Source organism: Neofelis nebulosa, chromosome 8 (genome assembly GCF_028018385.1).
Source record: "Neofelis nebulosa isolate mNeoNeb1 chromosome 8, mNeoNeb1.pri, whole genome shotgun sequence".
In the NCBI taxonomy this organism is placed as follows: Eukaryota; Metazoa; Chordata; class Mammalia; order Carnivora; family Felidae; genus Neofelis; species Neofelis nebulosa.
The window spans coordinates 42,598,025-42,742,203 of record NC_080789.1 but is presented as its reverse complement, the minus strand read 5'-3'; the positions used below and the strand labels follow the sequence as shown (position 1 = coordinate 42,742,203).

At 41.0% G+C, this 144,179-nt stretch overlaps 1 long non-coding RNA gene and 1 pseudogene across 1 annotated transcript; one reads left to right on the top strand and one right to left on the bottom strand.

Moving 5' to 3' along the window:
* Positions 1-45,939: 45,939 nt before the first annotated feature.
* LOC131519200 (uncharacterized) lies at positions 45,940-99,528 on the bottom strand. Its single transcript, XR_009265524.1, has 4 exons — positions 99,369-99,528; positions 58,478-58,559; positions 51,553-51,648; positions 45,940-46,279 (listed from the first exon to the last, which is right to left on the bottom strand). It is a non-coding gene; the product is annotated as an uncharacterized LOC131519200 (long non-coding RNA).
* Positions 83,423-83,540, top strand: LOC131484098 (U2 spliceosomal RNA; annotated as a pseudogene).
* Positions 99,529-144,179: the final 44,651 nt, after the last annotated feature.

Below are 144,179 nucleotides of genomic sequence, written 5' to 3'. Positions count from 1 at the left end.
AAAGGAAAGGAAAGGAAAGGAAAGGAAAGGAAAAGAAACAAGAGTTCCTGTGTTTTTGATAGGCCAGTGGGGACTATCACCATGGGTAACCGACAAGTCACTGAGCAGCTAGTACCTTTCCTTTCAAACAATGGAAACCTCTTTCTGTGAGAAGGAACTTTGACTTGGTATTCAGAGTTACTGAGTTTCTTATCATTTGGAAGCTAAACAATGTCTTCAGTGCAACACCCACATGAGCGCACGTGCAAGCAAACACACACACACACACATACACACACACACACACACACACACACACACCAGCATTTATCCAATTGTCCTGGTAAAACTGCTAGCTTTTGTTGTCCGGCTCAGCTCAGTGAAGAAGCAGGGAAGCCAAAGAGAGTATAGATAGGCTCTAGGTTGCAGAGAATGGCATGTGGGATGTAATTCTCAGGGTGATTACTGGTACTGGATTCTGGAAAGTCCATCAATACCCTCTACTTTCCAGATGAAACTAAAGCAATTCAAACAGGATAGATTATCAAATTTGTTTTATTTATTTTCCAACCCACTGTCACAAGAAGAACAGAGATCTGATTTAAAATAAATAATAAGTTAAAGAAGAGAAATGTGCCAGGAAGGCATGCTTCTTAAATGCCTTTCCAAACTCTGTAAAGGAACGATTTTTCTCTAATATGTCCATACTCTGGTATATTGACTTTCATCTCCTTGGCATCCAAGACCCATCAGGAATGGCCCCACCCTATAAACCCAAACTCATTTTCCATTAATCCCAAAGTATGTCCTTTGATCTTATAGGCCAGCTGTCCTAGAATGGTGATATCTCAGAAAGATACTATCTGTTTATTTAATCAAGTATTTATAGAATGCCTATTGTGTGCAGGCACTATACTTAGGGAGCAATATTGAATGGCATGACCATGGTCCTGCCCTCACAGTGCATACCAGGTTTGGTTCTACTTCTGACAACACTCCTACTCGCTGTAGGAACACACCTGCCTTCCTGCTCTCTGCCTGCAAATTCTCCATGTCCCTCCTCTTCCAGAAAACCTTCCCTATATGTTACTGAATGATTCACCTATATACCTCTTCTCTGAAAATCATCAGCTATACAGCACGTAATGATACACTGCTCTGTATCACAAGCTCTTGTCCTGTGATGAAGCCTTATCTCCCCAACTAGCCCATAAAGCTCCTGAAGGAAGGAACCACATCCTTTAACTCGGTACATATTAAGAGTGTATTGTCGATGGCGGATTACTTTCCAGATGCAATTTGAGAGTAGTTCATTTACACTTTGTATTAGTTTCCTGTGGCCTTTGTAACAAATTAACACAAACTTGGTGACTTAGAATAACATGACTATATTCTTTCCTGGTTGTGCAGACCAGAAGTCTGAAATCAAGTATCACTGGGCCAAAATCAGGATGTCACAACAGGGCTATGCTCCTCTGGAGGCTTTAGGGGAGAATTTGTTTCTTGCCTCTTCCAGCTTCTGGAAGATGCCAGCATTCTTTGGTTTGTGTCCCCATCATCCAATCTCAGCCACTCTGGTCACATTAACTTCTTTTCTATCTGTGTCTTACCTCCCTCTACCTCTCTCTTATAAATAGACTATGCTTACATTTAAAGCCCATGCAAATATTCCAGGGTCATCTCCCCATCTCAAGACCTTTAATTTACTCACATCTGAAAAAAAAAAAAAAACCTTTTCCATTTAAAGTAACATTTTATAGGATCCAAAGATTGGAGCTTCATACACCCTTAAATTAAGACCTTTGATTTAATAAAGCTGCAGCAAATAAACAAAATCAATTAAAATCATGAAGAACATTATCACTCTCATCCAAAGATTCCTTATCCAGGAAATTAAAATTTCAACAAATAGACAAGAATCAGAAAATAATGCAAAATAGATACCACAATCTACCAGTAGAAAAGATATTTATAAGGTTACAAATCACCAAAGGGATTAGTTATTGGGAAAGCAATCATTTGAAATAAGTCAAAAGTATTGGTATTGTTTTTCAGTATGTACCATAGGATCAAAGAAGATTGTTTCAGAGTGGGATAGCTAGAAAGACCATGAATTCAGGTTAATTTTTTACCTGGGGAAGAGGTTTTCTTGCTGGCATTCAGCCACAAAACCAACCTTTCCCCACCCAAAATTTCAGGTGGAAATAAATATCCATTCTCTTTGTTAAAATGGTAAGACAATTAAGACCAGGTAAGCCAAAGGCTGACTATGTTCAGTGCAGACTGGATCCCAGCATAACCAGAGAATAACTTGATCACTGTTGTTATGAACTGTATGTTCAGGAAGCAAGGGTAAAATCCCCAAGAAGGTGGATGATTCGTCCTTCAGAAGGTAAAATCTGAAGGAGATGCATAAAATTTGAACACAGTTTTAAAAGAAATAAACAATTGGGGCGCCTGGGTGGCTCAGCCGGTTAAGCATCTGATGTCAGCCCAGGTCATGATCTCACAGTTCGTGAGTTTGAGCCCCGCATCAGGCTCTGTGCTGACAGCTTGGACCCTGGAGCCTGCTTCGGACTCTGTCTCCCTCTCTCTCTCTGCCCCTCCCCCAGCTCATGCTCATACTCTTCTCTGTCAAAAATAAATAAACTAAAAAAAATTTTTTTTAAAAAAAGAAAGGAAACAAGCAATCATTCAGTGAGTATGGTCTAAAAAGCAGCAAAGTTCTAGTTTTTAAGAGTTTGGGTTGTCCCGGATTGAGTTATACTGCAATAACTAGACATTACGAAAACACAGAGGTAGTTTCTAAGGCCCCTGCTACATGTACCTGAAGAAACAAACAGTGGAAAGTATCAGGTGACAGGAAATCCTGAGGCCCCGGATCAACTTTCTAATGAGCTGGTATTGCTGATCAAATCCACCTGGTTTACCTGCTGAAATGCTAACCTAGTTGGCTTAGTAAACATAGTTATCATTTTCCCATAGCAGGATTTTAGCATTCTCAGATACTTGCCTTTGTCTGTAAGATTCTAACGAAAGAGTTCCATTGATGGCCTAGAACAAAAATATAAATCCCCAAGTGCACCCAACCATCACCCAGACAAACTGCAGGTTCCCCCCGCAAAACACACAGACTGGCAGCTCGGGAGCCCACCAATATCTCTCCAGTAGGGTGTGTGGAGATAATGATTACCCCCCATCAGCAACAGCAGGACATGTTACAGTCTGTACTCCTGTGGGTAAGGCATGGAAGCGTATATTTTAAAATAATTTCAACAAAAGTGCTTTTTTTCAAAGTATTTTTTTAAGGAAATTATCTTCATCTATCTGTAAACCTAAGAGAAACATCTTCCCTCCCAAAAAGGCTAGTTCAGAGGCAACTCTTCATTCTCATCAGTGTTCCTCCAACTCCTCAAGGCCCCAGAGGGTTCCCTTGGGACCTCAGTTTAATTCTCATCTCAGTGCGGACTTTCAATCATACTCACATCATAACATGTCAACTGTTTCTCTCCTCTCTTTAAGCTCAGTCTTGGAGCACAAAACATAAACATCCTTCATGGAGGCAGCTTTGTTTGTCCAGACCCCGTCCCCTGGAAAAGTTATGATCAGCAGGAAATGAAAACAACCGGGACTGCTTTTGTTTTCATTGATTTCAGTGACATTTTGAAAATGGAGCACCTAAGCCAAACCAAATCCCAGGCCTCATTCTGACTAAAATCCGAAACGAGGAACTTCATGCGGAACATTAAAAACTCAATTGTCTCCGGCTACAGCTGAATGAAAAGCTCAGATTAAAACTGGCAACGATTTACTTCCTACAAACATGCTTTGTTTCTGGCTAACTTGTCAGCTCATAAAAAACGCCTCTGTACAAGCAGCTGTCTCATTCAAGACGCTGAATCCTTTCATGGTCGTCAATACGAATGTGTTACACAGAACCCAGTGCGGGACCCCTGCTCTAAAACCCTGGCCCAGAGTGTGGGCCTCCCCGCTTCCCTGGTATGCCTTTCTTCTAATTTGATTACTTGCATTTTCAATAAATGGTTATAGAAAATGCCATGCTCTTCATGGAGTCCCCTCATCATTCTGTTTCCCAGAAGCCTGTTTGTGGTAAAAGCCGGCCCTGGAGGCAAAACAGAGGAGGTCTCTGAAGTTTCCAATTCTTAATCCTCGTTCTTGCTCTTAGATGTTCTGGGCTAATTTATTTAATGTCTTTATATCTTTAAATGTTTCCTTAGTAGTTTGGGTAACTCGTGGTGACCACCCTGAGCTAGCCTGCTAGAGAGAAAGCAAATCAAAATTATGGCAAACCAGTTTGCAAATATAAAGTGGCTGATGAATAACCATTATGACTTTCCCAATGAGCCAGTAAATAAATTGATGACGCATCCAAGATGGCTCATTATTTCCTGGATTATCTAGAGAGGCACTGACAACCCAACCTCAACACGAGTACTCAACATGAATAGTAATGCACACCATTGTACAGAACAGAGGTGAATGCACGTCGCTAAAATTAACAATCTTCCTTTACTTTATTCCTCCTAGTTCCACCTTTGCTCATGTTGCTCCACTGACCTGGAGTGATCTCGTTTTTATTCTCATCCCATTCTGCAAATCTCTAAAAACTCATATACCTTCATTCCTTTAAGGCCCAAACTCTATTGTTGTAAACTGCATTAGCTCTGACCTAATGAAAAGATGATTCCGGGCATTCAAAATTCATAGAACATAATTCTTAATTCTGACATGCATTGGCTCTGTGACCTAGGATTGTCCCTTAACATCTCTGAGCTCCAGTTTGCTTAACTATTAAAATGGAATTAGGAGTACCTGCCTTGGACTGATGGAATGGGAGAAGATATTTGTAAATAACATTATCAGGTTAAGAGTTCATATGCACAATCCAAAAAGAACTTATCAAACTCAACACCCAAAAAACAAATAATCCAGTGAAGAAATGGGCAAAAGACATGAACAGACACTTCTCCAAAGAAGACATCCAGATGGCCAACCGACACACAAAAAAATGCTCAACATCACTCATCATCAAGGCAATACAAATCAAAACCACAATGAGATACCAGTCACACCTGTCAGAATGGCTAACATTAACAATTCACGCAACAACAGACATTGGCAAGGATGCAGAGAAAGAGGATCTCTTTTGCACTGCTGGTGAGAATGCAAACTGGTGCAGCCACTCTAGAAAACAGTATGGAGGTTCCTCAAAAAATTAAAAATAGAACTACCCTACAACCCAGCAATTGCACCACTAGGTATTTATCCAAGGGATACGGGTATGCTGTTTTGAAGGGGCACATGCAACCCAATGTTTATAGCAGCACTATCGACAATAGCCAAAGTATGGAAAGAGCCCAAATGTCCATCGATGGATGAATGGATAAAGAAGATGTGGTATATATATATACAATGGAGTATTACTTGGCAATCAAAAAAGAATGAAATCTTGCCATTTGCAACTATGTGAATGGAACTAGCGGGTATTATGCTAAGTGAAATTAGAGAAAGACAAATATCATATTACTTCACTCATATGTGGACTTTAAGAGACAAAACAGATGAACATAAGGGAAGGGAAGCAAAAATAATATAAACACAGGGAGGGGGACAAAACATAAGAGACTCAAGTATGGAGAACAGAGCGTTGCTGGAGGGGTTGTGGGAGGGGGGATGGGCTAAACGGTTAAGGGGCATTAAGGAATCTACTTCTGAAATCATTGTTATACTATATGCTAACTTGGATGTAAATTAAAAAATAAATTAATTAATAAAAAAAAAAGGAGTACCTGCCTCAGGGCATCTGAGTGACTCAGTTGAGCATCCGACTTTGGCTCAGCTCATGATCTTGGGGTTCATGAGTTCAAGCCCCACACAGGGCTTGCTGCTGTCAGCCTGTCAGCACAGAGCCCACTTCGGATCCTCTGTCCCCCTCTCTCTGCCCCTCCCCAGCCTGTGCTCTCCCAAAAACAAAAAAAAAATTTTTTTTACTTTCTAGAAAAAGGAGTGCTGGCCTCACAATTCCATCAGAGGTCTTTCCCATCTAGGATCATGTTGGTGTGGGGTTAGGACATCAATAAAGGTTGAAACACCATAGCTACCGTATGGCAGAGTATGTTTATAGCAGCTGGCTGGAGGCTTGGATTCATTCCTGACAGAGCAGAATATATAGGGAATTTCTTGGCTGAGGCAAACAAAATTTCAAAAATCATTTTTTAAGTATATATTATCTAGCAGGTACTATTCCATAGTTGTTATGAGCTGAATTATTTCCCACTAAAATTTATATGTTGAAGTCCTAACCCCCAGCACCTCAGAATGTGACTATATTTGGAGATGGGCTCTTTATTTTTATTTTTTTAATATAATTTATTGTCAAATTGGTTAACATACAGTGTGTACAGTGTGCTCTTGGTTTTGGAGGTAGATTCCCGTGGTTCATCGCTTACATACAACACCCAGTGCTCATCCCAACAAGTGGGAGATGGGCTCTTTGAAGATGTAATCAAGACTCAATGAGGTCATTAGGATTGGCTCTAATCTGATATGACTGGTGTCCTTATATGAAAGGGAGATTAGGACAGAGACATGTACAGAGGGAAGACGATGTGAAGATGGCCATCTACAAACCAAACCTATTTGGCTTCAGAAGAAACCTACACTACTGACACCTTGATCTTGGACTTCTGACCTCCAGACCACAAGAAAATAAAATTTCTGTGTTTACACTACCAGACTGTGGTAATTTGTTATAGCAGCCTTAGCAACTAAAAGCTATTATCTCCCACCCTTCAGAAATAATCCACCACCTAAAACACGTATACAATTTAAAACAATAGATTTTATTCACTGGTTTTAAGCACAAACAGAAGAAATGACTTGATGGGTTTTTACTTTTCTTCTTACTCCAATCAACCAATTTCCTCATTTTTTCTCTTCCATAAGAAAATACCTTTTAAAATCATGAGTGATAAATTTATCATTTCTTGCTTGTATCAGTCAGGAAAGGCTAGGTTATGCTGCAAAAACAAATAATCCTGAAATTATAGAGGTTTTTAATTAGGTTTTATTTCTTATGCTAAATGAATATGGATTCTGTTCCATGTTTCCTCACTAGTCTTAGCAAGTTTACCAACCAAGGTTTAACAGTCGCTGTGGCCAGTGGAGGAAAACACAGTGAATGTCTCATTGGCTCTTACATTCCTCTACCTAAAAGTGACACAAGTCATTTTCACTCATACTCCATTGCTCAAAATAAGTCACACGGCCAAAGCTATCTTCAAAGAAGGAGGCAGCACAAATCTATATGGCAGGAGAAGAACCAGAATATCAGTGAATAGGACTATTTGCTGCCACAGTGCTTCTTAGTAAAGATAACAAAATTCTTATCACAACTGAAGCAGCAGTAATAGAGAAGTCTTATGGATTTAGAGGGACAAGAGTCCTACCTACAGGTGACATACTTTCACTTGACTTTCCATGCATGAAACTAAAGACAGTACATGAACTTTGGAGTCAAATTAATCTCTTCCACTGAAGTTAATAGCCTTAGGCTTCTCAGAATCTCTGCTTATTCATCTGCAACTTTTCTTGTAATATTTCTTTGGTGACTAAGTAAAATTGTGTTTGTGAAGTACCCTCCACAGGGTCTAAAACATAGTAGATGCCTTTCCCCTATGTCTATTGCCTCTTTGAACCATATCCAGAGTGACTTTTTCATCCAATTTCTTGTATTAATCAATGACACTCAGCTGTTCCACCTCATTCTACATAAGGCTCAGCCTTGCCTAAACCACCAGGTACCTACCCTCCAGAGTCTTCTTACTTACTCACCTTACATGCCTGAACATGTATGCTTCTTAGCATACTATATTCTCTATTATTATTATTCTGTCTTCTTTCTTCTCTCTCTCTCTCTCTCTCAAGTCCTGTGCTGACATCAGAACTCTAAGCCATAGGCTAGAAAATGAAGCCAAACAAGTTTAATGCATGAGATGCTGATGACAGTTTGTCTTCTTCAGTATTCATGACATTGAAGTGGTCTCCTCCATGAACAGAGAAAGCCAGCCCGGAAGAAATCAAATGTCTGTAATCGATGACTCATGCTTCCTTCTGCTCTCTCCCTCCAATTTCCCTGGATTGGAGGAGGACGAGGAAGAGGAAGATTAGCAGCAGCAGATCTCCCACCTACTCACCTCTCCCTCCCACTGCAAAGTGAATCAGAGGCTCAGGGCAAACATCTGGGTAATTTGAGTAATTAACCTCTTTTAAATTGAGGCAACAGGCAAGGACTGGCCAGGACAGGCACCTAACCAACATCTCCTCTGGGTAAAACTGGTGCCATCCCTGGTCTCATTTTTAGCTTTTCACTATTAGCACTTGGCCCCAGGGCACTAATGGGGCAAACTGGCCCATAATCTTACCCACTGAAGATGCCACACCCACTTTTCCCCAGCTTAGGTCTGAGAGTATTCAGTGTATTTGATGGGTGTCATAGACTTCTCTGTATGCAAAGCAAATTCAAGAGCTCTCTTGCCTTATCAACATTTAGATGAGTGTCCTGGGGCCATTGAGCAAAGCTGAATTAAAGCAAAGAAATATCTTTAAACCTGGGGCAACTGTGTGGCTCAGTCAGTTGAGCATCCGACTTCAGCTCAGGTCATGATCTCACGGCTTGTGAGCCCTGCGTCGGGCTCTGTGCTGACAGTTCAGAGCCTGGAGCCTGCTTCATAGTCTGGGTCTCCCTCCCTCTCTGTCCCTCCCCTGCTCATGCTGCCTCTCTCTGTCTCTCAAAAATAAACAGACATTAAAAAATTTTTTTAAATATCTTTAAACTTAACTTTTTATCACTTCCAATTGAAAGTTGCTGCAATTGTCACAACTGTTTACATAGCATGATACATCTGTGTCAACCTTTACAAATTTTAGAAAGTGCTCTTCATACATTTTCATTTGATCTCCCTAATAATGTGGCATAGCTTTTCTTCATGTTATTGATGAAAAACTGAGGCTTAGGGAAATTAACGATGTATGTGATCAAAGTATCGCAGCTATTAAGTGACTGAGCTGGGACTCTACCACAAGTCTTCTAAAACACATGTCTGTGTCCATAACACATAGCAGACCTTGGAATTCAGTTACAGAGATCCAAAAAACACCTATGCTATGCCAGACCTGGTAGTAAGTGTTTTCACATATTCAGCCTGATACAAACTTCATAGCAAACCTGAAATGGTCACAGGACTGCAAAGTATTTCCATTTATCCAAATATGTGTATATGGTGTGAAGGAGACTGGGGGAGGGTGGGTGGTAGTAAGAAACAAGTCCTGAGAAACAAAGACAATAAAATTTATTATCCCATTTCTTACAAGAAAAAGAAGGTTGAAAGATGAGATGAAAATAGCTAATGGGAGGGGCACTTGAGTAACTTATTCAGTTAAGCATCTGACTCTTGATTTCAGCTCAGCTCATGATCTCATGGTTCATGGGATCAAGCCCCGAGTCAAGCTCTGCAATGATAGTGTGGAGTCTGCTTTAGATTCTCTCTCTCTCTCTGCCCCTCCCCAGCTTGTGCGCACGTGCCTGTGCACACACACACTCTCTTTTTTAAAGTTTACTTACTTATTTTGAGAGAGAGAATCCCAAGCCCGATGCAGGGCTTGATTCCATGAACTGTGAGATCATGACCCAAGCTGAAGTCAAGAGTTGGATGCTTAACTGAGTCACCCAGGGGCCCCTCTCTCTCACTCTCTCTCTTTCTCAAAATAAATAAACATTAAAAAAATAAAATAAAATAGCTAATAGGGGAATCTTAGGTAGAATCAAAAGTCAAATCTAGTATTATTTCACAATATCTCAGCAGATGGATGGAATGAGGATGGATGAAGGGCGAATCTGTCAACCTTGAGCCTGCTGGGGGAGTTTTCTCCTCCAAAAGCAATGGTTCCGATTCACCAACACCTGAATGAGTTCTTTTGAATCCTAACATCTATCCTTTTAGTAAAAGGATGTGACAAAAAATAACCCAAGGAAGATCTGAAAATGAATGAAAGCACGATGCAGAAGTACCATTGGGCACTGCCTCACACATGAACAATTACAGCAAAATCTCCCAAGTCTGAGGGGATTAACCTTGTGCCAACTAAGGCAGCAGTTTAATAGCTCCTCTTGTCAGAGATTTTTCCAGATGAAAGAACTAAAGACAAGCCCTAGTCAGAAGAACAATAAAGCAGGTAAAAACTTGCATTGAACAAAGACAGAGACCCATTCTTGTGATTGGCAAGCCATTGGTCACGGTTCAATAACGCAGAGATGGTCCCATCCCCTCTGTGACTCAAACAATCCCCCCTCCCCCGCCCCAGAAAGACTGTGCTGCCAGGATATGACTAGTTAGCTCAAATAATTGCAGGGTGCTCTTTGCCAAGGGGGCTCCTGTTTCCGTAGAGATCACATCTTCCCCTAATCAGAGCAGGATTTTCATATGACCCAGCCAAACTGCCCGTGCCTTTGACTTCTCGGGCAAATTAAGGGGGAATTCTGAGTAGTGAGAACAGGAAATTAAGATTTTAGCAGAGCTGGCTGGATTTTCCAAGGAGGATGACAAATATAATAGCTAAGTCACCATCATCAGAGTACTATGTCTTTGCCTGCCTCATCTCAATTAAGCCTTATAACAACTTCTTGAGTTATTATCCTTTCCATCTTAAAAGTGAGGAAACTGAGATACAGAGAGGTTAAGTAATTTTCCCAAGGCCACATAGCCAGTAACAGCAGAGCCAGAATTCAAACCCAGGAATGTCTGGCACCAGATCCTTTACTTCTCTTATTCACTATTCAATGAGGCCTGTCCTTAAAGGAAGAGCTGGGGAGATACTGGCATGAACATGCTTTTTAAAAATAATATTTTTATGTTATAATGTAAATCTGTCTAATTATAAAAGACTTTATTAAATAATTTTTTTTTAATTTGAGAAAGAGAGCATGAGTGGGGAGAGAGGCAGAGGGAGAGAGAGAGAATCTTAAGAAGGCTCCATGCACAGCACAGAGCCCAATGCAGGCCTCAATCCTATAACCCTATGGATCGTGACCTAAGCCAAAATCAAGAGTCAGATGTTCAACAGACTGAGCCACCTAGGCACCCCCAAATTTGCCTAATTATAAGTCATCTTATATCTTAGTGTATCCATCTTTCTCACAAACAATAAAGGTTCATCATTAATCAGACCTTCTTAAAAATATCTTCATCTCTTTTTAGAAGGAAAAAGGAGATAAATTTTCAGATTCATTTCTTGGCATTTAGATGTTAGCAAGGGCAGTTTTTTCATTCAACAAATACTGAAAGCCCACTATTCGTCAAACCCATGTAGGGTGATGTGAGTGCAAACATTTGCCTAAACCATGAACGATGACTGAATGACTTTATCTTCTTGAAACCAACAATATGACAGTTTGTAAGCAATTCATAACTTTCAGTTCCTACAAAGTGTTATAAAGCACATCAAAAGTCAATTCAGCTCTTGGCTTAATTTCGCTCAGTCTTCCATATACATCCACCAGCTAATGTGACTCTAGCTACAACAACAACACTTCATCCTGGATCAGATGCATGGTAAGGTAGTAAATACACTGACAATGGGGGCCAGATTATCTCTGTCACAATGATTCAACCTTGCCATTGTTGCACAAAAGTCGCCTTAGACAATATGTTAATGAGCGTGTATGGCTGGGTTCCAATAAAATTTTATCAACAGAAACAGGTCGCAGGCTGGATTTGGCCTATAGATAGCTTGCCTCCCTCTCAACTCCTGTCCCTGACCAAAAAAAAAAAAAAAAAAAAATTACATTCACACTCATCCCAGTCCCCAGTCTGCTGTCGTAATGCCCCACCCCAGAATCATGGAAGGCTTTTCTAAGTTGCAGATGATCTGTGAACAGTGCCTAATTACTGTAGAGCTGCTAATCACATCCAAAATTAACAGTAAGAGTGAGCTGTCAAAGAGACTAATTTGACCAACACAGTGACCACTGAATAGAAAACCCTACACTTAACTTTCTCCTTGTCACCCCTCCCTTTTATTTCCATGGCTCTTATCACAATAGGGAAAAGAGGTACCTGTTTGATTATTTTTGGTTTTAAGTTTTATACTCAAATCCTGCCTTTTAAAATAAAGGATATTTTATATTCTTCATTCATGGAGAAAAAAAAAAACCTCTTAATGAAGATGTTTTGGTTTGACTTGGTTTTAGTTCCATACCTGGTCTGTTATAGCACCACCGACAATCTTCCCAGTTTCAGGGTCTCTGGGGAAGGACAGGGAAGAAACCTGTGCTATTCCCTTCCCTCACAGCACCTCGCCTTCCCCCTAGGCCCTGTGAGTCTTTTGGAAATACAGAACAGAGAGAGAAGAGACTAGAAGTAGCAGGGGAAACTGAATAGAGCAGTAGTATAACTGTAACTCTATAAACTCATTTTCATTTTTTTCTCTACCTTCCTGTTCACTCATCTTTCTTGAAGACAGAAAGAGGCCAGAAGTTTCTGCTAGGAATCCTTAGTGTAAGAAAGAGAAAACTAGAAACTGCAAACCAAGTGTGGTGACCTCCATGTCTGGACTGGCTACCTCCCTGATCTGTAGACAGCCTCCATTTCTTAGACTTCAGGGTATCCTATAAGTCACACCACGCAGAGATACCTATTCTCAGTCTATTTCTATAGATTTCCTACTTCATTTGCATTTATTTTGTCTGTTTGTCAGTTTCAGTAAACACTTTAATTAATTACACATTTTCAAGTGCTTGATCATGTGCCGTATAGATAAAGGGTACACTTTTTTAAACCAATGGGGAAAAAAAATCACTTACAGGGCTCACCAGCTGGAACATCTGGTGTTTCACATATAAAAGGGGGATGGGAAAGAAATTCTCCAGATCAGGAACTCTATTACTTCAACTAGAAAGGGTTCTGCCTTGCAACAAGATTTGTTGTGAAAGCCCCCAAAGGTATAAGTATCAATCTGTCTTAAGGATGGAGACCTCAGGAGAATAGGAAGAAGTGATTGACTCTCAAAAAGAAGCAGAAACAAGGATAAGAATCAAATGTTAGCTCATCACAAGGAAAAAAAGGGAGGGGCCATTGTACTCCCAGGTTATTAAAAGAAGCAAACTAGACAAAACAAAAAAAGCAAAACATATGTGCCAAGGTCCCAGACAACTTGATCAGTCCTGATGTCATACGCACAGACAGGTCTGGGTATCTGGTGAGCTCCAGCTTATGCTCTGAGGCAGGGACAAGGAAAGATGTAGACATTCTCCAGCTGTAAAAGAAGCCTGTGGAAGAAAGAATGGACGAGCCATCCCACACCTCAATCCAACACCCTGAATAAGGGTTTCTTGCCTAGTGATTGCACAGAAGCTAGAGCATAAACAGCAACCATAGCAGGTGGCAAACAGTACACAAATATTAATAGTAATAGTACCATTTATCAAAAACCTACTGCAGTGCCAAGTCTTCTAGGCATTTTTACCTGTATCATATTTATCCCACATAACCTATGAGATAAATGGTGTTATCTTTATTGGACGGATGCAAACTTGTCAAGAATAAAAAAATCTAGCTCAGGGTCACATAGTTTTTTAAAAGGAGGAGTCAGGATTCAAAACCAGATCTTTGTAAATCTAAGGTTTAGGTGAAATATCACTAGTTGTCAAGTTTGCCATTACTTTCAGAGAATCAAGATGTTGCTTGAATCCCCAGTAACTACCACCAGATATTACAGCTGCCTGCCACACCACAACGGATGATTACCTGTTGTGCAAAATCTCATATCCATTTACCGCCCCTCCCCCCCTCCAACTGCTGGGTATAGTATGTATCACATCTGCCTCCAGATGTCTCACAAGTGCCTCCCACTGACCAAATGACCAGATCTAACTGGAAACGCTATTGGCAAGTGATTCTGGAAATGGAGTTCCCAGGCTTCTAGCTCTGCGGTAGGAGGAGATCATAGGATGGAGTAAGAATGATTCTGCTTTGGCAAAGAAACTCCCTCACAGTCAGGGATGGGCACCACAACAATCTGGAATTTGGGAAAATATGTGAGCATGGTTATAATCCAATAGAGGTAACTCTACAGAAGGGATGGGGAGAATGTAGAGTCAGGTCAGTAGAAGCAGGTCAGTAGAAGCAGCTGGTGGAGTAAAAAATAACAGTAATAAAAGAATAAATGTTTTGGCCACTACTTTGCCCGGACTGTATTCTCGAGTGTTCAGAATCTGGTAGGGTACTTTTTTACGGAACCAGCTTTTGAACAGCCTCTGGAAGAAAAGTAACATGTTACAAAAGTCACTTTCCAGGCCTTCTTATCCTTACTAGGGTCCATTTTGAGATGCTTGTGCACCAATAGCTTTAATTAATGACATCAGAACTCTGGTCTGTTTTCCACTTTCAACGAACATTCTTACCTTTGGCTGTCCTACTTTTCCCTCACCCTAATTTCTTCAGGAAGGGCTCTAATTTTAATGGTTGAATTAGCTGAAATGACTTAAGAGAAATTTTGGTTAATTTTTAACTTAATTTCAATTATCAAAGTTACATTCTTATTCCCTACTTCCTGAGGGCAATTACTTTTAATTCTTATAGCTCTTTCTTACTTCCGTATTTCTCATAGTGGGTTTATACTGCTAGTTCTTGACTTCCAATTTAGTATTATCTGTTGACTCCATACTATTGAAAATGAGGAATTAGCTTTCATGCTATTCGACACGCTCATACGTGCGCACACACACACACACGCGCGCGCGCACACACACACACAACTAAACAACTCCTAATTTTCCACTTATCTTTCCAATATAATTTTAGTTTAAATCAATATTCAGGATTACATTATTATGATTATATAATATTTATTCACAGCAGCATCATATAGTTTTCAATGTTTCTTTTCTTGTAAATTTTTTGTTTTTCTTAGAATTAGTCATCTTTTTCCTCCTTGCTGAGTTTTCAGTAATCACTGATTGGTCTGCTACCATTCTGAGATCACCTGTCACCACCAACCAGCGAATTGGGACACTGTGTCTCATAAGATTCTCCCAGGAAGCTCCCTTGAATATTCCCCTCTCCCCATGATATAAGGCCACAGTGGTGGTGGTGGTGATGGTGGTGGTTAGATTTTCCCTCAGTTGAGCCAAATAACTATATTTAGCTTCTCCTCTATATCATGACTCTCCCTCCTCCCCTTTCTAGATGATCTCATGTGTGTCCCCAGCATGTGAAAGTAGGAGGCTAGTGCATTCCAGAGCCCTAGAATTCCCAGTGTCCCTGTGGTCAGTCTGGCTGAGTAGGAAATAATAAAGAGATACCAAAATACAAAAGCGTGGGAAGGGTTTCCAAGAAATTATCTAAACCATTTCTGGAAATAGATGATAACATTATTTCCTTAAACACAGGATGCCACAGACAGATTATAATAAACGTTGCAATGTAAAAATCAGTTTCAAAATGCCAGTGTTTTTCTCTTTTTTAATCCAACTACTTTGTGCTAAGTGTTGTTGCCAGGGGTCTATGAGTGAGCTCTGTGTAGGCCCAGTGCCCAAAGGCTTTTTCCAAATCCATTTTCCAAAATCACTTATAAGGCTGTTGCTCCATGGAGTATAGACTTTGGCTGTCTTCCTCGAATTCAGATACTAGATTAAAACTGAACTACTACAAGTTTGGTTAGCTGAGGTTTCCTGGGAAGCCAAATAACAATGGAGGAAAAAGTAATATTTTAGCATACATTCCATGGAGAATGCAAAAGGCAAGTGATTTAGACCTTGAGTGATCATCATCTCTCCCCATTGCACACAGAACACAGCAGTGTCCACCACTCTATAAACATCAGTGAGAGAGAGAGAGAGAGAGAAAGAAAGAGGGAGAGGGAAAGAGAGAGAGAGAGAAACGGAGAAGTACGTATTGTAATATTAGGCTTAGCTGGCATTTGAATTACTAAAACACTCTAATAAATCTATTTCTGCCCCCACTAAGACTAAATTAGCAATAAATTTCTATGATTATGACCCCTCTCCTGCTTTAAAAGACTCTTACAAATCAATACAAATGACTTTTATATTTGGAGTACTTTTTGAAATTGAAGATTAATTTGCATACAAGAAAATACATAAACCCTAAGTACACAGTTTGGTGAATATTTACATATGTAAACCCCCATATTACCATCATCCAGATCAAAATAAAGAATATTTCTATTGGGGCGCCTGGGTGGCTCAGTCGGTTAAGCGTCGACTTCGGCTCAGGTCATGATCTCGCGGTATGTGAGTTGGAGTCCCGAGTCGGGCTCTGTGCTGACAGCTCAGAGCCTGGAGCCTGTTTCAGATTCTGTGTCTCCCTCTCTCTCTGACCCTCCCCTGTTCATGCTCTGTCTCTCTCTGTCTCAAAAATAAATAAACATTAAAAAAAACATTAAAAAAAAAAAGAATATTTCTATTACTCAGAAAGTTCCCTCATGTCTGCACGCCTATTTGGTACACTTTTCATGGTAAACCTTTATTATCAACGTATTGATAACTCTCTGCTAATGAGATTATTTGATTAGGCAGAACGTGGACCATACCAGGGAGAAAAGAAAACTACCATTTATCAAGCAAATGCAATTTGCCAAGCACTTTGGCATCTCACACTAATCCTATTAGGCAGGTGTCATTATCTCCATTCAGGCAATGAAGGAGCTTGGGCTCAGAATTTAAGGAAAAGTTATCAGTAAGCAACTGCAAAGTCCTGTTTTTATGGCACTCAATCACACCACCAAACAATACAGCTTACTACACATTGCAACTAATGAAAGGTGAGGTTTTCTTCTTCAGCAATACTCATTTATTTATGTCCAATAAAGGAAAGTGATTAAAAAAAAAATAAATGAAATCCACAGAAAATTAAAAAAAAGACACTTCTCTACTAGGTAATTTAAAAATAGATCTATTAACTTACCTTAAAAAATATTAAAATTTACTTTAAGAATAAGTAAAGAGGTATTGCCCATATTCTAACTATGCTTTAAAAACAAAAAGGCATAGTTCTTTAATCTCCTTGATGGGGCCACCTTTGTTATTGGTTTTCAGATCAATCAAGACCAGGAACAAAGGAGTTAAGTAGACTCCTTAAACTACCTGCCATTCACCTGACCACAGGGACCAGGAACAAAAAGGTCCAGGTCATGGGAACAGTGGTTCTGTGGTACCCTGGAGAATGGTCTTCAGGAGCCGAATCTTATGTCCTCATGGCTTTGTGGACAACTTTCCAGTTTGCCTGGGACTGCTGTAGTTTTAGCCCTGCAAGGCCGGTGTCCAGGAAATCCCTCAGTCCTAGATGAACTGAGCTGGTTGGTCACTCTACCACTCAGCCACTACTTGTCAAAGTACTTTATGAAAAGTGTTGTTTTGGGGCACCTGGGTGGCTCAGTCGGGTGAGCATCCAACTTCAGCTCAGGTCATGATCTCATACTTCCTAAGTTCAAGTCCCACATTGGGCTCACTGCTATCAGAGCAGAGCCTGCTTCAGATCCTCTGTCCCCTTCTCTCTTTGCCCCTCCCCCATTCATGCTCGCTTGTTCTCTCTCTCTCTCTCTCTCTCTCAAAAATAAGTAAACATTAAAAAAAAATGAAAATGTTGTTTTTGGTCTTTTGAACTCCAAAGGATGACTGGGAAAGTGAATAAGATCATAAATGCAAAATATATCAATTTGTTCACCAAAGAGTAAAAAAAAAGACTGGATATTCACTTGCTCATGTGCAGATAACGAAGCACCAGATGATGAACATGGGAGAATAGTTTCAGTCGCTTCCAGGAAAGGGACTCGGTGCTGGCTGACGGGATGGATGGTGATCTCTTACTACACACCTTTTTTGAGCCACTTGAATTAAATGGACAATATGTATGATAGCACTAATCCGGTGTTGTCAAACTGTGCCCTGCATCCGGCTTTCAAGGGCTGGAGGTAGGGGAGGCAGAAAAATAGTAGAGATGTTTGTAGACGCCCTCCACCTGTTTAGACCAGCTTTGTATTTGGCCATTTTATATTAGGAGCTTCCTCAAAAGACTTCATTTAAATAACAGGTTTTATGATATTTTTGAAAACCTGAAAACCATAGCACTAATCTATTTGCTCACAGTGTGCAAACAGCAATACCCTCTGAACAACTCTTTATGTCAAAGGGACACCAAGGTCTTCTGGGAAGCAGGAGATGCTGAGTCAAAGGTATCAGGTTCAGATCCACACTTGCTGTTTGTGGGACCATGGGCACGTTTTTTTTTTTTTGTTTGTTTGTTTGGGGTTTTTTTGTTTGTTTGTTTTTTTTACCTTGTGAGCTTTAATATCTTCATCTGTTTGAAAAAAAAAGTCTGTGTATGTGTGTGTATGCGTGCGTGCGTTATGTGTAGTATTAGCTCAAAAGGTGGTTGTGAGGACTAAACGCCATAGCATTTATGAAAGTAACTAGTACTGTCTCCATTTATAGCAGCAAACACTCAGGTATATAGCAAACACTCAATTACTGGCTAACTTGAAGCTGAATCAAAGTGTTAAAAAGCACCGGGGTGCCTCGGTGGCTCAGTCGGTTGAGCGTCCGACTTCGGCTCAGGTCATGATCTCACGGTTCGTGGGTTCGAGCCCCGCGTCAGGCTCTGTGCTGACAGCTCAGAGCCTGGAGCCTGCTTCGGATTCTGTGTCTCCCTCTCTCTCTGCCCCTCCCCTGCTCATGCTCTGTCTCTCTCTGTCTCAGAAATAAATACAAACATTAAAAAAACACGTGTTAAAAAGTATTAATGCAATAGCAGTCTTCGGGGCCCATGAATGCCTCTACATTGGCCCTCTGCCCCCAACTCCAAGCTCAGCACTCAATTACACAGAAGATTAGATCTTCCAGATGCCAGGACCTAGAGCCAACTCCAAGCTTAACCCATTCCAGGGACTATAGCTATGCTGCTGTCCTTCAAGCACAGAAACCAACACAGAGGTCACACAGCAGAAAAGGTCAGCGTGTGTGACAGGAAGGAGAGCGAAGGGGTGGTCTTCTGAAATGAGCATGGCTGCACTGAGCAGGGTTCGTTCTCCAAAGAACAGGACACACAAGTGTTCAGCATCCTCTCAGGGATTCTGAACCAGATGAAGAAGAGGCAGTGCTGGGACAGAACAAGTGAAAGAGGGCCTGAGGAAGGGAGACTTCAGGAAAGTGCCTGCAGAAATGGAGAAAATGGGCGAAGCCAAGGAGACCCAGCCCCAGAAACACTACCAGAAAGTAAAGAGGGAAGCTTTTAATATCACTGTCAGTTAACCACATTTATCAATGCTTAAAACATGCACACACACACACACACACCCCACAGGAAGATGGTATACTTGTGATTCCCACATCAATGAAATTTACCTTTGGTGCTGGAGATGATTGCTGTATCTCATACCTTTGTGTCTGAGTGAGGGATCCCACCCAGCAGAAGCCCAGGAGCCCCACTGCAGTAGTGAAGCCCTCAATCACAGCCCCTCTACAGCCACGTGGGCTACTCGCTGGCTCTGACACCATTCCCAATCTTACTCAAGAACTCTAGCTCCTCAACAACTCCAATTCTAGCAACCAGTTGGCAAGACTTGATGAGCATTGTCAAGTTAGCGATAATAAAACTTTAACCAAATTCAGTAGAAATTCTTAATCAACTTAACAAGACTAACTGGGTTAACCAACTCTAGGGGTGTTCCTATCATTTATTACCCAGGACCTTATTAAGTGACAATGGTGCACTTAATAATTAAGCCAGGACAACTGGCACAAACTGGGACATGTGGTTACACCTGACAATCTCTGTCCCTTTTTAAAACCTAGTGACTGATGGCCAAAGAGGGACTGATCTCCAGCAGCCTCTGCACTTCTTTGTTCATCAGATACATTATAAAGAGTCACTTGTCTTCACTCCCAGACATGTTTATGTCCACTGTATTTGTGATTAGAATTATGTAATTATATTCAATATTATATAAGCTGATAAAACATACATGTAAAAAGGAAAGATTGTTTTTTGTAAAACTTTAGTTGAATGTCTTAACAAACTCAAAAGAGTGCCTTTAAAAATTATTGTCCATACAGGTGTGGGTAAGACAACTGTAAAAGTTTAGGAAAAAAATACAGTATATTAAAATTGTAGTCTAGGGCGCCTGGGTGGCGCAGTCGGTTAAGCGTCCGACTTCAGCCAGGTCACGATCTCGCGGTCCGTGAGTTCGAGCCCCGCGTCAGGCTCTGGGCTGATGGCTCGGAGCCTGGAGCCTGTTTCCGATTCTGTGTCTCCCTCTCTCTCTGCCCCTCCCCCGTTCATGCTCTGTCTCTCTCTGTCCCAAAAATAAATAAAAAACGTTGAAAAAAAAATTTTTTTTAAATTGTAGTCTAGACAGAGAGCACACTCAGCCCACTTTACAAGGGGTTCTAAGGTCTTGCTCCATTTTAACGAAATTAAAACTGGATGTTGTAAATGATGCATGACAAGAGGGGTTTATGTACAAATAAAGACACAAACTCCAAACAATGAACTCACAGCAAAAGGAACTCACAGGAAAAGTCGGACCTGACAGCGAAAGAGAATCTGTGTATTTTAAGTTTAAACTAAAGTTTTTTAAAGTTTTTTTTTTTTTTTAATTCCCAGCTTTAGCAGACTTTATCAAATAACCAACTAACCTCTGGCCCCTACCTTGACTCTTGCCACAATTACATCATGTCCTCTGTCTTCATACTTAAGCCAAGTCCTACCAGAAAAGGTCTTTGGCCAACTCTGGATTTTCATATCATGCTCCAAAAATTATTTCAAGGCAAACTCCACTTGATCTTAGCCAAAAGGCCGAGAAGCGATTCAAGGCAAACTCATTGATCACACTTTATTTATGTGATGAACCTTAAGGGAGAAGTTTCTACACCAGAGTGAAAAAAGACCCAGGGAGAATGAAACTAAATCAACAATTAATAAAACATCTGCCATTCTATAAACCATGCTTCTGGGCAATGTAAATGTATGTATATGAGTTTATTGACCATAACTTCCTACCATAAACAAATGACGGCACAATCAGCAATTTTTATAGAAAATGAAAATGGGAAATACATATGTATGCCTTATATCACAATTAAGTTACTGCCAAAATATACATAATTTACCAAGAGGAAAAAGTACTCGCCAGTGACAAAGGAGAAGAAGAATATGGAGGTCACTGTCATTGAAAACATATTGAAAGTCAGCAGTCTAGCTGAGGTGCGTGAGGGTGAGGGTTCCAGGGGAGAGGGTGGAGGAGAACAGAAGTCAGTATTTGAGTGCAATGCAGTAAAAGGGACATAACAGCAATCTTACCCCATCCTATTATTAGAGTAACCACTTATTAGATAAATAAGACCTCACAATACTAATATAAGTTCACAGTACTGTTAAAAGGATGTAAATAAAATAATGATAAAAATGTTTACTCTATATTAGGTACTGTTCAAAGTGCTTTATACTTAGTAAGTCATTTAAGAAAAAGATGAAGATTTAGAGTTGAATGAAAGATATTATTAAAGGAATGGAAAATGGGTCCTGTGAAATCGATCATCAGAGAAGCAGATAAGGAGATAATGGTTACATTATGGACAGAGATCTCAGCTGAACACAAGGAAAAAATTACTTGGCTATCAAGCTGACCAAATACTGGGAAAAAGTGTTGTTGTTTTTTTGTTTGTTTGTTTTGTACTGTCACTCCAAAAGGCCATTTGCTTAGGGAAGGAGCCAAGGTACAAGGAAGCCAGGAGAAGGCCAAGGAGGCTGATTGGCTAAATGCAAATTGGCAGAGTATGGCCCAGATGAGCCCAGTCCTACAAGGAAAGCCATCACCAAACTGCCAAACCAAGGGGCCACACTGAAAAGGTTGCCAGGTCTCAGAAGCTGAGTCATGAGTAATGGGCTAGGGCATAACACACTGAAAGAATACACCAGAGGCAAGAAGGTATGGTCTAAAAAAGCCAGCTGGACAATATGTTGGAAATCTGCTGAAAAGCAGATTGTCATATACTCTGCCCTACATCTCTTTCAACCATCTTGCATTCATTGTAACACATTCCTACTTGTGAATTGTTACCAACACTGAGAGTCTTCTAGAAAAATTTACTGGGCTAAATAAGTAAGGAACTGGGGCGCCTGGGTGGCTCAGTTGAGCGTCCGACTTCAGCTCAGGTCATGATCTTGGGGTCTGTGAGTTTCAGCCCTGCATCAGGCTCTGTGCTGGCACCTTGGAGCCTGGAGCCTGCTTCGGACTCTGGGCCTTCTCCTCTCTCTCTGCCCCTCCCCCGCTCGTGCTCTGTCTCTCGTGCTCTCAAAAACAAATAAAACATAAAAAAAGCTAAACAAAATAAGTAAGGAACTCCTCTAAATGGTTCAGTATTTATCCTCTCTTATCTCAAAGCATTGTGGTTGGACAATCACAATGTATCTACAAATTTTGGGATTCTATGAAAAATGTGGAAGAGATGAAAGAAAACAAGTGGGACAAAGGAAGGGAATAGAATATTAAATACTACTGATGTAAGTCTATTTTTAAAGTTTTAAAACGAGTGACCCACCTGAAAGCGAAAAGGAATGAGTAATCATACAGATAACCTGAAACAGTGGTTCTGAAGCAGCAATCCACGGCAGACCGGGCACATCAGAATAACCTGAGCAGGCTTCCTAAAATTATATTCCCACCTATTTCCCCAGACCTGCTAAATCAGCATCCCCCAAGATGGGACAGTTTCTTTCTCTTTTTCTTAAAGCTCCATGGGTGTTTCTGATGTACAAGTATACTTGGGAACCTCTGACTTTTTAGATACCCTTGTTCAGGGCCTTGTACCAAAACTTACAGAGGGCTTTTTACTCTGCCCAACCTTCTCAGGGTACTAGGACAGCAGTGCTGGTTGGTTCTGTCTGACTCAGATACTTACCAACAATAAGAGGAAAAAAAATTTAGCTAAGGACCTAATGAGGAAAATGAGACAATGTTTAAGGAAGTACAACTCCTATGATGAAATGAATTGAATACATGTAACTTACTAACGGTTATCTTAAGCAGAAATATGTACAGGAAAATATAAATAATTGCAAGTGTAAGTGCCCTCCTCTCTAGAAACACTTAGAATAGAAGTCCGGTCCTCATCTGAGTCCAAATCTACATCTTCTTTCATTATGCTGTCTGTATTCGGGTGGTCCTTTTTGGCTGCTTACCGTTGTCAGTGCTAATACATTCATATTAGCTAAGAGTCATAAAGAACTCTTAGCTTTTTGTGTCTGCGATTACCCATTGTCCGGTACCTAATATACAGATTTTCTTCCCCTTAGGACATCAACTATGTTAGTATGTTTGCTATTTCTATTTGTAGTCCTAATTGTTTTTGTATAAATTCATATAAACAAAGACTTCCAAAGACACAACCTGCTCCTATGACCTCTTTTGAATGAAACTGTTCTGCTCAGGGGTTCCACTCTTTGCAGTCTCATGGGAAAAAAAGAAGAGGAAAAAAGGGGGAAAAATAAATCACTTCTGAATTGATTTCTTTTATCTACTTTCTTTCCTTCATTTATCTACTTCCTCTCCTTACACTGCATGTATCACAATGTACTGTAAGTGGTTCCCATATCTTGCATTTAGTTCTTTGTGCTACAAATTTGTGTGTAATTATTTATCTCTACCAAGAGTTTTAACAGTTCTAAGAGGACAGGGAGCATCTATACTGTCCATTGTTGAATCACTTATACCTAGCTTTTTGCCCGGCTCATATAAATGCTTCACTATTACTTATTGAATTGATAGATGGATGGATATATGGATAAATGGTTGTTTCCTACTGTAATTGCCACATTTTTCTGACAAAGGTACTATGTGTTCTTGAGTCCTGGGAGAACAGAGATTATATCACATTCATTTATGTGTCCTCAGTATAAATGTTTGAAGAATGACTGAATAACCTAAGGCAGAATTGACCAAGCCACGTGATTCACTGCTTTGTTGTTCAATACATTTGGCAAGAGTTTCATAAGCATGTATATTATCTGAACCAAATCAGAGGATTCAGCAGACATTCTCTGAATATGAATAGTCTGCCTTATGAAACAGCTGAATATCTAAACGTTCCAAAGTTTCTAAATTGTATATGGACTAAATAATTTGTGATCAGGAATTGTCCTTATTAGGGAGATTAGTACTCAGAGAATTCCAGCTCATACACTGTTAAACCCAAGAAACAAATTATATGTCCATTTACCAGAGCCATGGTTTCCTTATGGCATCATCTGAGATGAGTCAGGAGCAAAAAGGTCATCAGTATCACAAATGTAATCACTGATTTCCTGCACAGTTGAAAGCTGAGTGATTGGATTTGGGAATGGAATTTTACCACCCAAATACCCATTCCCTCACCTCACTCCCCTTAAATGCACCTAATCAAGTGAAGTTTGGTTACTCAGGCAGACTATGAAAAGCAAGATTTTCCTGTTTCTACTTTCAAATGTATAATAGTCACCTACAGAAAATAAAATATGATTCACAGTTAGGTAAACATTCTATTCTTAGTGAGTCAATAAACATAGATCAGCTATATACCTATAAAGACAACCTGAAAAATTTGAGGTGCAGGGTAACAAAATAAAAAACTAGAGCTAACACCTATTGAGCATTTGATGTTTACCAAGCATTTCAATAGCCATATAAAATACCTTATTGGATCTTCATGGTATCCTAAAGGTAGATTCTATTCTTATCACTATTTTATAGATAAGGAAACTGACATCCATAAAAGTTAAGTAATTTTCCCAAGATTACATATTATGTAAAATATGGAGCCAAGATTCAATCCCAGACAGATGAAAAGGTAAAAATCCAAGCCAATCATTGAACAGCTGAGTTAAGAAGCAGAGAAATAAGTGAACACTTTTGGAGGTTCTTTTGGAAGTTATGGAGTATAGAATACATGTAGGACTTCCCATTCCCTGTAGTTCAGAGGAGTGGACTGTCCTATAGGGGTGGGTATGGGTGGCAATATAGCCGATCTGAAGCAAAATGAGGTTAAGAAAAGAAAGTCCAGAATGATAATACCTATCTCTCCCAAGGCCTATTCCCAGGCAAGTTGTTCAATTTTTCAGACTTTATGTCAAGGGTCACTTCTAGAAAACCAGACCTTGGAGGCCCAAAAGAGGTAGCCTTTTTAATATCCTATTAGCTCCTGAAAAGAGATAGCTCACTTACTAATCTTATTATATTTGGGGACAACAAGAATCACTCAACAAAAGCAGGTATTTTCCTCATAATTCATTTACTACCTGGAAGCCACAAACTTAGAGTTTCCATTATTTCCATGATCACTGCTCTGTTCAGGAAACATGAGGTTGAATCATAATCTATTCTCTGGGTAGTGTCTAGCAAGTGAACTTGTGTTCCAACAGCCCTCTTCCTACAGTGAGGGCAATTCAGCTCTCACCTGGACATAGCCAGCATCTGTTATCTGCTCCATCAAGTTCACCTAAGGGGTGACATAAAATTATGTGCCTGCAATCTTTTCTTTGGACCTCACATGCTCTAAGGAACCAGTTTAGCCTTGATTTTCTCTGTGAGCTTTGTGCAGTGAGCACAGATTAAACAACTGCCGCAATATTTCTTGATATCTGTCTTAATAGCAGATCCTTCCTAGCAAGCGCTCTTTGTACAGCTGGACCAAAACTCAGTCCCAATTCCTGGGTCTCAACCCCAGTCTCCACAGAAATTTCATATCACAGTTACAATGAACAGATTCAGTTTTTGTAGTCAATGGCCAAAGGCAGGAGCTGAAGTGGGAATTTGGAGCCAGAAGGCCAGAAAGACCAGAGCAAAGACAAAATATATGGGATAAATAGATCACATCCTATGATAGTAAATTTTATGTGTCAACTTGATTGTGCCATTAGGTGCCAAGATACTTGGTCAAATATTACTCTGGGTGTTTCTGTGAGGATGTTTTTAGATGAGATGAACATTTAAATCAGTAAGTGAGTAAAGCAAAGATTGTCCTCCCTAATGTGCTTCATCCAATCAGTTGAAGGCCTGAATAAAACAAAAAGGTTGACCCTCCTCCTAGTAAGGGAGAATTCTCCTGCCTTCACATTTGAACTGAAACATCAGTTTTTCCTGGGATTCGAGCCTGTTGGCCTTAGGACTGGAAATATACCATCAATTCTCCAGTTCTTCACATTGGAACTAAACCATTGGCTCTCCTAGGTCCTCAGCTTACTGACTCATCCTGCAGATTTGGGGACTTGACCACCTCCACAATCACATGGGCTAATTCTTTTTAATATATCTTTCTCTTTCTCTCTTTCTCTCTCTCTTTACACTTACACACACACACACACACACACACGAGTTTATATATATAAACTTCTATTGGTTTCATTTTTCTGAAGAACCCTAATACAAGTTCATTGCACTTCAGCCTCTCATACACGTGACCATGACTACACCTTCAGACCTGATCTAAAATTCAGCACCCCATTCAGTTCTGACCACAACTTCCCTTCAGCTCTCTGAGTCCTTTATGCCCACCACACCCTCTCTTTGACTCACTGAGACCTCCCATCTTTGACCAATTTCTCTTAATTAAGCCCCTCCTACACTCGCTTCCTGCTGTTCCTGTCTGTCCAACATGCCGCATCCCCTGTCACTAACGTCAACCCCCTCTCCTGTAGTCAGCCACAACTGCCTGGAAAAACCCAGATTCTAGATCAATCCCACTGCCTGCCTACCTTTTCCACATTTAGAGCAAGGCTACTGAGAAAAACACACATACTGATGCCCCTGCAAATTTTAACTGTCATGAAAACCCTCTCTGGTGTCTCCTCTGGCCACCCTTTCTCATTCTGTTTGGGACTCTTCTCTCACCTGCTCCAGGACTCCATTCTCTAGCCTCTCCTTGCTATATACATCCCTCAGATGATTTCATTTACCCCCATGCCTTTAATCTCCACCTGTATCCTGTCTACTCCCCAGTCTACCTCACCAGCGCTGGTCTGTGACTGGATTCCAAATCCAATAGCCTCCTCAACAACTGCAGATGCTCCAGTTCCACAGCTGCAAAAGCAGCTCACGATCCCTTATCCGCCTTCATCTTAACCACCTCTGAAACCTGTTCTTCTCCTTGTATTTCCTATCTCAATGAATGAAAACACCACCTCCCTAGTTGTTCAAAACAGAAACCTGAGACTCGCCTCTCACATCTAAATAATCTCTGTATTCTGTGTATTCTTACTTCTTTAATATCTTCCATTTGATGACCCACTTGTTCCATACTTGTTCCAATTGGTTCTTTACTTCAAGTTTTTATTGTTTTCTCATCTATATTAATGCTTCAGTCTTACCTGCCCTTCTCAAATCTGCAATGAGTCCTCCGGTCACTTATTTAACAAGTGTTCTGGAATACCTACCGGGTGTCAGAAACAGTACTGAGGATCTGACAAGGAAAAAACACAGACACAGTTCCTACACTCTCTCATGTTCTTTTTCGTAAAGAATGAATTTGATATTCCCCATTTACAGACAGGTGGTATGGAGCCAGCCCCCTCTGGTGTGAAGCCTGGTTCCTCTGTTATCTACTGTGTGTGTCTGGGCAAGTTAACAACTCTGTACCTTAGTCTCCTCATCTATAACACAAGGATTATAAAAATGCCCACATCTATCACTGCTGGCCATTGATACACACAATGGAGGGTTAAGTGGTGCTTTATTGCTGGTCCGTCCCATTCTGATTTGATGGTCAGTAATCATGATCATGCCATATGAGTTGTCAAATATTTTTAAGTCACCCTTGCTTCCTCAGAGGGTTGATGTGAGGATTAGATGAGCTAACACATGTGAAAGGCAGAGAATGGCACTGGCATGGAGAAGTTCTCAGGAAATATTAGCTGATTTAAATTCAGTAGGTGACTTCCCATCCCATGGTGTACAATGTGATCATTTCTTACTATGTGATCAGCTTACCTTCTGCTCCAGCCACACCAAGCTCCTTAGTTCCCTGAATTCTCTTTTTCCCTTTATGGGCTTTGTACCTTTATACACTCTGCTCCCTCTACTTGACTACCCTAATATCTCCTGTGTCTGCAAACAAATACACACATAAATAACTACAGAATGCCTACTTTTTTACATTTTTAGCTCAGTTTTTAAAAACAACTCAGGTCAGACAATACCTCCTGGAAGAAATCATCCTTGACACCTGACTCCCTTCTTTGGTGTCCCACCTACGGTCACCTATTAGCTAACATCTATTGCTATTGTCTTCTCAGGCTCCTTTCCCTTAATAATAGCCGTACCTGACCCTTCTTTCCTTTGGGAAATGGCTCCTCTCCCCCTACCCATTCTCTGTAAGTCTATAGTGTCTACAGTTGTGGTTTGCGGTCCTCCAGCCATATTACCCAGATCCAACAAGTCATGGCAACCCATGGCCAAGGTAACAACAGTTGTTGGTTCAAGGAGTAAGGATATGGCACAAACTCAGCCAATAAAAGTCCTTGCCTTGGATTGTTCCAACTGGGGCTGGCAGTGGAGGTTTCTTGTATCTTAGACCATGGAAGGCAAAGTATGTGGCACAAGTGTTTATAATCACATTGTCCACCAAATTCTAACTAAATAATCCTGATATATTCTTACCGTCGGATTACCTCTATCAAAGCCCATTGCTTCACTGATTAGATTTATCTGTTTAGCAGATGCTCAACAAATGTTTGTTAAATGACTCTCTCGTTTGCATATACATGATCTATCTCTAAAGGAAATACTGAAAACTGGATACAGATAAATATGATTTCTGGCCACAGTTGATATTACATCATATCTTGCTATAATTTGACAATAGGAATGGGTTCACTTGGGTCATTTAAACCTTCGGAGCAAAGAACCATCCTTCACATGCATCTTGAGGGGAAAATGTATGCGTTTATCCTCAGCTTAAAACCTAGAGACTGAAAACTAAGCTACACTTTGCCAGAGCTCAAATCTCCCCTTTAATGTGAAAAATCTTTTTGTACGTGACCCTTTAGAACTAAAATGGTAGAAGCCATTACAGAAAGTAAAACAGGGATTTTTTTTTCCATTTGTTTATTACACAAAAGAGAGAAAACAACTTAGCTAAGTTGGGAAATAACTTATCTGAAATGAAAAAAATGCAGGCTCCAAACCTTGTTTAGTCTTTGAGTCACCAAGAATATAGCAACTCTATTGTGCATCCTGTCTTCCTCCACGGCCAGATCTATAAATTAGAAATAATATTATGTGTCCTGGCTACTCTCACTACAGCTTAATGAGATTACTTCTAGGAAACCTTTTGACTTCAAAAAAGTCAGGAAAATTCAAAGAACTTTTATATAAAAGGTTTCAATTTGATTAAAAAGTCCTCAATGCCTCCTTTGTGAGTCATGCATACTTCCTACTGACTTTTTATGTGTCTCTATTATCAGCATTAAATATATATTTTAGGTCTATTAAAGTAAGAAATTATTCTCTCAGCTCTCAGCCCAAGGTGACTTCTAATGACTATTTAGTTTTTATGATGATTTTTAAATTCACATTAATAATAGAAGAATCTAATGTTAAATTGAAGGTTATTAAATTTGGCCTCCTTTCAAGTTGTCTGAATGTTAGAACGATCTTTTATCTTTTTTTAGCCATATCTTTCCTTAATTGCATAAGAATAAGGTTACACTTAATTATTATTTAGAATTTGTATAGCACATTTGTATAGTCAAAGACTTGAAGTTGTACCTTAGTTGAAATAGCCACGAATTGCTGCCTTCTTTTTTTTTTTTTTTTTTTTTTATTTAGTTTTTTTTGGGACAGAGAGAGACAGAGCATGAATGGGGGAGGGTCAGAGAGAGAGGGAGACACAGAATCGGAAACAGGCTCCAGGCTCCGAGCCGTCAGCCCAGAGCCCGACGCGGGGCTCGAACTCACGGACCGCGAGATCGTGACCTGGCTGAAGTCGGACGCTTAACCGACTGCGCCACCCAGGCGCCCCGATTTGCTGCCTTCTTAACACCAAATATAACATCCCAAAAATACTAATAATATTCACCCCTTCCCCCAAGCTCTTCTGTCAGTCTCCCCCACCTCCTTTGATGGCAATTCCATTCTTTCAATTACTTGCATCAAAACTTTGAGGTCATCCTTGACTCCTTTCTTCCTCTCACACTTCCCGTTCAATCCATCAACACATCTTGCCATCTCTACCCTCAAAATATATCCCAAAATATGCCCCACCCTGGTCCTACTTGCTGTTATACCTCACTTGAATCATTGCAGCAGCCTCCTCACAGGTTTTCCTTCCCCCATGCCTGCCCCTTCAGTCTATTTTCTGCACAGCCATCAGAAAGATCCTGTTGAACTAAATTAGTTGTCTTCCTCTGCTTAACCACTTCCCTCCACCTACCATGGCTGCCCAACCACTCAGAGCAAAAGCCAAAATCCAGACAAGGAGTACAAGGACCTTTATGAACTTTCTAATCCAACCACCAGACCCACTTCTACTTCTTTGCGGCTTTGTTTCTTTTTTTTAAATTTTTTTTTTTAACGTTTATTTATTTTTGAGACAGAGAGAGACAGAGCATGAACGGGGAGGGGCAGAGAGAGAGGGAGACACAGAACCGGAAGCAGGCTCCAGGCTCTGAGCCATCAGCCCAGAGCCCGATGCGGGGCTCGAACTCACAGACCGCAAGATCGTGACCTGAGCTGAAGTCGGCGCTTAACCGACTGAGCCACCCAGGCGCCCCTTCGGCTTTGTTTTTTGAATAATCTCTGCATTCCTTCCCCCAGACATCTGCAAGGTCCATTCCTTCACAGCTCTGTCTTCAGGTCTTATTCAAATGTCACTTTCTGAACGTGGCCTTCTTTGACAACTTTATCTAAAACTGTAACTCCTCATCCCAATACATCCTTCCCTCTTTCTGCCTTATTCTCCTATCCCCCTCAACACTATACATAATCCCTTGCTATACTTAAGGTAATCTGACATGTTGTTTACCATCTGTCTCTCTCCCAGCATATAAAACATTTTAAAACATGGGAGTTGCAGGGAGGGGGAGAGATTTTTATCCCTTCGATTCATTACTCTGTTTTCAAGGTCTGGCACAGAGAAGGGGCTTGATAAATACTAGTTGTCTACAAAAAATATATGAAAGGAATTTCCAGGTGTCTTGATCATAACACCAGGGACAATTCTGCTTCTAAACGCCCAACTTGCCAGGCATAGTATTTTTTGTTTTGTTTTGTTTTGTTTTGTTTTCTTTAAGTAGGCTTCATTCCCAGTGCAGAGCCCAATGTGGGGCTTAAACTCATGACCTTGAGATCAAGACCTGAGCTGAGATCAAGAGTTGGATGCTTAACCGACTGAGCCACCCAGGTGCTCCCAGGTGTAGTAGTCTTTTCCTAGTGGACATTTCAGACTATGAGAAAAGAGTAGCAACCGTGGCCAAGGGGAGTTGGATGGCAAGGTGAGTGGCCCTCAGGCTTACACATGATCTCTCTCAATGACTTTGAGTCTCTGTTATCTCGAACAAACCACAGCAGATTTTTAAAGAGGTATGAGAACCCACTCAGAACCATGCATGCAACTGGCCAGTGAAAACTTCTCAGAGGAAACTGGTTCCAGGACCAACTAAATGTATCCAATGATTATTGACCCATCCCCTTCCCATAAAGGATGAGTCTGAAAAGTCTTTAGTCATCTTGAAGGTTATACAAATCAATGAGGCCCTGGTGGTAACAGAGAAAGACCCATAGTCCTTACACCAGGTGGCTGCTAACAGCTGACTCTTCCCATGCCAGATTACCAGATCTTCTGATTTTCTTCAAGAAAAGTCAGACTCTAGATTTTATATAAAATGCCTGAAATGTGAAAAGTTGGCCTCTCACTCAAATTTAAAACAACCACCACCATATACTGTGAGCCAAACAAAACAGCTTCTAACCACACTCAGCTGTGATTCAACTTCTGTGTTACAGGCTAATGAAAACTAAACCCAATTCTGAAAAGAGCAAACCCAAATAGCCAAACTTCTGCCTTCCTTAATCTTCTATTAAATTCCCTTCTCATAGAAAACAGTCTCCATGATGTCCGTGCACAGGTCAGAAAGCTAGGCCAAAAGGAACCTGATACTCTTGTCTTAAAATTCATCATCTATGTGAGCATGTTCCACCTCTCAACTTGCTGGGCAGAGAAAGTGAAGAACCCACCCTGCCCCCAGGTGAAATTCACTATCCCTTAGCAGGGCCTTAAACTGTCTTTGGCATCCACGGTGGAGATGGCAGTGAAGATGTAATGGAGAACACTGAGAACGGCAGAGAAATTCTCACCAAATAGGAGAAAAGGAATTCTGTAGGTGCCAGAAAAGGAGGGAGTGGGGCAGCCCATTTTGTGTGTAAGGAACACAGTGTGAACTAAGAACTGAAGAGAACCGTTACCCAAATCATTCAGTAGACGGTGAGTCTCTCAAATCTGGGACGATATCTAACCCATCTTTGTGTTCATAGAGTTGACCACAGAACCTGAAACACAGTAAGGCACTCCAGCAGTTGCTGGAAAAAAGCAACAGCGTCTCTAGTATATGACAGAATAAGGGAAAGATCCTCGATCCGATCATAAATCAGTGGCCTTGAAACTTCTCCAGGAAACTTCAATGTGCAATTGAACACTTCACGGCAGCGGTGTGATTTGCAATTTCAGAATTGCAGACTTTCCTGTCTTTAAATTATCATAATAGAAGGAAGGGGAAATATGAAAAATTAAAACCTAGTGCCCATGCTTTATCAATTTTCAGAAGCACAAAAAGATCCAATCCCAATAGGAACAGGTAAAACAATGGAGAATCCACAGAGATATGGATAAAACTGTTTTACAGCACTGTTCCCCCAGACACATATTTTTTAAATGCAATGATTTTAGCAAGGATTGAAGAACTGTTATTTGTTAGATGAAGAATATGTAATTAAACCCACCATTGTGAAAGAAAAGCTTTGTGAGTACTTTTTTTCCAATCTTCTATGGCTGGACTGGTAATTTTTTCCTGTCTCACACCTACTCAAAACCCAGGGGATCTGTCCTTGATGCCTGGCATGAATATAATTACAGTACAGTTCTCTAGTGCATAGTTTAATCACAGCAGACAACTATTGATTTGTGTGTAAATCAAAATACACATAATTTTCTCTCGTCTGGGAATTGTTAAAATGCATGACCAGACTAGGGTTTCATGTTTCAGATATGGCAACAGTGGAGGTGATGCTTGTTTTGCTTTGTATTTTTTTATTTTCCTTTTTCCTTTCCCCCCAAGAACTGAGATAAGCCCTTTCTGAGCAGGAAAGCTCCACTGACTTGTTCCAACAAACTCTCATTCGATTTCACACTGGGGTCACACACAATCAGAAGAAAGATGTAACTATGACTGTGGGGAGAGCAGGGGCGTGGGGGCTGCCTGCAAGAAAGCTCCCCCCTCTCCCTTGTCTCGCTGTTCCAGGGACTGTGCTGAAGCTGTCTTTCTTTTCTTTTATGAGTGAGGTAACTTCCCAGTACAAAAATCTTTATGTAATGATCTCAAAAGATTTTTTTTTTCAGGTTTTCTTTCAGTAGCAATAGTAATAGCACAAAGTATTCATTCCCTTCTTCTCCACACAAAACACTCCCTGACTGCTAAGAGACCTTATTTTATTTTATTTTTAATGTTTATTTATTTATTTATTTTGAGAGAGAGAGAGAGAGCACGGGAGGGGCAGAGAGAAAAGGGGAGAGCAGGAAACAGAGAATTCCAAGCAGGCTCCATGCTGTGAGCACAGAGCCCAACTTGGGGCTTGAACTCATGAACTGTGACATCATGACTTGAGCCGAAACAAAGAGTTGGATGCTTAACAGACCGAGCTACCCAGGTGCCCCTCAGAGACCACATTTTAATGGAAATGGACAAAGTAGGCAAACAAGAAGTACCCAGCCAGGTACTATCCTGGCTCTGCCACAACATTGAGGAAGTCACATATCTTCTCTGGGCTCCGGATTTCTGGCTACAAAAATGAGACTGGGCATCACAGTGGTTTCCAAATTCTGTATCATGGAAGTCTGGGGTATAGAGATTGGAGAAGAATACATGGGTCCTTAGGATGCCATTTCCATCCTCACATTTCAGTCACAGCAGGTCAGTCCATATCTGTTTATATACTGGATTTCCACATTAGATTTCCCTATAGAGTAAGGGTTTCACAGCTATATCTGTCTTTTCCAGTTCTCACCTTCCATAATTCTGTGACTTCTGTCTCTGACAGGAGAAAGCCTCAATTTTTAGCAGTGCAAGTGTTCATTAAAGCGGACCACCATATAAAATGGGAAACTGGTCTAGGTATGATGGTTTTCTTCAATATAATCACCTGTACCATCAAAAACATGATTTTTTTAGGCATTCATTTATACAGTGCCACGTGGGTTAGTTAGTACCCAAAAAGTTGGTAAGTTTTGTTTTAAACCTGAGAGACTGAATAATTTTACAGATTTTGGAAAGGAAAATTTTTTTAATTTTTTTATTCAAGTATAACATACTGTGTTATATTAGTTCCAGGTGTACAATATAATGATTCAACAATTCTATACATTACTCAGTGCTTATCAAGATAAGCGTACTCTGGGGCCCTTGGGTGGCTCAGTCAGTTCAGCATACAACTTTGGCTCAACTCACGATCTCATGGTTTGCGAGTTCGAGCTCCACATCAGGCTCGCTGTTGTCAGCATGGAGCCCACTTCAGATCATCTATCCCCCTCTCTCTCTATTACCCCCTCCCCCCACTTACATGCTCTCTCAAAATAAATAAACATTAAAAAAATGATAAGTGTACTCTTAATCTCCTTTATCTATTTTGCCCATACTTTCACCCACCTCTCCCTTCTGATAACCACCAGTTTGTTCTCTATATTTAAGAGTCTGGACTTTTTTGTCTGTCTCTTTTTTTCTTTGCTTGCTCATTTCTTGGATTTCTTAAATTCCACATGAGTGAAGTCATATGGTATTTGTCTTTGTATAACTTATTTCACTTAGCATTATACCCTCTAATTCCATCCATGTTGTTGCAAATGGCAAGATGACATTCTTTCTTATGGCTGAGTAATATTCCATTGTGTATATACCACATCTTTATCCATTCATCTGCCAATGGACATGGGTTGCTTCCATATCTTGGCTATTGTAAATGCTGCAATAAACATAGGGATGCATATATTTTTTCAAATGAGTGGTTGTGTTTTCTTTGGGTAAAATGCCTAGTAGTGGAATTACTAGGTCATATGGTAATCTTTTTAATTTTTGAGGAACCTCCATACTGTTTTCCATAGTGGCTGCACCAATTTGCATTCTTACTAACAGTACATGAGAATTCTCTTTTTTAGAAAGGAGAAATATTGATAATTCTGTTAATGTGATATAGCTAATAAGTAGCAGAGGCAGAAATGAAAATGGATAATTAATTTGAAAATGCTACTGTAACACAAACTATAATAATCAATAAACAAATGGTCTCATCTGGAACCATGGTTACTAGGGATGTTTGAGTGATCCCTGTAGAACCAAAGAGGGAAGTATCATAGCTGTATGAACATGAGTAACCATATTTCAGCATCCATTTCAAGTGGGAAGTGATTCTTCCCAGGAAAGGGGTCTAAATGCCAACCAGTACCACAGGCATAAGAAAGAACACTGATCCCCCAGAACATAGAATATGAATTCCAAAAAGCAAGAAGCTCCTGGGGTAGGAGAGGAAATCAATTTCAGGGTAGGAAAACAGAGGTGCAGCACTGCATAGCCACAGTCAGAATTTGCAATTCACACTGGAAGGGAGTAAAGGATTTCATAGAAATTAATTATGGAAGCCCAGTAATCAAAATGCACTTTTAGAATTATGTAAGCAAAGATTAAGAATTAGCAATAAAGATAATAAAGGTAAAAGAGGATCTCTTACACCTGACCAAAAGAATGAAAAGAAATGGACCATATTATCATAGCCATACTAGCTGACATAGGTCCTCTGTGAGAAGGAAAGCGAGATCAGTACTGGAATTAGCTCAAATCTTTTTTATATCCACCTACCTTGTTGAATAAACATTGTTACCAAGGCTAGAATGCAGTCCTTGAAAAACCAAGAAACTAGAGAATAAACGTTAGTCTACCCCTCCCTTTTCACTCAACTATTTTCCCCTAAATTTTTCTGTTTTTGAGCTGATTAGGCTAACAAACCAAGCAATTCAGTTTTCCTCTGACTCCCCAGATCAACACAATTCTTGATCTGCTGACATTTCCCAAAACAAAAAGCCTAAGTGCCTTAAAACTAGAATAGAATGTGAAAAGATGACTCCTGCCAACATGAAACAGCCCGCTTATTCCAGAGTTTAGATAATTGTAAATGCTTTGATGGAGGGCTTGAGAATTCTGACAATCGTATATACAACCACAAATGATAAAACTGGATTTCTTCTCACATGTCTTGGAAATTCCTAAGAAAGGGTCCTATAGTTAATTTAAACTCTATCATCCATCATGGGAGTTAAAAAAAAAAAATGTGTACCAGATAGCATTCAGTATCATAGTGTAGTTAGCCTACTGGAAGAATATGTGATGTAAGAAAAATCACCTAAAAAGCAAGCAGTACATGGGTACTAGTTTGACTACAGATAACAGTTCTGTGGCTCCTGGAACCAATTAAAGAGCATGCTATGAGGTCCATTTAAATCTAAAGTCACTTGGGATTGTTAGTGCTGTTTGCCAAACATTTCTGGTTAACCCTACTGCCAAACATAGAATAGAATTGATTACATTTTCTGGCCCCCTTATGGTGTGTTAAGCCATGTGACTACTTATAGCCAATGACTTATGAGCAGAGGGAAATAAGTCACTTCCAAAAAGGAGCATTTAGCTGTTAATACAAGACCTTTCTTGTCTGTCTGGCACAGTAACCAGAAATGTTTGTGATAGAGACTGCTACATCTATTTAGACCCAAGAGTGACTCTGGTAAACAGAGCTCCCACTCCCAGGTGTGGAACACAAAGAACATATAACACAGGAGAGAAGTAAATCTTTGTTGTCTTAGGCTGCTGAGATTTGGGCCTGTTTGTTACTGCAGCATCATTTAGTCTATTCTCACAGACACAATGCTTCATAGGTTTAGATCTCCTCAATTCAGGAGTATGCACAAGAATAGAACACAACAAGAAACTCCAAGAACTGAGCCAATCATCAAACTCCAAGAACCGAGCCAATCATCAAATCAAGGATTATGTTAGATTTTTCAGAGCGTCTCAGGCTGACTACCCTCACTTCTTAACCCCATATCCCTAAGCAGTACTCTCAAGCCAAAGGGATATAAGCTTTGAATCCACTGTTCCATCAACTAAACTGCTTTTATGGGTTGGATTTACTCCCTGTCTTCTTTTCCCAAAATGTTTCAGACAATTAAACTACCAGAATAAAACAACAAAGCCTGCAAAGGGCCTTGAGGAACTTTAACATAAAAGTTCTTTGTAGCTTCCATAGGATAGCAAGTTTGACAAGTTAATTCCCTTTTCAGTACTAAAAATTGGCATATCACGTGAGACTATATTAGCACTGGGTATTTTTCCTCATAAAGCATTTATGTCAGGCTGTTCCCAGCAGAATATTCAATAATCATTTGAGAAAATATTTCTTAAAGCAGGTGCACACATTTTGGTGGGGAGGGGAATTCCTTTCTTCTTCTGCTAATGGCACTGGGTTGTCACAAGATCCCACCTCAAACAGCAGTTCTCTTTGACGTTTCATCATGACCTTGGGGGGTTCAGGATTTTTTACCCACTCTTTCCCCAGATCTGTGATTTCAAGTTAGTTCAAAGAACTTTGCGTGCCTTTCAGAAAAAGAAAAAGAAAGAAAAGAAAAATTTCTTGGATCAAAACAACACAAAACCCATCAAAGTAGAAACAGTTTGACAGAGACCACCATTACTATAAGAAAAATAAAATCAGAAACGCTGAAATGCTATTTTTTTTATCTTTCCCTTTTTTTTTTTAGCTGACAGAGTAAATGGAAACAATTTTAGAAAGATATTCAGGTAAACCTCTTATCCTCAGCAACCATAAGCATCAAAAAATGCTCTTTAAATGTAGCTGTTGGGATAGGATTTTATGTTTAGCTATTTCCCTCTGGTCCCCTCTTATGGCAGTAATATGTGTTTTAAATGCCGAAAACCTTTCTTAGAACCTAAAAATTCCCCTAGATTTCATGAATTAATTCAAATGGTAATCACAAGTGCAAATGAGTAATTGGTAACACAAGTACCCATCTGTGCAGGCAATTAACTGCCTAGAGCAAGTAATTGCCTGTTTTTACAAGAGCCTACTTAGAAACCTCAACTTAAGCATATATTTTTTGAATAATTCTGCCATAACACACAGCAAAACTTTTACTCAGGACAAATACTGTTAAACAAGCGGCCAAACACTCTATAATTTTTAGTTTCATAAAGATCATTCCTAAGAAGACACCCCATAGTAACTGATTTCAAAAGAGTCTCACTTGAAGACACGCTCAGGGCATTTTCCAAGCAGAGAAGGCCATTTGTCTGGGACAGCCTAGCAAGCTAATCCTCAGGATTGCTCTCTAAGCACCTTTAGGAGGTTTCTGAAAGTGTGAATAATTTTCTAATTAATTCATCCAGCAAGTATTCGTTGAGCATCTACCATATACAAATTCTTATACCCTAAGCTCCATGCAGAATATGAAAATCAATTAGAACATGGTTTTTTCTCTTAAGGAACTTTTAATTGATCAGGAAATAGAAGACTTGAAGTTTATTATCTAAAAAGCAAGTATGACTGGAATTCAAGGACTGTGAAAGTGTATCTGTTACTTTAACCAGGCCACACCTATCTGGCAAAACAGGCATGTGTTCTGGGTACAAATTACAATTGCAACAAGAAGTACCTTTGATCTGAGCCTTCACCAAGTTGTGTCACTGGCCCCTATCCCCACCCCCCAAATTGGCCAGCTCACTTTTCCTTTGCAAGGTCATCCACTCTCCTTCTTGGTCAATGCTTTTCTTCATCTGCTATTGACTTTGTTTCCCTCACATGCTGCCAAAAGCCTTGATTCATAGCTGGGTTTTGATCCTGTGCCAAGCTGCCGCTTCCTTACTATTGCCAAATGTCCTGTCCCTCTCATTACTGCCTCCTGCCTTTAAATACCACCTATATGCAAACAGCTCCCAAATTAAGGTTTTTAGCACCAACCTCTCCACTGAACGCCATAGTTAAGTCATCTATCCAACTGCCTTGTCAGCATCTCCACGTAGACACCCAATAGTCATGTCACATACACTGTTTCCTAAAACCGACCCAAACCTGCTCTTCATAACACTTCCCTGTCTCACTGATGGGCAGTTCCAAACTCGATGGTCATCCTCACCTCCTCTCTTCCTCTCACACCAGGCACACAACCCACCTGTTCATATTTTTGACTCAACCTTCAGATGGATCCAGATGCCTACCACTTCTCACATGCCTGCACTTACCACTCTGGTCCAAGCTGCCATCATTTTTTGTTGGATTATTGCAATCACCTCCCAACTAGGCCTCTTGCTTCCACCCAAATCCTTCTAGAGTAATTCTCCCACTCTGTCATCAGAGGGGCCCTTTTAAAAGTCAAATTATGTCAGTCTTTTGATCAAAATCCTCAGTCGGCTTCCCATCTCAGCCAGAATCAAAGCAGAATTCCTTTCAAGAGTCTCCAAGATCCCTCATGATCGGCCCCACAACTCCATCTTTTATCATCTCCTGCACCAGTGCCACCCCTAGTCACCATGATTCAGCAGAACCGGCTTCCTGGTTGCTCGTTGCACACACCATGTGCACGCCTGTTCTCACTCGCTGGGATGCCTTTCCCCGCCTGTCTGTGGAGCTCACTCCCACACTTCTTTCAGGTGACCTAATCAGAGGCGTCTGCCCTGAGCTCCCGCCCATTACACACTTCTGAGCCCGTTATCCTGTGTTCTGTCTATAACCCTTCTTCTTTGTGACATACATTTATTTTCTGAGTCTCCTATTAGAATGTAAGCTCCTCGAGGGCTCAAGTTTTGTGCTGCTAGGTTTTCTGGCATTCCAAACAGTGCCTGCCACATAGCTTCATGTGTGAATGAATGAATGAATGAATGAACAGATGAGCATTCCAAGGGTGGAGGAAGCTCCGGTCCCCATTAGAATTACAATTCTTATAAGGCTTTCAAAAGGGTGTCCTTGCTCTCTCAGTTCTTCCCCGTCCTCAAAAAAAAAAAAAAAAAAAAAAAAAAAATGAACAATATCTCCCAGATAGCCACACGTTGGAGAGTTAACTCTCAAAGATAGTAAACCAACGTGCTAGAATGAAGCCGAGGTTCCTCAAATCCCCTACCTCAGGTTGAATTCCTGGCCTTTGTAGGATACTCTCCAACAAGCTGAGGGAGCTCATTATCTGTCTCTACCCCTCTGCTCTGGTGCCCACTCGACCACTCTCTTCCTTTCTCTCCTCAGCCAACCACCAGGTCTTTGTGGGAATAAGACCCCTGATCAACCCAAATCTCCTGCCTCAGGCCTCCCCTGGGAACCTCATCAAACACATGAGAAGACAGAATGAAAACGGTAACCTCTTTCACTCACCCTCACAACTACCCATCAACAAATTCAGGAAGCAACAACCTCGATTAACGCTGAGCTCAATATTTCAGATACTCCGCTTCCTCCCTGGAAAAATGAAGCACTATCTTCATCGTTAAGTAATTAAAAATGCTAAGAAAGAGTGACTAAGTGGATGGAAAAAACAGAAAAGGGTAAAAATCTTCAGAATCTAGCTGCTTAAAAAGAGTACAAATGAAGAGGAAACTCTCCCAGATGCTAAGAGGGTCTTTTTTTTTAATGTGTGTGAATATGTGTGTTAAATTGGCTATGCTTTGTCAAAATCAGGGTATCATTTTTAAAGATTTAATTTGATTTAGTCCATCATTTCTTTTTTTTTTAAGTTTATTTATTTATTTTGAGGGAGAGAGTGTGTGCACAAGCAAGGGAGGGGCAGAGAGAGAGGGAAAGAGAGAATCCCAAGCAGGCCCCACACTGTCAGAGTGGAGCCAGAAGCAGGGCTCGAACCCATAAACCATGAGATCATTACCTGAGCTGAAACCAAGAGTCAGATGCTCAATCAACTGAGCCACCCAGGTGCCCCTATTCCATCATTTCTAAGGTGGAAAAGTTTGAACCAACATCAAATCTTTCAGAAAATACTGAATGAATTCAGTGTATGACTTTCATGTCTCTTACATCCAACTTAATAAGCTTACTTTTAAAATTATGATTCAAAATTTTAATTAAATAGCCATGTCACTCTATACTTCCAAATCTGTACCAATAAAATTGTTCTCTATATTTTTTTACAGTGTATTTACTTATTTTGAGAGAGAAAGAGTGTGAGTGGGGGAGGGGCAGAGAGAGAATCCCAAGGAAGAAGAGAATGATGGATGAGAGAAGGATGAATTGTTAAAATGGACAAAGTTCTATAGCACAAGTTTCTCTTTTATAGCTTAAATACTGACCCTTCTGCATGAAAAAAAAAAAAAAGAACATGAATTTTTTTTCCTTATCATAAAACTTTCTCAAAATGGAAAAACAAACCTATGGAGGAAGAAAAAGAAGTAGGAACCAACAGGAGGAGGTCCTTTTGCAATAAATAACCCTCTGCTTTCTGCTTCTAAGCTAGAAAATCAGATAGCTGCAATAAAAGCACAGTTACATGGGGAGCCCTGAGCAGTCAAAGCACAGATTTTCCCCTTGAGTTCTGGCTCCACAAAAAGGACATTAAATAAAGTGCCACATGCTCACATTTTCATTTTAATTACCTTTTTAAAGTGCTAGGATTTTTGAGCCACATGGGACTCATGTACATTTTCAATCACACAGGATTCAATATTTTAAATCATTAAATTCTCATTACACCCGCCTGCAGTTCCTACACTACCCTAGCTATATTTAATAACATGTGTTTAAGTAACTTGCCTAAGAACATTTAAGAAGTTTAGTAAAAGGGAAAAACTGAGACCTGCAACAGTATTTCTGCATACTAGCTGAGTGACCTTGGAATCCAAACCTCTGTGGGCTCTTCTAAAAGGAGAAAGTTGGTCCGGAACATCACAGCATCTCTTCTAACCCCTAATAGGTAATGGTTCCCTATTCTTGATGTTACGCTTGAACTTTTTATCTCTCTATTGTATTTCAATTTAAGACTCTCAAAATTCAACATCATTAGTTCTCTCCAAAGGCATCTTGAGGATAAGCCCCTGGAGTTTATATCCACCAAAACTCCCACTCTAACTCTCTGGTTACTCTTCCCTACAATCAGTCGTTATCTATTCTCTATTTTTATGCCTTAATTTTCCTCCAGGCCACCAACCTGGCCCTCTCTGGCCACCAAAACTCTAACTCTCTGGTTACTCGTCCCTACAATCAATCGTTATCTATTCTCTATTTTTATGCCTTAATTTTCCTCCAGAAGTAAAATAACTTCTATCCAACAATGATGGAACAAGGATCTGGCTGCAACTGTCCTATTACGAACTGTGCCTCCCCAAAATTCATATGTGGAAGCCCTAATCCCCAGTATCACAGAATATATAGTTGGAAATATGACCTTTAAAGAGATCATTTATATTCAATGAGGTCATTAGGATGAACCCTATCCAATATGTCCTTAAAAAGGAGGAAACATGAACACAGGCATGTACAGAGGGAAAACCGTATGAAGACACAGGGAAACGAGAGCCATCTATATACCAAGGAGAGAGGCCTCAGAAGAAACCAACCCCACTAACACCTTGATCTTGGACTTCAAGCCTCCAGACTATACAAAAAAAAAAACCAACTTGTGTTGTTCAAGCCACACGGTGTGTGTCGTTTTGTCACAGCAGCCACAGAGAATCAACACAGGCCCTTCTCCTAGTTGTGACCTTAGAAAAGAGAATGATGTTACTCTGCCCTGTCTACCCGCTGCTGCTGGAAAGAAGGGTAACTAGGGACTATGCCTCTTTGCTGCACACAAGCAATATTGGGGGCCACCGTCCTCACCCTCATGCCTGGCCCTATTGATAGAGATCAGATTTCAGACTGCCATGAGCACACTCTTCCGTGAATTAAACTCAACCTGCAATATTTTCCTTTATTTTCTTCTTCACAGTCAAACATTAACAGCCTCATAAGTCTGAGGTAGGCAGCTAAATCGTCAAAGATTTTCCTGAAGAGAAATGGAACAAATTTTTTCTGACCACTTTTCCACTTATCCTACCCCCAGTGGCCATTGTATGGCTTGTTTTCCTGAAGCTTATGTTCCAAGGGTCCAGCTCAGCAATACCCCAAGGAAAATTGGCCTCTTTGACAGGAACTTAATATTTGAGCCCGTTATCAAGACCAGAATATTTCTAAGGGGAGAGGCTTACTCATCAGGTTTTCACTAAACAGTTTAAGATTGACCTCTTCATTTTTCCATTCATTCACTTTTTCCAGAAACATTTATCAAGCACCCAGTGTGTGTAAGGCTACACATAGGGGCCAGGGCTACAAATGATAATAAATCACCAACATATCTAAGGAATCCACCAGGAAGTTAGATCTCGAAGATACCCAAGCAAAGGAACAAGGAATTATAGAAATAAAAATTTTAAGATTATGAGAGAAAAGGTTTCCAAAGACCAGGTGTCTTATTTTTCCAGGAAATTTATAAGTTTAGAAAAATCAAAACAAACATATCACATTCCTTGGGCAGATATTCAGATGCGATGTGTAAACTAAAGTCATATGATGCCTCCCAAAGAGAGAGGATTTATGGATTTATTTTCCTCTGCCTCCTTCCCTCCCTGACAAATACGCCCATCCATTCCTTTGCAACTCTCCCAAACAGACACCATGTACATTCAGATAATGTAGCCAAATTATTTTACAAAATGTATTTTCACTTTGTTGAGTCTTCTAACACCAGGCAATCCTTGTTACTTTCTTTGAAACAAGTTTCCACTAGGCAGAGGGAGTAACACGCTGTAGGGAGTAAACACGCTGTGCTGTTAGCAGTTTCCGTCTGTCGTCTGGGCGAAGGGGAATGGAGGCGGCAGGGGCAGTTTCCATGGTGGGGGCACAGCCCAGAGGGAACAGTACTGCTTTTTCATGCCGCACTGTGAGAGAATCACGCAGACTGCTACAGGAAGAGGGAAGATCCTGAACCCACTCAAGAGAGCGCCTCAAGGGCAGTGGTGTTCTCTCTTCAGGCACGTGATCAGGAACAAAGGCATCTTTATTCATCTCTTTCTACTGCACTGCTTTGCTTTATATTCCTTATAAGCAGCTGAAAAAGACCATGAGCAGCCCTTTTAATCAGCTGTGGAAGAGATGAAAGGTTTCAGAAGAGAGAAGCTGTCATTTCTGAGAATGGTTTATTCACATTATAGAATCATCTTTAAAGAAAAGAACTGTACGGGACTGATCTTTTAATTATAGAGGGGTAAATGCATCTGTGAAATCCACCAATTTCACTTTGGATTAAATACTGTTTCCTTAAAGCCAGATATTTGGTAAACACAGATCTCAATTTCGAAATGGCTTCTCTCCTTAATATACAACTTTAAGCTCACCCTTGTCCCCCCCTCCACCCCACCCTCAAATCCCCACTGCTCTCTGAGAAACAGCAAGGAGAAAAATAACACAACTTTTTGGAGATGGGATTTGGGGGCCTTGGATGTGTTCCATGTGCTCCCAAGCAAGCTCTGGATTCTCAGACATCAGGTCAGTTCTCAATTATCTGCAAACAATTTTATGCTCAGTGTTGTGCAGGCTGCATTTTTTAATCTATCCAAAACTCCCATCGCATTTTCATCCAATTCATGAATCACAGCCCAGATATGACCAAAGAATACAAGTAAAAATCTTATCTTAGAGTTTTTGGTGTACCTCCATAGTGCTGACGGACACAGATATTCAATAAATATTTATCAAATTGCAGTGACACCATTCACAGCTCTGGGAACTCCACCACCCCAAAATTCCAGATCACAGTTTCTTCTGGTTCAGCATAAATAACAAGCATTAAAACAGTGCCTGGGCCCGAGCTAGTTGTATCTTTGTTGATTCATATTTTATATAGTTCCTCTTATGAAGACAGCCCAGAAGCAACTGTCCCATCCATGCACAGGTAGACCAAGGGTTTTCCCAGGACAGTTTTCCTTTCCCACTATTTCTGGATCTTGAGTCAACACTGTTACTTGGGGACTTCAGAGATTTTGCAAGTTCCCATCTCAGGAAATTCAATTTCCATTTGAAGGGAAAGGAAGGGGAGGGAAGGGGAAGGGAGGGGAGGGGAGGGGAGGGGAGGGAAGGAAGCTAAGAGAAAAGACCCACCGTCTTGTCTTTTCTGTCAGTCTTTTGGTTACTTTTCATTGACATCCTACTCTAACAGGGGCATATTTACATAACACTTTAATATCCCTCCTTTGTGTCATTCCTTAACTTTGAAATCCATAGAGATACTTTAACAGTTAGATGGCTTCCCAAAGGTAGGTTGAGTCTTCCTAGTATTTAGCAAATTTTTATCCTGAAGCATTTTCTTTTTTTTTTTTTAATTTTTTTTTCAACGTTTTTTATTTATTTTTGGGACAGAGAGAAACAGAGCATGAACGGGGGAGGGGCAGAGAGAGAGGGAGACACAGAATCGGAAACAGGCTCCAGGCTCCGAGCCATCAGCCCAGAGCCTGACGCGGGGCTCGAACTCACGGACCGTGAGATCGTGACCTGGCTGAAGTCGGACGCTTAACCGACTGCGCCACCCAGGCGCCCCCTGAAGCATTTTCATTTTGAATCTCTTGGCATCAGTTAACCTGTGTTTCCAAAAGTTGGTGCCAAGTTTTGGTTCCTCCTATTTGCAAAATCTTCTCTTGGGTCAACTGCTCCTGCCAGGGAGGGTCCAGGCACTCAGAACAACACTTCTGGGTTGAGCTTCTCTTCTGTCCCAACGTTACTGTTCATTATTCTCAGGTACTTCCTTGAGCAATCAGGAGCCGGGCTCCAGGAACCATCATCTCTTCAAAATAATCTCCCAACTAGCTTCCAGACAGATTTTCATCCAGTTTCTTTTTAAATCCTCTTCCAAAAAATTTTTGAGACTAACTCACCCAATTTTAATCTAAATAAGGAGAGGAAGAAGTGCAGACAGTATTAAGAAATTTACTCTTTACGATGGGAAAGCATAATTATCTCACATATTGTACCTTTTGTTTCTTCTGCACTTCCATACAGAGGCCAACTCTGGGCTGACATAGTCCACTGTTCACTGAAAAGGTGGAATCATTTCACAGTCCCTGACTCATCCATTTCCATTCTCCCTGCTGCCAGGTAATGACCTACAAGGACCTCTCAGACAAGGAAAATTTCCCTAAGGTTGAATGGACTCCATTGGCATAAGGGGGTTCACATTCAGCATTGCACATATTCTTAACGTTATATTCTTACACTGTATTATATGCAGTTTTGTTTTCCCCCCTTCAAAGTCGCCTCCATAAGAGGATATTAGTTCTTTAAGGGAGGGACTCTGTTTCATTGAGCATGGTTTTCTCAGTGCCTAACACATAGTAGGCACTGATTGCTCAATAAGCAATCACTCGTTTTCACTTACTGTTAGGTCACCAGGAACTCAGCAAGAGGATTGGAGATGAAGGGAAGGAGCTTAATAAACCTCATTCACAGGAATAACATTTAATAAGATAAAGTAATGTGAGAGTGTCCTCTGGAATCATCAAAGGCAGAAAATCCAAAAACGGGCTGGAGAGTAAGAGGTATAGAAGAGAGGGGGACCATGAGCCAGCTGCCAGCAATAAGGGATAAACAGCTTAAAACAAACAAACAAACAAACAAACATTGGTCTAAGACAAGATCAGACACTCAAATGTCATCCTAGAACATGGAGCGGCTAAAAAAGGTAAAGAACTGATTTAATCATTAAGGGTCACCTGTCCTTCCCATATTCCCCCACTCCACCCTACATCAAAAAGCTCCCTCCCCCCCAACAGGATGGATGCATATTGGCTATTAGCCTCCTTCTTTTCCTTGTGTCTCTGTGAGCCTACCTGCCTTCCCCTCCCTTATAACTCCTTGGATATGCACTACTTGATTTTGATAGGGTTTTTCCTTATCTACCTCCATTCCCTTCTTTGAAAAACAAACCATTTGGAATGGCCTCTTTCTTACTCTCTTCATCAGCTGTACCATCACCACCTTTGTAGTGGAGACTTAGGTCCATGCCCACAGCCATTTAAGCAGGCTCGATCTTTTTTTTTTTTTAAGTTTATTTATTTTGAGAGAGAGAGCAGGGGAGGGGAAAGAGAGAGAGGGAGATAGAATCCCAAGCAGGTTCCACATTGTCAGCACAGAGCCTGATGCAGGCCTCGAATTCACAAGCTGAGATCCTGACCTGAGCCAGGCGCCCCATTGCATTGCATTGCATTGATGTGTGCTAGGGGTCAGGCAAAATAAAAATATAACAAAAACCCTGCACAATCCTGAGGTTATCTTAAAATGAGAGCCATTATTGGAAGGACTGTAGCATAAAAATATGTTGCCCTAGTGACAGCCAATCTCAGATTTGGATCTCAGCTCTACCGTAAGACTTTCAGCAAGTCACTGAACCTCTCTGAGCTCCAGTTTTCTTACCTATAAAAAGAAACAATAATACCACCTTCCTCACAGAGTTGCTGTGCGCTTTTAATCAGTCTGCTGTCTACATTATCTCCAATCACAAAATTGCCCTTGGTTCTTCCTTCACTAATCTCCAGCAGATCCACGAGATCCCTGGAACCATAGAGTGAATTCCACTAGCCTAAGGGAGATCCTAGCCCGGTTCTGTTGGTTAAACCATGTTTAAGTGTACTTGATTCTTAATCAATTCTTAACCTAATATCTTTTAGGAAAAAGATCTGCACTGATCTGTATGACTGATATATAGAGTGAGCATTTAGGTTTAGGAAGCCAATGGCTCCCAAACTGAGGACTGCACATATCATGGATCCCTCAAGGGCCACAAAGTCATATACTTACTGTGCTTCATGCAAAGACTGAATAAACAATGCCATACACACACATGCACACACAATGCCACAAACAAGTATATCCACATATATTCATAAATGTCCAGTACTGTTATGTTTCAAATGTATATATAAATGCCATTGATTAATAAAATACAAGTTTATTTAAAAGCATAATTTATAGGGGCAGCTGGGTGGCTCAGCTGGTTAAGCACTGACTTCAACTCAGGTCATGATCTTGTCGTTTATGAATTAGAACCCCATGACAGCTCAGAGCCTGGAGCCTGCCTGGGATTCTGTGTCTCCCTCTCTCTCTGTCCCTCCCCCACTTCCGTGTGCACGCTCTCTCTCTCTCTCTTTCTCTCTCTCTCAAAAATAAACTTTAAAAAAATGTTTAAAAATTAATAAAAAATAAAAGCATAATTTTTAAGAGCTTAAAAGCTTTTAATTAATTAATTGTGCATTTTCTTGGTCAATACTTGTTAATACTACAAAATGCAGTGGCTCTAAATTTTTTAATCTATTAATATTTTATTAAATCTTGATATTATCAGTAATGTTTGATTGTTAATAATAATAGTCAACACTTATAATAAGTCAGGCATTGTTCTAACAACTTAACATATATTAACTCATTAAATCCTCACAGGGACCCTGTGAGGCAGAGCTATCATCATTTCCAATTTATGCATTAGGAAACGGAGGCACAGAGAGGTTAAATAACTTGGCATGGAGCTAGTAAGAGGCAGAGATGAGATTCAAGCTCAGGCATTTTGGGCCAAGCTCTTCATGTTCACAATCCGTTTGGAGGTCGGCTATGCAAGAACACATTGATGCTACTATTTTCAAACAGAAAATTATTTGTAACCTTGACACTGATTTCATTTTCCATAAAAATGGGCATATTTCTCACTGGGTACAAACCAAAATGTGTGTGTGTGCGCTCTGGCTTATATACAGGGACATATCCAAGAAATCTATGGTAACTGTCTTACAAAACAAACAGATTCAAATAACGGGTTTTCCTCTGATGATCGTTTTGTCACTGTCTTGTTGCTTTCATATTTCTCTGCCTCCATTAGGAAACTAGCTTTCCAATATTGCACTATTTGATTATTTGCTAAATTGGGAGGTAACAATACTGCAACAAGAAAAGCAACAACCACTCGGGAAGTTAAATGAAATAAAAATAGAATGACGCATTTCAACTTTTCACCTCTATGCTTGAGTTATATTCACACTCACACCCATGTTCCATTTCATTGATTGAACATTCAAGAACATTCATTGACTGTCTGCCATATACCAGGAATTATGTTTGGAGCTATAAATAGGTGAACAGAACTAAGAATGCACCAATCCTTTTAGACTACAGTCTAAAAGATGCCAGGCAGGGCATTCACTCAATTGATAACTACACTGCAAAGTAGAATGTTACAATACCATTAGAGGATAAAATTCTATACATATTCTGAGCAGGGACAGATGATTCCAAGAGAACCAATCAACTGATGGGAAGCTTCCCTATCAGCTCCCTTCCACAGGCTTTCTCACCCTCCCAGAGCCACCTGGAATCCATATGCACATCAGAAGAGCAAGACCTCCTTGGGACACCACCTTTACTTCCTAGGACCAAGTCATTTCGAAGTTCAAAGATGATCTTCTTAACTCCATGTTCTCTGCTTATCCCTTACTACTTTCTTTAGCTTCTTTTTTTCTTTGATTTATTCAATCTTTTTGGTTTTGTTTTCATCATTGTCCGTCTTAACATACACTATTTCCTAGGAATATCTCCTCTAGGTAACTAATGTCATGGTGTATTAATGCTTGGTAGTTACCATATCAGAAAGTGGTCTTTTCTAACCTTGTTTCCAAATGATGAGAATTTATGTTACTTCAACACTTCTAGGATCTTGGGCATTAAATGCCCTATATTTATGCCTTAAAGCATGCTTTCTGTCCTTGTGAATCAGGATCTGAGTCAGAGATATTAGATAGGGCCAGGCACTTTAGAAAAAGTAAGGAATCTAAAGAAAGATTTGAAGAGAAGAAAGGCACAAATAACACAATCACAGGAAGTCCCATGACACAGAGAGATACAAAACATGGGCTCTTTGAGGCAATACAATACAGACAAATATCCACTTACAGTGAAGAGCTATTTCCTTCATAAATTCTAGAATTTTTACTCTTCTCTAAGGACCCTAATACTCCTATTTATTCATTTGCAAACCTTCCATTTTGATGGAACCCCAGTCTTTTGAACTAAAAATATTTGGGCTAGCTTCATCCCCTAGGATATAAAAGTAAAGGTTACATTTAAAGTTGAGAGGAATTTTCCAGCTTAATTTTCTATGCCTTGTTTGAGAAGACAACGTTGATGCCAATTCTTTTAAAGATTGAGCAAGGTGTTCTTAGGAAGTAATTCTCATTGTACTTGGTACTAAGGGACAATGTGATCAAGTGAGAAGGTCACTTGGATCACAGATTTCTGTGTGCTAGATTGAGCTTTCTCAGTAGCTAGTATGATGCGTGTTAAGTCATTTCACCTCTGGCTTCAGTTTTGTCTACACACAGAAGGCATTTTATAAATATTTATTGAGTGAATGAATTCATAATATTTACCACCTCACAAAATGATCAGGAAGAGCTACAGTAGAGTAGGCAAGAATCATGTCTGCTTTGTTTATCATTGCATTCCCTGACGTACTGCCATGTACACAGAATCTCATCAAAAACATAGTGAATTAATGAATAAATGCACAAAACAATACATTTAATAAAAGTTGCCCTACTTTACAAAGTTACTGAGAATACCTTGTTTTTAGGTTCACAGGGAAGGCAAACTATGTTGAACATACTTACCACTGTATGTCCAAATGCCTACCCCTCCAGCATTTGTAGGTGTTCGATAATAGATATGTTAATGAATGTTCAATAAAAATAGATATAAAATAATTTCAAAAGGTACAAAGCACAATACCAACATGAAGTGTTAAGAATCTCTTTCCCTCACACACCTATACCAACAACCTCTATAGAGAAAGGACTCCAAAGAAAGTGAGGAATAATGATTTAAAAGAGGATGATAGAGAACCTTCTGACTCACACCTGGCTCTCAGGTTGTAAATGGCCATGTGACAGAACTCAAAATATTCCAAGGATATGCAGTGACAGGGGTTACATTTCTTAGGAACATAATCAAAATGTTGCTCTGGGTGTATTGGCTATGGGATTTCCAGCTGCAAGTCAACAGGAAACTCTGACATAAAATGGATTAAATCACAAAGAATGTGTATTATCTCATTTAGAAAGAAGTCAAAGGTAGATGTAGACTAGCTTCAGGGTGAATAAAATTTGGGACTTAATACCTTACCCGTTATTCCATTCTTTCAGCTCTGCCATCCACTGGGATGTCCTCAAATAGTTCCTTGTTGTCTGTCACACACCCAGGCTTTACCGAATGACACATCTAGTAGAGAAAGAAAAGGAGGGAATCTTTTCCTATGACTTGTTTTTATCTGCAAGGAAACCATTCTCAGAAGCGCCTCAGGAGAACAGTCCTAGCATCTCGTGGCGGGAACTATGTCACATGTCCATTCCAAAATTAATCACCATCAACGAAAATGAAACCATTAAAATTGCCTTAGAGCTGTCAGGATTTATCCCTGTAACTGAAGATAATGGCAGTCTTCCCTGAGTTTTATGAGAGTGCCCCCAAGATGGCAGTAAGGAAGAAAGAGATGTGGGACCTTAGCAATTAGGTGGGCAGCAGTGTCTGCTAAAGGCAGAAATACTGTGCTTTCAAAATTATCAGTTAATGTATCTGATTAAGATTCTGCGGGTCTAGGACTTCAAAATACTGATTTTTTTTTTCTTCAGTAAGAATTCAGAGGAAGGGAGCTGGAAAACTAGTGGATAAAATTGCTCAAAATTTTATGTTTCCATCGATAACGTCTCCATTTTGAGACAAAATCCCAAACAGTAGCTCTCAAACATCAGTGCCCTTCGTGCACAATAAAAAACACATTAAAATCACAACATTATACATAAACTTTCACTTCACAACCCTCAGTGAAAACACTTGTCCTTACTACCTGTGAGCATAATACTTATGTTTTCTATCCCACTCTATTTTGCTTTTTTTTTTAACTGGTAATCTCAACCTAGTAAATAAGTTTCAGGATGCAGTAATGGGCTGCAACCCACTGTTTGAAAAATATTGCTTATGCAAGCTTTGGAGATTCTCATTATTATTTTTTATAAAGCACATGAAATAGCATTATTTATTAAATACAGTATTGTGATACTATTTCATCTAACCCTGTGAGGATCATTATTAGTCCCATTATATAGCTGATAAAACAGACTTAGCATGAGTGATTTGTCAGGATCATACAACCAGTGAGTACTAGGGGTGAAGTGGGGCACAGGGGTGGAGGGGGTATAATGTGGCAGACCTCAAAAAAAGGTGTTCTGATTTTAAATAGGTGTTTTAAAAGAAAAGAAACACAGTATTTACTTCAGTAAAGTCTTTAGGCTTCTTCAAATGGTAGCTGTGAAAAATAAAAACATAATCGGCACAACAGCATAATAAAAAAAAAAAATGGCCAAGTACAATCATTCATGGCTAATTACCTCCGCCAGACCAGAGAGTCATATAGTTCATCAGACAATCCATTATATCTAATTAAGGAAAATTAGTCTGAGACAACTCTGAAGCCTATTAGAGAAGGTTTTGTGCTAAGATTCCTAAAATGTTTTAGAGCAGATACAGCTTATGAACCATAAGAGGGTTCACAAAACCAGAACTCTGATCTGGAAAGATTAAAAACACTTGACCTGACCCAACTCTTTTCTCCCTCTAACTTCAGGGATCAGGTTGGCCCTAAAGGTCTTCTTTCATCCATCAAGGTGTCCTTTCTATACATCATTAAAGTTATTATTTGCACTATTAAATCCTTTGTAATTTACTTTTCTAGCCTAAGGTCAAAACCAGCTAAAGAACTGTCAGCCCAAAGACACAAAAATGAATGATGAGCTCTAGACTTCTCAGATTAGACAACTGGGGCACTTCAGGCCAAACGTACACTTGACACAACACAGAGATGGCTTCTCCAATCCTCTTTGTTTATTTATTTATTTGGGGGGGGGGGAGAGAGAGAGAGAGAGAGAGAGAGAGAGAGAGAGAGAGAGAGAGAGCAACCTGGAGAGGGGCAGAGAGAAGGAGAGACAAAATCCCAAACAGGCATTGCGCTGTCAGCGCAGAGCCTGATGTGGGGCTCGAGCTCACTGTGAGATCATGACCTGAGCAGAGATGGAGTGAGATGCTTAACCAACCACGCCACCCAGGAGCCCCTCCAATCTTCTTTAGAAGAAAAAAGAACAGAGCTTTCCAGAGTTTTCCTTTGACTAGGGACAGACACTCAGTAAGGACTTGAAGTTTCCCAGGTGAGGAAGCTAACCAGTGGAGGAAGTGGAGCAGCCTTGGGAAATGGAGAGGAAGGAGGAGCCAGGGATAAACAATGGCAGGATCACTCAAACTTTGCTCTTGGTTGTCTGTGACAGATGGAAGAGCCAACAAGCCAACAATCGTGGTACAGAGGGCCCAGTGCACCACGATGAACGGTGCCAAAGGAGCCGTTCAATCCGAGATGCCCTGTATGAAAAGTAAAGCACTGTCTTCACCTCAGAGGAGACTGTCAGACTCCCAAACCATGTTGGCCTCTTTTTCTAAGTAGCAATTTTGAGAAACCTGTGAAACCAGAAGGGCTGTGGGTCCAAAAGGCCATATTTTCAGAACCAAATATCAGAACTTGGGGCCCATGAAAGGTGTGTTCTTGTTTTGGTTTTGATTTACATCAATGTGGAAGGCTAAATAGGTTGCTCTGGTTGTGGATTTAATAAATCACTTCTATTGAATAGAATGAAATACATAAAGCAGGTGCTGTTCCAGTAAATCCAGGATATACAACCTTCAGGAAATCAAAATGGTTAAAATATTTCAGACATATTTGAGAATATGGCAGAATCCTTACCCACCCCCAAAAAAGAACACTGCTCCAACAAGTTTATATTTGAGTTACAAAAATTTTATCTATATACAACTTTAGAAATTTTACTTCTGTGTGAAGGGAGAGATACCCATCCATGATTCTGTGAACTATCCTTGTCAACATCTCAATATAACCAGTTCCTCTAGCTCATCTAGAAAAGTCAGAAAGTCTGGGATTCCAAGAACACCCAAGAGGAACTCAGGCTGCCTACTGGAAGGCAGAGAGCACATTAAGAGATGATCACGACTAGATTCATGAGACAGTGAAGCCAAGGACCAGAAAAGACACTCTACACTTCCAAGACAATCTGTGGTTCTCAGACTGGAACTAAGATGAAACCTCTTTTTCAGGTATCTTTGGCAAATAAGTTAACTTAGGAATAAGTAGAAGGACTCCATTCCCATGGGTGCCCAAAGGTAGGAGAGCTCTACATCATGAATCGCCTTTGGGTCATCCTGTCAACATGATAACCAAGCACCAGTCGAGACAATTGGGGTCATATCTGCCCTACAGAAGCTAGTGTTAGGAAAGGTATGTAATATCCAAAGGAGATCTTGGTTTCTGTGGCCTTAGGAACAAGCAAGAATTTCATGACCTGGAACTGGGAGGGACAATAAATCAGAGAATTTCTCATAAACCTTCGGACACTCAGCAAGTGTTGATACTGCTAACAAACACGCACTGTAGTACAGGCAATATTATAATGTATTAATGCATTTAATCATCACCACTACCCTATCGGGAAGATAACCATTATTACACCCATTTTGATAAAGTTTACTAAGGTTAAACAAATTGCCCAAGTTCACAGAGCTGTGATAGAACAAGGAGCCCAACTCAGAAAGTCTGTCCACAGACCCCATGCTCCTATCCATAAACTTTATTGCATACTTCTACATCTATACATGTAGTATAAATATGTGTATATGTTTCTCTGTGTGTGTGTGTGCGCGCTTGTGCATGTGTGTGTGTGTGTGTGTGTGTGTGTGTGTGTTACAATGATATCCAGTTCGTGCATTCTGTTGTAGAAACTAAATTGCTATAAGGTATATACTTTTAGCAGAAGTACTCGGGACTCATAAAAAGAATGGTAAGCACGATAGGAAACAAGAAATAACAAGGTCAAATGATTGCCAAGCCTTTGGAGTGGATTGGAGAAATTCCCCTACAGATTCACCAGGTCTCCAGAAGATTCTGGCCAAAAAACAGAGTGCTTCCCTCCAGAGAAGTTATTAATGTTAATAACCAGGAGCATGGAGGATAACTTTACTTGACCAGATTTTCCCCGCTGTATATTTCACTTAATGATGTGGATTAAGCTAAGGCATAAAAATGAACTTCAGCTTTGCTGAAATTAGATCACCAGTTTCCCTGCTGGCCCATATTTATTAATAGAGGTCCAGCTGATGGCTGTGTGAGAAGGGGCCTCAATAAAGGATGTGGGGGTGGAGCAGACTGCTGAGTACCCGCGATGCTTCCCCCTCTTGTGTACTAGCGTTCCCTGCTTCAAAAACATAGACAAATGGAGCAAAAGGGCTCTAGCTAAATCACCTGATTCTGTTTCATGTCTTCAGGGAGAGGAATTCTTAAACCAAAAAGATTGATAATTTTTTACTACACCTTTTGCATTTTCATGGACACAGGTCCCACTTGTCCTTTGGTGCCCCATCTAAGCATTTTACAGCACTGACAGAAAAAGAAATTCTATTTCCTGCCCAAGTATAAACTTTAGTTTAAATTATAACCATTTCCTTTAAATGTTCCAAGAGCACAGAGAACTGTTGTGTGCCTCCTCATAGGAGTACCTATTACCATAGGCAGCATAATATTATTCTTTTGCACTTTTCTTCATTTTTTTAATTTTTTCTACATTTCTCAGGAACTTCTCTAAGCCTCCGATGTAGTTTTTACTCCATATTAAGATAACTTTAAAAATAATATTGAGATAATTCATTCTACCAGTGGAAAATCCAAGAAATACGGAAAAGCTCCAACATTTCTCAGAGCTAACAACTATATATATAAATAGTCTCGTGTGACTATGCACATATGTGCTTTTGCCACTATTTCCCCATATCACAAATTATTACTCTCTATTACAAAGTAGTAGTCTTCAACCCAAGTCTGCGCATGGACTTCAGAGAGTCCATGAATTCTATGAAATTACACACAAAATTTGGGTAGGTGCTTATGTGTCTTCTTCCCAAGAAGGGAGTTGTTTCCACCATATTCTCAAAATGGTGCATGACCCAAAAACAGTTAAAAATTCTCATTTAGCAACAGGATTTGTAAAGACCACATAATATTCTACCATATTAACCAATCTCGTTATAGATTATACTACAATAAACACTTGTGTAACTAGATCTTTTTGTCCAGCTCCAACAATTTCTGAAGGGCAGAAGAAATTCTGAAATTAGAATCGCTCCAAGAATATTCACAGTTGAAGACGTTTAATACATGTTGTCAAACTGCCCTTTAGAAAGGTGGTATCTTTAGGGGTGCCTGGGTGGCTCAGTCAGTTGAGTGTCTGACTCTTGATTTTTGGCTCAGGTCATGATCCCAGGGTCATGGGATCAAGCTCTGCATCAGGCTCTGTGCTGAGCATGACCTCATCTTAACTTGATCATCTGTAAAAATCCCATTTCCAAATAAGGTTACATCCATAAGTACCAGGGGTTAGGATTTCAGTGGTTTTGGCGAGACACGATTCAATCACAACAAGCAGATAGTGCAATACCCAGCACTCAGTCGGCACTCCATAGCCATGAATGCTTATTATATGCTCATGTTGTAGGATCATTATCTTACAGAGAAGACTAATTTGGTCTAGCCTGAGAGGTTCTGGCAAGTCACTGTGACATAACCTCACTCTGAGGAAATATTAATCAGCCCCCTCATGCTTTTGACTCAGAATAATGACCCATGGGGGGGAAAGGCAGCTATGAAACCAAAACATTTGCCATCACTGCGTACAAGTCATTTTATAGCCAAGAAAAGAGAGAAAAAGGCAAGGATTTATGTGAGGTCTTACAATTAGCTAAAGCCAAATCAGGACAAGAACCCCAAATTTCTCACTCCTGGCTCCTTTCCTCCTTCATACAAATCTATCTACATATATTCAAAATAATAAGTATGATTACAAACACATTTAAAAATATGTCTATTGGGGCACCTGGGTGGCTCAGCTGGTTAAGTGTCTGACTCGATCTCAGCTCAGATATTGATCTCAGGGTTGTGAGTTCAAGTCCCATGTTAGGCTCCATGCCCAGCTGAAAAAATAATAATAAAAATAGATTGCTTATAGAATATTTTGCTCCTAGATTAGTCTGAATGACTAAGACCAAATAGAAAAAAAATTGACTGAAAAACACAAACTGCTACATAAATATAGTCAACTGATCTTAGACAAAGGAGCAAAGGCAATACCATGAAGCAAAGATAGTGTCTTCAACAAATAGTGCTAGAACAACTGGATGCAAAAAATGCAAAAAAAAAAAATTGATATGCACACAGACCTTACACACTTCATAAAAATAAACTCAAAATACATTCTATTTCTAAATGTAAAATGCAAAGCTATAAAACTCCTAGAAGATAACACAGGAGCAAACCTAGATGGCCTTGGGTGTAGTGATGCCTTTTTGGATATAGCACCAAAGACACAAACCATAAAAGAAACAATTAATAAGCCAGACTTCATTAAAATTGAAACTACTGACGGGGCGCCTGGGTGGCGCAGTCGGTTAAAGCGTCCGACTTCAGCCAGGTCACGATCTCGCGGTCTGTGAGTTCGAGCCCCGCATCAGGCTCTGGGCTGATGGCTCGGAGCCTGGAGCCTGTTTCCGATTCTGTGTCTCCCTCTCTCTCTGCCCCTCCCCCGTTCATGCTCTGTCTCTCTCTGTCCCAAAAATAAATAAAAAACGTTGAAAAAAAATTTTTTTTTTAAAAATTGAAACTACTGTCTGCAAAAGACCATTATCAAGAGAATTAGAAGACAAGCCACAGACTGGGAGAAAATGTTTGCAAAAGAAGCATCTGATAAAAGAGTGTTACCCAAAATATATAAAGAACTCTTAAAACTCAACAATAAAAATACAAATGCAATTTAAAAATGGGCCAAAGACCTTAATAGATACCTCATCAAAGAAAATAAACAGATGGCAAATAAGCATATGAAAAGATAGTCCACATCATTTGTCATCAGGGAAATGCAAATTAAAACAACGAGATACCAGTACCCACCTATTAGAATGGCCAAAATCTGCAACACTGACAACATCAAACACTGGCGAGTCTGTGGAACAACAGGAACTCTCATTGATTGCTGGTAAGAATGCAAAATGGTAACACTTCTTTAGAAGACAGTTCGGTGGTTTCTTAAAAACAACATACTCTTACCATTTGATACAGTAATCACACTTGCTGATTTCAGCTCCCAAAGGAGCTGAAAATCATGTCCACGCAAAAACCTGCACGTGGATGTTTATGGCAGCTTTATTCATAATTGCCCAAATGTGAAAGCAACCAAGAAGTCCTTCAGTAGGTGAATGGATAAACAAATGGCAGTACATCCAGACAATAGGATTTTATTCAGTGCTAAAACAAAATGAGCTATCAAGCCACAAAAAGACATGGAGGAAATTTAAATGCATACTACTAAGTGGAAGAAACCAATTCAAAAAGGCTATATACTCTATGATTCCAACTATATGATATTCTGGAAAAGGTATAACTATGAAGACAATAAAAAGATCACTGGTTGCCCCAGGAGGGGGGGATGAATAAGGCAGTAAAAAATATTCTGTGTATTATTATAATAATGGATATAGTCATTATACATTTGTCCAGACCCAAAGAATGTACAAAGCCAAGCGTGAACCCTAAGGTAAACATGGACTTTGAGTGATTATGATGTATCAATGTAGGTTCATCCTTGGTTAAAAAAAAAAAAAATGGTGAGTGATGTTGATAATGGGGGAGGCTACGCATGTATGGAGGCAGGGAGTATATGGGAAATCTCTATACCTCCCTTTTAATTTGTTATAAACCAAAAACTTCTCTTTAAAAAAGTCTTATAAAAAAACCTGAGACAATTCTGGCCAAAACTAACTGCCTTGTTTAATGAAGTCTAGTACTCCATCAATTGTAAGAAACACCACTATTTTATCTACCACCAAAAAAGAAAAATAACACTGCCAATTAATGTGTGATGTGCATTATAAGAAAGATACCTCTTAAATCCTGAAATATTAAAGTGTGAAAGTGTCTGAGTCTCAAAAGCCATGAACTGTGGTAACATAACCCCTCAGTCATTGGGCTAAACATGTCATTTATATACATTATCTTTCCTAGACCGGTTCAGTATAATGCAGCTTGATGGAAGGACAGGTAAGGTGGATTTTAAGACACTCCAATTTATTAGTCTAGATCCCTCAAGTGACCTAATTCATCCTCCTGATGTTTCTGTAAAACCAAACTTGTCTTTTATACCTCTAGGAGCAAGAAGTAACCGGTGGGAGAGAACATTCTGAGTCAAAGAGATGAGAGTAGAAAAGGAAGGAAAGCAAAGCGATTCTCTGTTAAAGCAGACATGTACAGCTAGAGGGAAGTGGGAGAATGACATTTCCTTCATAGATTCTCCAAAGGAAAATCACAAGGGATTCATCAACCAAGATCCAGACCCCAGACAACAGCTATAGAGGTATGATGAGCCCCCTGTGAGGATTAAGAACCTGCAAGGTTTGCTCTTGCCGTCTCTCTAGCCTGGCACAAGACCAGAGCCGTCTCTAGCTGGTATTTGCAAAGAACTGGTGAGGGGCCAGTTGGCTGCCAGGGACATGTTCCTGTACCATTTATCACACACAAATTGCTCTGCAGCTGGAAAAAAGAGTCATGATAGCTGCAGCCAATCAAGCCCAGCAATAGGAGCAGGCTTCCCTCCCTTTCTAGTCTCAACCCCTTCCTCAAGAGCAAACTGGCAAAAGCCCAGCAGTCATTGTGAGAAAGGGACCAAGGAGACCATGCAGACTATGGTTAAGCTAGTAGATAACTTGCCATCATGGTCATTCATTAAGTATTTATTCAACACCCACTATGTTCTAGGTCTTGGGGAAACAGTGGTAACCAAGACAGCACATACATTCTGGTATTTCTGATTTGGAGTAATTTGTGCCCTGGGCTCTTCACATCTGCTTCCAGTTGCAGGGAGGGAAACTACCACGTGTTGTTCCTTTGTTCAGTCCCCTCAACTGGCTCACGTTCTCCCACCAGCTCACGTTCTCCTACCCTCCCAGCCCCTTCCACAGGATCAGTCGTGGGAATGCCAGCTCAGCAGAGTAGCCCAGGAAAACTAACAACCCAGCTAAGCGAAGAAGTCAGCATTTCATCATAACTTTGGAATATTTGGAAGTGACTCACAGAAGAAAAAGGAAGGAGGACAGATAAGAGGGGTATGGTTGAGGTTAACAAGAAACAGTACGGCCTCACAGCCCCCAACCATGCGCTGAATAAGTTTACTGCAATTTTCTTGGGAGGATAAACACTGCCGGCCATTCAAGCTGACAGTGGGAGCCGGACGGTTGACATTTACAACAATGCTCAATGCAAATCAAGGCACTTGGCCCCAGAAATGGAATTTCATAGATTTATCCTTTGAAAGGCCATTTCTCTGACTAGTCTGGGTCAGCAGTTAAGCTGAAAGAGAAATATTTCTATTATTTGGCAGATTTTTCCAAAGCATCTAGTTCATTAGGCAAGAGAGGCCTTTAAAAAGTCTGTGATTCTGGTGTGGTCATCAGGCAAACAGAATGAGAAAACATCAAAGAAATCCCATTTCCAGAAATGATTCAAACAAATACTTCCTCTGCAGTCCCTAGTGTTCCAAGCACAGGGGGTGGACCTTGCAGTCCAGGTGTCCTGGCACCTTTCCAGTCTGCAAATATCTGCAAATAACATGCTCTGATAACTCTTGTGGCTTCACCTTGAATAAGCAAAACTTTCCATGCATGCCACTGTCACTTATTATTGCAGAAACGGATTAAAACCCAGAGCCATGCACTAGTTGGGTGACCTTGAAAAAAGCCATAATCAAAGTCTCAGTGCGTTGCACCTGCTGTTCCCTCCACCTATGTAAATGTAAGCCCCACAATAATCAGTAATTCCCAGATGCACTGTGTTTTATTTTCCTTAGAGCACTTAATATTTGAAATTATCTCACTTATTTTTGCTTGTTTATCACAGTTGGCTTCCTGAGATCAGAGACACTAACCGCCTTATTCATCTCTGAGTCCTTAGTACTTAAAAAGAATGCCTGGTACCTAGTAGATAATAAATACCAATTAATATTTGTTATGTAAATAAATAAAAGGTGTTCAAATTATTTGAATCAGAGTTCTATAATAATAATAATAATAATATATTATTATTATACAATAATTATAATTATATATTATATATTAATATTATCTATATTACATATTAATATTAATATTATACATTATGTATCAATATATTAATTATATTGTATATTATTAATATAATATATTAATATAATTAATATATTATATATTAATATAATAATTATAATAATGTAACTATTAAGCAGGCTAGCTCTATTATTATTATTATTATTATTATTATTATTATAGAAAATACCTGCCTTGTAGGATTCTTTTAAAGATCAAGCAAGATTCGGTTAACAAAAGCAGAGCCTGGCACATTGTAAGATGATCCATAAATATTAACACAAAAAATATATTAGCATTCCTAATTCCACAAAGCCCTTTTCTTAGATAAATTTCAGAAATAAAAATTCTAAAATAATTCATACTTAGATACGATTAACTAATAATGGCTCAATATATGATATTTATAATATTCTAAGCTACCATCCACTGAAAATGCATTATAAATTCAATAAAACTTTGTTGGGGAAAAAGAACACTGTAATATACTCACCACTTGTGATGCATACCAATTTCAAAAATCAAGAAAAGTGAGAAAGTTTTTTTTTTTTTTTTTAAATCTGGTATCTAAAGCTAGGTTTTAGCCCAGATGAATAACTCTCTACTAGTACAGTTGCAGATAGTGAAATGGGTGGTGGGAGAGTTAGTGGGGAGGGAGTCTATCCCACCTTGAATTACACAGTACGATGCTAGGTCCTGGCCCAGGTTTGGAGTGTGAGCAATAGTTCTTGCGTTTAGACTAGGAAATAAGCAAAATAATGAGCACATGTACTGCTGACTCTCAATTCGCTTCAGTAACTAGGATCAGGATACGCTTGACTAGTCAAATACCCTGAGAAATCAGATTACTAAAAGGCAGCGGCTGGAAAATAAAGGACAGACCGAGTGGACACCCTCCTTTCACCATGTGAGGACAAAGAGGAGCTAAATTCTCTTTCATTAAGTACAATCAGATTCATCTACTCTGTAATGGAAATATTGTGGGTTTTGTATTTTTTTATTTTTTATAGTTACCATGCTGTATATTACAGCCAGGACTTATTTATCTTATAACTGGAAGTGTGTACCTTTGAACTTCGTTTACCTTCACTGGTTTTAATTTTATCCCCTGAGGGGTTAATGACCAAATACCAGGATGACAAGAAAACAAGAGACCTAGATATTCCAGGAGCTTAACAGTCAAGACACAGCTGACCCATCCCCCTCTCCCTCACGAGTGTCCAGTTTCTTCTACTGAATGAAAAGTACTAGGGACCCATCCATAGCATTTAATGTGCCTCCTCTTTTCCCATTTTCTCACTAACCACAGTTAGCAACAGTGAGAGTTCAAAGGTCTCAGAATAAAGGCTGAGATCCTGGAGGGAGAAGACAGGAGGCATTTTCCCGCTAAAGCCCTATCTCTGATGTCCATACTTGAGGTGAATTGCTCCCATAACGATATGTTCATTTATTTTTCTTTTCAGACCTGAACATAAAATAGGAGTTAGACTGGCAGACAACATATTCAAGAGGTCCAGACCAAGTATACGGGGATGCCCTCTTGTTCGTTGGGAGCCGGCGTGATCACCAGCAAGTCAAGACCTTCCTCTTGCATTTCTTTGTCCTACTTTTCAAATAACAGATTGGGGGCAGTTAGAGGAGGCAGAGGAGGGGCAAGAATAAGGACAAAATTAAAAGGTCTGTTTCCAAATGGAACATCAATATATTTTCTTAGGCCACCTGCCAGCTCCTGAGCCTGGGGAGCCATTACATTGTCTGAGAGGAAGAAGTGGGCTAGTTCTAGAATAGAAAAAAATAAAAACAGCTTCAATGAGCATTACTCACCGACCTGTCTAAAGACGGACCCCTCAAGGTCAGGCAGAATTTCCAAAGCTGTGAATCCATACAAGAGGCACTATTTCCAGGAAAGGCAAAACCCAAGGTCAGATGGAAAAATAGCCTCAGCTACATTGGGGTTTCTTTTGTTTTGTTTTCCTTTGTTTTGTTCTCCCTAAAAGGAGTCTATAAATCAATTGGCTTCTTTGTGCCTTCCCCTGTACAATACGGGGCAGATTGCCCAAAGGGGAAAAAACCTCCATCCTTGTCAGACTAAAGAGCAGCTTGGGTCTGGGCAGGGCACACTAGAGAAGGGACAGCCATGTGTGGCACTCACAGCGTTTCCACCGATTCCAGTACCAGCTCTGTGCCCTCAGCAGCAACTTGAGATGAGCTTCCCCCCACAGCCAGCCTTGCCTCTGCCACCCTCCTCTCCAGCTGTGAACACCAGCCCCAGATGCATTTCCTCTAACACAACCCCACTGTGGAGAACCCCATACAGATAACCAGATGACCAGATAAACACATCAGGGAGTCACCCATCCTGTTCCCTGCAAACAAGATGCCTGAGTGGCTGCAAAAGGAACAGAGGATGTCACCAGGGGGTTTACTCTTTAAGTTCTGCTCTGCCTTTGACCACACATACCCAACACAACTGAAAACCCTGACCCACATAAAGTCGTGTTTGTTCCAAGGCTCTTTGGAATGAGTAAAAGCCCCTCCCATCTCCACGGACAACCATTTCAGTACATTCCCACACCTTCCCAATACAATACAAAAGGATTTTTTTTTTTTTTTAAATAAGCCGATGACCTCTTTACAAATGTGATCAGCTAGCTGTTAATTTGGAGCAGTAGAGAGCTAACTGTATAAGCCACTGGCTCAGTGTTAATACAGTTGGTACAAATAGATATTTAAACTATTTATTTTAACCTTGTTATCTATTAAATTTTTACTTCTGGTCAGGTAAAGGAGTTGCTCTAGAAACATAAGCTCAATGACTGAGTGATTTAAGATCTTACAAAGATCACATTTGCAACTTTAAATTAAACCAAGAAGGTATGAATACCTACAATCAATAGCTTCGAACTCCACAGACCTACTGTAAGAAAGCACTTCACTCTACACCCTGATGTGTGCACTCACAGGCATGCGTGGCTGAAATAGAAGTTCCACAAAACACTACTCACTCTTGATATTCTCCATTCCATTTTTTCCTTCTAAAACAATGCTGCTGCAAGTTGAAAGCCACTCTATTGAGTTGACAAACCCCTCATGGGTTGAGGACAGCATTTTTTTTAAACTTGGCTTTAAATTATACCTAGAAAACAATACTAACAGCCCCTTCTCTATTTCTCCACTATCTAATGCTTTCTCACTAAAAGCACAAACATCCATATATTCTCAGAAATGCATCGTTCAGAGTGTTGGTGAGAGAAAGGGTAATGGATGGGGAAATTTTTGTTTTTAGATAGTACAAACCAGAAAGTATCAGATGAAAACTTTCAGGGGGACTGATGAAATGTCTCTAAAACTACCCGCACAGTTGCCTTATAATGTCACATTCAACCAGTAGGCCCTTAGTCCCTCCCATGGACCAGACCAGGTGCCATGGGAGGCTCATGGAGGGGAGACTAGAGGGGGCAGTAATGGAACTCTTTGCTGCTTGCATATTCCCCACCAGATAGACGCTGGGGGCAGAAGAATCAGCCCAGGCCAAGATGCCTCTCTACTCTCACCTCCAGGAAAGGCATGCTCAGGAATGCAAGCCCACGCTCCTGGTGACTGCTACAGGAACACCTGAGCTCTCTTCCCCTTCCCTGTATACAGCTAGGGAAGACATACCCCTAGAATAGAGGAGCGTTATTCATCTGACAGAAAGCAGAGAAGGGAAGCTGTTTATATTCAAGAGTCTAAATTTTACTATTAATTGTTAAATATTCATATCTTGGCAGGGACAAAGAGTTATAAAGAGTTTCCAGCCCTACCTTTCTCCTTCCATTTCCTCTTTTCATGGGAAAGAAGGGAGAGTTGGAACAGTAAAGAGAAAAAGGAGGAGAAAGTAGGGGTGGGGGAGGAAGGAAGAGAGAAGGAAGGAAGGAAGGATGGAAGAAAGAAGGGATGGAGGGAGCGAGATCTCAATTCACTTAAACTCAGAAAATCTTTTCTTGTACCTTTACAGTGCATCTTTCAAGGAAGGCTACATGGGGCCAAAAGTATTTGTGGAGTCTTAGCTGGGTCTTTATGAAAGCACAAAAAAAAAAAAAAAAAATCACACATGTACCAGGGTGTGATGTGAAATGTGTGAAACTAACACAATTTATTGCAAAGTGTAAAATGCATCCTCAGTGCCTTTGTAGAAGTGATGAGAAGTAATCAGTAAAAGGTATAAAGGTCACTCAACCATTACTGTTTTGTCTCAAATAGGCCCTGTGGATCTCCTACTACTTGAGTCATTTTCATGGGTCACCCACCCCATTGGCTTAGTTTCTGCCTCTTCTTTCAGTCGATCCAAATGTCCTAAAGCAGCCACAGCTAACATTTGGAGTTAATCATTTCTTTTCCAAAACGACTCTGTGTTGTTTGGGGTGGGGGTAGGAGGCCCAGGAGGCATCGAGAAAAGCAGTAATTTAGCACGGATGGCAAGCAAAGACTACAAATATTTTTTAGAGACTGAAACATAAAGTGAACTCATCAGACTTTCTCTTAATGCCATTTTGATGCTCTCAAAGATCTCCCTTCAACTGACTGCTCTGTTTCCGTTGCCAGCTTACCTGTTAGCAGACTCTCACCACCCGGAAGGCCATGTTTTCAAGCCAATCATGAGGAAAGCGCTTAACTTGAGCCGAATCTAAGTAAGTGCTGTACTCCAACACCCCGCCCCCGTTTTGATCGTGAAGATACGACTTAATGTTTTATAGGTTATCAGCAGGGCCCACTTCATTGAATTTTCTTCTCTCAGCAGGAATCCAAATTTACATAAGGTCACATTCAGAATTCCCTGATGTCAGCAAGCTAAGTGAAAGTGTGTGTGTGTGTGTGTGTGTGTGTGTGTGTGTGTGTGAGAGAGAGAGAGAGACAGAGAGACAGAGAGACAGAGAGACAGAGAGAGACAGAGAGAGAGACAGAGAGAGACTCATTTAAAACTTCAGCCTGGGAAGAGGTTAGAGTGGGAGAGAGCCAAAGCATAAGAGACTCTTAAAAACTGAGAACAAACTGAGGGTTGATGGGGGGTGGGAGGGAGGGGAGGGTGGGGGATGGGTATTGAGGAGGGCACCTTTTGGGATGAGCACTGGGTGTTGTATGGAAACCAATTTGATAATAGATTTCATATATTGAAAAAAAAATAAAATAAATTTTAAAAAAAAAGAAAACTTTAGCCTGGGGTAGAAATGAAGCTACACAGCCCTCCCTAGAAGTAAAACCATTCTCTGTAGTGGAAATTAGCTTGATGATAAGGAAAATATATAAGTGACATCCGCCTTGCCATAGAAGGAGGGCATCACCAGCATGGCATTTGTCATCTCCCAGAGGACCTTCCTAGGTTAGGTTTTCTCTGAGAATAGTCATGTCACAAATGTGTACTAGGAGTCAGAAGAACTGGGCTTCAGAACACCGGCTTTGCCCTTTACTAACTTTGTGACTTTGAACACATAAGTAAACCTCTCTGCCCTCTTCCCTCAAACACACAGGAGCACACACACATGAAATCTTAAAATGCCAGTACTTGATTAGATGATCTCAAAACTGATTTCCACTTACAACATTCTATTCTAAAAACAGGAATCAGTTTAACCCCTGACAAATAATGTGTTGGCTAAAAATCTCCAGGGGCACCTGGGTGGCTCAGCAGGTTAAGCGTCCCAACTCTTGATTTCAGATCAGGTCATGATCTCACAGTTTGTGAGTTCAAGCTCTGCATCGGGCTCTGCACTCATGCGGTGCAGCCTGCTTGGGATTCTCCTTCCCTCTCTCTCTTCCCCTCCCCCGATCTCAAAATAAACAAACTTTTAAAAAATAAAATGAAAATAAAAATCTCCAAATTGCCAGAGTCCCCCTAACACATAACAAATGCTCCCTGCATTTGGAATGGAGGTTAATTGAAGCAAGGCTTCCAAGCCAGGGTCCTTCATTCCTTTTTTCCAGTCAATAAAATGTTTTGAACATCTGCTGCATACCAAGCACTGTCCTGAGCATAAGTGAGCCTCAGACAGAGAGGGAAACAGATTTCAAAACCAGCAGCTCTAAAAAGAGATGGGAAATAGCAAGAGGGAAAGAGAAAAGAGAAGGAAGAGAAAAGGAATATGTCAGCACACTCCTTCCAGCACAGGGTCCTGACGTTTTTCACATAAACGTCTATGAAGTTATAGGACACTAAGTGCTGAAAGGGAACTAGATGAACATGTACTTGTTGGGTTTTGTTTTAACAGACTTTATTCTTTAGAGCACTTTCAGGTTCACAACAGAACTGAGTGGAAAGCACAGATTTCCCACATACCTGCTGCCCCCAAACCCCCACGGCCTCCCACACTGTCAACATCGCTGCACCCAACTGGTACATTTGTTACAATGAACTTACATTGACGCAGCGTTGTACTTATTTTTTCAACCGATGGAATTCACATATAACACTGATAATCAAACCATAAAACCACCTTTTAAGCTTTGGCATGCTTGACTAATCTGTTTCTTTCTTTCTAACCCAACTCCTCAACCCTTAAGGAACCAGAAAGGACAGAAATAAGACCCAACCTGCTTCTGAAAGTCTGGTGATGATCTGGTGAACCTTGGAGGCTTACAGTCAGGGGAAGGAAATTCCCTTTGGCCACTGGAGCAACTGTTAGCAGTGGGGACTGCTCTTGGAGAGAATGGCTAACCTGGGCATTCTTCCCCCCAACTCCTCGCCCCTCTCCCTCGCAACACAATATTATTCTAGCTTATAATGCCTCCACAAACTCTCCTTTTGCCAAGGAGGCTGGGGAATATTTCTAAGTATCCTTTTAGACCCTTTATAATCCTAATTTAGGCCATGCCCCCAAGGCGGGAACAAATAGTGCAGAGACTCTCAGACTTAGGAGGCAACACAGCTCCCACTGAGGGATGTCATAACCTCTTTGAGGAATGCTTTTCCAGACTACACAGGACTTCTACCCAGACCACCACCATGAGTCAGATTCAGATACACCTCTTCCTCTCTTGTACCACCTTCTTCTCTTGAGAATCACTGCCCTTGGGAAGCCAACAAGTTACGCAGAGTGCACTGAGGTGGTGTGACAGGGTAAGTATTTCTGTGTTAGAAGATCACCGTCCACAATACAAATGTACAGAACTAAAACAAGTTAACATACCGTCCCAATTATTTTTCTACTTATCCTAACCAAAATGCTTTAATTAAAACTAGGTCTAGATAATAAACCACACACAGAAAATAACATGATAATCATGTTCTGATATGATAAATATGCTGTTTAGGCCTCTAAATGTATGGAAAATTAGCTCGTATTTTAGAAGTCAAGAAACAATACGAGCTTATATGGTTAATAAAAAGATTTTTTTGTTAGATTCCACCTACATGTAAGAACTTTGCTTTATTCATCAGGGATAATTTCAGCCAGGAATTCTATCTATGGGCACCACCAAATTACAGAAGAGGAAAAGAAAGGCATACTAAATATGCCCAGTCTTCGTTCAAATTCTAGTTTACAATTCCACCTGTCCCTTCCCTGCTCTGCCTAACATTCCTGTCCACTGGGCAGGCAGACAGGGGGTCAGGGAGACAGACCCACTTGGGGGACAGCAACTGCTGTCATGATCTGAGCATAGAGATCAGATCTGAGTCCAAGACAGGAGAGTAGATTCTAGTCTCAGATGGATTATAAGCTTTGCGACACTAGTTAAGTCTTCATTCCTCTCAGTGCAGGATTCTCATCTATAAAAAAGAAGGTACTGTATGATCTCTGCGGTTCCTTTCAGTCTCATAACGCCACGATCTGGGGGTTTGGTGAAACCAATCCAACTGATACAATCATTGGGGCTTTTCATAATAAGGAATCTTCTAGAAAATTACTTACAGTCAAGAAATATGTAGGTACACCATCTCAAGCAACTAGTTACAAGCATATTCTACCTACAGGTCTAGTTTTGAGCATCAATCCCTTCTTAGGAGCAAGTAAACGATCACTAGTCAATTTGGGGGTAATCAGCTTTTCAATCCTGTCCTGTTTCCTGGTTCACCGTCAGTCATGTCTCCGTGTATCCTGAAAGGACGTTCAGTGACTGCATTCTTCAATATCTTCCTGAAAGGGCTCCATTACACAGTTACAAAATTTTGACAGCTCTTTTCCTTTGTTCCCCACTGTTCTTTTCCTGTCTGTTTTCTTATGTATGTTCCTCCTATACTTGTGCATCCTGTGCATAGCATTAAGTTCGCTGTGCCTACATATTTTCTCTTCTAGCAGACTTTCATGCAGTGGACTTGGGCTCAAGACATTGCAGTGACTGTCCCTAAAACTTCACTTCCCAGGGCGCCTAGGTGGCTCAGTCGGTTGAGCGTCTCACTTCGGCTCAGGCCATCTCATAGTTCATGGGTTCGAGCCCCACGTCAGGCTCTGTGCTGACAGCTCAGAGCCTAGAGCCTGCTCTGGATTCTGCGTCTCCCTGTCTCTCTGCTCCTCCCTTGCTCATTCTCATTCTCATTCCCTCTCTCCCTCTCTCTCTCAAAAATAAAATAACATTAAATTTTTTTTTTAAAAAAGACTTCACTTCTCTGCACTGCCTGCCCACTCCCATCCCCCCTCACACATATATGTCTCCAATCCCATAAGTAAGGATCTCAGACTACCTGATCTTCATATCATTGATCACTCCCTAACTTAGCTCAGATACCAGGAATTGAAGGACGTGAGCCTCAACCCAATCCACAGACATGTTATATCTGCCCCCACCATGCTTTAACATCCACAAACATATCCAGATATCTGCTCTTAAAACTCTGGGCCCCAAGTGCATTGCAACAATCAATAGAGGCTGAACATAAATGAGCACGTGCACTCCAGCTCACACTGATGCCCAGTCCAGGAACAGTTACCATTTATTATCCCATTTGGACTACTGCCTTCCCATAGCTAGCCCCATCTACACTCCAACTGGTCACTAAAGGCATTTCAAGATGCCACCCCAGGTCTCCATGATGGCAGGAGTTTTCAATTTACCTCAGAAAACTAAATGTGGTCTAGGCAGAGCAAAGCTGCTTTTCTGGAAAAATGTTACCAGAAAGACCCTAAAGAACTTGGGACCCAAAGTTTCCAGATCCTTGCACATTTCAGTAATCTTCACACATGAAATCTAGCCTTTACTTACAATATGGGCTTTACTGGATTGGAAGAGACATCTCCCTTTTCTACACACAGAAGTTAGGAAATGATAATAGCAGCAAAGGAAGGGAAAGGAAAGGGGGAAGAAGTGGAAAAAGAAACAATACTAGAGAATTTATAATTTCAGAAACAAAGATTCATCATATTTGGGGAAAACGACATGAAACTCTGAAGTAAAGCCATTAAAACATGGTCTCTATCCTTTAGTTTTTAACATAAAACAAACCTGGGGTCAACACAGGCAAATTTATTTCCCTTTCCTCATTCTCAAATCAATTCAAATGAAAGTTTATATTCACTAGGCACAGGACTAGCATGTATTTCTACTCCTTCCTCATGGGCCTCGAAGACATCGCTAATGGACTAGGACCCCATTCTATGCTGAACCTGGTAAGTCTTCTAGTTCTTCTCAGTGTGAGGTGCTGGGCAATCCTGGATCTGGATGGCAGGATGAAGCTGCTTCTCCATCTGGCGCTATAAGCCTCTTCACACCTTCTGTACACTAAGGAATAGCTCTCTAAGATGTGTCTGAGTAGGGATATGGTAGAGGGGAACGTTTGGGGGAAATTAGTAAGAAATGTCAAGTGAGGAAGACAAGATACACTTTCCCTGCACCAAATACAGAAGAAACAAACCTTTTCTCAGGGGATTTTATATAAATTATCTCACTAAACTCTCAAAACAATCCTATGGGCTGTATTCTTACAACCATTAATCAGATGGAGACATCGAGGTTACCCAATTAATAAGTAGCACAAATCTCAGCATGTAGCTATGTCATTCTGAAATCAGCCTAGAATGTAGGTGTCCATCTGGTCCTATCAGCCCATAGATATGGGCAGTTTGGCTCATACAATTTTTTTTAATGTTTATTTATTTATTTTGAGAGGGAGAGCATGACGCACGCATGCCCAGGGGAGAGGCAGAGAAAGAGGGAAGCAAGAGGATCCCAAGCCGGGCACTATCAGCATACGGGCTCTGCACTGACTGCGCATGGGAGCTTGATCTCACAAACCAAGAGATCGTGAGCTGAGCCGAAATCCAGAGTTGGCAGCTTAACCTACTGAGTCACCCAGGTGCCCCGGCTCTCACCATTTTTTTTATGTGGTGCTACCTTTAAATGTGACATATTTCCTCTAAGATGTCAGAGTTCCCATGTGGTTTGAAAACTGAGAAGACCACATGGCAACAATTAACTGGAGCTAAAGTAGAGCAGCTAGCTTCATTAGATGGAAACTGCTCCTTTTTCCAGTCTGCCTCAACCTCCAGCCCCCCAAGCGTGCACGTACATGCACACACATGTGCGCATGCACACGCACACACACACACACACTGCACTCCATGAAATGCACGCACAGTAAGTACAATGGCTTCATTCACTATGCAAACAGCCTGTCCCTAGCCACAGAACACATCTTTGCTCTTTGCTTATCCTGGACGTTAATCCCACAGTGGCCACACTTTCTACTTCATTGTCCACCAACCTCCTACCTGAAGTAACTCTTCTCACACATTCTCACTCCTTTTCAAAGTTCTCTTTTCTTAAACTAGCACTGTTGGCTTCTACAATAGTTGACTTTCCTCCCTGGTCCTTCATGATAATAGCAGGCCTTCAAGGGGCTGCATAAAGGCCAGAAGACTCACCGTCAAATTCCTGTGAAACTAAAATCATGCATATTGACTGATAGGAATTTAACACTTTAATGGCACCATTAATTTCTATTTTTCCACAATCACGTTCATTGCTATTTACCTATTTTATCATTTTGTATACTCCAGGCCCAGAAAACAGCAAGTGAAACAACCTACACAAAAGAAGAATCCAGAGAATATTTTTTCCTCCTAAATTAGCAGACATGGCATATTAAATACTAAAAACTATCTAAAAACAAAGCAGTGTTCAATAAAAATCTCTGTGTTTATGTTCACTCCTCTGCACTAATTCCTACCTTCATTATACTATCCTATTCAGAAAGATGATCTGAAAAGTTAACAATAAAATGTATCATCCAAGACATTATCCTTGCATAAGCTTTGAAAGCACAGCTTGATATGCAAAGATACTTTACAAAGAGAAAAAAAAATGTGCTATATTAACTGACAAGAAAAATCTGGATTGCTGTGTATCAGGTGTTAGTAGGAAGGAAGGCTAGATGGAAAGGTCAATAGTGGGCAGAACTATTTATCACTAAATTATCTGGGTAGCAGCCTTACGAATGATTGTTTGAGTAATCCATTAGTGACTGGTCTTGGTCTCAAGCTGCCTTACAAGGAATTCTGCTCATTGGCTAATAATGCTCTAGCAACGTCCTAACGTGTTTACTCAGATATGTTAATTCACTCAAAAGTAATTAGCAGGCCTACAAGACTCAGTCCTGGGAGTCATACTAGTTACGTGATACAGCCATGCCATATTTTCCATGTTAACAAATTCTTTTCTATTGCATCCAGCTGAAGGTATGGCCTCCTTTAATGTTTGTGACTCATGTAGTAGAGGCAAGACCGTTGCTGAAACAAGTTCCGATGATCGAAATCTTAGACATCAAGCCCCTGGGCCTCCCAGAAGCTCCAAATTTTCTTACTGTGGGTGCCTCTCTCTTCGGATGTCACAAAACACTGCTGGCTCTCTTACCCCTTAACTACTATTGCTTTAAATGCATTTAAGGAAGCTGACTAAAATTAACTTTGTAACATTTTTTAAAAGTGAATTAAATGTTTTAAGTGAATGCATGAATCTGTCAATATTATCAGAAAAAGCAAAGAAAACTGGAACTCATTAGAAATTTTTAAAAGAATCCTTCCTAGAGACACTAATGAATGCTCACTTCATCTGGTCTCACGAATAAAACTTCAAGGTCACACAAGAGAAGTGTCTGATTATTAGACAACCACTTTACCACATTAGTGGAGTCAAACTAAATTCTCAGTACGAAAGCCCTTTTTCTACCTTTCGGAATACATACAATACCAATTTGTGACGGATTCTGCTGTGAGATGGTGCTCTAACATTGGGAGAATGAGTTCTCTTCTCCTGAGCGCACACTGACTGACTGAAGGATTGGGCTGAGGAGAGAGATGTTCAAAAGCACAGGAAATGATGAAAGTAAATCAGTCCAGGATTTGAGATATTCCAAAAGTAACCTACAATGGAGATAATCTACATAAAGAGTAAATATGAACAAATTACTGAAAACAACTAACTTCAAACTCAGCAATCTCTATCAGATTCTGCTATGGCAAATGGTTGGCGGAGAGCTACGCTTTTGGCCACATTATCAGTGAAGGAAGTTGGTAGTACTAAAAACAAAATTCACAAAACTATTTTGGCTTCAGTTGGAACAAAAACAACATGCTCTTTTAAGGAACTGATATTGTAGAGACTTGATGATATTCTAGGAAATGAACATGAGATAATGTTTTCAAAATAGCCCCATGACAATGTCAATGAGTAATTTCAGTTCTTATCACCATATTATGTAGCTCATGAGCAGTACTGATACTGAGGCAAGGAAAGGTGTTAGAATGTTTAAAAAAAAAAAAAATTAATGCCTTCCCCCTTCCTCCCTCTGAGGAAAACAGCTAATGAACAGCCACTGCTGATGGATAAAAGCCTAACACTGCTCAGTCATGGGGGAAAAAAAACATCTGAAAATGGGTTTCGCTATTTCTCAGCATACACTGAACCAAATATCTCAATCCAGTATCCATCAATATACATATGTCCAGCTTCATCATCAAAAGAAAAGTTAGGGAAAACAGAGCCCTAGATCATTTAAGCTAGAAAAGGCTTTAAAAATCATCTGGCTTGCGCCCACTGACAGACACCCAGAGATATTACATAACTTTCCTCAATTACACAGCACATGAATTACAGTCACATCTCCAGAACCAGGTCCTCTGCTTTCTCCTCCTCCTGGTTCTATGTCTCTTCTTCTTGTAAAAACAATATGGATCAAGAGATCAGGGAGATTTGCAGAAGCCCTATTGCAATTCTGCACAAGTACAAAACACTACACACTCTGGTTCCATTTTTCTCACCTTCCATTCACTTCTAACACAGTGTAACTCTCTCTGGGATACTTTTCCACCCCCACCTGCTTCACATCTTCGCTGACAGTTTCTCCTACCCCCAAGCCAGATAGAGTTAGAAACTCCCTTTGGCTCAGCTCCTATAGCCAGAGTAATTTATTACCATGCTGTATTTTCACCAACTGATAACCTTTCTATCTCTTACCACGCCCACAACACTACGATTTCCTGGGAGCAGTGATTTCAGCTTACTTATCTTTGTGGATGCTATTATACCTAGTCTTAGCAAAGATCAATAATTGATTATTGAATAAACAAATGTTACCAAATTTTTGCCTCTGTGAACATTAGGAATAAGCAGACAAACTAACGTGATAATATAGGATATTACATGTATACTATATAAATACTTTTTCAAATTGCAGAAGATCCATGATTCAGTGTTCTACAATTTCTATAATTAAAAAAAGAAAAGAAAACATGGGCCACCTGGGTGGCTCAGTCAGTTAAGCATCTGACCCTTGATTTCAGCTTAGGTCATGATTTCACAGTTAGTGAGATCAAGCCCCGCGTGGGCTCTGTGCTGTCAGCATGGAGGCTGCTTGGAATTCTCTGTCTCCTCTCTCTCAAAGTAAATAAATAAATATTAAAAAAGAAAAGAAAAGAAAAGAAACAAAAGAAAAGGGCCTGCTAATTCTCAGATACATATATAGCAAATTGTGCCCATGGTTTAAAATTCAAATTAATCTCTCTTCTCTCTCACTGGCCTCTCTGCCTCAAATATTCTCCCCCCCCCCACCAGTTGTCCCCTCCCCATCTGTATTCAAGGCTCAGCTCAAACATTAGGCCCACACAGTTCTTTGCTCAAGCCCCTGGTGACACCAGGGCCCTTTATCACACTCTCTTCTGAAGTCCATAAGCATTTTATCTGAACTTCTTTATTATTGTATTATACTTATTTAAATGGATATTTTATCTCCTCTGCCTCACTAAGCAACCTGAGGAAAGGATTCTATCTTTGTACTCTGAAGATGTCTAACATAGAACTTTGCCCTTGGCAGATCCTTGGTAAACAGCTTCTGAATTGCTAAAACAGGGAGTTTGGATTCCCTTCTTAAAGATGGCAAGCTGTAAACAGAAAAAATTTACCTACAAAATGGGGGGGGGGGGATCGTTTCCAACTGGAACCTACCACAACTTGGGAAGCCACCTGTGTGAGCACTGGCCAAGACTTTGGTTTACCTCAGACAGATCAATAGGTGAAAGAGGACAAGGTGGAACAGTGAGTCTATCAAGATGCATTTTCTGGGGCACCTGGGTGGCTCAGTCTGTTAAGCACCTGGCTCTTGATTTCAGCTGAGGTCACGATCTCACCATTGTGAGATTGAGGCCCACATGGGCTCTGCACTGATGGTGTAGAGCCTGCTTGGGATCCTCTCTCTCTGCCCCTCCCCTTCTCTCTCTCTTTCTCAAATAAATAAATCTTAAAAAAAAAAAAGAAAGATGCATTTTCTGAAGTAGATAGATAGAAAGGCTCCCTAACTTGGGCTAGAGGTCAAAGAAGACTTCCAAGAAGAGGTAACCCATGATCTGAGGCTCAAAGGTTAAGTTAAACAAAGAGAAGAAAGGGCTTTCTAATAAAGGGGGCTGATTAGTTTTTAACTGTCCTTAACTTTTAGAATACATACAGTATTCACAGATGAAATGATATAATGCCAAGGGTTTGCTTCAAAATAATCTGGGGGTCAGTCAAGCATCTGGCTGTTGATTTTGGCTTTGGTCACAATCTCATGGTTCATGGGATCAAACCCTGCGTCGGGCTCTGTGCTGACAGCGTGATGCCTGCTTGGGATTGTCTCTCTCTCCCTCTCTCTCTGCCCCTCCCCCACTCATTCTCTTTCTTTCTCTCTGTCAAAAATAAACTTTTAAATAAATAAATAAGTAAATAAATAAATAAATAAATAAATATCTGGGGTGAGAGAGGCCAGAGATGAAACAAGATTGATCACAAACTAAGTAATAGATATATGAAGGTTTATGATACTATGCTATTTTTATGTATATTTGAAATTTTCCATAATGAAAAAATTTTTTAAGCCTGAAGAAAAAACAAAGCAATTATGGAAAATGAAAGAGATAACCACAGACTTATAGAAAGATTACTATTCAGCCATGCAAGCCTGCCTGAAGCTGAAGACAATACATTTGTTGTGACAAAGTTGCGTGACTATTTTCCCATCAGCACTCACGAGCTTGATGAAAAAGTGGAAGTAAAGAAAATGTACTAATACAGGGAAAGGATCTGGAAGGATATGCCAGCAGAAAGAGGTGCAAGGAATGTGACGGTATTCTCTAGAGAAAAATCAAAGCATTAAGCCATCATCCTGTCCAGGCTGGACAGGAAGGGATGTGAACATATGGCAGAGACTGACAGACTGGGAGAAAAAAGGAACTACAGGAAATACATGGAAATACATGGCTGTATTTACCCCCATGGAAAATGGGGGTAAAAAAGCTGGAAGGACAGGAGGCTGTAGTTAGCAAGCCAGTCTATGGGGTTTTAAGATTTCAGTACTGGGCGATGACAAGGTCAAGTGTAATTGTAAATGCCTATGAAGTGCCTATGTAAAATGATGACTGAAGTGGAATGGAGGTGAAAATCAAATCGAATTAAAGCAGTTATGAAATTGTGAGGCTTGGATGCTGGGTGGGTCCTAATGAAGCCCTAAGATCTCCCATAAAGATGAGGCTAGGTTATAAATTCCATTAAGAGACAAGGATTATGTCTCTCTCTCTTTCATTTTTTAGTTAATATACACACATCTAGTACACTGTTTGGCAAAGAACACATGTTCCCAAACGGTTGTTGAATGCATGAATGGAAGGACTGTGTCACTAATGCCTTAATGTCAAGCCCTCAAGTCTCCATTTACTGCTGGTTGGCTGAATCGTTGGGAGTGAGAAGAAGGGATGGGGGGAACAAATGAACGAATAGGCAGCAAAGCAGGATAGGCAACAGAGCAAAAGAAGTATTAAAAAAAAAAAAAAAAAAAAAGAATCCCTGAGAAACTCAAGAGTTTACTTTATTAGTCATTTATACCTGAACTAATGTATGAGCTACAACTGAATTAATAACTGCCTCTGAGTGAGAGAAGGGTTATTTTAAGGGAGGGGAAAACAAGAGAGGACTGTTTGGCTACTGCCCTGTCCAGAAGCCATTTTGGTGGGAAGACTGGGCCAGGCCTAAGTGGGAGTTGTTCTGGATTACACCTGCCTGAGGTCACCTCTGGTTCAGAAGCCAGTGGGCAGTGCAAGGAAACCTGGCTTCTAGGAACCCCTTTTAATGCTGTAAAAGAAAAGAATCAACTCTTCACCCTGAAGTGGACTGTCTGCCCAGAAACCTCAGGAACAAATTAGAACTTTTGAGACTATAGTAGGGTCTTATAATTGAGAACATAAACTACTACCATTCATTCACCAAATTCATTTGTTCAACAAATACTGAGAAATAAAATAATTAAACTTGAAGAAATTATTTATAAAATGCAAAAAAAAAAAAAAAAAAAAAAAAGAAACTTAAAATTAAAAAGTAGAGACTGAGGCTCCTAGGTAGCTCAGTTGGTTAAGCATCCAACTCTTGATTTCAGCTCAGGTCATGATCCCAGGGTTGTAGGATTGAGTCCATGCTAAGCTCGGAGCCTGCTTAAGATTCATTCTCTCTCTCTCTCTCTCCCTCTCTCTCTCTCTCTCCTGCCCCCCTTCTTCTCTTCCTCTCTCCCTCTCCCCTGCTCATGATCTTTCTCTCCAAAACAAAGTTTAAGGATGATGGGCATTGAGGAGGGCACCTGTTGGGATGAGCACTGGGTGTTGTATGGAAACCAATTTGACAATAAATTATATATAAATAAATTAATTAATTAATTAAATTTTAAAAATAGAGACTAAGTTTATACATAAATTTTTTTTTTAAGTTTATTTATTTATTTTGCAGGCAGGGGCAGAGACAGAGGGAGAGCAGGCTCTGTGATGTCAGCATGGAGCCCAACACAGGGCTCAATCCCACAAACTGTGAGATCATTCCCTGGGTCGAAATCAAGAGTCAGACGCTTAACCGACTGAGCCACCCACGTGTCCCTACACATAAAATTCTCAATTAATGATAATCTCAAATATTGAATGAGTTTACGACCGGCCAGTTACCAGGCCATGTGCTTTACATAAAGTTTCATGTCACCATCATAGCAGTCTTGACCCAGCTACTATTAGGATTCCTATTTATAGAAGAAATAAATGACTTGCCCAAGACCACACAGCTAGTCTGAAACCGAGCCAGGTCTAGCTGACACTAATGCACATGCCCCTAACCTGACTCTAAACCACTTTATTAAACCCTGGGAAAGACATTGTAGGGTGTAAATATAACTTCATCTAGACAGACAAGAAGGCATGAAATACTAGTGGTGGAAGGTCTGAGCCTTTCAGGAGTTAGGAATGTAAGATAGAGGAACTTATACTATCTCTCTGGTCTCTGCTCTTACCTTCCTGCAATTCCTAGGTCCAACAGAGAAAGGAAGGGGGGTGGGGGGGTGGGGAACGTGCTAAGGGTAGACAAAATCCTCCCAGAGATCATTTAGGCTATCAAAGAGCAGGACTAAAAAGGGAGGAACTCCAAAGTCCTTGAGTCCCTATTTTCTTGTGAATGAAAGAGACTAGTATGTAAATAAGAGCTTTGCATAAGCCAGACATTCTTTCAAGTCCAGTTTATCTACAGTATGAGTCACTTCCTTTTTAAAGCAGGAATTAAAAGAGATAGAGGCACATAATCATTACCCAGCACAAACCTTCTTAATGGACCTTTTCTTCTCATGCAAATGGCAAAAAGGTAAAGGGCTCCTCCTTGGTGACACAACAGCAACCTCATTTTGCATATAGTATACAGACACTTTGACCAGTTAACATCCTCATTCAGCAGAAAGATATGAACAAGTGAGATGAACAGGCAGATGAGATGACAGAAGGGAAGCCACAGGTCCAGCTGGGTTAACCCACACCACAAAGGATTCTGAATAATAAGAATTCTTTGAATGACTCGGGTAAGATTTATCTCCTCCAAAAGGAAGTTTAACCCCCAAGTTATCTAGCAAAGATACTCATAAACCTTTGGAGGAAGTCTCAGAGCAGCCCAAGGCCAGAAAATGGAAACGGAAACAAGCTATCTGCACATCCACTGAGGGCTCTGCACAGGGACTTGACCTTTCAGTTGAAAAACAAATAGAGCTGTATCCTGGGATGGCCCAAAAGTGAACAGGTAAGTGACTGGCCTCTTCCCCATCCCAATGCCCACTGCAGGTCTTGTCTAGCCCCAGCCCCAGCCTCTACAATAGGTTTATCAGGGGCCATTCAATATTCAGGAGTTAAAGATTGTATTTGAAGAGCAAAGCACAGAGTAAGAAAACAGGTAAGTAGAAACTGAAGCACATTCTCATTGCCAGGGGAATTCCAGGGGCCTAATTCATTCTTCCTATATACGCTGCATGTGAAAATAATGCCCAGCAAGCCTCAGGCTCACCCAGCCCCTCCAGGGTCCACATTTACTAATGCTCAAAACCAACGGCCCCCAGCACCAAAGTTTAAAGGTCTTAAACAGAACGAAATTTTATTGAGCATCTATTATGCACTAAGCACTGTGCTAGGGGCCAAGTTTACAACAACAAACAAAATAGATAATTTCTCTGTTCTCATGAATCTGTGATCTAATGGGAGAGACTAACAGGTTGACTGTTGTTCCCATATAACACGCTAAGTGCTATAAAAGGTGGGAAAGTTTCTTATGGAAACTCAAGGAGGGAAGGGAGTCTTCTCAGAGGACGTAATGTCCAAGCTGAGACCTAAAAGATGAGTGAGAGTAAAGGACATATGCAAGAAAAAGAGTTAGCTTTCACTGGGTACACAAAGGAGTCAGAAAGCCATAAAAGATACAAACCCATTTCACTTAAGAAAAGGGTATTTTCTTGTTCAGTGTCCTGTCAATCAATCCCCCTTGTGCATTACAAGGAAAATCCCAGCCTTTGACTCTAAACAGGAATTGTCCTTTACTTTGCTCATCTGGTTATTTGCAAGCCTGCAGTAAACAGTACTTAGGTGATTACATTTCTGAGTATTGGAAAGGTTTCTCCATCCCTAGAATTCTTTCTGACTTACTCATTAATGTCTTCTTAATGTACTGTTAAAACTAGATATGTGATTATTTCTTATACAAAATAAATAAACGCAAGTATATAGGAACAACAAATAGTGAGTCCTAGGATACCAGAGGCAGAATTATGAAAAATAGCAGCTAACACTTACTAAATGCTTACACTGCACTGGGCAGTTTTGCTAAGTTCCTTATGCATGCTAAGTCAATATACTCACATGACAGTGAGTTCCACTGATATCTGTATTTGATACATGGGTTTACTGAGGCACAGAGAGTTTAAGCACCTTTGCCAAGGTCATACAGCTAGCAGTGCAGAGTCAGCATTTGAACTCAGGCAGTCAGACTCCAAAGCCCATGAGATTATCTGCAATGCTACCCAGTCAGGACAAAGTGGGAACAAGATTTGCCTCACAATTTTGCCTCTGGCCAATTGTGGATTATGGGCTGGAGTTGAACTGCAAATCTTTCTACTAGATAGAAAGACCAAGCAACACAAACTATTCTGTGTTCCACCTGTTAAATCCGGAAGGCTGAAAATTCCTTAAATGTCCCTACCCCTCCACAAATGTTTTGAGCTATTGTTATTTACTTTGAGACCCACTCTATTCTTTTACAGTTTGAGCAACTTCTGGTCACTGGGGCTGTCACTGCAGGATGAATACGATTACATTAGACTCACCAGGTTCCAGACACAAGAGCTTGCTTAACCTGCTTTTCTGAGGAAAACTAAAAACACTCTTCAGTCATTCCTATGTCTTGGAGGAATTAAGTTGGCCAGTTGTACTGTGGGAAAGTCATCTTCAAATCATACGTGTACCACGTGAAACAATGACTTCAAGGAAAAGCTAAAACAAAATTTTTTTTTTCATTTAGTACAAAGTGCTCTAATTTCATCTGCCTACCCACAGGAAAATGGAGTCAGTTGATTTATTTTCTAAAGGTACCAGTTACAGGCCATATGCCATTACATGAACAAAATGCTATTCAGCTATTTCATTGAAGGAATGGGAACTATATAATTCATCTCTATCATTATTCTTCTCTTTAAAATTGAGTATCATTTTGGGGTGGCTCAGTTGGTTAAGCGTTTGACTTCAGCTCAGGTCATGACCTCATGGCTCGTGAGTTCAAGCCCCACGTTGGGCTCTGTGCTGACAGCTCAGAGCCTGAAGCCTGCTTCAGATTCTCTCTCTCCCTCTCTCCCTGCCCCTCCCCCATTCACTCTCTGTCTCTCTGCTCTTCAAAACTAAATAAACATTAAAAAAATTTTAGGGGCGGGGGAGTTCCGGAAGATGGCGGCGTAGGAGGACGCTGGGCTCACCGCGCGTCCTGCTGATCACTTAGATTCCACCTACACCTGCCTAAAGAACCCAGAAAACCGCCAGAGGATTAGCAGAACGGAGTCTCCAGAGCCAAGCGCAGACGAGAGGCCCACGGAAGAGGGTAGGAAGGGCGGCGAGGCGGTGCGTGCTCCACGGACTGGCGGGAGGGAGCCGGGGCGGAGGGGTGGCTCGCCGGCCAAGCAGAGCCCCCCAGTCGGGCTGGCAAAAGCAGAGGGGCCGGACGGACTGTGTTCCGACAGCAAGCGCGACTTAGCGTCTGGGAGGTCATAAGTTAACAGCTCTGCTCAGAAAGCGGGAAGGCTGGAGGACAAAGGGAGGGAGAGCTGCTGAGCCCCCGGACGGACGGCAGAGCTCAGCTTGGCGGGGAACAAAGGCGCTCGCCAGCGCCATCTCCCCCGCCCATCCCCCAGCCAAAATCCCAAAGAGAACCAGTTCCTGCCAGGGAACTTGCTCGCTCCGCGCAAACACCCAACTCTGTGCTTCTGCGGAGCCAAACCTCCGGCAGTGGATCTGACTCCCTCCCGCTGCCACAGGGCCCCTCCTGAAGTGGATCACCTAAGGAGAAGCGAGCTAAGCCTGCCCCTCCTGCCCCCGTGCACCTTGCCTACCCACCCCAGCTAATACGCCAGATCCCCAGCACCACAAGCCTGGCAGTGTGCAAGTAGCCCAGACGGGCCACGCCACCCCACAGTGAATCCCGCCCCTAGGAGAGGGGAAGAGAAGGCACACACCAGTCTGACTGTGGCCCCAGCGGTGGGCTGGGGGCAGACATCAGGTCGGACTGCGGCCCCGCCCACCAACTCCAGTTATACACCACAGCACGGGGGAAGTGCCCTGCAGGTCCTCACCGCTCCAGGGACTATCCAAAATGACCAAACGGAAGAATTCCCCTCAGAAGAATCTCCAGGAAATAACAACAGCTAATGAACTGATCAAAAAGGATTTAAATAATATAACAGAAAGTGATCGCTTCTCGGCCTTTTGGCTAAGATCAAGTGTATAACAGAAAGTGAATTTAGAATAATAGTCATAAAATTAATCGCTGGGCTTGAAAACAGTATACAGGACAGCAGAGAATCTCTTGCTACAGAGATCAAGGGACTAAGGAACAGTCACGAGGAGCTGAAAAACGCTTTAAACGAAATGCAAAACGGAAACCATGAGGCTCGGATTGAAGAGGCAGAGGAGAGAATAGGTGAACTAGAAGATAAAGTTATGGAGAAAGAGGAAGCTGAAAGAAAGAGAGATAAAAAAATCCAGGAGTATGAGGGGAAAATTAGAGAACTAAGTGATACACTAAAAAGAAATAATATACGCATAATTGGTATCCCAGAGGAGGAAGAGAGAGGGAAAGGTGCTGAAGGGGTACTTGAAGAAATTATAGCTGAGAACTTCCCTGAACTGGGGAAGGAAAAAGGCATTGAAATCCAAGAGGCACAGAGAACTCCCTTCAGACGTAACTAGAATCGATCTTCTGCACGACATATCATAGTGAAACTGGCAAAATACAAGGATAAAGAGAAAATTCTGAAAGCAGCAAGGGATAAACGTGCCCTCACATATAAAGGGAGACCTATAAGACTCGTGACTGATCTCTCCTTTGAAACTTGGCAGGCCAGAAAGGCTTGGCACGATATCTTCAGTGTGCTAAACAGAAAAAATATGCAGCCGAGAATCCTTTATCCAGCAAGTCTGTCATTTAGAATAGAAGGAGAGATAAAGGTCTTCCCAAACAAACAAAAACTGAAGGAATTTGTCACCACGAAACCAGCCCTACAAGAGATCCTAAGGGGGATCCTGTGAGACAAAGTACCAGAGACATCACTACAAGCATAAAACATACAGACATCACAATGACTCTAAACCCGTATCTTTCTATAATAACACTGAATGTAAATGGATTAAATGCGCCAACCAAAAGACATAGGGTATCAGAATGGATAAAAAAACAAGACCCATCTATTTGCTGTCTACAAGAGACTCATTTTAGATCTGAGGACACCTTTAGATTGAGAGTGAGGGGATGGAGAACTATTTATCATGCTACTGGAAGCCAAAAGAAAGCTGGAGTAGCCATACTTATATCAGACAAACTAGACTTTAAATTAAAGGCTGTAACAAGAGATGAAGAAGGGCATTATATAATAATTACAGGGTCTATCCATCAGGAAGACCTAACAATTATAAATGTCTATGCGCCAAATACCGGAGCCCCCAGATATATAAAACAGTTACTCATAAACATAAGCAACCTTATTGATAAGAATGTGGTCATTGCAGGGGACTTTAACACCCCACTTACAGAAATGGATAGATCATCTAGACACACAGTCAATAAAGAAACAAGGGCCCTGAATGATACATTGGATCAGATGGACTTGACAGATATATTTAGAACTCTGCATCCCAAAGCAACAGAATATACTTTCTTCTCGAGTGCACATGGAACATTCTCCAAGATAGATCATATACTGGGTCACAAAACAGCCCTTCATAAGTTTACAAGAATTGAAATTATACCATGCATACTTTCAGACCACAATGCTATGAAGCTTGAAATCAACCACAGGAAAAAGTCTGGAAAACCTCCAAAAGCATGGAGGTTAAAGAACACCCTACTAACGAATGAGTGGGTCAACCAGGCAATTAGAGAAGAAATTAAAAAATATATGGAAACAAACGAAAATGAAAATACAACAATCCAAACGCTTTGGGACGCAGCGAAGGCAGTCCTGAGAGGAAAATACATTGCAATCCAGGCCTATCTCAAGAAACAAGAAAAATCCCAAATACAAAATCTAACAGCACACCTAAAGGAAATAGAAGCAGAACAGCAAAGGCAGCCTAAACCCAGCAGAAGAAGAGAAATCATAAAGATCAGAGCAGAAATAAACAATATAGAATCTAAAAAAACTGTAGAGCAGATCAACGAAACCAAGAGTTGGTTTTTTGAAAAAATAAACAAAATTGACAAACCTCTAGCCAGGCTTCTCAAAAAGAAAAGGGAGATGACCCAAATAGATAAAATCATGAATGAAAATGGAATTATTACAACCAATCCCTCAGAGATACAAACAATTATCAGGGAATACTATAAAAAATTATATGCCAACAAATTGGACAACCTGGAAGAAATGGACAAATTCCTAAACACCCACACTCTTCCCAAACTCAATCAGGAGGAAATAGAAAGCTTGAACAGACCCATAACCAGCGAAGAAATTGAATCGGTTATCAAAAATCTCCCAACAAATAAGAGTCCAGGACCAGATGGCTTCCCAGGGGAGTTCTACCAGACGTTTAAAGCAGAGATAATACCTATCCTTCTCAAGCTATTCCAAGAAATAGAAAGGGAAGGAAAACTTCCAGACTCATTCTATGAAGCCAGTATTACTTTGATTCCTAAACCAGACAGAGACCCAGTAAAAAAAGAGAACTACAGGCCAATATCCCTGATGAATATGGATGCAAAAATTCTCAATAAGATACTAGCAAATCGAATTCAACAGCATATAAAAAGAATTATTCACCATGATCAAGTGGGATTCATTCCTGGGATGCAGGGCTGGTTCAACATTCGCAAATCGATCAACGTGATACATCACATTAACAAAAAAAAAGAGAAGAACCATATGATCCTGTCAATCGATGCAGAAAAGGCCTTTGACAAAATCCAGCACCCTTTCTTAATAAAAACCCTTGAGAAAGTCGGGATAGAAGGAACATACTTAAAGATCATAAAAGCCATTTATGAAAAGCCCACAGCTAACATCATCCTCAATGGGGAAAAACTGAGAGCTTTTTCCCTGAGATCAGGAACACGACAGGGATGCCCACTCTCACCGCTGTTGTTTAATATAGTGCTGGAAGTTCTAGCATCAGCAATCAGACAACAAAAGGAAATCAAAGGCATCCAAATTGGCAAAGATGAAGTCAAGCTTTCGCTTTTTGCAGATGACATGATATTATACATGGAAAATCCGATAGACTCCACCAAAAGTCTGCTAGAACTGATACATGAATTCAGCAAAGTTGCCGGATACAAAATCAATGTACAGAAATCAGTTGCATTCTTATACACTAACAATGAAGCAACAGAAAGACAAATAAAGACACTGATCCCATTCACAATTGCACCAAGAAGCATAAAATACCTAGGAATAAATCTAACCAAAGATGTAAAAGATCTGTATGCTGAAAACTATAGAAAGCTTATGCAGGTAATTGAAGAAGATATAAAGAAATGGAAAGACATTCCCTGCTCATGGATTGGAAGAATAAATATTGTCAAAATGTCAATACTACCCAAAGCTATCTACACATTCAATGCAATCCCAATCAAAATTGCACCAGCATTCTTCTTGAAACTAGAACAAGCAATCCTAAAATTCATATGGAACCACAAAAGGCCCCGAATAGCCAAAGTAATTTTGAAGAAGAAGACCAAAGCAGGAGGCATCACAATCCCAGACTTTAGCCTCTACTACAAAGCTGTCATCAAGACAGCATGGTATTGGCATAAAAACAGACACATAGACCAATGGAATCGAATAGAAACCCCAGAACTAGACCCACAAACGTATGGCCAACTCATTTTTGACAAAGCAGGAAAGAACATCCAATGGAAAAAAGACAGTCTCTTTAACAAATGGTGCTGGGAGAACTGGACAGCAACATGCAGAAGGTTGAAACTAGACCACTTTCTCACACCATTCACAAAAATAAACTCAAAATGGATAAAGGACCTGAATGTGAGACAGGAAACCATCAAAACCTTAGAGGAGAAAGCAGGAAAAGACCTCTCTGACCTCAGCCGTAGCAATCTCTTACTCGGCACATCCCCAAAGGCAAGGGAATTAAAAGCAAAAGTGAATTACTGGGACCTTATGAAGATAAAAAGCTTCTGCACAGCAAAGGAAACAACCAACAAAACTAAAAGGCAACCAACGGAATGGGAAAAGATATTTGCAAATGACACATCGGACAAAGGGCTAGTATCCAAAATCTATAAAGAGCTCATCAAACTCCACACCCGAAAAACAAATAACCCAGTGAAGAAATGGGCAGAAAACATGAATAGACACTTCTCTAAAGAAGACATCCGGATGGCCAACAGGCACATGAAAAGATGTTCAACGTCGCTCCTCATCAGGGAAATACAAATCAAAACCACACTCAGATACCACCTCACGCCAGTCACAGTGGCCAAAATGAAGAAATCAGGAGACTATAGATGCTGGAGAGGATGTGGAGAGACGGGAACCCTCTTGCACTGTTGGTGGGAATGCAAATTGGTGCAGCCGCTCTGGAAAGCAGTGTGGAGGTTCCTCAGAAAATTAAAAATAGACCTACCCTATGACCCAGCAATAGCACTGCTAGGAATTTATCCAAGGGATACAGGAGTACTGATGCATAGGGGCACTTGTACCCCAATGTTTATAGCAGCACTCTCAACAATCGCCAAATTATGGAAAGAGCCTAAATGTCCATCAACTGATGAATGGATAAAGAAATTGTGGTTTATATACACAATGGAATACTACGTGGCAATGAGAAAAAATGAAATATGGCCTTTTGTAGCAACGTGGATGGAACTGGAGAGTGTGATGCTAAGTGAAATAAGCCATACAGAGAAAGACAGATACCATATGGTTTCACTCTTATGTGGATCCTGAGAAACGTAGCAGAAACCCATGGGGGAGGGGAAGGGGAAAAAAAAAAAAAAGAGGTTAGAGTGGGAGAGAGCCAAAGCATAAGAGACTGTTAAAAGCTGAGAACAAACTGAGGGTTGATGGGGGGTGGGAGGGAGGGCAGGGTGGGTGATGGGTATTGAGGAGGGCACCTTTTGGGATGAGCACTGGGTGTTGTATGGAAACCAATTTGACAGTAAATTTCATATATTAAAAAATAAAAAATAAATAAAAAAATAAAAAAATAAAAATTTTAGGGGCATCTGGGTGGCTCAGTCGGTTGAACATCCGACTTTGGCTTGGGTCATAATCTCACGTTCATGGGTTCAAGCCCCATGTCAGGTTCTGTGCTGACAGCTCAGAGCCTGGAGCTTGCTTTGGATTCTGTGTCTCCCTCTCTCTCTGCCCCTCCCCTGCTTGCATTCTGTCTCTCTCTTACTCTCAAAAAATAAAACATCAAAAAAATTTTTTTAACTTAAAAAAATTGAATATCATTTTATTTTGTTTTTTTGTAAGTGTATTCTTTAATCCCTATCACCTACTTCACCCATCTGAGTTTCATTTTATTAATTAAAAAAAAGGAATTTGGGGGGAAAGATTTTAAGAATACTTATCAGTTTGTTTTTGACTGCAACAGATACCCCCTCTTTTTTGTTCAGAAAGTTGCTGAACAAGGGACACCTGGGTGGCTCAGTCAGGTGGGCGTCCGACTTCGGCTCAGGTCATGATCTTACAGTTCATGGGTTCAAGCCCCCTGTCAGGCTCTGTCATGATCTTACAGTTCATGGGTTCAAGCCCCCTGTCAGGCTCTGCACTGACAGCTCAGAGCCTGGAGCCTGCTTCCGATTCTGTGTCTCCTTCTCTCTCTGCCCCTCCCCCACTCACACTGTGTCTCTCTCTATTGCTCAAAGATAAGTAAATGTAAAAAAAAACTTTTTTTTTAAAGAAAGTTGCTGAACAAAAGAGAAACAGAGCCTTCCCTGGCTGATCTAGCTTTATGGATTAACTTGGGGCCCCTATGAGTCTTTATTCTTTTCTGCTTATTCAGCTAGGAGTATCTATTGCTGTCATAATCGTGCTTTTCAAAATAGTAGTTATCAAAAGAAACCAAAAACAGCCTGACCAACTCTTTTGTGTCGAGGGGTCAACAGTTCCCAGAACATCATTTCTATTTTCCCCAAATTAATCAAAGCTGGATGAGAAGCCTGAGTGAAGAATTACATAAACAGTGCTTGTTTAAGATAAGCTAACCTGAAATAACTCCTGCAGAACTTCACAGTAGAGATAAGCAGCTCTGAAGGCTGGTAGGGAAGACGGCAGTCACCCATTATCAATTGGTTTGATAACTGATAGACAAAAAAAAAAAAAAAACCCACACACACACACACACACACACAAAACACTGAACAGGAAGAAAACATTAATAACCTAGGGGGTAGGGGTGGTTCTAGAAATTGATTTCAACAATTTCAAAACGCAGTTTTTTTGTTGTTAATTTGAAGACATTTTATTAAGATCAAAAGCTTCTCATTACATTTATTTATAATGCCTTACTAGTCAAAAAGGAACCAAATAATAAACATCTGTATCTTTAGGGATCTTTTAACAACAGTTGAAAACAGTTTTGTGAATCTGAGAAGTTTAGGTGTGTCCACTTTTAATTATTGTAATTTAGATGCCTGCAAATATACAATACCAAGAATATCATCCTTAAAAATATGAATAACTGGGGGCACCTGGGTGGCTCAGTCGGTTGAGTGTCCGACTTCGGCTTAGGTGATGATCTCACGGTTGGTGAGTTCCAGTCCTTCGTCGGGCTCTGTGCTGACAGCTCAGAGCCTGGAGCCTGCTTTGGATTCTGTGTCTCCCTCTCCCTCTCTCTCTCTGCCCCTCCCCTGCTCATGCTCTGTCTCTCTCTGTCTCAAAATAAATAAAACATTAAAAAAAATTTTTTTTACTATGAATAACTGTCACACTGGTTAGTACAATCCTGTTTAAAAATTCACATCTCAATTCTTTTTATTTTTTAACTAATTCTAATTTACAAATCATAGAAGTGTAGAACTTCCTTCTTGCTCTTAGATTTTTTTAATATATTGACCTACGAAAATTAAGCATTCCCTCCTGTGAAATGTTGACTGATACTCCATCTTGGAAATAAGATGCTAATGGAATAGTACAATGAGGAGCGGATACCCCAATTTTAAACAAAGACCACACCATATTTATGAATGAACACCACTTTCTAAAAGAAACAACCCACATGTAAACAAAGACCACACCATATTTATGAATGAACACCACTTTCTAAAAGAAACAACCCAACGCCCACAATAAGAAAAAAAAAAATTCCTGGCAGTCCATTTACACAGACCTGATAGCAAGAATTTAAGTATTTAACTACAGAATGAGTATTCTAAAGAAAGAAATAATCTATGTGTATAAAGATCACTGGTGCTTGTATTCTGATTTTAAATATTGGACATTAAGCTAAACATTTGGAGTTCGTTTGTCAGGAGTTTTATTTCCAGCTACCAGATAGGTTCATGTAACGAGTATTTCCTTTCTGAGTATCAGGTATTTATTTCTATAAAGGGATCTTACCTGCTTGAATGGAAGACACAGATAGAATTGCTACAGTCCCAGATATGTGTATCTATTTGCTTTTAAAGTGGCACAGTTTCTCTTGCCTATTTTTCTTTGCAAGCAATTAAACCTATTTGAGATCATTCTACAGCTCCAAAATTTCAAAGATGCAACTGTATCACACCAAAAAGCAGTTGAATTGAAGTGCCTCATTATTCAGGGACAAGGGGTCAAATTCATTCAGGCAATGAACAACTAATTCTGACTGGATTTAACTGTTTATGGCTCAGTATATTTTCTTTTTTAAAGAGCTGGCTTTCTTTGAAACCAATTCGGTCTTTTTCTCCCCCAAACCATTTTCATGGGTAGACGTAATTTTCAACACAAAAGCCAGCAAAAACTGTATACATACAAGACCTCTTCATTTCAAGTTAGTACTGACCTACATTAAACATTGATTCTCCTATTTAGGTAAAATTCCTGGATTGCTGTGAAGAAATCTCATTCACCGTAACCTCCTTTAAGAACAAGGACAGGTTCAGGGATGCCTGGGTGGCTCAGTTGCTTAGGTGTCCAACTGTGGCTCAGGTCATGATCTCACAGTTGGTGAGTTTGAGCCCCGCATCGGGCCCTGTGCTGACAGCTCAGAGCCTGGAGCCTGCTTTGGATTCTGTGTCTCCCTCTCTCTCTCTCTGCCCCTCCCCCACTTGTGCTCTGTCTCTCAAAAATAAAATAAATATAAAACATTTTTTTAAATAAAAAAAGAATGAGGACAGATTTTGCACACTGATTTAAATCAGGAAATAATTTTGTTGGAGGTTTAAAGATGCTTTTGAAGAATACAGGTGGAATTGCACATGAGGCTCCTACAAAAATAAATGTTGGTAAAATCTTGACTCTATTCCTTAGTAATCAAAGAGCAGAAGAGAAGTTATTATGGGAAATCTTGTTCAGAAAACAATCAGAGATCAAACTCCACTGTCAAAGAGTTATTTTTTTAATAGTTAAAACATGACTCACACAAATATAGAACAAACACATGTTAACTCATATTCAACTCGTGGATGAGGGAGCCAACACAATGGAAGCATTTGGGGACCTGGTATATATACAAATTTGTAAAAGAGAATGCAGGAATAAAACTGCTAGGTTAAATACAATATTGGTTGATGTCCTACAGGACAATGAAAAACATCTTTGGGGTTATTTTTTCTACCAGACATAACACTACAAATCAACATGTAACCTCACAGAGTCTGGGCCTTGTTGGTGGTAAATAGTATACCAAACAAAAGGTATTTTTCCTTGAATAATTATATAATCCTTGGTGGCCTTTTAAACATTTCCCCAAATGTGATATCGATAGAACATCCTGTCCTCTTTTGCCCTTATTTTCAAGTTTGGGATTGTTTTTCTTGACACCTCTAAAATTGTGCTTAAAACAAATAAAAATGTACTACACAAAGGGGTGCCTGGGTGGCCCAGTCAGTTAAGCGTCCAACTTCAGCTCAAGTCATGGATTTCACGGTTCCTGAGTTCAAGCCCCACATCGGGCTCTTTGCTGTCAGCATACAGCCAGCCCGCTTTGGATCCACCACTCCCCCCACCCACCCCCCGGCCCCAGTCTCTCTCTCAAAAATAAATAAACATTTTTTTAAAATGTACTATATGAAGAGCCATTACTGAAAAAGCAATTCCCAAATCTGGGAACCTGAAATTTCTGGAAATTAACTTTGTAACTTCTCACCCCTGATTTGCAACAATGATTCTTTAACTCAGGAGCCCCTGTGATTGCCTCCTTTTGTTCTCTCCCTCTCCTAGAAAAAAACCTGCAAGGTTACCCACAAAGCCATCAAGGTTCTCTTCTCTGCACACTGGCACAACAGCTTTCCTATTTTTGGAAAAAGTACCACACTTTGCCATACTAGCATCCAACAACCTTTACCTGAGAGAAAAACACTTCTTTTTAACCTAACTTAAACATAAGAGCTGGTCAACCCTCTTGGCTTTTTCATCTGCTAGTGACTACTGGAAAGACAAGACTATTCTCCAAACAAAATGATCACTGTACCTTCAACTTCCTCCTATTTCCCAATTCCCAATTCTCTTCTAGGTGCCTTTGAAATATTCCTGGGCCTGATAGGTTAAAATGCTCTCCTAAAACTCCAACAAACATTGACCCTGGGGCCAAGTGTTCCCACAGATACTGAAAGAAATGAGGTTACATTTTTCCTTTGCCTATTCTGGCCTCCCGTCAGGGTAAAAGATTAGATTTTAGCAGTAAACAGACATGCAAGGCGCAAAGGCTCAGGAGAGAATGTAAATGAAAAATAAGTAGTTGCAAAAAACAAGTGCTCTGGGCTAAGGATTTGTCATTTGTTAAATGTGTTGGATTTGTTTGTGTGTTTTCATGATGCTTCTGATCCCCGGCAGGAACCCATCACACCACACTAGGAAGCTAGAGGCCCCCGCCTGCGGCACAAACTCACAAATGCATCCCACAAAGACCAAACTCGAAGGGAAGGTCTAGAATGTAAATGTCTCATTAGCCTGGGCCTGGGCTCACTGCCCAGCTCCGAATGGGTTCCCAGTGACTTCTTTTAGGCACCGGGCCAGGACTTATTTTTATGTTAGATCTTGAAGGAATTTATTCAGTTCCCACAAACCCTGTGGTACTGTGAAAACTTGAGATTCATCAGTGCAGACTCCAAAAGAAGTATGAGCAGGAGAGTGGCCAGAAAGAGAGAGAAAGACAAAATGCCAAAAACACACTTAACGAGGTAGAGAGTGGTGCTCCTTTTGGTCAGAACAATCCAAGTTTTGATCTGCCAGTCAATCTCTGGAGCTAATTCCCACACCAGCTTGAAATAATTAGCTACCCCAGCCCTCCAGAGGAAAACCTCCAGTATAGAAAGAGGGCTTTGAAGGGGCAGAGGGCCATGGACAGGGAACTTACATTGGGTGATCACTCACCACATTCCCAGCCCCACACCTGGTGCTTCAGTTAATTTAGTCTCCAAAACATCCCCATGAAGAAGGACAAGAAACAAGAATGCTGTCGCTAATGTGCCATCTCTTTTCAACTTCTGGCCAGACTTGAGTTGAACACCAAGGACCAAGTTCATGGTCATACTACCCCCCAGGGGAAGGCTGACGGGTTAGCTGGAGAGCAGTAGCCAGACCTCTTGGGTCAGCAGGCAGGAAGCCTCTGCACAGGAGGAAAGAGCACACGACAGGGAGCCCAGAGCCATGGGTGATTTTAAAGCAGAAAGGAAGTTATGTTTTTCCACACATGCTAACAAAACTCTCACCTGTGAACCTAACAAGCCAGGGCTATTGACAGAAGCAATGCATTTAGAGCCCTTTTTACTGCTCTCCATTCCCGATGGAAGTGATGACCTTCAACATTTACCCATTCATTCATCTATCCAAGATGTTTCTTGAGAGGCTGCTTAGCTATTCCTAAACTTGGTAAGCGTCCCTTATACGCTCACAAAGTGAGGATATTAACCCTTTGCACGTATCTGCTTTGCACTAGATATCATTGTAGGACCCAAGTGTCAGTGAACAAGACAGCACCAATGACAAAAAGATTCACTTGTCTTCATTATTAAAGTAGTATTTGCTTATTAGAGAAAAATTACAAAAGGGAGAGAAACTGAAGGGAGGTATCACCTGAATCCTCCCAACCAATCCCAATTTTATGGGCTACATATATAATATTACATATAAAATATATAGTATATTAATATGTATTACCAATGTTATATTCTCCCTTTCTATTTTCAGTGTATATGAATTCATACTATTTGTCCTAAAATGATACTATACTGTACATAATACCGTGTCATAACCGTTTTCACTAGCCATATTATTGGCCATATTTCTATATGTTACAGTCTGATTAGAGGCTAATTTCTACATTTCAAAAGTAGGACTAGGAGTGGGGTTTTTGGGGGTTTGTTTGTTTGTTTTACAAACTATAACCAGTGGTCTAGACTCAATACATCATGAGGAAAACAAAAAGGACACTAGATGGACACCCAAGTCATCCTCACCCACAGTTGCTACCTGGGGGAGGAAGTGCTCCCAGTGACCATAGGGAGGCAGGTGGGCAGTGTCCTGGTAGCTGCACGGCACCGGCAGCCCTAGTTCATAGCCCTGGGTTCTGCTGGGCCAGGCAGGGGAGGGACAGCAGTTCCGTCAGTGGGTGTAACAACAACACACAGTCCAGAATGCTTGACCCTTGCATCAGGCTCCCCGGGGAGGGAGGCCAAAGCTGACCTGGGTGTGGTCAGGACTTTTATGGAGAACAGCAGGGCCAGTGAGGGACACCTGGCCCATGCATAAGTAACCTACAATTTCTTCCTCATTATGTATTACTAAGCGCCAATCATGTTCTTATTATTCAACTTAGCATTTGCCTAAATTCAACCTGTTGCACTTTGGAAAAACTGTAAAACTTACGGTCTAAGTCTTTAATAGTTTAAGAGAAGTCTGATGTCCAAGGAAAGAAAAGCTCCTTTCAAGATGGGATTTGCCTGTGAGCACCAGGCCCCACACAAAGGGGAATTATTCCTCCAGGTGCCAAACACGCATCATTTTTAATGTCTATCTTTTATTCCATTGTATCAGCATATCAAAGTTTATTTTATCAATCATCTTTTTTTGAAGAAAATGTTTTATCTTCCAGTGTTTTACTACAACATTCCTGCAATGAACATCTGCTTGCTAAATATTTGTTCACTTGCTTTATTATGGCCTTATGATAAATTCTTCTAAGTAGAATTGTCAACTCAAAAGGTAGATACAATTTTGACTTTTGCACTGAAATCACAAAATTTTTCCCTCAGAGAAGTTTTGCCAATCTTTATTCTCACTAGCCTTGTGTGGAGGTATTTACTTCCCAATAACTTTTTCTACATTTAGTAATACCATAAAATAAAATTGTTAATTTGATATATGAAAAATAATTTTACTGTTTTCCTTTGTATTCCTTTATTACTAATGAGGTTGAATGCTTGTTTGCTATTCACGTCTTTTGTGGATTAGCTATTCATACACTTTGTAAGTGTTCTTTATACAGTAAGGATATTAACCCTTTGCATGAATCTACTTTACAAACAATGAGTTTTCATAACTTACATACTGCATATGTATGGTTTTTGTCCTGCCATGTAAGTCATTTAAGTGATTCCTTTCTTCCCTCATTGGCTGCATTTATGACTTTCCTAAACAGATTTCTAAAAGACCCTATCATTTTGAAAAAGCTGAGTATATAATCCACAACACAGAGGAGTCACAGGGTGGCAACAAGCAATCTTTTTCAATTTTTCATATTTTAGTCTCATGTTTTTCACTTGTTTGACTACAGTGGAAATAAGATATTTTACAGTGTATTCAGTATTCCTCCTGTGGGTATATTTACAAATATACATAAGTATGTAAGTAAACATATACAATATACAATATATATATAATAGAAACCAAACTTTTATAAAACAATACTATTCTTAATACCACCTTGTTTACTGCTCTTTTTTCTTTTTTTCTTGGGCTAGCTGAGACCTAATTAAATTGAGTCCATGAACCATTAATAAGATCCAAGCCACAAATGGAGAAACACTATAATAATTGAAGATGCTCTGGTTCTAGGAAGAGATATAGGCATGAGTCTTCCCCTATAAGACTCATTCTTATATTTTTTGGAGTCCAATTAATTAACAGTAATGATTATTATCAAAGCATTCTTGAGTGCTTACTATGTGCTTATTAAGTGTTTTACATACAAACCCTCCCAACTTTTCAATAAGGTAAGGATTGTTATTGTACCCATTTGACAGATACGGAAACTGAGGAAGAGAGATTAAGAAATTTGTGCAAGTTCATATGGCTAGTGCATGATAGAACCAAATTTTGAAATAAGCAGCCCAATTCTAGAAACTCTTGTTTTCAATTCCTGTGGACTTCCGCTCACTCTCCTTCAGCTGGATGTGAGAAGGTAGATTCTTAAAGGTAGAAGAAAACTACTTGCAAAGTTTAGCAGCAAAACTTCAGAAACTTTTGATGGTTCTCATAAGACACTGGGAGAGAGAAAACTTGATGGTTCTAATTGGCCCAAAGACACTGACAGAAGGAGACTGGGGAAAAGTGAGAGGACAGCCAGTTTCCACGAACAGAGTAGCTGTGGACAGTGTGTAGAAAGCCTGTTGTGTTTCCAAATCTTTTCTCTCCCTGCCCAAGAAAGAGCAGGTAGAAGAAACGCGAAGCCCATATAAACCAAGTGCAGAGGGACTATTAGAACATCAGGGCTGGTTTATCTGTCAGACACTAGAGAGAAATCTGAACTGAAACTCCATCCTAAACACACATATGCAGATTCTGTCTATGCTCTTTCTTAAAAACACAGAGTCTATAATCTTTATTGGAATGTGTAGGCCAGGGTAGAGGGAAAGGGAGTTCAAGTCTGAATTCGCAAATAAAAACAGCAACAAAATCTACTCCGTGAAAAACGTGTTCCTTCCGATGCTAATTGAGGCATCAACACCTTGCTGCCCTAGCCTTCACAGAGTCCAGAATTTGGGTTTTCCTAGGTCCCCCACCACAATCCTCTTTTTCTTTCCTTTGACCCTTTACTATTTGTGCTTAAGTCCAAGACTGAGCTTGTTCTACTGAGAAGGGGGATTTGGTTTAGTGGCAAAAGAGCATCGAGGAAGTGGCAGGGAGCCCTCATCATGCAAGTCTTTAAAAACGGACTCCGTGATTCAAGCCAGCATTTAATAACAGCACAACCAGGAAGTCCTTTTTTTAGATCTAATCTGCACTCATCTTGCTGCAATTTCTAAATAAGCTTTGGCCTCCCACTTCAGCCCCAGAGTGCTGGATGCCCAGGGAACATTCAAAACAGTAATTGAGTGCACACCAAGCCCAGGAGAGTTCGTTAATTTGCATACAATGCATCGAGATCCTCAGATAAAAGATGCCCCGTTTGTAGGAAGCCTCGCTAATTTTTTTCTCATAGATTAGTCCCATAAGCAAACTCCTGCTAATAGTAATTGGAGAGACTTCATTACGAAAGAATTCCTATTCAGAAAAGAAAAAATCCAGCTCATTTACTTATTTTATTGTTGGACAGACGTGTACAATGGATTTTTATCTAAAAACTCAGGGCACTGAGCTCCTGCTGAGATAAAGTAGGAACAATGCTGAGATAAATTAGGAGCAACGCTTTCAAATCCTCTGCACCGGAGGAAAATGTGCTCCAGCTTCCCAGGTGCTGGTCAGAGGTGGGCGGACTGGGTTTGTAGTTGCATATTAACTCCCTGACCTCCGCTAGATAGCCAGGTGACAGCTGCAGTGAGGTTTCTTTGAAGTGTGACATTCTTGCGGCACTTCAAAGGGCCCTGGCCTCTGAGGTAGGTATGTTTGCCTACCACACCTGGTACCTGCCAACCCACCGTAGCAGCTGGCCCACAAGAAGCTCCTAAGAACCAGCCCGGGAGCTCTCTAATCAAGTACATCTAAAAGGGCACCAGATAGAACTGGGCCCTGAGACCAGTCAAAAGCTTTGAGCCCTGTCCTTTCCCCAGGAAAAAAAAAAAAATATCTCCTCCACCCAGGTCAGGTCTTCACAGCTCAGAAAGCAGCCAAGTATGGAATTCTGACTGGAAAATGTTCTTTGTGGAAAGCGAACCTTATTCACCCAGAGAAGAGGTCTGAGCAGGGAGGCTTAAGTTAAAAATGAAAAGTGAGCAGAATGTTAAGGCTGTAAACCACTGGGAAAGGTAGGTGTGAAACAACCACAGCGACGGAAGACGACTGGCCAAAAGGAGGACACAGAGGTCAGATCTAGAAGAGAAAAATAACCCTGGCTTCAATACAGGTGGATTAAAAGGCACCGAGCACATACACTATGCCTCACTCCCCTGCCAGTCACCTGAAGCGGTCACCTCTCTGTGGCCCTGCTGAGTAACAGGAATTACCGGGTCCCTACTCTGAACGGACCGGTGTTATGAAGGTGACGGAACACAATAGTCCTCAAAGAATTTACAGTCTGGTGGAGATCAGCAGCTGTAGACATCCTTGCCAGGCATTCAGCCTCTAAGAACAGACACGTTGGGCTTGAATCGGAGCCGTTCTATTTGCTCAACTGAGAGACACTGGCCAAATGGCCTTGACTTCCTGTCTCAGTTCCACCCTCGGAGAGTAGTTGTGAGGATCAAAGGAGCAAAGGCACTACAAAGACTGGCATTCAGCAACAGCTTGACATGTAATAGTCGATATTATTTCCGCTATTGCAGGGGAGAAGGTAAGAAGGCGGGCTGTGGTCCCACAAAAGCTGCCCTATCCAGCTTACAGTTCACATCGATTGGTAAAGGGCGGTACACTAATATCTCCTCATCCACAGGGGATACGTTCCCAGATTCCCTGTTCCCTGCTGGACGGCTGAAACCACAGATGGTACCGAACCCTACACACTATGTTTATCCTAGATGTACTCTAAATTAGGCACAGTAAGAGATTAAGAGCAATAATTAATAAATAAAACAATTATAGTGTAATAAAAGGTATCTGAATAAGGTCCCTCCCTCTCTTTTCCTCTCTCTGTCTCAATATCTTATTATACTGTACTTACCTTTCTTCTCAAAATATGAGATGCTAAAATGCCCATATGAGAGGAGCCTGGGTGGCTCAGTCATTGAGAATCCGACTTTGGCTCAGGTCATGATCTCGTGGTTCCTGGGTTTGAGCCCCGCGTTGGGCTCTGTGCTGACAGCTCAAAGCCTGCAGCCTGCTTTAGATTCTGTGACCCCCCCACCCCACCCCGCTCTCTCTGCCCCTCCCCTGCTCACGCTCTGTCTCTCTCACTCAAAAATGAATAAAACATTTTAAAAAAATTTTTTAATAAATAAAATGCCCATATGATGAGGTACAGCCGGTGAACGACCGAGGCATTGCGACATAGCGTTAGGCTGCTATTGAGCTTCTGGTGATTCGTCAGAAGGACCATCAGCTTCCAGCCTGTAGGTAATGGACACGTTGGAAAGCGAAACTGCGGATAAGGGAGAACTACTAGATCTGCACTCACGACTCCCTTGTTTATTGGCGGGGGAAGGGGGAAGGGCCTACACCAACCAGCTGCTTGTGGTCAAGCCGAAAATGCTGCGAACGTGCGTTAACAGGAGTCCCCCATGTAATTTTCCTACTGCATCCGGCCTAGAGGCCGGTGCTGCAGACCCCACCCTGGCGAGGCACAGCAGAGGGTTAGGGAGGAGTGCGCGTACTAATCCCAGCCCACTACATACACAGTGCTCAGCCCCTGTGCTCGTGACAATTCGAGGAGATCGTAAATGTGACGCTTTTAGCAGACAGAGTAACTGGCATATATTAAGGCCTCCATGTCTGTAGCTCTTATTAAGATACAGGCATGGCCCCTGGAACAGCAAATGCTTATTTTTCATCAACGTATCTATGCCTAACACTGAACTAGCCCATCCACATAATGAAAGATAACTTGTGGATGAGAGAAGACAAAAGCAGACAGGGCCATGCTTAGCTTTGCATCCTTATGTGTATTACTGAGTACTAGAAAGAGCATTGCTTTGGAATTCAAATATACTGAGTTTGAATCCTGACTTGACAACATGCTAACCAAGTTACTTAGCCTCTGTCTGTCTCAGTTTTCCCACCTATAAAATGGAAAGAAGGATTGTAAAAATCAGACATAATGTATATGAAATATCCGGCCCAATGCCTGGCGTACCCTGGCTAATAACATACATTGATGGCACCAACTTTCTCTATTGGTTCTTGTTTATACTTTTATAGATTCCGTTTTAGCAAGTGCTTTGTAAATTGCAAAGTCCATGAATATTGGCTGTAAAAGTAGCATAGGATCACTTGCCAGCAAACATCATAGTTTTTCGCCAGAAAGAGTGAGTGCACATAAGTGTTAGAAAACCCAATGTGTCAGCTTATCAGTCATGCTTCCCATAGGTAACATCACAAGTAAGTTCCACCCCTGCCAGAATGGAAAAATAGAAGAAATTTAATTAACACACACGCTTCCCTTTTTCCCACTATCTTACCCCATGACTTTCTTTGTCTCTATTACCAACCAGGCAATGCCTTCCAGGCCTTTCACACACACACACACACACGCACGCACGCACGCACATACGCACACACACACCTGCATCCTTGGATCTAGTCCCCCTCTTCTATACATAGATGGTCATATTAGGCCCACTGTGGTGGAAATGGCCTGAACTTTGAGGCTAGACACATCACTGACTTCCTAAAGACCAGTCTCCCTTTCAAACTGAGCCAGTTTTACTAAGACCCACTCCGGCCCATTCTACCTTCTTTCCCAAGACCAAAGCATGCACGGTCTCTCACCTAAACCTCTTAAAACACTCCAGACTCCACAGCACTGCAGTTTTCCTCTGTCCATTCTCTTGGTGGCTGCCACAGGAATCTATACCTGGTATTTAACTGCCTCCCCCGTGGAAAAACAACCCCATGCTGGGACTATGAATGCAATTAATATTATTGCTTCTGCTACCACTGTAATGAAAGCTCATCTTTATTAAAGCACCGTGCTAAGGGTCATTGATACAATAGATTTCTATTACTTTCAACTGTACAGTTAGTGTTATTTTTCCAACTTTGCAAATAAGAAAACTGACACGGAGTTTGGGTAGCCTGCCCAAGGCCATAAAGCTAAAATATAACAGCTCTGGCATTTCAAGCAGATTATTCATTCATATATCCATCTATTCGTTCCCTCAACATTAGACAAATAGTTATTGAGTATGTACTCTGCCAGGAATAGAGCCAGGTGTATCACCAAAGGTGATGCCATCCCTGCCCTATAGGGATTTGTCTTCCGTCTGACACCAAATCCTGTTCCTTAACCACTAAATGTATTGCCTCCCAAAGAAGAGACTAAAGAATTGTCCTGTTACAGTATAGTTTACCCTAATCTGACTAACCTGGAGACTATAGCCTGATGTTCCAAATCACCACTCTTCACAAGCAAAAGGAAGAACTTCTACCAAGTTCTGGGATATTTACACCATATTCTTGATGTGCCTCCCTAGAAGGCTGAGACCTCTACATTCAAGCTCTGCACAATTTGAATACAGCACTAGAAGTGAACATCGATAAATGTGGTCATTCACAGTTGACTACCCTCCTTTTCCAGCACAAGGGTCCATCCTGCCTGATGGAAGGCATTTCTAACAGATACTTCATTTCTTTGTCAGGCTGGTTTGCCTCACTTCTGGGATTGTTTCTATATGTGCCTCCCATGTCCAGCCAGGCCAGACAGGGAGGCTCCTAGTTAGTATTTTAGTGTGATTTTAGAAACACTGAGAAGCTAACTACAGTCTCCTTCTCCAGGGCCTCTGCACTGTACATCATTAGGAAATAGAGAATATAACACAACAGGTGCCCCTAGGATGGGAAACTCCCCCACAAAACACTATTAATTCCTTACATACCTCGGATGTATCAGCTTTTCCTTTCATACTTAGTAAAGATATTTTAAATGAAAATACTCTGCTAACAGGTCCTATTCACACTAAGAGTCCATTTTTTCCTGGCAACACTTGGGGGTGGGGTGGGAGTGGTAGGGAAATGGGGGTGGAATTCCTTGGGGCAGCCAGGATTGAAGGAGAATTTGGAACATAGGGAAAAAGTACTAAGGACACGGAGGACAGATACTGGCCACATCTTACTCTCTATATCAAATTTGGGCCTCATTTTCAAAATCACAAGAACGTCAAACCAAGGGTAAAGCAAGTTGAAATATAAGACCCTGCTTTCTATCTCTGCTCTTCACTCAAAACATGTGCCTGTAGATAAAAGTATGACACATTTTAGAGGAAAAACATATAATTTCCGTGGTACCAAACCATCATTTATTTTTTCGTTTTCAGAAGATTTACTGTAATGTTCTGACATGCGTATCATTTTAAGAAGACAACTCAAGTTTCAGAAAGAGGCATCCCACATAAACGTCCATAAGAAAATATAGCCTGTCTTCGACAAGTAAGAAGGGTTTCACTTAATATTCATTAGAGTCTGGCTTCCTTTCAGCCCATAAATCTTGAAAACCAATTCTGGCCCCCTGTGTACTGTTTTCATTGGCTAGCTCGCTTTTTCTTTCCCTTGACACTTTATAGTTTGTGTTTAAATGGGAAGTGAGCTGGTTTTGCCAGTGGGGGTTTCTGGTTTGGTTTTACAAGAAAACACAGAACAAAATCCTCAAAGAGTTACAACAGGTGTTCCATTTTCTCCTCATAGTGAAAGAGTACATTGTGTAGCAATGACAAGGGAATGAAAAAGGTAAGACAATGAAGTACCCCACCTAGCAGGATGGGAAATCTGAGATGTGGCTGACTGGCAGCTTCTCAACAGCTGCCATGTTTTACATCATTATGGATGCCCTCGGTCTGTCGGTCCCCCCTTTAAACAAATCGCCAATGCTAAGGACACAAACTTGAAAATAAATGTCCAAATTCTCAAACTGGAGTGTGTGTGTGTGTGTGTGTGTGTGTGTGTGTGTGTGTGTGTGTGTGAGAGAGAGAGAGAGAGAGAGAGAGAGAGAGAGAGAGAGAGAGAGAGTGAGTTTGGGGCGGGGGCAGGTGGTGGCAAAGGAATTCTTAACAGATAAGCTATTTTGAGAATATATATCATATTTCCCTTTTTGCTCACATGACAGGTAGGGACTAAGAATACTCTATGTAGCCTAATAACCAACCAAATCAAGTTCCCATCAAACAAGAGAGGGGGAACAGCCAAAGATTTGAGCATAAAGGACACGATATGTTAGAATCAACCTTGACAATATGTGAGTGATACCCTCTCTTGTGCTTAATTTTCAGATAGTTCTTTAACTAAGGGAAATAATAAAAAGAGAAATGATAATGACAGCTAAGATTTATCAGTTGTTTAATACAAATCAGGCACTGTTCTAAACACTTTACTTACAGTAATTCATTGAATCCTAATAACAACCCTATTATATTTGTGAGGAAACTGAGGTCTGGGAGTGAAGTGACTGATGGTCACACCATGAACAAGGAATGAGCCAGGATGAAATAACTAAAGAGGAAAGTCTTTGCACAAGACCAAAGACTAGGTATAAACTAGGTATCATGGTTAATATTGGCTACCCTCTTGGTCAGTGTTCTCTGCCGTTAGGTGGTGGGAAACACAGGTGATTTGGTCATCCAGCGAATCTTAAAAGGTCTTCGGAAATGTTTCATCTAGTCCAATACTTCCAGCTACTCTGACCACACTAACCACTAATTATAGAAAGTGCCCAATAAACTTGTTCTATGTTCCTGTTAGCACTTCAGTGCTCTAAATGTGTTACTCATGTAAGCTTCTCATAAACCCACTGGGAGGTAGGTACCATTATGATCTCATTTACAGATGTGGAAACTGAGGAATGATGAAGCTTAAAACTATCCCACATTTAGACAAGGGTGTCTGGTTTTCCCAGGATTCTAACCTGGGCTCTTCTGGGTTCAGAACTCAGGGAAAGAACACACCTGTTTTGTTCACCATTCGTTCACATACCTAGAACACATGTATGTTGAATGACAATCAACGATTGATGTCCAGTAATGTTTGTTGAACTGAATTGATATTATCAGACATGAACCTGGATACTCAAAGACCCTCTCATTTCCTGAGTACACATAAATTGTCATTCCTTTTGCAGCCACAATGTCTCAAACTAAGAAATAATGACAAGGAAAGAAATTCTATGCTCCTACCTATCAGGCTCTTATATACTCTTTTCTCGCTGGTTGTTGGAACCCCGCTTGTTTTTTCAAAGCCTAGCATTCCTTTCTCTGGAAGACAACCCTGGTCACTGCAACAAACACACTTACTTGTTCCCTCCTGCGTGCTCTACAGCCAGGACTCTTCAAACATTCAGGTGCGTCCAAACCACCTGGGAATCCTGTTATTAGACAAATCCCAGTTGGGCTGGGATGAGGGATGGGATTCTATATTTTTAACAAGCCAGTGATGCAATTCTTGCCCATGGACCACACTGAGTATAGCAAAGCTCTACATCAGTGCATTGGTTATAAGGGTTGGTGATAGCCTTGCTCATCCTTGGTAGACTGTGAGTTCCAGGTGGGCCACAGCTCCTTCTTATTTGTCTTTATGTCTTGCACAACATTCTACTTTAATTGTTTTGAAGCAATCCTGAAATTAGAGGTTCCTCATCACAATCCTATGAGATCTGGAGAACCAATATTATTATCCTGATGAGGAAAACTGGGGCTTGGGGAACTTGAAAAGCTTGCCCAGAGTCACCAAGTTATCCCAAGCTCTTGCCCATAGTCAGATTTTCAGGTTTAATTAGCTCAGGTCCTGCCTTGTGAGCCTGCCATCATTCTTAGCAGTACGGCATGGGGAAGTGGATGTGGGCAGGCACAATGACTGAGAAACACTTGGCAGTTGGGGAGCAAGACTCATAGGTACTACTGCACAGGACAGTCCAGCACAGTAAAGAATCGTCTCACCCAAAATGCCATGAAGGGAAACTCATGGAAAACATTTAGTGTACATTCAATCACTAAGATTATGCTCATATCTTGGCTTGAATCTTCCAGCAGCAGAGAGGCAGCACAGCTAGTAGTTAGGAGGCTGCTCTGGGATTTAGGATCCGCCCCTGTTGGCTCTATGACCATGGCCAGCTTAGTTCACTTCTTCTCTGTCTCTTCCTCTGCAAAGTGAAGATGCCAATGATAGTATCTACTTTACCAGATGGCAGGAAGTTTGAAATGAGAAATTGCATATAAAGTACACAATGAGTTCTCAATAACCATTAGCCATTTCATTGTTACTATCACATTTTTTGTTCGACATGTTGTTCATTTCAAACACAGTAATGGTTTGAATGGTTAGTCATGTCCCATCTAAACACAGGAACCGCCATTTTGTCAAAGCCAGCATGGCTCATGAGGGAACATTTATCTTCAGAGCCTGATTTGGATCCCGTCCCCCTCCACACACACACTCCCTTTGTCAAGCACCACTGTTCTCTATCCCCCTGGATGCCCAGGACCCCATTTCAGCCCAAAATAGGGTTAGATATACGGATGGCACCTGACCTCCCAGAGCTGAGCGCCCTGTTTTTTTCTCTCTTCCTTTAGCAAAACTCACGTGGTATATTCCTCTGAAACTGCTGTTACATGATCATAATACACTCCCAGGAAACTTACCTGTATTTTGGCAGGAGCCCTATACAGATACAATATCTCACTCAAAGAAAAATTTTAAAGGTGCTAGGAGGTGGTACTGTTGTTCACTAATGTATGAGCCCTCTCTCTGGAAAGCTCTTTTCTCTTCCAACATTTAATGAACTCTTACTCATATTTTAATCTCACATATCATGTACTCTATGAGGTTTTCCTGTCTCCAGCCCCCGACCCATTAAAGGGCCAGATCCTCTCCTCTGTGGTTCTATTACAATCAGCACATGACTCCACTGTATTGTATTGTTCTCATCCCACTTTTCCACTTCCATACTCAGCATAAGTGTCTGCCCACCCCACCACTTCCACGCTCATCCTTCCTCTGACTTATCTGGGGAAATCGGGGGGCACAGACCGCACCCCACTTCCACATTCCTGCTCGTTTTTAGTTGCCTCTGAGGCACTGGGTAACAGTCCCCAATTCCTGCAACTTGATTACGCACAGCAGAAAGCTCTTTAAATTTCCAGACCACAGCCCCACTCTTGGAGGAGAGGAGATCCACTCTACAAAGGAGGAGCGCAAGCACAATTTCTAAGAATAGAGCCATCACATCTGGGTAAATTATGTCAATGTCCCAGTGTGTGAAAATGATGATGGTCATATTTGTTCCAAATGCAATGTTTACCTTCCTCTTGCCCTTTCTTGTCCAGTCCCCAGTCCGAACCACGCATGGGTCCCCATCCAAACTAGGCCAGGAGTTACTTGAAGGCAGGGACTGCAGCACATTCATCTTTATATGGTGCCTCGTGCAAAAGGTAGTGAGGAGGAAGAGGACTTGGACTCCAAGCCCTTCGACAACCTCCCTGCCACACCTCTTTGGCAACCATCCCCCAAGTGTGGGAAATTCTGGCCTCCTGGAAACTTCTACTTGCCAGACCCTGAAGCAACCTGAAAGATGAGCTGTGCCAAAAAGAAAAGAAGACACATTAAAAACGCCTTACATTTAAACTTTGATTTACCTCTTTTTATGCAGTCCCAAGTGTGTGTGTGTGTGTGTGTGTGTGTGTGTGTGTGTATCATGCAATTCCTATGACATGCCCATACTTTACAATGGTGACGTTTACAGTCACAGTTTTGAGTTCCTCTTTAACAACGGAGCAAGCACTGCATTACAGCTTGCAACGTACAGTATTTGGTTGGAATAACTATGGCGCTTATTTGAAACAAATGGAGATGATTTGGGAATTAAGGTCAGGAAGAATAGTCTTTAGTTCTATTCACTCATGAATCACATATTGCTGTGTATTTAAAAGAACAGGATATAAAAAGCAGTATTTTGCACTGAGCATTTTTATCTCAAATATCACTGATATTTTCAGTCTGAATCTCCATGAAGTTCAAGTCTCTACTAGACAGCCTGCGGGGGTAAAGGGATGTGGCTTTCAAATCAGGCAGACCTGGGTTCAAATACTGACTGTACTACTTTCTTTATGTATGGCTTTGTACACAGGGCTTCCCTGGTACAGAATTCTGGGTCATACCAACCTGAAATATTCTAATTTTGTAAGTCTGAGGTGTGGCCTGACAACCTACTGTATAATCCACTTCCCAACTTTCCATTTTGAAATAATTTTAGACTCACCAAAAAGTTGCAAAAAAAATGGTAGAGTTTCCAAATATCCTTTACTCAGCTTCCCCTAATCTTAATATCTTACATAACCATAATACAATGATCAACATTAAGAAATGAACTGATATAATGCTGTACTTACTTGGAGTGACACTTATTTGGTTTTCACCAATATTTCCACCAATATCCTTTTTCCCCAGGATTCTGTCTTGCATTGGGTTGCCATGTCCCCTCAGCCTCCTCCAAGCTAGGACAAATCCTCTGTCTGTCCTAGATTTTCATGACTTTGACACTTTTGAAGAGTAAAGGTAGATAATTTATACAAGGTTGCTCAATTTGTGTTTGTCTGATATTTTCTCATAAGGAGACTGATGTTATACCTTTTCAATAAGAATATCACAGAAATGAAGTTCCCTTCTCAGTGCATCATATCAGGGGTGCAAGATATCATTAGATATTATTACGGGTGATGTTAACCCTGATCACTCAGTTGAAATGGTGCCTGCTAGGCTACTATTAATTCTATTAATAGGAAAGTTGTTATTTTTCCATTTTTAATTAATAAATATCTTGAGGGAGATACTTTGAAACTACAAATATTGTGTTTGCCCTCAAACTTCCATGTACTGAAACCTGCAACAATTATTACCGTGGTGTTCTAATGGTGATTTTCTATTTCCCTCACCCCTTTTACATTTGTTAATTGGAATCCTCTATAAGGAAGATTTGTTCCTTCTCCTCAATTTATTTATTCAATTATTTATTGATGTCATGATGGAATCAGGGATATTTTATTCCGAGTTTTAATCTAAGACTAACACTACTTATTTTGCTTTTCAGGATAACCTCATTGTTTAAAAAACTGGTAAGGGAACCACAGACTTGGTCTAACTCTGTTTTCTCATCAGTAAAATGAAAGTAATAATAATGCTCCCCTTAAAACGTTGTTGTAAAGATTAATAATGTCATGCACATAAGGCCCTCAGCTTATTTTTTAGCATATACAGTAAACTCTTAATGTATATTAGCTATATGGTCACTATAGTCAGTACATAAATATATTTGTCAGATACAGAGGGGAGCCAGTGACATAGTAAAGTATCTATCATCAGCTGTGGAACGGATGTCAGGAAGACAAATCAGACAGAAATTCCATTTTGAAGCCAGAGGCACAGGACCAGCTGCTACTAACCAGGCACTGATATTGGGAAAGTCACTTCCCCATCTGGAATACAATTCCTCATGGATAAACATCAGAGGGGTGTCCAATTCTAACACTGTGTGATACTAAACTGTGTCAAAAATGTGGAAAGATGTGATAACTCCCACTAAGTCAGGAAACAAATCAGTAATGCTCCTACAATGACTTAGAGAAGGGACTAATTCACAAAAACAGAATTCAAGAATTTTCTGCCAGAGTAGAAACAGAAACGAGAAAAAGCGAAGAAAAGGACACATGCGACTCTTTTCTTGTCAGGCCGGTATTTCAGTGTCCTAGTAAAATTCTCATGATTTCTCTGTGTCTGAGTGTTACACATGGCATTGTGGGGTTTTTTTGGTCATTCCTACGGATCACAAACATAAGCAACTCTTTTCTTGTAATTATACTTGTAATAACATAATTGTGAGGTTTTTTAATATTTATTTTTCAGAGAGAGAGAGAGAGAGCATGAGCAGGGAAGGGGCAGAGAGAGAGGGAGAAAGAGGGAGAGAGAATTCCAAGCAGGCTCCACACGGTCAGCACAGAGCCCAATGCGAGGCTCAAACTCAAGAACCATGAGATTGTGACCTGAGCCAACACCAAGAGTCAGACGCCTAACCGACTGAGCCACCCAGGTGTCCCACGTGTTTTAAAAGTTTACTGAACACTGAAAACTTTTAAAGATGAAATAAATTGTGCCTGTTCATTTGTGTATCACCAGAGCCTGAGACCGTGCCTGTCACTAAGTGTGAGCTCAAAAATGTTTGTTGTTTGTTGATTAAATGAATAAAATCAAGAAGGAACAAAGTATTCAACACACATATTACAAAAGAAGGATAAACATTTCGTAAAATGATGACAACAATACGATCAATTCAAAGGAGTTGCAGAGTAGAGCCAGGGCAGGGGGAGGGTGAAAACCCATCCCTCATCTCATACAGGTTAAAAATTCCCAGAGACGTGTTGAAAGGGGAGCTGCCACCACTGCTCTCTCTCCAACTTCCTCTTCTGAAAAAAATGCCCTTTAACACTGGGCACCAAACCTCATGGGATGAATGAAAGCCAATGGCCCAAGGTCATGGTGTCTGTGACAGGCTCTGAGCCTTGTTCACGTTCCACATTTAGTGTGACTCAGATGCTACTCCCTCCCAAAGTTAAGGACATGGATTTGAACAATTCGTAAGCACCTCTGAAAATAACTTCAACATGCTCTGTTAATGCCACCTCCAGACATACTCCAAAATTAAATCCCTGCCTTGTTTGTTTTCCCAACACCTGCTCCTTGACTGACCAAACTGTTTCACACAAGCATTTAACCTGCCTTCCACTCGTGGGGAAACACTGGCTACAGGAATCACAATGGAGAACAACTGCCTTATAGGCAAGACATAAAGTCCTGCTGGTGCTTCTGGGACCACCTCCTAGATAAGGTCAAGGATGGGCAGGCAGCGAGTAGCATTAGACAGTGAGTAGCACCATAGCACATTCCATGTTGTCTTCACTGTCTTTCAGTTAGATTCTCTCACGTTACACTTACGATGCCTACCGCAACCTACTGGCCACTATCTGTGCTTCCTGACATCACTGGTCTGGCCACCTCTGTCACCCGGTACCTGCTACCCATAGGTGAAGGGGGTAAAAGGTTAAAAAATAAACAATAATCACCATCATTATTATTATCCCATAGTGTTAATCACATTTAATAAGATAATGGACTCAAAATTAGGGGTACAATAAGCGGTGATTTTCCTTCCCTCATCCACAAACCTGCCTGAGCCGATGGGGGAAGTGAAAGAAGACAGGAAGTGAAAATGGTTACAAATCAGGTTTTGGGTTCCATTCCCACTTCTCTTTTTTTCTAGTTCAGCAGAGAATATGACAGACCAACGAAGGCCAAGGAATCCTTGTCAGGAATGGCAATTAAGAGTGTGATGCAATATTCCCACAACAGGAAGCAAACTGGGGGAGAATCCAGGACCAGTAAATGGGCCCTTTTCAAGCCCAAGTTCTGCAGATTTTAGACCTTGCCAGACTACTTCTCAGGGAAGTGAAAGAGGGGGACCATGTATGGGGAGAAGAGGAGTGTTCCTATTCCCATCACAAAGTTGTTTAATTCTACTTGTAGCTCAGGAACCAGAGCACAGGACAGAGACCACTGAAAGTTTCATGTTTGTTTCACCTCTCCACTGTCATTATTGTAAAAACGTGTGGTGGTACGAACATTGTTTGCTCACGGCACAGTGAACACGGATAAGCAGTCCTGCAGAATCTGGGGGTGAGGGAGAGAAGAGTATGTGTGCACAACTGCAGCTGGTGTCATCCCATGGTCATTGCTTAATACAAATGAATAATACAGTGCCACCAGTAGACGATAGAAGAGATATTACCTTAGAAAATAACCACCTTGCATACATAGGTGGTAAGAAAACCAAGGAAGTGATTGCTGCAGAAGTCAGGATAGTGGTTACCTCTGAAAAGGAGGGAGGGGGTGTGGTCTAGAAGGTAAACAAAGGAGGGGCTTATGGGCTGGTGACTTCCATTTCTTGATTGAGGGCTGTTCATTTTATAATTATTCATTGTACTATACATTTATGCTTTCTGTTTGCATCTTCTATTTCATAATTTTTAAAAGGTTAAAAAAAAGAGAGAAAATAACATCCCTCCCATCATTGAGAAAGAAAAACAAAACTGTTTACTGAGGAGCTTAGCTCTAGGTAATTTAAACATCTTCCTCAGTGGACATACATGTTCCTCCCATAGATTATTTTCAGGGAGAGAAAGAAGAGGGTATATTTTTAAGGAGTCACAGGTAGACTGCTGTAAGCACTCCGGTATAGGTGACTTACCAGAGACTGTTTTAATACTGGGGTATGTTTGGGATATATTTTTAAAAGTCCAATTATTCTAGAGTTAGAATTCAGTGGGACTCCACAAGATACCAGGAAGTTCTCCAAGGGGTAGGCAGCATGCATAAGTCAGAGTCATCAGAAACAAAGAAAGGGGATACAAATGGGCTTATGAAATCATCAGAAAAAAATACAAAAATTTTAAGGAGATATTAAGAACTCAGTTCCTCCAGTTCAGGGCTTGGCGGAGCCTGGGGGCCTGCATGTGAAGAAAATCCCTCCTGTGTTTGGCATCTGAGTGACTCACCCAGAAAACCATCCACTGCGTACAGCAAAGAGGAAATGAATCATGGAAGCTTCTGACCTTTGCCCTTGTCATCTTGGTACAGGGAAACCACCCACAGACAGTCTCAACAGAGCTGGAGACAGGGCAGTCAAACAAGGCACATGAAAAATGATGCAAATCAATTGGCAGAAGAGACCAAGATAACCAAGTTAGGAGAATGCAGCTCAGGGGTTGAGAATACAGGGCAAGCACTGAGTTTCTGAGAAAACTTAGCGCTTCAACTGGCATCTGCAACAGTCTGGCAGTATCCACCGGTGTGTCTTAAGCAGTTATCTGAACACCTTCCACCATTAGCTGGGTCTGGGTGGAGGAGCTGCATAGAGGGGGGCGATGACTCAGTGCCCCTTGGAATCTGCAACCTATGTTTGGTATTTGGAGAATCTGCTTGGCTTGCTTCAAGGAAGTGGACCAAACTCATACAAGTATGAAAGTTGGGATGAATTTGACAGAATCATTTACATTTAAGCAGATGGGAGCCCAGTGTCTGCTTCAGACAGGCAGAGTACAATAACCGGTAGAGGAGTCCCAACATAATCTGAAGGGTTCTCTACAGCCTTAGTCCAACATTCAGGTTGTGATTTTAATTTTAAACAAAATCAGAATGGCTTCAAAATGCTAACCTGAAAGCTAAATATAGTTCAGCCAAAAGCATCTACAGAGTAGAAAGCTAACATCCAGGAAGAGAAGGAAAATCTCTAATTGCCTACATCACTGAACACAAGTGGTTTTGCAACAGCCTCTCCGCTCACCATCAATGGCCAGGAAATTGGTAGGCACTTGCTGGGCTGCAGAGTTCCAAGGCATTTCTCTACACTCCAAGGTGAGCTTTCTAAATGCAATTTCTCTCCTTACATGGGTCTACAAATAAATAGTACAGTGCCCTATATACCTTATTACAAAATAGTATACCATCCCTCAAAGAAATTACCCAGGCCTTTGCCCTCGTAATGAACTTGGCTAAGAAACCTTGCCCTTGCTGGTTAGGAGAGTGGGAATTAGGTGTTCGTATGCCACACAGCTTAATTCAGAGCTCTGATCTGTGTTTGGTAACTCAAGTTGCAGAGGACGTTAAAAAACAGATGATGTTCTAGTCATAGCTCAAGAACGCAGGTTGGGGCTGACCTTAGAACCTTTCCTTTCCCTTCCATCCCCACTTCCCTCTCTTTTATAGTCTCTAACATTATCCTACTTTGTTAAATTAGAGAAAGGGGTTTAGTCATTTCCAGGTAGACAGGCAGGATTTATTGGTCCGCACCCGATTATTGCCCTCAGCATTTACGGATGAAATGGAGGTGATTCAGTCTTGCCTCACAAGCACAGAATTACAGTACGATCCTTGGAGCACTGCTAAATGATTTACATACAATTGGTATCAGGGTGTCCTGGTAATATCTTCCCACCCCCTTTACGAACTTCCACGTCCATCCCTAGCCATATTTTCAGCTAATGAACTAGTCTATTTTCTGTGACTATAGCAATCATTTTTTTTAAACGGCTATCATCCATTCAATACTTACTGTATGCTAGGTACTCTGCTAAAGGTTTCACAGACATTAATCCTTTTAATCTTCATAGTAACCACAGCATATAGGTGCTACTTTTATCCCTACTTTATAGATGGGAAACTATAAGTTAGAGCAATTGTGTCACTTGCCCCAAATCAAGCCGGTTGGTGAAGGAACCAAGCTTTAAGCCTAGAGCTTCCCCCACTTCACAATCTGAGATCTTCTTCACTAACACACTGTATGGGCCCTATGAGGCTAGGGAAAGAAGAAACGAGTGAATCGTATTTGTTACCACATTGATTATGGTCACCTTTCCCTTACATTCAGGTATGCAATCATACTAGGCAGTAGAGGGAAAACATAATGAAGTCTCATTCCCATGTGGACATCCCACCTGTCATCTGCACATTTTCTATATTTCTTTCTTATGTGTAAGAAATGAGAAAGGACGAAATCTAGCATCAGAATTGCTGGCGGTCTGATTTCCCTATTCCTTGACAATGGGGAATTTGACCTTTCTGAAAAGATGATCTTTCAAGCTTGACCAATAAAAGCCTATCAGAAACACCTCATCAAGCACACATTGAAAGAGACCAATTGAGATCAGCCTGTCATTTGGAATTCATCTTCTGACCTTCTGCTGGGAACAACAGTAAAGATAATACAAATCACTCTCTCATCTTCTACCTTCATTCCTGACTTGAACTAACCTATCAACAATGTACTGAGCGTCTGTCAGATGGGTTAGGATTATAACAGTCATTGTGTAGCAATCATGGAAGAATTAAACAGTCTGTCTTTAATGAGTACATGTTCCCCATAGCTTGGCATTTCATAGCTATTTAGTCTGGTGCTGATGTACGGTTCAGAACGGTTGGTTTCTGATTCAGAAACTCACTATGCTCAAAACAATATATTTTTTAAACGTAGTAGATTAAAGTTTCAGGATTTCTCTTGGTGAATCAGGGTTCTGACTCCAGGAATAGAGGAAGGACATTGCAAAGACAACTCAACTTTTAGATTTCAAATGAGTATCACAGAAGTTGGACATTTTCCAGGGAAACTAAACTCTTTGGGAGAGGGAGAAGGAATCATCTTGATTCTCATCTGCTGATTTAATTTAAACCCCATATCATCCCAGGAAGTTTTGTCCTTAGGAACACATGTTGTAGAATCAGACAGATCTGGTACATGCCCTGATTTCCCATACTTACTGTCTCTAACTTGGGCCAGCCATTTAACCTTTCCGAGGATCTGGGCTGTGAGAACTAAATGCATCTTCTATGTAAAAGACCGGCACAGAATAAGAGCTCAGTACACGACAGCTTTACAAAAATGAAATTCATTGGGGCCCCTGGGTGGCTCAGCCGGTTAAGCGTCCCACTCAGTTCAGGTCATGGTCTCACAGCTCGTGGGTTGGAGCCCCGCATCCTGCTCTGTGCTGACAGCTCAGAGCCTGGAGCCTGCTTCCGATTCCGTCTCTCCCTCTCTCTGCCCCTCCCCCACTTGCAGTCTGCCTCTCTCTCTCTCTCAAAAATTAAATAAACATTTAAAAAAATTTTTTTAAGTGAAATTCACATTGCATTTTTCCAGTCAACCAATTTGAAAACTGTAGATGCCAGAGACAGGATGGTCTGTGCAAGATAAGGCCTTGCAGCACAAGAAACACTCACCACAAAAATACTGGCCAAAGAGCAGATTTTGTTAAAGAATTTCCAAGAATTTCACCCATATTACACTCCCCGTGGACCTGAAAGGGGGAACCCACTGGAGATACCAGTGGATGAAGATTGAAAAGGTGCCCTTAACTGAGCAGCAGAGTGAGAATTTGTCCAGATAAGCAAAATAACTGGCATCAGAGAATTCAATTGTATCATGGACTTGGCATGGGGAGAATCACCAAAACTTGCCCAAATTAAGTTTCATTATTGGGATGTATAATTGATTTCTGGATGAAACTGAGAAAACCACAAGTAACATAATGAGGGTTAAAAAAAAAAAACAACACACCTCCATTCTGAGCCTTATTGATTAGAGTCAGATAGAACAAAAATGCAAACCAAATCTCCGTATATAACAAGTCAAGAGAAATAAAATGGGGGAGGAGGAAGGGAGAGAATAAGTAACAAAAAACGAGCCAAAGAGACAATCTACAGAGAAGGGGAGGAGCAAACGTAGAAGCTGACAGGAAAAGATTGAAGAAGGAAAGTGTGGGAAAATGTGAAAGTGCCTCGAGGAGGAGCCAAGTTTTAGTGGGTGGGCAAGATGAAATGATAACATCTGCTGCCGCCTAAGCTCTGAAAGGAAGAATCAGGAGTCTCCTGAAGACCTTGAAGAAAGGAGAGGGCTCTAGGAGGCGGGGTGGAGGACATGCCATGTGAGATCCTCACTCGTCACAGCAATGGGTGAAAGACTGTGGCTGTGAACAACAACAACATAATAAAGGCTTGTCTCACCCCTCCACAGAGAGTTTTTTTTTTTTTTCTCTCCTCAGGTGATCTATACGGAGACTGAGTCCCACATATTTCTTTCACAGCTTCTCTATGCAGAGGGCAAGCGGCAAGAACAGGCTGACCTGGCCATACTACAGAACACTGAGGCAGGGTAACGGAGAGGTGGTGGCATGGAGTGACTCAGCTAGGTCTTGGCAGCTGGAAGTGCGGAGATGTGATATTCAGCTCAGCTCTTCCATCTGTCATCTGAGGGCTCTGGTGGCCTGTCTTCCCCTGGGATTCAAGAGAATGTCACATACTAGCAGCTGCCTGTCGCTCTCAGCTCCCTAAGACAGCCACAACCCCCGGTGAAGTCCCCAACAGCAGGGCTATGAACTTCATCTTATTCTAAACAGCCTTCCTTGTTTTCCTTTCCCTATTCACTTGGGTCAAAGGATCCAATTCCAGATTTCGCTGTTTGAAAAGACACCTCTAACTGCCGACTTGACATTTTGGAGCTCTCATAGACATCTCCCAGTGAACACATCAATAATGCACTCGTGATCCTCCCCTCCCCTGCTCCAGAACAATCCTGCTCCACCTGAAATCATCCCAGTGATTTGAATGGCAGTGGCATCTTCCCCAGTTTCCTGTCTTTCGCTTGCACCCCGCACCTAGTCCATCAGCCAACACTATTGATTTACCATGAGAATATACCCAGACTCGCACCCCTTCTCAGCACCTCCATTATCCCCCACCGGGAGTTTTGAGATAGCCTCCTAACTGGTTTCCGTGCTCCTGCCATTGTTCTCCTTCATATAACACAGCAGATACACTGGGTCTTTTAAACTTTAAGAAAGGTGACAACATCTCTCTACCCAGACTCTCCAGTGATGACCAGTGTCAGCTGCACTGAAAGCTAACATTCTTACAGTGACCAAAAAGGCCCTGCACACTCTGGCCCCCGGTGCCTTTCCTCCTTCGTCTATTTCTACTATCTGCAGTCCTCACGCCAGGCCATCCCCTGGCCCCCTTTCACACCTCCAAATATGCTAAGTACACCTAGAGTTGTCAGATTTAATACATAAAAACACTACAATGTCATTCTTAATAGAAGTATGCCCCAAATATTTCATGGCACATACTTATATTTAAAAATTATGTGTTATTTAACTGAAATTCACACTTCATGTATTTTCTCTGGCAAACCCAGGCATACCCCCACCTCAAGCCCTTTATACTACCTGTCACCACTGCCTGGAATACCCTTCCTCTGATATTTGTGTGGCTGGCTCCTTCATCTACTTCAATCTTTTAGTCAGATGTAAAAGATTGGAGAGGCTGGCCCTAGTCACATGAAAAGCCATAATCTGGTTCTTCCCAGAACTTCTTTATTTTTTTCCTCTAAAACATAATTTATATGATTTACTCGGTCTCCCCCCAACTAGAATCTAAACTCTATGAAGGTAAGGTGGGTTTTTCATTGCTTTTCTGCTTTGTTCACTGCCGTGTCTCTAACACCTAGAACATTACCTGAAACCCAGTAGACCATCAATGAATGTTTGTTGAAAGAATGAACAAACCTCTTAAAGCTGTCAATAACAAAACAGCCAACAACAAATTGCCACTGATTCAAGAACTTTTATAGTCTACCCTCCATCCATTTTGAGATTACTGAAGAAGCCCACCTCATCCTTTCCCAACAGTGCCACCCCAGAATAAATCACCTTTCTTGGCTACCCACAATTGGGACTGTCTCGTTTGATGTCGGTTTTAGATATGAAAACTCTAACCTTCACAATATATAATGTATTAGCTTACTTTGCTTAGTGCTTTAGAGCTTACAAAACACCTTCACTACATGAACTCCTTTTGAAGTCTTAAATGAAGTAGAATCACACTCATGAGGACCAAATAGTTTCACAAGGGGAAAATTTAGTTTTCATCATAATAATTACATTTGCAAAGACAGTAATACTCAACCAAACCCAAAAGAATTCAGCACGATTTCTGCTATATTCACTCTGCTGAATATGTTCTCTTTAGAATCTGGTTGAAACTGTTAATGCTGTGATAAATAATTTATGAAAGGGGCACCTGCATGGCTCAGTCAGTTGAGCGTCGGGCTCTTGATTTGGGCTCAGGTCATGATCTCATGGTTCATGGGTTCGAGCCCTGCATCAGGCTCTGCAATGACAGTGTGGAGCCTGCTTGAGATTCTCTCTCTCCCTCTCTCTGCCTCTCCCCGGCTTGTGCACTTTCTCTCCCTCTCTAAATAAATAAATATTAAAAATAACTTATGAAAATATATTTGCAGTAGATAACACCTTGACTTTGTATGTGTGTGTGTTGCATGTATGGTTTTAAGAAACTAATAACCTGCATCACCCATCCTGAATAATGCAAGTCCCATTAATCATTAAGCTTGTGAAGGTTTTATAATCATCAAAGTCTCTTCAGCGTTTACGTTAGAGCATGAGAAAAATATACATTGTCATGTGCTTCAGGGTGAGCAATGCACAGCCCCTCTAATTTTCAACTGGAGGCAGAAAAGCTATTTAGAAACTTCACACACTGAAAACCAGTCTCCCTGAGTCTTTCTGGAAAAGGCTGATGAACACAGGTGCTCAGCTGCATTAAGGTAGCCTTAATGAAGCTGTGGTCCCCAGCCTCAGCTACACATTGAAATTGCGTGGGGAGTGTTCAAAATCACTTACTAATCCCTTGATCCTATCCCAGAGTATCTAATACAATTGATCCAGAGGGTAGCCTGAAGCCTGGATCCTGGGAGTTTTAAAAGTTCCACAGGAGAGCCTAAGAAACAGCTAAGGTTGAGAACTTCTATTTAGAGTTTCCCAAAAATGCAGAGTGGAAGTAAGCCCCTTTTGGTTTCCAGGAAGAAGCCACATTTCCAGGTTTTAAAAGCTCATCTCCAGATTAGAGTGAAGTAGATGAGTTTGAAGGGGGGTGGGAAAACCGCTCAGATTTTATCTAAAATCAATGTGTACTGTTTGAGGGGAAAAAAATTATCTAAGCTTTAATATAAACAAGGGAAGTTTCAGTTCAGCAACCCTGGGAAACTCCCCAATTTAACGTAGCCTTTCAACGACTCTCACGTGCCATAACTGTGGCAGCAGAAATAATAACTGACAATGTGCTCTTTATTCACACCAAACACGCCAGTGGACTTCAAAAGAAAATCAACATTTACAGTTTAATTACTGTTTATTCCCTATATTCAAATCAGCTTTCTTTGGCTGCCCCCTTCTAAATACTCAGAAGGGGATTTAATCATCTGATCTAATTCTTCCAAAGAATAGAAAGTTATCATTATGACAGCACAATGAAAAAAATCATTAAACAAATAAATGCAAAAGAAACTGGCTGAGGGATAACCACACTGGGTATTTTTTAAAGCCTCCGTAAGATAAAACAGTTCATGTTTTGAAAAACAATAATTTAGGGGTTAAAAAGCCCAATTCCTCTTTCTTTTTTTTTTTTTCAACGTTTTTTGTTTTTATTTATTTTTGGGACAGAGAGAGACAGAGCATGAACGGGGGAGGGGCAGAGAGAGAGGGAGACACAGAATCGGAAACAGGCTCCAGGCTCCGAGCCATCAGCCCAGAGCCCGACGCGGGGCTCGAACTCACGGACCGCGAGATCGTGACCTGGCTGAAGTCGGACGCTTAACCGACTGCGCCCCCCAGGCGCCCCCCAATTCCTCTTTCTTAACTGAGTTTCAACTTATCATGTCTATGCTAACAGAATGAAATACATCAATGAAAAACATTAGCTCTTAAAGTCAATGCGGTACCATCTACACCTGTGCTATCCAATAGAAATAGAATGCAAGCCACTTAACGTAATTCAAGTTTCCTTGCAGGTGTATTAGAACTACACGGGAAGGGGGCGCCTGGGTGGCTCAGTCGGTTGCGCGTCCGACTTCGGCTCAGGTCATGATCTCACGGTTCGTGGGTTCAAGCCCTTTGTCAGGCTCTGTGCCGCCAGCGTGGAGCCTGGAGCCTGCTTCGGATTCTGTGTCTCCCTCTCTCACTGCCCCTCCCCCTCTTGCGCTCTGTCTCTCTCAAATATAAACATTAAAAAAATATAGAGAGAATCCTGCATGTATTTTATATTCATGACATGTCTCAATGCAGACTAGCCACATCTCAAATGCTCAATAGCCACATGTGAGTAGGTACTAGAGAGGGTAGGTCTCCATCAACACAGCCTGAAAATTAAAGTGAGTATTTTCCCTTCCAGTCTTCCCTTTTTGGCAAAGCACCTTTAGCTGTGCTAAACAGAAAGCTGGGCTTCATGACAAATGACCCATGCTGAGCACTTTCTACCCTTTAAACTTTTTGTGTGGCTCTGCTGGAAATGGAAACTATAACTTGGCCCTTTTCTGCACTGTTATAGTTCCTGTTAGCTTTTCATTCACCAAAAAGCATGAATCTGACTAAGCCTGGTTCTCAGTTACCCCTGAAAATTAATAGCAATTCTCTCCAACATATGACCTATCCATGTAGACACAGTTGTTTTAACACCTTCTTTCCCTTTGTTAGTAATATTTGTTGATTAGGCTAGAATGGCTCACTCTACCTTTATTAACTGCAGTATACCGGGATTTTGCAATTTTATTACAAGATCCTGACAATAGAGCCTCTTAAATAGTCCAAGGGACTATCATTGTAGACAATGTTTTTACAACTTAATGTTTTTACAATAAGTTAAGCTTATTCTTAACTTTCAATGACCTATCCAACTTGTTCAAATTTAACCCAAGTCAACTTCCCATAATATCTAGAAGAGATCCAGGCAATCTTTACCTAGGCCTCTCTCCACACACTCTTTGAAGTTACATTATTTCTTAATCACCCTTCAGCCATTGGTAAATACGCTGCCTTCTCCAAATCAAACAAAAGGTCTCCGTGTTCTCCAGCTAGTAGATGATGTCAGAAGAAAAAAGTGAAGGAAACATTTATATTTATGCCACAAGTCAACACATTGTGACCCTCGTCTCAGCCTTCAAGAAAAGCAAGTCAGATAACTAGCTACGGCACAGTTTGTCACAGGAGTGGATTTCAAGAATTGTTATCAGTTTTGTCATTTACTGAGATCACCGGAGTATAGTCATTGTGCACTGTGCAAATATAATTTGCCTTCTTTGCAATGGCTTCAATTTTGCATGCACAAAGCTTTGCATTTTAAAGAATCTTTGCACATAGCAGAGCCCTTTAAGAGGGATAAAGAATTCTGAAGGCTCAAGGACATATTTTTTTTTTCTCATCTTTTCTCAAGAATACAATCTCATCACTGGAAAGGATTTACATTTTGACATATGCAATGCACGTACAACCAGAACGAGAATCTGCCATGGATGCCTATTACTTATACACCCAACCTGAACTCCCTCCATAGCCTGACCTCACACAACCCGTCATTTGGTCACACAATTTGCTTTTATATAATCTTCCCTCTAATCAGGATGGTTTCTCTCCTACCCCTCACCCAATCCCTTTACTCCATTCAGCCCCACCACCACATACTTATTCCTGCCTGCATGCCATTACCCATTGTTTTCCATACACCTAGAATCCCCTCAATGCCCAGGTGAACTCATAAATACGTACCAGTGAAGGTACTAACTTTAGACCTTATCACTTCTAGATTTGGGCATTCGAGGCTAAAATTCACAAGACTCCTTAATCCCCTATCGTAGTAATCATTGCCTGGCTTGACAAATATAATCTAATTCGCTAGGATTCACACAGGAATGCTTCACTGAAATGAAAGAGACACATTTTATTCTCAACCACACTTTATAAGGAAAGGAGATACTTAATCAAGAAAAAACTGGTTGCATACACATGTAATTTTTTATGAAATGTCTGGGGTTTTTAAATTGCAGTAAGGCACACCAGCATGAAATTTACCCTCTTAACTATTTCTAAGCGTTCAGTTCAGTGGCATAAGGTACAATCATATCGCAACCATTGCCACCATCCATCTCCAGAACTTTTTCTTCTTCTCAAACTGAAACTCTATACCCATTAAATAATAACTCCCCATTTCTCCCATTCTACTTTCTGTCTCTATGAATGTGACTACTCTGGGTACCTCATATAGGTAGACCATGCAATACTGTCCTTCCGTGTCTGGCATTTTTCATTTGGCATAATGTCTTCAAGTTTTACCATGTTGTAGCATGTATCAGAATTTCCTTCCTTAAGGCTGAATAATATTCCATTGTCTGTATACACCACGTTTTCTTTATCTGTCGATGGACAAACTATCCATCGGATAAGTGGGTATGGTATTTAATCTAAACAGCCTCACTTTTAACATAAATATCATAATACCTGAGTCCCAGGGGGGTTATGAAAAAGTGACTTAGCACATTGCTTGGTGCGAGGCCAAAGGAAAAGGCTTATTTGCTCTTTGAAGCTTCCTCTTAACCTCTGCTTCCCATCCCATCTCATCTCATGGCAAAGTAGAACTCCCCTAATTTATTCACACACACACACACACACACACACACACACACACAGAAGTTTCTGTTGCAACTTGGTACTAAAAGTTCACAAAGGGGACCTGGGTGGCTCAGTTGGTTGAGCATCTGGCTTCAGCTCAGGTCATGATCTCACGGTTCGTGAGTTTGAGACCCACATTGGGCTTGCTGCTGTCAGTACAGAGCCCACTTCGGATCCCCCCTCCCCCTCCCCCAGGTGCTCGCTCTCTTTCTCTCAAAAATAAATAAAAACATTTTTTAAAAAGTTCACAAACAGGCCTTTTGAACATTTGGAGAATATTTCCTTTCCCAGCCCCAGCTATCTCCTACCCCGATCAATCTTGCATGTGCTAACAATGAACTGAGTTTTGTTTTCAATCTTAGCCACACTGACTGCTTCTCACTCAGTTTGGATATAGGACTAGGATTTTCTGAAATCCTTATTGGTGACAGAAATTAATTTAAGTCTCATGTAAAAAGTCACTAAAGTCCTATAAAGGGAGCTCTTAAATACCTGTCCTGACCACTTCTCATTTACAGTCATCTCTCCTTTAACTCACATCTTTGTAGTAGTATTATTATTAATAGCAATATCTTAGGGTTTTCCATGGCATGCGGTGCTTAAATCTATTCCATATTATCATCCTCTTGATTTGTGCCTTTTCATTTTGTCTTCCCAGCTATAGCATAAATGCCTTCAAAGCAGGTTCTGGATCTTCCATTTCTTTTTATTCCCTGTCTATACCTTAACACAGCACTCATTTGTTGGCCCAAAGAAAATATTGTATGACCCTCTAATTGCCTGAGGTTCACGGTGGCTCACACTGTGGTTCTCAAGAACACATTGAGCAAGAATCTCTTTCTACATAGGTTCAAATGAATCACAGTTGAATTTCACACTTTCTTCAAATATTCTGACTCACTAACTCAGATATCTAACCATTGATCTGACCACACTCAGCGACAAAGCAAGGGTGCCGGTGAGGCGTGCTTCTTGCTGTCTTACACCTTGGGTGTGCTGCGTTCCTGAAATTACTTAAATACATTTCACCCTGTCTTGGAAACACCAGACAACAAGCAACCAGTAAGTGGGCAACCGTGGAGAGGGGAGGTACTTGAAGGCACTACAAGTAATTCTTCTGGGAGGGACCAAGTTTCAAGTGAGTAGCAAGTTTTCAATAAGTCCACTTCATGAGCAAGAAAAGAGGCCGCGGATGCCAAAACACATAATGGCTTAAGTGTACACCTTCCTTGGCATAATCTACTTGCCCTCCGTGTGGTGGGGCAGCCCATCATAAATGGAAACAGAGGAGGAGGACGACGACAATGAAAACAGGTGACAACAGTGATTATAGCAATGTGCTATAGTCACTTTTTCATAACCCCCCTGTGACTCAGGTATTATGATATTTATGTTACAAGTGAGGCTGTTTAGATTAAATACCATACCCACTTACCTAGCTGCTGTCCTAGTATTTAATTCTGAATCTACTGTACTTCAAACTCCGTGTCACATATTTTATCAGTCAGACTAGGCCAGAGGGGGCAGCAGGAATGTGCTCTAACTTATACTTTTCCTTGGAAGAAAAGTTAGTGCTGATCTAATATCCTTGACCACTCCATCTAATGGCCTGGTATCTCAAAAGTTTGCCTGGGCACCTGGGTGGCTCAGTTGGTTAGGCGTCCGACTTCAGCTCAGGTCACGATCTCACGGTCCGTGAGTTCGAGCCCCGCGTCAGGCTCTGGGCTGATGGCTCAGAGCCTGGAGCCTGCTTCCAATTCTGTGTCTCCCTCTCTCTCTCTGCCCCTCCCCAGTTCGTGCTCTGTCTCTCTCTGTCCCAAAAATAAATAAAACATTAAAAAAAAAAATTAAAAAAAAAAAAGTTTGCCTGAAGTACAGTGAGAATATCGCCTCACCCTACCATGACTACATATCATCCAAACCAGGTTTCTATTATCCGCGACAAATGTTAAACCGATTGGGTCACCAAGTAAATGAGCACTAACTGGGACTATCCAGGGAAAACTAAGATCTATCTACGTATTACGTGCTGATAACAGTATGGTATATTAAGTGCTAACTACTGGAAGTATCAGATATCTGAAGTATTTTTACAGCCAGGTCAACTGAACTATCATTTACATCAGAGTAAAAATTGACTTTATGTAGGCATACAGTTCTATATACTTGGGCAGTCACGTTGTTTTAACTGCCATCACAGTCAAGATTTAGAACAGTTTGGGGTGACTGGGTGGCTCAGTCGGTTAAGCATCGGACTCCTGATTTCAGCTCAGGTCATGATCTCATGGTTTGTGGGTTCAAGCCTCATCTCAGGCTCCGTACTGCCAGCGCAGAGCCTGCTTGGGATTCTCTCTCTCTCACTCTCTCTGCCCCTCCCCTGCTCTTTGTATCTCTCAAAATAAATAAGTAAACTTAAAAAAAAAAATAGAATACTTGACACAAAATGTATATAGTTAATCCTATCCTTGACCCTAGTCTGGCCCTACAGTTTTGCTTTCCCCAAGTGTTATGTTGAAGGAATTATATACTGTTGTTTTTGAATTTGGCTTCTGTCACATAATACATTCAAGATTCATCCATGTTGTTGTGTGGACCAGTAGTCGATCCTCTTTACTTGAGTGGGCTGCATAGAACAGGGGTACTCGGATTTGTTCACTAACCATCAATGGACAGACATTTGGTTGTCTCCAGTTTGGGGCAATTATGAGTAAAGCTGCCTGGTAAACATTCACGTACAGGTCTTTGTGTGCATGTATGCCATCACTTCTCTTGTGTAAATACCTAGGAGCAGGAATGCTGGATCATATGGTAAATGTAAGGTTAACTTATAAGAAACTGCCAACCCGTGTTTCAGAATACAAAATGCTTTTTGTATTCCCACCAGCAATGGATGATGTTCCATGAACTCCACGTTCTTGACAGCCCCTGGAATCTTCAGCATTTTTGAAGCCATTCAGAAAGTATCTCAGTGATGTTTTAATTTTAATTTCCCTGATTACTAATGATGTTGAATATCTTTTCACATGCTTACCTGTCATTGGTGAAATGTCAGTTTAAATCTTTAGCCCATTTTTTCTTGAAAGACTTTATTGTTTGTTCTTATTGTTAACTAGTGAGTGTCTGTCATATAGTCTAGACAACTGAAGTGTTTTTAGGGGTTAAAAAATGTATAAGTGTGATCTTCTTCACAACAGTGTGAATATGCTTAACACCCCGGAATTGTACGCTTATAAAAATGGTTACCTACCATAGAGGGTTCTTAGAAAGGCTTAAGGGCATGCAAAGTTCTCTACGGCTGGCACCTAATAAATGCCCTCAGAAGTGACCTGTTATTTTATCGCTTCTTACAACCTTGTAATATATATCTTACTATTTCAACTTCTTTAACTTGTTATTTTAAACAAATTTTAGACTTATAAAAGTCACTAAAATAGTATAGAGAATCTTCTTATATCCCTCACCCTGCTTCCCCTAATGTTAATACCTTATATAACTATGGTAAAGTTATCAAAAATGGGAAATTATCATTGGCACAATGCTATTCACTGAAAAATAAGCCTTATCTAAATGTCACCAATTTCCCTACTAATGTCCTTTTTCTGGGCCAGCATCAATCCGGAATCCCACATCGCATTTCATCATCATGTCTCCTTGGTCTCCTGTGACTGTTCCTCAGTCTTCCCTATCTTTCATGACCTTGACACTTTCGAAGGGTACTTGTCAATCATTTTGTAGAAGGTCCCTCATGTCTCCAGCACACAGGAGACATGGTGCTGTGTCCCTTCTCAGTGCAGCCTATTAATTATGGTCTCAGTTTTCAGGGTGAAGATTCTAAGTCTCATAGGAGGGTACACAGCTGATGAGTGGTAAAACTCAGATGTAAAAACAGGAATTTGTTTTTGACTCTTTCTGCGTCTATACAGGGCAGGGGCAGGAGACATTTGGAAGTGGATTTTGTGGAAGCCAGTGAGGAAGGCCAGTGCTAAACCCATGAATTAGGGCTCTGTTTTGCAGAGATTGGGTCACTATGAAAAGATCTCTAGCAAGACAGGAAGATTGTTTTGGGGGGAGATTAACCTGACCACAGTATAAAATATGGATTGGAAAAGTACAGGGCTAGTGGCAGGTGAATCAGTAAGCCTTTATCCAATGAGATAGCCAAAATACGGGTGAGAAAGGGCGAGAGGCCCATGGGATTTCTCCAGGTATGGTCCAAGAAGCACTGACAGCAGAACCATCACTGGGCTTTTTTTTTTTTTTTCCTGAGAGAGAAAGAGTGTGGGAGTGGGGGAGAGGGGCAGAGGGAGAGAGAGACAGAGACAGAGAAAAATCTCAAGCAAGCCCTATGCTCAGTGTGGAGCCCAACATGGAGCTCAATCCCACAACCCTGGGGTCATTACCTAAGCTGAAATCAAGAGTCAGACGCTCAACTGATTGAGCCACCCAGGCATCCCCATCACTGGGCTTCTTAATTTTATTTGATCATTTAAAAAAAAAAAAACTTGGGGCTCCTGGGTGGCTCAGTCGGTTAAGCGTCCGACTTCAGCTCAGGTCATGATCTCACAGTTTCTGAGATGGAGCCCCGCATCGAGCTCTGCACTGACAGCACAGAGCCCGCTTGAGATTCTCTCTCTCTCCCTCTCTAAGCCCCTCCCCTACTCTCTCTCAGAATAAATAAACTTAAAAATAATTAATTAATTAAAAAACAAAACTCAGTTATTAGCTCACAGTTCTGGATGTCCTAAGTCTGGTTTAGCTGGGTTCATTGCTTAGGGTCCCAGAAGGCTAACACCAAGAGGTTAGCCAGGCTGAGTTCTAACGTGGAGGTTCTGAGGAAGAATCCACTCCCAAACCTCACTCAGATTGTTGGAAGAATTCAATTCCTTATGGTACTAGGGCTGAGTCCCCGTTTCATTGCTGGCTGTCGGTTAAGGAATACGGGGCTTTTTAAAAATGTAGATACTGGGGCCACACAAGAGACCTCTGTTGAACCAGAATCTCTGAGCATGGGGCCCTAGTAATTACCTTTTAAACATGTTCTCCAGGTAATTCTTATGCACATTAAATGATTTAAATTACGAATATAAGAAAACAGAAGATTAGCTAAATCAAGAAGCAGTAAAGTTTTCTGTAGAAGGCCAGACAATGATTATTTTAAGCTTTTCGGGCCATACGGTCCCTGTCACCTAAACCAGCCACATAATTTGGGGGGCCCAGCGAAAACGGGAAATGCAGAGGCCCTTGTTCAAAAATTCTTAATGACTTCAAAATGGCCACCACAGAGCATTAAACCAAGCACCGGATGCTGGGAAGCCCAGGGCCCGGTGTGACTGCGCACCCCGCACGCCCACGAAGCTAGCCCTCTCTGTAGCAGCTCCTACTCCCCAGCTCTTCGTCACTGCCCTTGGAATGCAGACGCAGCTGTAGACAAGAAGAAGATGAACGGGCAGGTGGCGGCAGGGTTGACTCAAGGGCTGTACCTGAGCAAGTCTGCCCGCCACGGAGCTAGATTGTTAGCACGACCGAGGTGAAATGTTCAGAACGCTAGTGTTCAGAACGCTAGTGAAAAGCTGATAAAGAGAATGCAGAATAAAATGAAATTGCATATGTGCTGAATAAGTACAATTTCACACAGGGGTTAGTTTAGCTAGGTCACTCTTGAAGTGAATTTTATTTATATTGGTAGCCTTAATGCAAGAGAAGGAACAGGTTGCACTGAATGGGGAAAGAAACAGGGGAGCTTAGACACCAAATAGAAAACACCCTGTAGTTCTGGATTTTTCTGACACAAGCCTTGTTCCTGGCTGATCTATCATCTGCACACCATAATGCAGTTAAAATCTATTTCAAAGGAATCCGTGATCTGTTGAATTCTACACGAGTATCCAAAAAAGTGAGGACACTGTGTGTTTGAGTCAGAAATCAGATTACAGCAATAACCTAAAGACGATTTAGAATTCCATTGAAATTGGAAAAAGAACTAGCAATTTCCACCTGGAAATACCTAATCAGCTTTTTTCCTGATGTAACAGCCCGACTACTATGGGTGTTGTACTGTGTCTCGCTTCTTATGTCTCCTACCATGTGGCCCCTCAGGCCTTAGCCTCTCTCCACTAATAAAATATGAACCATGCTTAAAAATCAAGATAGTACATCTAAAAGTGATAACATTTACAAAAAGCCTATAGCTCAGATACATGGTAGGTGCTCAAAAAAATGTTTGCTATACTCGATTGATAAAATTATACAAAACCAAGAATTAAAAGAAAAACCCTATTAGTTCATCAGAGGAGGGGAAACAAATGCTGGCATGTTTTCCAGTCTTAATTGTTCTGGTGCCCGTGGCCATGACTGTTGGAGGAAAACATATGCAGCACAGCTGCAAATGCAAACCTGATTACCTCTAAATTAATAACATGTAACAGGCAACACTTGCAGCTGTGAGAGAGAGGAAGCCAAAGAGAACCCCAGTGCAATACAATCTTCCTAACATTTGTAACTGTTTGTTTTATTATAAATATCTTTAAATAACTATAATAAAAATCTCTGAAGAGGGGGGAAGCACAACAAAAGCAGTAAAACTCACCGCTGCCATTTCCTTGCTCTTGACCAGCCACTTGGGATAATCATCATCTGAGGCCCGGCTGGTTTTCTTTCTTGAGCTGCTGGCTCTGAGGACCTTCCATTACCTAAAGGGATCACAAAAGGAAAGACTGCAAGGACCTGTTGGTGGTCAAGGAGCTAGCATTTCCAGTCTTTACACATCAAACACAGGAAGTTGGACAAGAAAAATCACAGCTGTGAGTTTCTGCTTAAAGTTTATTTTTCAAGAGCAAAACTAATGTACCATGTAATGGGGAGACTCAGGGAGCGGGGATGGGAAAACTCTGGGCAAAGCACACGTATACTTCAGCAAGAGACAGCAGTTTTTTCAACGTGCACTAAGAGGAAGAAAAAGAAAGAAGTTTGTAGGTAACTTAGAGTCTGAACCATCTTGGGTTTGGCCTGAATGAAGGCTAACACCTAAGTTATGAAGATCCATTAGTACATTCATCAATAAGACTTTTGTTACATTCAGGTTCAAGTAATCCTGATGTTCACCACCCTGTGTAAGAACCTTTTAGGGATCTGAAAAACATCTAGAGTCCCCATGCTTGACCTAGAAGCTTTACCTCCATTTTTGTTGGGGAAGCAAGACCTGTTCTTATAAAATCAGGGAGGATTGAATACTAACTGATTTGGTAGAGGCTCTAAATGCTATGGGATTGAGAAAGAGAAGAGGAGTGGGCAAAATATGACTGTAAGTAAATTATTTCACCTCTCTGGGTTCAGATCGCTCATCCAGAAAATGGATATAATAATGCTTACCTCATTGGGTTGTTGTACATGTATGTGAATGAAAAAGTGTCTGGCATCTAATAGGCCTATAAGTGTTAGTTGAATCTGAATCTGCAGCAAATGTAGGGAGAGTCTGGTAGGGAGGATCATGGGTCTGTGAACATGGCAGCGAGGACCCCGGGCCAACATGAGCAGAGAATTTGTATTGGGTTATACCACGAAATTCAAGGGCAGTGGCAATTGTACAGCCGGCAAGAGTGGTCTTCAGTTGATCATGAAGTCAGGAGAACTCACAGAGGCTGCCGGGTCTTCTTCTAACTCCTCATCTCCCTGGGGGCAGGTAAACCACATTCCCAGACTCCCTTGTAGCTAGGTGTGGCCACGTGACTGAGAACCAGCCAACAAAAACTGGGTAGAAATAATGTGTTCCACTTCAAGACCCAGACCATAAAAACCTGTTACACGTCTCCTTCCTTACCCTTTGCCTCTTCCCGCTGACTTGAATGGCACCCCCAGAGTAACTTGAAATGGATGTGTTCGAGACGCCAGAGCCCCTGTCTACCTAAGTCCCCCCGCCCTCATTGCATCCGAGACCATTACAGGAAAAAAAAAAAAAAAAGTCATTATGCTGACACTTTTAGGTCTTTTTGTTACCACGGTTAGAATAATAATCCTAATTAATCTAGTTAGCTGTATGATAAAAGCAGTGCTTTAACAAAATGGCATGCCTGGGACTAAAGAAGAAACAATAAAATAAGAACTACCACTTACTGATACCAGCAAATGCTTTACACGATCATCATCATCATCACTTACATAGTGCTTATTGTGTGTATCTCAGCACTTGATGTATATTGTGTATATTAACTAATTTTAATTCTCTGAACTCTGTTAGGTGGATACTATTATTATCCACATTATCCACACTTCACAGATGGATAAAACTGAGGCATACAGTATTTAAATAATTTGCCCAAGATCCCGTAACTGTAGATAAGATCTCATTTGGCTCTTCCAACAGCTAACTCTATGAGATAGGTATTATCACCCTCGTTTTGCAGATGAGAAACCGACACTGGAAAGGCCAGAGTATGTCTGAGGACACTGTCAGGAAGGTGGAGATGCTGTGCTCAGCACCCAAGAACTTTCGGAGCCTGTCCATTCACCCTCTCCCCCCAGAGAGTCAGGGAATCAGCTCGGAGTCTTCTTTTGAACTGAAGAGGCTAGAGGGAAGACTTTATTTACACCTTACTGCCAGAGCTAATTATTCAGTGGATTAATCTACCTCTCCTCTATCTTTCATTAGAGTTAGTCGTTACTGCTTTTCAGTTAAATAAATAACAAGCTTGAATTGCTGGGCAAATCCCATACATGTTACACTGTCTGCGGGGTCCTAAAGCTTCTTTTTAGCTTTCTCCTAGGAGAAGGGCTATAACTGAGACCACAGGCAACAGATTAATAGAGTGATGGTTTGATTAACAAATCCTTAAAAGCTACTTTATAGTAAATTGCAAGTTGTTTTTTTTTTTTATTTGCCAGAAGATTGGTGCCAACACCACAAAAGGATGTTGCAGCCAGGCAGGATGAAAATGCCCCCCACCCCCCGCTGCCCTTCCAGGGGTGAACTGAGACCGTACGAGGCCAAGTGGGAAGTTTGTCTACCACTCCTGTCTTTTTCTATACCTGCCCCTCCTCCTCAGCTGTCACTCTCTACCCCTATCCATGCCCCTTGTTCTGCATTGAAATCAGATGGACTCAGTCAGTCATTTTCAGTCACCCTGATTACACATGCAGTAACCTGTTACACAGAGTAACTGAATGTATTTCAACCCATTATTTCAATGGCATTTGTATTTTATAAGGCATTTATCTATGTCTGATTTAAGGGCAAAATCCATGGTTTGCTATGAACTGAATGTCATGTTTTCTCCTGACGGGTGAAGAACTAATTACCTGAAAAGCCTTTGCCAGACTCTCCTAGTGACATTCATTCACTCATTCATTCATTCATTCATTCATCTATCAGTGAGTTCACTTGGGGCAGAGACTTGTGTCTTACTCAAGTTTTTAACACAGACCTTATCAAAGTTCCTGGCAAGTAGGAAATATTCAATTAATGTTTGTTGAATAAATGAAATCATGAAATGTTGATTCATTCAAGGATTATTCAATATTTATTTCATATGCATTGAATGAATAAATTAAAGGACAGATGACACAGTGGAATCCCACAATAGTGGTTTCTTGTTTCCCAAGTATTCTCAAACACACACATGCACACACACATGTTCAAATATACACAAATACCACAAGCAGATACACACAGCATCACCACCATCATCTACACCCAGTTTCCCAAGGATTGGCTCAGAAATAGCTACCAGGGACCACTGTTTGGGGCCAATGGTGACAAAAGCCACTAGTCCTTGTCACTAAATCCTTCAGAGGCAACCAAAATAGGACCCCCCCCCCACCATTGCCCCCTTTACTGGTAGCAGAGAGGAGCTCATTCCTGTATCCCGCCAGGCCTCACGTCAGGCCAACCCAACTGCTGCTCAAGATTCTCAGGCGCAGATTTTGTGTTTTCACTGCACCGAAGTTCCCTCTAGTTAATATGGAAAGTCTTGCTAACCCTTACTTCTGTCATCCTAAATTACATACTATTACCGTCTCTCTTACCCTACCTCTGGTAATGGAGTTTCTAAAAAGATGCTGTGAAACCCCACTGCTGTAGTATCCTTCACAGGAAAACTAATGATATCCTTCATCAATAAAAATAATGTGAGTAACAGATGGTACTTGTTGGCTTTACTAGGTGGTAAGGCTTCATGTGCACCTCCTCGTTTAATCCTTCAGATTGATCTTTGAGGTAGACATTACTACTACACCCCTGTTACTATTATTTTCCCTTTTGCATACATGAGAAACTGAGTCATAGATGCATGAAATTGCCCGGGATCACACAATGGAGGAGTTGGGACTGAAACCCATGAACTCTAACGACAAAGTAAATGTTCTTACCAATATGGAAGTTATTCTGAACGTGCCAATCATCTGAATACCAGCGTGAATATTGGAAAGACCCTAGTTTGAATCCTGATGGTGCTACTATGTGTTTTGGGTAGTTCCTTGACCCCTCTGTTTCCTCATCTATAAATTTAAGATAACAATAACTAATTTACAGTTTACTGGCACACTCAGAAGAGATATGGAACATGAGGCATCTTACCATGGAGTCTGGCACTGGGAATGGATCAATAACTGTTTCTTTTGTTTTTCACATCCCACAGTTTGTAGCCTTCATCCAATGACTATATGTCAGAGAAAAATATGTTCAATCCTCCATATGTGTCCCAAAAATAGGAAAGTAGATCACCTCGACCTGCTGGACACATCGATTGACTTAAAAAATAAAAACAGGGCACCTAGGTGGCTCAATTGCTCAATTAGTTGAGTGTCTGACTTTGGCTCAGGTCATGATCTCACAGTTCAGCTCATGAGTCCAAGCCCCACATCGGGCTCACTGCTCTCAGCATAGAGTGTGCTTGGGATCCTCTGTCCCCCTCTCTCTGCTGCTCCCCCACTTATACTCTCTCAAAAATAATTAAAACATTAAAAAAATAAACAGAGCTAGAACCAATAATCCTAAAATTTGTATGGAACCAGAAAAGACACCAAATAGCCAAAGCAATCTTGAAAAAGAAAACCAAAGCAGGAGACATCACAATCCTGGACTTCAAGCTATACTACAAAGCTGTAATCATCAAGACAGTATGGTACTGGCACAAGAATAGACACTCAGATCAATGGAGCAGAATAGAGAACCCAGAAATGGACCCACAAACGTATGACCAACTAATCTTTGACAAAGCAGGAAAGAATATCCAGTGGAATAAAGACAGTCTCTTCAGCAAGCAGTGCTGGGAAAACTGGACAGTGACATGCAGAAGAATGAACTTGGACCACTTTCTTACACCATACACAAAAATAAATTCAAAATGGATGAAAGACCTCAATGTAAGACAGGAAGCCATCAAAATCCTAGAGGAGAAAGCAGGCAAAACCTCTTTGATCTTGGCTGCAGCAACGTCTTACTCAACACATCTCCGGAGGCAAGGGAAACAAAAGCGAAAATGAACTACTGGGACTTCATCAAAATAAAAAGCTTCTGCACAGTGAAGGAAACAATCAGCAAAACTAAAAGGCAACCGACAGGATGGGAGAAGATATTTGCAAAGGACATATCTGATAAAGGATTAGTATCCAAAATCTATAAAGAATTTATCAAACTCAACACCTAAAAAACAATCCAGTGAAGAAATGGGCAAAAGACATGAATAGACACATCTCCAAAGAAGACATCCAGATGGCCAACCGACACATAAAAAAATGCTCAACATCACTCATCATCAGGAAAATACAAATCAAAACCACAATGAGATACCACCTTACACCTGTCAGAATGGCTAACATTAACAACTTGGGCAACAACAGATGTTGGCGAGGATGCAGAGAAAGAGGATCTCTTTTGCATTGCTGGTGGGAATACAAACTGGTGCAGCCACTCTGGAAAACAGTATGGAGGTTCCTCAGAAAACTAAAAATAGAACTACCCTACGATCCAGCAATTACACTACTAGGCATTTATCCACAGGATACAGGTGTGCTGTTTTGAAGGGACACATGCACCCCCATGTTTATAGCAGCACTATCAACAATAGCCAAAGTATGGAAAGAGCCCAAATGTCCAGTGATGGATGAATGGATAAAGAAGATGTGGTATATATATACAATGGAGTATTACTTGGCAATCAAAAAGTATGAAATCTTGCCATTTGCAACTATGTGGATGGAACTGGAGGGTATTATGCTAAGTGAAATTAGTCAGTCAGAAAAAGACAAATATCATATGACTCCACTTATATGAGGACTTTAAGAGACAAAACAGATGAACATAAGGGAAGGGAAACAAAAATAATATAAAAACAGGGAGGGGGACAAAACATAAGAGACTCTTAAATATGGAGAACAAACAGAGGGTGGCTGGAGGGGTTGTGGGAGGGGAAATGGTCTAAATGGGTAAGGAGCATTAAGGAATCTACTCCTGAAATCATTATTGCACTATATGCTGACTAATTTGGATGTAAATTAAAAAAAAAATAAAATTAAAAAAAACACTAAAAAATAAAATAAATAAAAACAAAAACAAATTTTTCTATCACGTTGGAAGCACAGGGCAAATAGTCGTTACCAGACACCTGCAGAAAAGCAAGGGATGGAGCTGTGTGTTTGCCCTTCACAGAGAGCCCACTATGCTGGTTAACCACACCCCACTTGGAGGTTTTTATTCAACTGGGCATTCTTGTGCTTCTCAGCTAGAGTGAGGCACTCAGTGAGAATCATCAAAGCTATGGACTCCCCCAACAAGATGTATTGGCACATGATGTATCACAAGCTACTGATTTCAGACTCTTCACACACATGGTCTAGAACAGTAAATGTTTCCTGTCCACTTATTAAAGAGCCCAGAAATTTTGGATAAGTGTGAAGTGACATAAAAGAGTTGTAGCTATATAGAAGCAGAGTCGAGGAAGATTATATCAGATAGTAAAATAATTAAAACAGTTGATACTTCATTCTTAGCTTTCATTAATTGTTTACCTAAAAGTAGAGGTTTTGTGTGTGTGTTGGGGGGGGGGATTGTTTTGCTTACCCTGTTATCTTTAGGTTTTTAATCTAGCCTACACAGCCAACTGACCCAATTGTCAACATCATGTAGAAGTTTAGAAACAGTCGGGACTAACACTTGCTGAAATACAATATAGTTTCTTGGCTGAAATACAGATCAGTTGTGAAACAGGAGTGAATTTCAAGTAAACAAATGCAAACAAAAATATCATTCTATTCAAACCTCCCTTCCCTGACTGAGATTCTCATTTAACTAAATTGATATATAGCAGCACTCACTGGATTAAGAACCATGGTTTGAAAAAAAAAAAAAATTCTATGATAGAAGGGTGATCACAAAATGTGTGTATTCACAATGTTTAATCCAATACCCAGCATATGGCAAGCACTCACTGACCAGTCACTACTTTATAATACTTGTGAAAGTAGTAGAAAGGTAATATTAATAATAATACCAGGATTTATTCCTGTCTGCCAAGCACTAAAATACATTCATTTATATATATTTATAATTTCAAAAGGAGCCCTATCTATGGATCAGGAATGATTTATCCCATTGTACAGATGAGAAAATAGGTCCAGTAAGCTCTCAAGGCTGCTGAGTGATAGAGCAGAGTTTTGGCGCAAGGCTTATCTAATCCCAAAGCTCCTGTATGCCTTGCTTTGTGAGGCCAGGCGGTGCTGAGCGGGATTAACTGGGAGATCAGCAAGGTCAGGTGTGTCAAGACCATGACCACCAGAAACTCACCCTGTGTGGACATCGAATGAGATCCAGTAACCATCTTGGCCTCCTTGTCCCCTTTTCTCATGCCTCCACCATCACTCTTCTTTCTAGCTCCAGGAAAATCTGGCTGAAAGATGGAATACACTGGGTGGTGTGTTTGGGGGGCTGGAGGCAGGGCTTAAACGTGGCCACGGGTAATAGACATGTATGTTTGCTTGGTTAAAGTCAGAATGTCCTGGCAGAGGGGTGTATGAGTTGGCAAAACCAGGAGGGCATTTCTCTGTCTGCTGAGTAGCATATGTTCACTTATACAAATTGGTGTTCTTTGAAGTTCTTCTGCTGTGTTTACAGTTATGCCCCAGTCATTAGCCAACAGGGACTTGGGGAGTAGAGTGTTCTGGGAATACTTCCTGTCAGGTTTTTCCCAGCCTCTCTTTGGAATGCCTCTGCAATCCACTTTGTAACTCTGGGGGTGGTCCAATGTGCCCAAAGGGATTCTGCCTTGTATTACTCAAAAGGATTCCCAGCACTCAACCTCAAAAATAGCTCAGGGCCTAATAAGACCTCATTGAAATAGTCTCTGTTTTTGCGTAAAAACACAAGTCTGGCCTGGTCTCTACAAGTCATCCATAAAGAATTATTTTGCTACTTTTTAAATTATATGTCACTGTCGGGTACTAATTTGTACGCTTATTTTGGAAACTGCAAAATGAGACAGGCTACCAAGAGTCCTCTATCTGTGTGGGGAAGCCCTTAGCCACCCAGAAGAAACAGCAAAGGGACTTCGGTCTTGACAGTCAGACACTTGGTAGACTGGGATTAACACTCCTGAGCAAATGCTGCCCTGATTTCCTGGAAGAGCAGGAGGGACATAAGAAAGATAAACTGATTTTCCAGGGCCACCCAGGAGGAAGCAACTAAGGGGAGGTCCTGTGTGGGGACCTCTGCTGAGGGCACTTTGCAATTATCACACATGCTGGGGTCACAAATGACATCTGGCCTAGGCCAGGCAGGCCTCTCAAAGCTCCTCAGTGGACAAGCGTATAAAATGAAAAAGCCAGACTCAACTCCAGGATCTCAAAGGCCCTGTGGTCACTGGAGGGACAAACCGAGACGGCCTTCACAGAGGACATGGCAGCAGTCACACTGATAATAGCTTTGACTGAACGGTTAACACCAAGCATTCAGCGAACTGTCCAGACCTTCTAGGGAAAAAAGGTGAGGAGGCAAAGGTGAGTGGGTCATACCAAATGCCACTGTCAGTCCTGTCCACGCATTTATCTCCATGGTCAGGGGGCCTGGGGACATTTGGATTTCTTAACCATACCATAATACTCATGGAGACTGGATCAGCCCCTTTCCTGTTTGTGCCACCCATGCTTGCCTCCCACCCGCAGGTTTTCACACAGCCCCATTCTTTTCTCTGCCATTTGCGATCCTGATGCTCCATTGAACCCCATTTCCATCTCCAGCTACTTTCCTTCACTGGTGATGTGCTATTACACACTTTGACTGCACATGCTCACCACCATGGAGACTGGAGCTGCTCCATTCCTGGAATCCTTAGCTTCTCAGGACCAGGTATTCCATGAGAGAGGCCTTCTAGAAAGCACCCTCATGTTAAGTGGTTTGATGTACACTGATCATGTGGAAAGGAGTGGGTAGGAGTCAAAAAGGAACGTCCCCATCCACATAGTAGGCAGATTGTTTAGATGTCAAGTGCAGGGACCTTGGAGAGATGAGATTGCAGGCAGACCAAGGTGGGGGCGGAGAGGGGAGTACAGAATGCAACTCTTGGAAAGATGCTCACTTCTGGGCAACGTAACCACCTGCCATAAAGGGCACGGATGGAATCAGGTAAAAATGTGAGAGCCTCATTACTCTTCTAGGCTATTCACCCTTAATCTTCTCTCTGTAAGAGCTGGAATTTGCATCTGTGTTCAAAATCTTTCCCCTTTCTGCTTCCTGGCAAAGCCTGTCTTGCTGTTTACATCTCTGCCCTTTCTGTAACTTGCACATTCCCTGGAAAACTAGTCATCCTAAGAACATGTCTTCCACACACTCACACTTCCTCCCAATGGGAGATAGAGGGGGCCTCTTATGACAAGGAGGTGCCTCTCACACCTGAAGAGCAACATGGATTCCAAAGCCTTTGATCAGCAGACTGAGGGAGGCAGCTCCGCTCTGGGGCTCTGCAGAGTCTCTAAAAGCAAATGAGACACAAAGCTGGGAGGAGAAGTTCAGGGTAGCTCCTCCTTCTGTGCTCCCACACTGAGCCTCAGCTCCATCCTGCCTTCACTTCCTGGGGCCCTGAGGATTTGGATGGGGCCCAGTAATCCCCCAGAAATGAGGCAGGAGCTGGAAGAAACCAACATAAGGGGTCTCATAGTAGTATCATTATTTCCAGAGCACCCGCAGAGGTGGGATGCAGTCAGATGGGAGAAGCAGAGAAGGACAGGCTGCAGGCAGACCTTAGGAGAGCATCATTTCTGTGATATGGCAGAGACCCCCAAAATGCTTATTTAAAAAAAAGAGTGGGGGGAGAAGCAAGAGGGCCAGAAGAGGCTTTGATAAATTACTAAAAACTCAAATGAAAGCAAGGGATGGTGAGAACAGGGTGAAGGCAGAGTGCTGAATGGGTCAGGTCTTGAGTCCTCATAACCTTCTCTACATTTTAGCTCTTTCCACTTGTGTTCAATGCAGGTGCCCTCACCCACTGGCTGGACAGACAGTCCTCCTAAGCCTTTGCTTGACACATGAATTATGTGTCTTCCTCAGATAAGGCCAAAGGTTCAATCCTGACAAGGATTGGGTTCTGGGATGACAAGATGTTCTCTTTAATTCCCCAGGAAGTCATGCCTGTCACTGCAGTTGGGAGACAAGGCTTCCATTCCATTCCTTATAAAGACATGTTTTTTTCTTTAATAAATGCTACATGAAACTAGTCTTTATGTTTTTTCCCCTTGATCCACAACCCCATCATTCCATAAATAAAGTGATAACTCCAAAGCACACAGACTGCTTAGCAGGGTGGTCTGGGAAGAGAATCCACAGACTGTGTGATGACCTCTGACACCACACTCTTCTCTGGAAAGCCATACTGGTCACACTGCTGCCCTCTGCCAAGCTCTTCTTTCCCCAGAAAAAGGTGTGCCCAGCTGTGCTTGGTCACCCCCATTCCTGATAAGTCTGAAGGGCTGGAAGTCGGCCTCCCAATGTGGAAGGAACAGGACTTCTGAGGTCTCCCAGATCTGTGTAATTGCCTTCTGATCTTGGGAACTTATTTAACTTCTATAAGCTTCTATTTTCTTATCAGAAAAGGGGAGATAACAATACCTACCTAGTAGCACTGTTAAGATAAAGGACCTGTCATAAAGTAAATGCAGGGAAAAAATAGAAACTACTATTGTTAGATTTTTATTATTTCCTCAATCATTACTCTGTCTGGTTACATTATTGAAGGTAAACACTTCTCACTAGAGTGTTCAGGTAATAGAGGATTTAGCTCAAATTAATTTCCTGCCTGAATCAAACCTTTCAGAAGTACCCATTTTCATTTCAGGCCATTGTGTAGAAAATCATTCTAGATCATGGTAGGTGCATTCTTGCTCTAGGGAATAATTGGGCACTTGGGTCACAGAGCATCTTTCATCATTCTGGTCAGCAGGTCTCATTATACAGCTGGGTTTTCATCAGATAGGCATTGAAGAAGGTTGAGCTGAAGGATTGGGCTGTCAAAACAACAACAACAAAACCCTACAAAGTAGCATGTCTTTTGTAGATTCCTTCTCTTTCCTAAAGGAAGGAGGAGGGAAAAGCACAGAATAAAGACAGATGGTTTTGAAAGTTGATGGAGGTTTTTGCTGTCTGTGCCTCCAGTGGATTGAAATAAAGAGGTCATGAGCTGGGGATGCTCTTTGGCATACGCTGGAGACAAGCTCTTCTTAGATGTTTTGCCTGAATAGACACAGGCTTCCCAGCAGGGAAAGAGATATTTGGCATTGTATCTAAACATGCTAGATGAACAGAAGAGACTGTATTTTGGACTATAGGTATAAGCTATAAACCCTTTCCTTTCCTGTCTCTCCCAATGCACAGAATTGACATAAAATCTCTCTCTTTTATTTGGGTATAAAATAGGTATAATGCATTAAGTACTAAAAAAGAAGCGCTAGGTTGGGTTAGTAACATACTTATTGATCGCTTTTACTAATCATGTACTGCTATACAAAGCAGTTTCACATATATTTTTTTTAATCTTCATAACAGCCTTATAGAACAGGTTTCATTATTCCCATTTTACAGGTAGGAAACTGAAGTTCAAGAACATTAGGTGATTTGTGCAAAGTCACACAGCTTATGAGAGGCAGAGCTAGGAGTAGAACCCAGGTCCTCCAAATTCAAAGCTTTGCCTTTTCATAAAAAGGAAATCGAGTCTAGAAGTAACTAATAATTGTAAAATATTATCATTGAAAGGGAGCAACTGAAGACAAATCTTTAGGCAAAATCATTTGCTTAGTATCACACAGCTCATTAGCAGCAAAGCCAAGTCTAGAATCCAGGATTCTTTGTACTACTCTGCTGACCCTTGAAGGAACTCCTTAAAGAATAAGAAATTCTCGGGGCTTCTGGGTGGCTCAGTCAGTTGGGCATCTGACTTCAGTTTGGGTCATGATCTCACAGTTCGTGGGTTCAAGCCCCACGTTGGGCTTTGCTCTGACAGCACGGAGCCTGCTTGGGATTCTGTGTCTCTTTCTGTCTCTGCTCATTCCCCACTCATGTTCTCTCTTTCTCGCTCTTAAAACTAAATAAAATTTTAAAAAAGAATAAGAAGTTCTCAAGATATAATAAACTCTTGTTGAGCATGAATGAAAACCATTCATGTCTTCTCCTGTTTCCCTGATTAGGATCTTGTCATGGAAACTATAAATGGTGGTGGACATGAGGTCTCTAAACGGGCTGGCTGCTGTAAAATCACCAAGCACCATTCTTTAGAGCTCCAGACTCCTCGGAGAAACTTAGATCTTTCTTGTATCTCTCTTATGTCTCTAGGACTCTGACACGAAGGCATGGAAAGTGACTACATTTGTTTTAAAAATCAAATGTAAAAAAGAACCAATTAAACATCATTACAACACTACCATATTTGAAAGAAAAATGTAAGATCTTAGAAGGAATTGTAGCAGTACGTGAAAGACTACATGTTGATGTCTCTAAGCAACACCCTCCCCACCCACCCCCGTCTGCCAGAGATCTGGCTTATATTTTCATGGCAGTACAGCACATGAGCGTGGTTTTCATAGGGCTTAAACACAAAGACAATAGTGTTAGATGCTTGAATGACAATCTTGGTCCCACTCTTTGCTGGCAAATGTCTTCAACTCTTAATCCTCAGTTTCTCAACTACTAACTGGAGGGTGACAAGAACCATGGCTGAGAAGGCACCTGGGTGACTCAATTGGGTAAGTGTCCGACTCTTGATTTCGGCTCAGGTCATGATTTCACAATTCGTGGCACTGAGCCCCCCATCGGGCTTCAAGGTAGTGCAGAGCCTGCTTAGGATTCTCTTTCTAACTCTCTCTCTGCCCCTCCCTGGCTCTCTCTCTCTCTCTCTTTCTTTCTCTCAAAGTAAATAAACAAACTTAAAAAAAAAAAAAGAAGAACCATGGTTGAAACTGCTAGTTCTCCTCCCCAAAATCATTCTTTACCCTCTTCTTTGCTGAAAGAACTTTAGTGGGGATGGCAGTGTGCCTTGAATGAATACATTTGTGGCCTTCCTTGCAACTTTGGATGGAAAATAAGATGTAAGTGAAAGTCGTCATATGGGGATTCCAAAATTTCTCTAAAAAGAAATACTTATCTGGAAGGTGTTCCTTTTGATCTGCTCCCCATTTCTCTTCTTGCCTAGAACTCAAATAATGTGTCTGGAACTTCAGCAACCGTCTTGGATCATGAGGATTTAAGCCCTCTACCAACTGGGTGGTGGAAGAGAAAGAAAAAGGAGCCTGGTTCCATGATGGTCAAGAAATCACTATACCAGCCCCAACCACCCACCTCCAGATTTCTTTTATATAAAGGAGAAGTGAATCTTTAAATCTTAATGTGCTTATTTAGAGACACTTGTATACAGTCAAATCTAATGCTGATCGAAGTATCTACATCAAAGACCTTTATGCTAAATAAATAAGATAATTCATATAAAGCATGTAGTGTCGGGCCTGACATTTAGTAATTACCCAGTATATGTTAGTTGCTGCTACTGCTATTACTAATGCTCCATTAACTATGATTAGTACTAGACCACCAATAGAATCGTCTTATCTTCCCCATGCTTCAGATGCAGTTTTCTTGAGAGCAAACCTTATATTATATTTCCGTTTGTATCCCCCATAGGCCTGCCAGCTAGGCCCTGCACGTAAATTTTCTTAAAGCCATCTTCTACTTCAGTTTATTTTTTAGCTAAATCAGCTGAGGAGAATCCAGCTTATCAATCATTGATAACAAAACCTGGAGCAAAAGGTCCAATTTTTATATAGGTGTCTGTATTTCCTAATTCTCGTTTTAAAGTATGTATTGTCTTCTTTACATGTGAATTAGCTACCAGTTTCGTTGAGGTGTGTTGTTAACAAAACATTATCTTTATTTACCAAAAAAATGTGCAAAAAATCATGGCAAGTCTGCCTGTTGGACCCCAAAACCATCTGCCACGCCCCTTCACCCATGTCTAGCAATCTCACTGTTACTGTAGCTATTGTTTATTGAGCACTAACCATGAACTTGGCATGAGGCTAAGCCTTTTATGTACCTTGTCTGAATCAACTGCTGATATCAGTCCTGTGGGAGAAAGTATGATTGCCTTCACCCCTTCCTGTAGTTTAGTATAATGAATGTCAGCTTTCCAAACTCAAGCCTAATTACAGAAGATGTTTCTTAAAAGATTTGAGCCTATAGAAAACTCACAGAAGTTTCCCTTTCTTCTGTATTTACGTCCGTTTTCGGAGACTTATGTAGAGAAGAAACAGTTTTCAAAAGAGAGAAGGAGGCTTAATTCATTTCCTTTTTCCTCCAAAATAAACTCTATTTTTTAAAAATGAGGTTCATAATCACTTGTTAGAAACAAACCAAACCCTTAAGGGTCCGTAGGAACTTTACATCCTGAGTAAAAGGGAAATATTCATGATACTTGAGGAAAGCATGAATTGAGGAAGGCTTTAGAAAAATATCTTCCTTCCCCGTCCATTTTCTTGCAAGATCTCCTCGCTCCCCAGGCATGCCTGCGTCCACCCTTACAATTCACAGCCCTCCATTCCACACCTGGCTCTTTCCATATTTCTAATTCAGACACATTCTTTGTCTCTTGTGCCTTTTCTGCATGTTAGCTTCCATGCAATAACTTTGAAGTAAGAATACTGATTTTCTGTGTCAAGTTAAACGCATACAAATAAGCCAATACCCTGATTATGACACTGGCATCACCATAAATTTGTTTGGGGGCACCAAGGACCAGCTGATCCTGCAAAAACTACTCTGCGGACCGATTTGACACAGACACGCCGTTCAACTCGATACTGTTTTGAAAAGCCACGTTGAAATCAAAGTGTTTTCCCAGGCTCTTGAAGTGCCCGGGTCAAGAATGCTGACAATCTGCTGTCAGAGAGCGGCTGTCAGCATCCTCCTATCAAGCCCTTCCAGTCATCACTTGCAGAAGGACAAGCAGGCAGCCCGCTGCCTTGTGACAAGCTCTGTGACTCCGGGAGGGAGCCAAGTGCTATGAATGAAGCCCTCTAAAAGGTCATTTTATGTAAGAGGAAATAACGGCGTCACCCAGGGCGCATACACAACTTTTTAATCAAAAACCTTTTTACTGGATGCTGAAGTAGTATACTTGTTAATGATCCCTCTTCTTTTATCTCCCCAGTCCTCTCACTAAAAGGTAGGATTCTGAAATCTCTAAGTTATCTGGTTTGGGTATTTAATG